The following is a 144,179-nucleotide window of genomic DNA, read 5'->3' as shown; positions in this document are numbered from 1 at the left end:
ACCCACAACAACATTAATATGCATAACCATACAAAAATTTAATATATTGCAAGAGACTGAGAAGTATGTTGTTTAGCCCAAGAATTTGTGTTATCCAGTTCCCTTATGTGATTACAGTCTTAAAAATTATGTTCATTATTACTTGTATCTGTTGCAAGAAGAAGGTATTAAAATGTAATCAGGGCAAGAACATGAAAAACCCACGTGTTTCAATAGCTAATGTATCCATTTCTCCTTTCTTCTTTATAGGGATTTCACTTTCGATTCCTTTGAAAGTTGCTCCAGATGAGAATGTCTGCCAAAAGAGAAAATGTAAATATGGTATAAAAATTCAGAACTCTGCAACAATGTAAACCTACCTTCCAGGTGATTTGTATCTTTAACTCACTACACCCCACACCTGCTCACTGGATCCAACATCCCTCTCACTGTATGTTGAAGTTTTAGAAAATTAATAGTTTTAATGAATTCATGAAATTATTTTTTATGGTTTTATTATCCCTTGGTTTAGAGGATCATGATAAATTCCAAATATGATGATAGATTAGGAAATGAGCTGGTCAATAGATCCATGGAGGCATCACACAAAAGCTTAGTTTTGACAGTATTTCACTATTTTGCATTTGGTTTGATGTTTGTAAGGTAAGGTGAAGGAGTAAGTCTTCTGAGAAAGAAAAAAACGGCTTTGTAACCCTACGGTTAAGGGCATCAGATACAGTTAAAAAGACCCTCAGATAATAACAGAATTGTTTGCTGTTTACTGAAGCAGTTCAGGCTAGGTACCATGCTTACAAATACAATCAACTGTCTTCTGATTATCAGCTCAGTTGCCAAATGAGAACATCACACTGCCACACTTCTTTTCAGACAAGTTTAATACATGCATTCTCCTCTCTTTCCTCAGGCCTCTGAATACTGTATAATATATGAGACATAGGAGGCCATGGTATATTGCTAATGTAGTCACACCTTGAAGGGTGTTGTCAGGCACAACTTGAAGTAGCAGTACACATACCTAGCTAGCTAGTTAACAGGTTGTGTTTTTCTTTTGTTTTGTCAGCACTTACTTTCCAGTTGCGCTCAACGCTATGGTCATGTCAAGCAGCCTTTTTTTTTTTTTTGCTATCATTACGTAGTACAATCAGAGGGTCTATTTATTTATGTTTTGCTTATGTAGGAATTAATATTCTTTAAGGTAGGCTATGGTTTAGCCATGATATACTTTGAGTATACACACGGTTTGAGCACTGAATTGATCAATCAGAGAGAAGGACCAGAATTATATGTTTCGTAAGTAGAACTTTCACAACTTTCAGTAATGTAATGGTCTTCTTCTTTTAAATAAATGAGACATCATTGTCTGAATGGCCTGTGATTACTTGTATTCCTCTTATGTAAAACATATGAAGCTTATGACATATATGGTAAACTAATCCCTCAGTGGTCTCTGGACTGCAGATATGTACTTGTCAGCTCTTAATGTGGTTGAACCAGATGGACCAGGTAACATTTACAGGAAATTCAGTAACACCCTCACTTGTGATTTATATTTTCATTTTCTTATAAATGAAAGTGTAGCTGCTCTTTAAGTTCCTCCTGTTGAACATGACAATGATGTTATCTGCACACAGTGGCAGAAGCAAGAGTATCAAAATGTTTTGGTTCAAAAACTATGGACACAATCAGTGGAGTGAAACCGATCACAGGCCTGTTTTTAGGATATTCTGCATCTGTTCATTCATACACTGAGGAACAGAAATTCACTGTTTACTTGATTAGCAGGCAAGCCCCTAACTGAGCTCACATCTGACATAAGGTTTGTTTACACAGGTGGATATTCACTGATGCCTTTCAGGTGAGGATTCAAGAACTACCCCAGTGTATTAATTTACATCAGAAATCAAAGATTCACTTGTTAAAAGATTGCTTCAGGCACATAAATGTTTCTTCAAAGCCAAGAAACCAAGCTTTCCAGTCATGCATGTTTGAAGGTAAAGGTGCACATTTATGAAGAATGACAATCAGAAAGTCAGTGCTCAGGAAAAGAGGAAAACAGTTCTGCAACACCAGACGGGGCCAGATTGCTGCCACAGACCACAGAAGCCAATAGAACATGACAGTAACTGACACAGAATATACTCACCTAACACTGATGTTGCTGCTGATTCTGTTGTCCCTGTTTTAAGCAAGGTTTATAAGTGAAATCGATACTGTAAACTGCCAGACTGGTGACCCTCTGAAGTGTTGCTGGGAGACGTGGCTTCTTACCTGTCTTTGGAGAACACCAGATGATCTATGGCAAATGACTGGCTTACCTGCTGCAGAGGAATAAGGAAATAATGTGGGCTTGGCCAATTAAAACAGAAATAAGCTGCTGGAATCCGAAACAGAACACAAGAGCCAATAAGAGGGTGTGTTTGCAGGAAAGGACACGTTCCTTTCAGCTATTAATGCTTAACCTTTTTTTCATTTTTAATTATACATTTATTTAATATGTGCTCTGCAAAGTCATATGCTGTTTTGAAAAATTATAAATAAAAAAATCTTATTTACCTTGACAATTTGAACCCAGATCAATGTTAACAGCAGTCTTATTTTTTTCATTTCTAACAGTCATTTTTAAAAAAATGTTATACAAATGATTTTATAAAAGAATTTCTTTACTGAATTCTAAGATGATGCAACTGATACTGGCAGACTATTGAATGTAAAATCTCCTGATACAATAAGAATTTTATCCCATTTCAGGATCGATGTTATGAGTTTGCATATTGCCTCATTTTAAAAGTGTCAGGGTTTCAGAGACTGCTTCCTGCAACAACCAGCAGGCGTCCTCGTAACAGGCTGTCTGGTCCTGTTGCCTGCTGTTTCCTGAACTTCCACCAGAGGGCCTGTCTTCCTGTGTGTAACTTGTCGAATCTAGTCAATCGTTTTCACGTGTCATTAGTCTTTTCATTTGTTTGGTGTCCCATATAAACCCTGCCTGTTGCTTGGTTCCCTGGTAAGTCTTGAGCTGCCCTGCCTGTGCACAAAGAGTGGTGTTTTTCAGTAAAATGATTTTGTTTCTTTACAACCCATTTGTGTTACTGTATGGTCTTTGCAATTGTATTCCCCCAGCTCACCCAATAACAAAAAGAATTCCTTTGTGGTTCATTGGTGATGGGATTAAGGTATTCTGAGTTAACAGTATCAAATGCAAGTAATGCTTAGGGTACACTATGGTGCATAGGTGCAAGTGATGTTGACTGAAGAGTGTATTCACATAATTCAGTGTGACTTGCCGTTTAATTCAATGGGTGGCTTTGCATTGAAATTAAAATATAATTTCCATCAAAATGAAACACACATTCCAAGCCCTTGAAATTCAAGTTTATTACAGTACAGACTAGACATAGACATAGACATAAAAGCACTGATCTGAACAGTGCTCTGGAAACAAAATGGAAAAATACACTTGGAACCAATGCAGTGAATCTTCAAATAAGTCAAATCATCGGTAAAAAAGTGAATCTACAAATAAATCATCATTAAAAAAATACAGCACCAATAGTATAAAATGTGTGTTATATTAAGTGGTTAAATGATATGTAGGGTTAATTTCTTGAGAAGGTATTGTGTCATTTATTTTTGGCTTGACCGGGCCTTAAATTACATACAAATTACTTACTGCATTTACTAGTCTTCCACCAGGATTGCAAGCAAATTGGAAATATCAGCCAGCAGTCAGAAGCACAGAACATGAACTTGATTCACGTCCGGGAGTGCAGGTAACACAGGGAGAGATTAACAGGCTGGTAGCAGGGTACATAGTGGAGGAAATGCTTCCCGTGTCTACTATAGAATCACCGTGTTTCAGACAAAATATTGAGTAAAATGCCCATGACTCATTTGGCGCCCTAGGCGAAAATTTAGGTGGCGCCCCCCTTGCATCGGAGTAAATTCGACTGCTGGTGTACATACTCACAAGAAACTGAATAGCTTTGTCTTCGACATTCTTTTATTTGCGATTGCAAAATCAAAACACTTGGAACAAATTAGAAAGAAATACAATAAAAATATGAAATGAATTTTTGAAATACAATATGAATAGCTTAAATAAAGTATAAGATTTAAATAGCCACTAAATAAAAAAAGTGTAAACCAGTGGCATAAAATAAATTATAAATACAATATAAATAAGGCACTGCACACAATAAGATGTTAAAAAAAACCCAGTATTGCCAAAAAAAAAAAAAAAAAATACAAGAATATCAATAAAAGGGGAGAAAGGGGGCTCTTATAAAGACATCTACTGGTGCTTTTTGGTACTGCATCAAAACTACACAACCACCGACTCAACCTCATATCACCTGCTGCTACAGCTCAACTCTCCTGCTCTCTATAACATCATCGTATGATAGCTTACTTGAGACCACATGATTTATACTAATGATGGCAAGTCCACTTAGACGTTCCTGCATCATTGTAGCTCTCAAGTAGGTTTTTATCAGTTTAAGCTTTGAGAAGCTTCTTCTTTCTGCAGTAGCCACTGTGACAGGAAGAGTGGCAAAGATTCTCAGAGCAACCCACATGTTGGGGTAAATTTCTGCCAGCTTCTTCTCATGCAGGAAGGTCAAGAGTTTGCAGGGGTGGGACTGAGAAACCTCAACAGCGCATCTGAAGAGAGAAGAGGAATATATTACACCAATCTAATAATAAATATGATATGATACATAATATGATTTTAAGAATAAACTGAAATATGACAAATTAAAAATCTAAGGGATATGTGCATGATGACTACGCTGTACATGTTTAAAACTTTTCTGATATGCAAATGATATAAGATTCAATTTTTGTCATTACAAGGAAATGCTGATTAGCAGAATGCAAAGAAGTAGTAAACTGCACTATAATATAGAATGTAGGAATGCTAAGGTATGCTATAACAGGAATGATGTGCACTTAAAACTATAGGAAAAGGAATAACACGTTAGCTTTTTGATTAAGGCTAATATTGCAAGCTAAGAAAACGTGAGCTAACCAGTTTTCAATAAAAATGTAAACAAGTTTTATTTTAATTTTAACTCTTGCTGACCCTATAATATTTACATATTTGGAAGCTGAGTGCCATTTTTCATAACAGCTTTGGTCCTTCGTAACATGCCATTAGCCTAACTGATGTTAAAACAGTTCACGCTAGCTATTTATTGATTAGCAAACCACGTTTGGTTAACAACGTGTCGTTGTTCTCCTACGTACAAATAATGTCATGACATCACCTTTATTGTAACATTACCTCTGTCTTTCTCTCTTTTTTCCTCCTTTCTTTTTTTCCTCCCCGGGCACCAGACAGTTTGGGACGTTTTGACATGTTGTTGTTGTCCTGTCGTCGTTGTCTTGTTGTCGAGCTTGCTTTTGGGGTCACGTCAATGCGTGCCCGCCTCCCCCCTCCCCCCTCCGCCAGCAGGTAGAGTCTAATTAATCCAGGGGGAAGGGGGAGCATCTCAGGAAAGTAAAGTGTGATCATCATTTTTATTATTATTTTTATTCATATTTAATAGGGTTTGCCATGCAGTTAGATATTTTTGGCTCATTATCTTCTTATTAAGATATATAATACCAACTAGTTTTAAGAAGAGTAATTTTTTTTTTTTTTCTCCCCCGTTTTTGGCGCCCCCTGGATGGTCGGCGCCCTTAGCATTTGCCTATACTGCCTATGCCGCGGGCCGGCCCTGCTGGAAGGCAGGGTTTATTCAATCCAAAGACAAAGTCCAGAAAAGGAAGTCGAAAAACAGGCAATGTCAAAAAATTCAGAGAAGCACAGCAAATGATACCAAAATCAAATCCAAAAAACGTGGTCAAGAAAAACAAAAAGTGAAACAAAAAGGCAACAAAACAGGTAGGCAGGCAGAACAGGGAAAAATGGCTTGTAGCAACACAGGCAAACTGGGACAATGTAGCGACGAGACATGAAACAAACGGGGAATATAAAGGGCATGGTTGATGAGGAGATGGGATGCAGGTGTGCCGGCAGGCAGGTGGGGACGGTCAGGTAACCAGGTGGGCGGGGGCAGGGCAGAGAGCAGGGCTGGGCTGGAACACAGGGAAAAACAAAAGCACATGGACAGGGAAAACAAAAACAAACCCGGCTAAGAAGCTGCAGTCCTGACAAAAAGAGTCAGAGGACAACATGTACAATGTAATAGTCAGTGAAATTGAGAAAGTTCATTCAGCTTGTGGACTGACACATAAAGTCAGTGCATGTGCCACAGATAATGGGAGTAATTTTCTCAAAGCCTTCATAATGTATGAACCTGTTCAGACTGATGGGTCTGGTTCTGATGAGGAGCTACCTAATGAAGAAGTGACATTCACAGATGTTGGTCAAGCTCTTTCCACAGATTCAGACGGGCAATTTTCTCTCCCCCCTCACTTGTGATGTGCATCACATAAGCTAAACTTGATATCAAGCAATGATTTGGAGAAATGGCTAACAAGTAACAATCAATGACAGAAATCCCAGTCACAGAGTTGAACACCCTTTGCACTAGACTAGGGATTAAAGGTATCACTGAGTAAAAGTATCAGTTCCTGAAGGAATATTGTACAGTGTTGAAGCCACTCGCTGTGGCATTGGATATATTACAAGAAGATAATTGGTATCATGGCACCCTCCTACCAACCCTGGAGATTCTTATGTCCAAGATGCTTGCACTGAAGAATGGCCTTTCCTGGATGACAGCTGGCATGCCTGATGCCATTGTACAGGTAAACATATATGTACATATCAGCGGTTGCGTTAACCGAGAATTCTCCGTCATTTACCGAATTTTTAAAGCATCAACGGATAAGCAAACTGCCGTCCGTCATTTTGACAGATAAAAGAAGTATCTCGAACAGAATGGTTCAAAATTTTGCCCTTTCGAATCAAATATTTGGTTGGCTAATTAGTTGAATTAATTAATGAATAAGCCTGTAGCCTGTTTCCTGGGACTCACGTTTCAAACTGATTTCAGTAGCCTACTTGTTTAGGTCTATATAATTACCAGTAAATGAAAACAAATATGACGTGTAAAAATAGACTGTGACGGAATTTTTACAACCCCGTCCTTCACAGTGACAGATAATGACTAATTGTAGCGCAATTAGGTACATATATTAAACAATAGAATTATATAAAAGCATTATATATAATAAAGTAATGAAAGGACTATTATGTTTATTCTCAGATTTTTATGTGGTAAATTGGGGGATTGTAGTTTTAGAGACTAACTCAGAGTAAAGTAATGAGTAGTGAAGTGACTTTCAAAACGAGTAATGAGTAAAGTAATCTCATTACAATTTAAAGAAGTAACTAGTAACTTATAACTGATTACGTTTCTTGAAGAACTACCCAACACTGTCCGTAGGGTGTCCGAATACTCAGTAGCCATTTAATAGCAGTCGAATGGGTACCCGGTACTACATTTGTTGAAATTTTGAAGTATGCAAACGTACTACACTACGCTATCCCACAAATCAGATGGAGCCCAAATAACCGAATAAGAATTACCCGGAAAAAAGAGAAAGAAGATGACGGTGTAGTCAACTTGGTTAACAAATAAATTGGCTTGTTACGTAACGTTAGCTTTTCGTTTTACCTCAGGTTGACAGTCAGTACAGAAGGCTGATTTTTAAAACTTGTACGCATGTAAACATCCGGGTCAAAGATGGCGGCAGAGTACGGCTGGATAGTATGTTCTTAACCGACGTTAGTGCATACTGACTATTCGGATGCAGCTGTGGATTGATAAACAGCCTATGTGTCACACTAAAGGCAACGGCATGCTAATTACAATCATCCTCTGGGTCCTAACACCCTAGCTGTTACACTTTGCTAAGGACTGCACTTAAATCTTATTCACTTTATGCTGAAATATTAGTGCTACTTAGTTACTGCTAGCTAAATAGCTTCTTCACTCTTGAAGCTTCTCTTTTACGGGAGTTTCTTTGCTCACCTCCTCCTTTCTCATCTCAACTCACACATAACCACAACAAAAGGTCTCGAGGCTAGCGATGTGTGAGATAAACATATAAATACATTGCCGCACACAAGCACGTGCGCACACACATATTGATGCACTCAAGCATACATAAAGACACAATATAACCACCACAGACACGTAGCACACGCAGCACACATATCACTCACAAAGCTCTGTCAACAACCAGACTTAACAGCAAAGAGAAATCAGCAGGATCTGTCAAAGCCACAAGATGACAATAATGCACAAAGCTGTGTAGATACAAAAAAAATAGACACAGATGGAGTAAATAAAAGACACAAAGAAAACCCAAGCGTGCTGTCCAACAAATGACAATTGTATAACCACAGTGAATGTGAAATACTATTAAATATCATTTGAAACCCATTTTTTATTTATTTATTTTTTTACCAAAAAAAAAAATCTTTGGCTCGTACAATGAGATGCGAATGTCTGCGCCTGATAAACAGCAAAATAGCATTGTGAAAATAATAATCTGAGCATGGCACGGCAATCGTCGTTCTAAATACTGCTGGCAATGTGCAAAACTACAGCTGATTACAATAAAATCTTTCTGTAAGTGCACTATCCTGTGTATCTGTATGAAATGTAGGAGTGGTGTTGTTACCACTAAAGGAGAGAATAATAATACAAACTAGTATAAATAGAACAGTCTTTTTAATAGTTACATTAAACTGGAATTAATTTACATCTTACAATATTACAGTATACACAGACTGCCAACACCCTTTCAAATTTCCAAACCTTTCCAAGACTTTTCAAAGTCCCTGTAGTTGCTAACCATAATCCATAGAAGGGAAGGGAAAAGGGAAAAAACGGAGAAGCAACTACATGTGTACTCACTGAAGACACATTATCCCAACTAGCTAGATAGAAGAATTTTAACTTCCACATAAATACACACAGTGGAAACGGTAGGCATTACATAGGGTTACATAGGGTTGCCACCTTTGATTTGAGAAAAACCGGGACACTTGGACCAATTTTCTTTTTCTGTTTTTTTTTTTTTTTTTTTTTTTTTGTGAGGGGGGGATTAAATCATATTTGCAAATATAGGACTCCCTATCGCCTCTCTTACCTATAAGTGTCCTGATGCAGACGCACTCCCTGACACAGTTACACTCACTCTGGACTCCTATGTCTGCTGCTGCCCCTTTCTACATTAAATAGATTTTTTACTTTAACATGTAAACATATACTGTCTAAATATAATCTACTATAAAATCTAATCATATGTCTAAAGGTATACTCCCTATAGACATGAAAACATGATTAGATGTATTATAATAGATTATAAACAACTATTTAACTTAATGAATTTGAAAACGTGACAATTCGTGTCCCGGGAAAGATTATACATTTTCTGGGACAGTCGCTCAAAAAAAGGACAATCCCGGCAAAACCAGGACAGGTGGCAACTCTAATATTTCCGTTAATTCCATCACAGAGAACACAATCAAATTCCATGACTTTCTAAAAAATTGTCCTTTTCATTATTTAATGTTATAGCTAGGAAATGGTCAAACTGGCCTGCATTACCTAGCCGTGGTGTAATTTGAGTTGCTCTGATATTCTGCTCAAACCACGATTGTCCTGACAATGCTGGGAGATTTCAATACGTGCTAGCTTGACAGTTTAACTCGAGCTAAAGTTTGCCAGCTATCTTAACAGTTAGCTAGCTACCAGATGGGCAACCTATCTTACGTTAACGTTAAACTATCATTTAAAAAAAAAGAAACATTGTTTACGCAGAATATCAGAGCAGTTTACATTCTGTTATTAAACGTGTCAGTTTCTGACCTATTTTTCTCCCTACCTTGCCATCCACCTATCACTCTGCCATCTGTGCTGTCTGACTGACTGACAAGTGACTGAGGTCGCTGATGTGCTAGGTAGCTTTTAACCCTTTTGCGCGTACGGTCACACCGGTGTGATTAGCCGTTTAGCGCGTATGCTAAAAACGGTGCGATTAGAAACCTAAATTCTAGCTAATTTTAGCTTTAAGGAAACAGCGATTTATCATCAAAAAAAACATAGCAAATGCTAATTGAAAACTATGAGAAGCTTAATAACACTAATGAAAACACAAAGAATCATGTAACAACCGCGATAACATAGCATAAAAAATAGGTTACATGGGAAAGCGTTGGGAGACCCATTGACAGAAAAAAGGGAAACCCCGTGAAAGTTCTGATGTTCCCAAGTTCTTACATCATCTCATCTATGTTCTCTACAGCTATGAAGGAAACGTGTTTTAGTCAAATATATACATTATTGAAGATGTGCAAGGCTGAATGTCCCCTGATGACATAGAAGAGCGTAGGCCTATGTGCCGGGGCTGAGCCCCGGACAATTCCGGCACAGTTTAACCCCTGGTGTGTTCTGATTTAACAGGTGTATTTAAGTGATGTGGGATAAAAAGATTTTTGAAGTAATTCAGTTGAATGTGTGGCAGTAAAAGGCAGTAAAATTAAAATAAAATTCATTGTCAACAAACTTGCATATTCCGAAATCACATATTCCAAAGCTTGACATTCAAGTTTATTTCAACAAGATTTTGACATAAGAGCTGATCATAACAGTGTTCTCAGCACAAAATGTAAGAATACACCAATGCAGTAACTCTTCAAATAAGTCAGATATTTAGTAAAAAAAACATTTTCAGTAATACAAAACTTATGTGTTGTACTGAGTGATTAAATAAAGCATGAGCAAGGTTCATATCTTGGGAACAGTTTTTGTTTTTTGACTTGACTGGACCTTAAACTATATACAAGCTATTTACTACCTTGACTATACTGCCACCAGCACTAATGTAACTAACAGCTAAACTTAAGAGCAAGCCAACTTCTCTTACTCTCTGCTACCACTTGCTCAAATTTTCTGTAAAGAAAATGAAGCAAGATGTCTCAAAACAAATTTCAAATATTAGCCATCTGGCAGCAATAAAAATGCATGAACCAACAAGTTTTATGTCTTAATATAGTAAAGCAATCTGGATGCTCATAAAGACTGTGCGCAAAATTACATCTACGATTATCTTTGCAGTACAAATTTGCTTAATAGATGTCCTCATTGAGGGTGATTTAAATAGCTAACACCTTTTTTGTACATTACAAATTCATACAGATGTAAGAGCATTGCTCATGACTACAACAAATACACTGGCATTAAAGAGCAATTTTTTGCACAGTAAGTCACGCAGAACTCTTTATTGGAGTGGGCACTCATTGGAGAATAGGTGTTACTCTACTGACGTCATCTGAGCAAGCTGCAGTTGACTGATGAAATACTGGTTTCCCAAGAACAGTGAGATGAGGAAGCCCTGGCCAACCTACCCACCTCTATCCCTGGTGAAAGTAAATTTGTCCTTCTGCTGCGGGATCCTGGTCATTGCTGGTGTATGAGATAGTTGAGATTGAACTGCTTGCCGAGTGTGCATGTTAGGACCGATGCAGTTTCAACCCAAAATACACTGCAAAACCACCTGCTACCAATGCTCCTACACCCAGTAAAGGTGCACATACTGCTCCTACCACAACTGCTGCTGTTTTATACTCTGCTGTTGCTAAAGCAGCTGTTCCAGCTGTTGCTGCTGCTGTTCCTGCTGCTCCTACTGCTGCTCCTGTTGCTGCTCCTATAAACCACTTCATATCCCTCTTGCCTTTCTCAACCCTCGTCGGTTCTTGTTCGTTGTGCCTCTCGTCTTTTCTAATGTATTCCTTTTCCTTATTCTTTCCCTCCATTTCTTGTGTTTGTCTCTTCTTCACCGGCCTATGCTTTTTAAATAAATATACTACAAAAAAAGCTAATGCTGCTACACCCAGTAACAATGCAGCTACTGCTGCTGCTGTTGTTGATGTTGCTATAGCTAAAACTATATTTCCTGCGGCTCCCATTAACGCTACCATTTTATTCATTGTCTCTATTGTTTTCAATTTCCTACTCATCATCTCTCCGATACCCTCCATCTGGCCCTGTTTTCTACTCCCTCTCCTCTCCTCCTGCCTATTTATCTCCTCCTCTTCTTCTGTGGACTCTCTCTGAGCTTCCTTGTACATCTCATTAGCAGCTCCTACTGATGCACTTGCTAAGTTTCCCACATGCTTCCTTTTTTCTATCTCCTTCTCCTTCTCTTCCTTGGTCTGTCTCTTGTCCTCATGTCTATTTCTCTCCTCTTCTATGATCTTCCTCTGAGCTTCCTTGTACATCTCATTAGTGTAATATTGTCCTCCATTCCTCTCCACTATTACATCTATCTTATTCAACAGCTCTGAAACCTGAGTGGTGTTCTTCTCTTTATTATTGAAGACAAGGTGTTCAAATTTGCATTTCAAGCTCTGAAGCTCCTTGCTTTGACAGAGAAACTCTTTCATTGGTTGTTCCAGCTGGTCTCCTCCTGTAAACAGCAGCATTGTGTACTTATCAGCTTCCTTTCCAAAATTCTTCTGGATCCACTCCACTGCATTCCTCTCCTCCTGTGTGTATCTCCCCAGCCTGATGACCAGCAGAAACACATGTGGTCCTGGGACAGATAACTGGACACATCTCTCCATTTCACTTTTCACCTTCTCTTCAGTCAGTGATGTGTCGAAGATTCCTGGGGTGTCAATCACAAAAATTCTTCTGCCTCCATACTCTGCAGCCTGTTTCTCACAGGTGTTTGTTATTGTGTTTGGGGAGAATCCTGCTTTAAACGCCTCTTTCCCCAGGATGGTGTTTCCTGTTGCACTCTTTCCTGCTGCAGTCTTACCCACCAGCACAATCCTCAGCTCATCAGATGTAGAGGCTGTTCCATAATCTGTACAAAAAAACAGTATTGGAAAAGAGTACATTAAATTGTTCAACTACACATTAAATCCACAACAAAACATTTTCAATTCAATATCAATCTCAGCACCAATATTTCTGCAATTGCCCTCAAAAGCATTGGAATATTTGCATAAACAACCAGAGAAGAAAATAAACTTTACCCTGCTGTGTGAAAAATCTATCAGAGAAAGAAATCTTGTTAGTTCAATTTACAACGCATTATGCAGAGTCACATCTGTTTCAGCAGATGATTCTTCAATGAATATATACATTTGTTGTTCATGTTGGTGCTGAAGATGCTCATGGTGTTCTTATATTTACATTACATTTACATTGTTGTTGTAGAATCTTGTGTATAGAATCAGTGGAGACTATGGAAAGGCCAATTCCACAGCTAAATTTCTCTGGTAACACTCATGTGTGCTTGATGAATAAAGAAGCTTTGGATTGTATCTGGTAGAAAATGTTTTCAATATGTGTCAGAGCAATGGACTGAATACAGTATAACATGTTGCAGATGCTCCTGCAGCCCCATGTACTGGTGGTTAGCATTTTGTCATGCTGCAAAAGACAAGATGCCTGGTCCCTCACTGCACAGTAAAACTCAAAACGTCTCTGCCCCAGCCAGTGTTGGGCAGAAGGTCCCTCCTCATATCCCACCTGAGGCCTTTCCAACTTTCCAACCAGTCATCAGCCTTTCCCCAGAGTTAGGGAATAATTTTCCAAGTTTATCAACATCAGCCCTGGTTTTTCTAATTTTTCAATTTCCAGTGGAGAAGGCATTAAATTCTGTCCTGTATGACAATTTACATTGTAGCAATTCCTTCTCACATTTTAAATTAGGATGATTTATTTGAAAGTGTATAGCTATAAGTGGCTTTAACTACTTGTGCATGGATGTGGAAGAAATTAAACCTGTGTCTCCTAACAGATTTGAATTTGGCTGATGTTACTATCGTGATATTTCATTTAGATACACGCTCTAAATTTAAGTAGTGACAGCAAAACCATAGTTGGATACCTACTGCAACATCCACATTGATGAGGACTGCATTTAATCTTAGTCACTTTTATTTATTTAGTATTGTAATATGCTGTCTGAAATCTTAGCGCTACGTAGTTAATGCTAGATAAATAGCTTCTTCACGCTTGATGCTTCTCTTTTATGGGAGATTTTTTGCTCACTTCCTCCTTTCTCATCTCAGCTCACAAGTCATAACCCAAACCAAAGTTCTCAAGGCTAGCAGTGTGCAATGGGTGAGATACACATACAAATACTTTGCAGCACACAAGCATATGCAGACACTAATGCCGACAGGCTAAAGCATGCCTACAGGCAGAACACAACCACCACAGACATGCCGAACATGTAGCACTCACAAAGCTCTGTCGCGAACAATACTTAATAGATAAATCAACAGGAAGTGAAAGCCACAAGATGATGATATTGCAGAAAGCTGTACAGATACCAAAAATAGAAAATAAGATGATAATGATACAGAGAAAGCACAAGCATGGAGTTCTACAAATGACAATTGTGTGACCACAGTGAATGTTATATACTACTATGAATCAATTCAAACCCTTTTTTTCTAAAATTTCAGTGCCCTGAGGTACAGTATTATACCATTATATAATTGATTATATAATTATAAATAATTGCGCATGAATGAGCACGGCATTAAGTGGGTGAGAAAGAAATAGGAGATGATGGGGCTCTTTAAAGTCTGAGGAAGGTGACCAGAGAAGCCATCTGGGCAGGAAATGCAGAGGGAAGCAGAAATGAAAGCTCCACTGTGTTGTAGCAGCAAGGCAGAGATGGTGCTCTTTACCTGAAGTGCAGCGGACTCTGGAGCGTGTCGTGTCCCCCATTTCTTCCAGTCAAACAGGGCTTCAGTGAGGAGCTTCACGCAGGGGCTTCCTGGCTTTCACTCACACACTCAGGCAAATGCAGCTGGAAGGATGGCCAGATGAACAGACAGACTGGGACAGACCCAAATAAATGTGACTGGGCTGCAGAAAGATGCTGCAGTCTGCAGGTTAGGAAATGACAAGACAGGAAGACGAGAGGTGCAGTAGGGGGTGTTTCAATAAAGACTTCTCCTCCTCCACTTGCACCATGAGTTTCTGACTCTTGCTGGTGGGAGGAGTAAGCAGGCCTCATAGGTGAGTATGGGCCAGCTTTACATCCAACAACCTGTTTTCACAACACTGTGTTAATATATAATCAATTGTATGCACAAGGCCAAAGCAATCAGATGCAGCACAGTTGATTCATCCAGTCAATCAAGGAATAGCAGGTGTTTCCCATAAGGGACAAATTGGTGACAAGCAATGCACCTCCTTGTACATAGGGATGCTCTCTTTATATACATCTACATGAAATACTGTAACCAGACATGTGTAAGGCTGGCTGAAGGAAGCAGATTCAAAGTGGGTAATTGAGGCTATAGGCAGGTTCTTTTGGCTTGCTAGATCACCCCAATATGCTGAAAAAAAAAATCTAAGTTTTTAGGTGTGTTATTACATACATACATTTTCTTCATTTCAAGACTGGTTTTAGCGGTGTGTTTGCAATAGTTTTCACTTTGCCATTTTTTAAAGTATACCTTTGTGAATTTTCTTCTGTGACTAGGATGTTCTTGTCACAGAAAGTCTTAGTATACACTGAGCTGTGTGAATGTATTTAAGAAGTGATGTGAAATGGAAAGTTTTTTTTTCAAGTAATTCAGTTTTATGCAGTGGATGACAGCAAGTGAAACTGAAATTGAAAATTGAGTTAAAGATTACAATAAAACACATTGTCAGCAATCATTTTCCATTTTCCAAGTTTATCAACATTGGCCCTGGTTTTTCTCGTTTTTCAATTTCCAGTGGAGAAGGCATTAAGTTCTGTCCTGTATGACAATTTACATTGTAACAATTCCTTCTCACATTTTAAATCAGGTTGATTCTATTTGAAAATCTATGGCTGTCAGAGGCTTTAACGACTTGTGCATTGATGACGACAAAGTTAAACCTGTGTCTCCTAACAGATTGAATTTGGCTGATGTCACTATTGTGATGTTTCATTTACGATACACACTCGAAATTTAAACAGGGGACAGTTTGACTGTTGATTTATGAAGTGGTGTCAGCTTGGCCATAATAGGGAAGCTGCTGCAACATTTCTGTTGGTGAGGACTACGCTTAGTCTTAGTCACTTTTATGTATTTAATATTATAATATGCTGGCTGACATAGTAGTACTACGTATTTAAAGCTAGCTAAATAGCTTCTCCACTCTTGATCTTTCCCTTTTATAAGAATTTACTTTCTTACTTCCTCCTTTCTAGTCTCAACTCACACATCATAACCACAACCAAAGGTCTCAAGACTAGAGATGAGATACAAGGCACGTACTGCAGCTTTCAAGCAAATGCACACACATATTGACATGCTCAAGCACACATACAGACAAAATATAACCACCACAGGCACGTAGCACACGTAGCACATGTAGCACTCACACTCACACAAAGCTCTCGAAAACCATGCATGACCATACAGGAAAGGTCAAATCCACAAGATGTAGCATATCTGGTGTACCATTGCTACAATAGCGATGCTTACAGTAACGCTCACACGTGTCCTTATTAAGTACAGATGTGGAAAAAACACAAGGCTGTAGTCCTACAAATTAAAACTGTATGCCACAAACAGATTTGCTCAAACAGATTTTTCTTCAAAATATCTTCACCATGTATGGTGTATATTTTACTCCTGATGTACAGTTTGATGGGAGAAAATTCACAATCATATGAGTATGAATGAGCGTGGCATTAAGGGCTTGTTATACAGTACAAGTAGGAAATGAGAGGTCTATTGATGGTCTAAGGAAGGTGACCAGAGAAGCTATTTAAGAAGTCATCTGCAGAATGATGCAGGAAAAAAAAACAACACCTGTGCCATAGCAGCAAAGCAGGGAGTGGTGCTCTTTACCAGAGCTGAGTCCCAAGAAGTGAACATTTCAGTGTGGCATGTACACAATCTCCTGCAGTTTCACAGGGCTTGACTTAGGGCTGATGGAGACAATGCACAGGCAGATATATTTCAAGATGCTGCGGTCTGCAGGTTAGCATAGTTACAAGACAGGCAAAAGATGAGAGTCAGTCAGAAACCATTGCATTACATTTAGGTTTTGACAAGAAAGATATCGATTAACATAAAGTTACATCAAACAAACATTTTGAACAGTGAAACACTGAACAGTCCCCATGTTAAATTGAAAAAAATAAGTGGCACAAATACACAGACACACCCACATACACCCCCACATTTCTGCATGCGCACACACAGACACACACCCACATGAACATGCGCAGACAAGCACACACACTCATCCTCGTATGGGAATCTCAGCAGTGCTCTCAAAAAGAAATATAAGAATACATTTGGATCCAATACAGTGACTCTTCAAAAAGTCAAATATTCAGTAAAAAAAATGATGTCATTAAAACAAAAGTGTGTGTTATATTAAGTGGTTAAATAAGACATGAGCAGCGTTCATATGTTGAGAGAGGCTTATGTTTTTTTAATGTTTTTTTTTTTTTTACTTTTCTGGACCTTAAACTATGTATAAATCATTTGCTATATTGACTATACCCTCACCAGCACTGATAGCACTAACAGCTAAATTGAAGACTTGCTCAGATTTTCTTGAAACAAAAGAAGCTACACGAATTCAAACAGCTGAAAGAGCATTGCTCACAAATACAACAAAACAGTTGGACTAAAAGGCATTTTTTGCACACTAAGACTCGCACAGCACTCTACAGCAGAGGGGAAACTCATTGGTGGATAGACACAATTCTACCGATGGCTCATGACTACAACAAATACACTGGCATTAAAGAGCAAGTGTGGTTTACTGCCATTAAAGGCAGTAAAATTAAAATAAAATGCATTGTCAACAAACTTGCATATTCCGAAATCACGTATTCCAAAGCTTGACATTCAAGTTTATTTCAATAAGACTTTGACATAAGAACTGATCATAACAGTGTTCTCAGCACAAAATGTAAGAATACACCAATGCAGTAACTCTTCAAATAAGTCAGATATTTAGTAAAAAAAACATTTTCAGTAATACAAAACTTGTGTGTTGTACTGAGTGATTAAATAAAGCATGAGCAAGGTTCATATCTTGGGAACAGATTTTTATTTGTTTTTGTTTTTTGACTTGACTGGACCTTAAACTATATACAAGCTATTTACTACCTTGACTATACTGCCACCAGCAGTAATGTAACTAACAGCTAAACTTAAGAGCAAGCCAACTTCTCTTACTCTCTGCTACCACTTGCTCAAATTTTCTGTAAAGAAAATGAAGCAAGATGTCTCAAAACAAATTTCAAATATTAGCCATCTGGCAGCAATAAAAATGCATGAACCAACAAGTTTTATGTCTTAATATAGTAAAGCAATCTGGATGCTCATAGACTGTGCGCAAAATTACATTTACGATTATCTTTACAGTACAAATTTGCTTAATAGATGTCCTCATTGAGGGTGATTTAAATAGCTAACACCTTTTTTTGTACATTATGAATTCATACAGATGTAAGAGCATTGCTCATGACTACAACAAATACACTGGCATTAAAGAGCAATTTTTTGTACAGTAAGTCACGCAGAACTCTTTATTGGAGTGGGCACTCATTGGAGAATAGGTGTTACTCTACTGACGTCATGGGAGCAAGATGCAGTGACTGATGAGCAGGGTTCCCATGAGCAACGAGATGAGGAAGCCCTGGCAAACCTACCCACCTCTATCCCTGATAAAAAATCAATTTGTCCTTCTTCTGCCAAGGAATCCTGGTAATTATCGGGAAATGACATGGCCAGGGTTGGTCCATAACGCTCAGTCTACAAACGTTTAGAAAGAGCCTTTTGGGACTTTCGGTACCGTTTAACTCCTAAATATGTTGCATAACCAGCTGCTGCCACTGCCCCTACACCCAGTAATGGTGCAGCTACTGCTCCTACCACAACTACTGCTGTTGTCTTTGCTACTAAAGCTATTGTTCCTGCTGCTGCTGCTCCTGCTGCAGCTCCTACTGATGCACTTGCTAAGTTTCCTATATGCTTCCTTTGTTTTTTCTCCTTCTCCTTCTGTTCCCTGGTCTGTCTCTCTGTCTTCTCTCTACTCCCTCTCCTCTCCTCATGCCTATTTATCTCCTCCTCTTCTTCTGTGGTCTTTCTCTGAGCTTCCTTGTACATCTCATTAGTGTAATATTGTCCTCCATTCCTCTCCACTATTACATCTATCTTATTCAACAGCTCTGAAACCTGAGTGATGTTGTTCTTCTCTTTATTGTTGAAGACATGATATTCAAATTTGCGTTTCAGGCTCTGAAGCTCCTTGCTTTGCCTGAGAAACTCTTCCATTGGTTGTTCCAGATGGTCTCCTCCTGTAAACAGCAGCATTGTGTACTTTGCTGCCCCCTCTCCAAAATTCCTCTGGATCCACTCCACAGAGGCCCTCTCCTCCTGTGTGTAACTCCCCAGCCTAATGGCCAGCAGAAACACATGTGGTCCTGGGACAGATAAGCAGACACATCTCTCCATTTCACTTTTCATCTCCTTTTCATTGACTGATGGGTCAAAGAATCCTGGGGTGTCGATCACAGCAATTCTTCTGCCTGCACGCTCTGCAACCTGTTTCTCACAGGTCTTTGTTACTGTGCTTGGGGAGAATCCTGCTTTAAAGGCCTTTCTCCCCAGGATGGTGTTTCCTGTTGCACTCTTTCCTGCTCCAGTCTTACCCACCAGAACAATCCTCAGCGTATCAGATGTAAAGGCTGTTCCATAATCTGTACAAAAAAAAAACAGTATTGGAAAAGAGTACATTAAATTGTTCCACTACACATTAAATCCGCAACAAAACATTTTACATCGGAAATCAATCTCAACACCATCAAAAGTGCCATCAAAAGCATCAAAATATTCACATAAACAATCAGAGGACTGAGAGAGAACAAGTGTTACTCTTCCTTATGAAACCCCTCTGGTAGGAGATGAAAGCTTCTTAGTTAAAAGTACTGGGTACCCTGATTACAGGAGTCACATCTGTGCAAACAGTTGGTTCTTCAAAGCACTTTTCCAAATGAATGAATAAAATTGATGTGCATGTTGATGCTGATGTTCTTCGAGAATCTTGTGTATAGATTCAGTGGAGACTATGGAATGGGCAATTCCAGCTACATTTCTCTGGTAACACTCGTGTGTACCTGATGATTTTGGAAGCATTGGTTTCTGTATAATAGAAAGTGTCTAGCATTTTACCATGCTTTAACAGACTAGATGCCTGGTCCATAACTGTGCAGTAAAACTCAAAATGCCTCTGCCTTGGAAGGTTCCCCCTCATTTCCCACCTAAAGCCACCTTGCCACCCCTCAACCAGCCAACAGCCTCTTGACTTTATTTACTGAATTTATGCATTTTTCATCGCCATACCATGTTAACACTTCACTATTGATCAGAATTCAGTCAATTGCCTTTCCCCAGCGTTAGGGAATAATTTTCTAAGTTTATCATGGGTTGATCATGGGTCAATTTGAAAGTGTGTCGTCATAAGAGCCGTTAGCTAGTTGTTTAATCAGGACAATGAAATTAAGCCTGTGTCTGCTAACGGACGGAATTTGGCTGATATTACTATTGTGATAGTTCATTTAGATACACAGTCTAAAGTTAAGTGTCAACAGCTTGTCTGTGGATTCAGGAAATGGGCCATAGTTGGGTAGCTACAGCAACATTTCCGTTGGTGAGGATTGCACTTAATCTTACTCACTTCAGTTCACTTAATATTGTAATGTGGTGGCTGACACATTAGGACTAATTACTTAATGCTAGCTAAGTAGATTCTTCACTCTTTATCCTTCTCATTTATGGAAATTTCCTTGCTTATTCCCTCCATTGCCATCTCAACTGACACATCATAACCACAACTAAAGTTCTCAAGGCTAGTCATGTGCGAAGCATGAGAGACACATGTAGCATATGCACACACACATACTGACATGCTCAAGCATACATACAGACACAATATAACCACCACAGACACAGTACACGCAGCACACGTTTGACTCGTCTACACACAACAAGATCTCAAAAATCACATTGTGACAACAAAAAGAAATCAACATGAGGAATCAATTAAAGCCACAAGATGACAAAATGCTCAAAGCTATACACACACATATTATATATATATATATATATATATATATATGTGTGTGTGTGTGTGTGTGTGTGTGTGTGTAATAGATTCAAAGAAAACACAAGTGTTCAGTCCATGACAATTGTATGATCGCAGTCAATTCATGATGCTTTCAAAAATAATTTGAAACCCTTAATTTTTCCAGAATATCATATCATGAGATTCCAGCAGTCCGCTCCAGATGTGCAGTATTATAGCATTATATGAATAATAATCTGAGCATGAATGAGCAGGGCATTGAGTGGGTGATAAAGAAGTAGCAGACGAGGAGTCTGTTGAGAGTCTGAGCAAGTTGGCCAGGGAAGGCATCTGGGTAGGAAGCAGAAATAAGGAAAGCAGAAATTAAGCTCCCCTGTGACTTAGCAGCAAAGCAGAGGTTGTGCACTTTACCTGAAGTGAAGCGTGTCGTGTCCCCCATTTCTTACAGTCAAACAGTCAAACAGGGCTTCAGTGAGGTCTTCACACAGGAGCTTCCTGGAGTTCATTCACACACTCAAGAAAGTGCAGCTGGAGGGAGGGACCCAAACAAATGTGACAGAGCTACAGAAAGATGCTGCAGTCTGCAGGTTAGGAAATGACAAGACAGGAAGATGAGAGGTGCAGTAGGGGGTGTTTCAATATGGACTTCTCCTCCTCCACTTGCACCATGAGTTTCTGACTCTTGCTGGTGGGAGGAGTAAGCAGGGCTCATAGGCAGGGTTGGGAGGGTTACTTTTAATATGTGTTCCACTACAGATTACAGAATACTTGCCCTAAAATGTAATTTGTAATGTGTTCTGTTAGATTTCTTAAGGTAAGTAACATAATCGAAACACTTTGGATTACTTTCTGAACACTGTGTTTTTCATTTTTAAAGGTTTTTTAAAGAATGTTCATCCAACTAATGTTCTGAACGGTTATTTTTTGAATGTTCACTTAGCATTATTGTGGCTAACATTTTGGCATCCCCATGTTAAGTCTATGGGCATTTCATCGCAGTTTCTTCAGAATTGTAGATGTTAATTCAAAAACTGTACATTACACAAAAAAAAGGCATGAGCCACCCTAGATACACTGTACACATTCTGCTCTACACTGTAACTGCAGTTTTGAACGTTTTGTTTTGTCACTGTATCTACTTGTTAGCTAGTTAGCTTTAATACCTACTAGCCAACTATCCAGTGCTGCCAAATTATGTAAGATAGTTAGCTAGTGATCAATATTAGCTTAAATAATGAAAAAGAGAACTTACTTCAAGATGCTTCTTCAGGTTAGAAGTCGACTCTTTTGAAGCGGATAGCAGTTTGGTTGCTGGCAAACACAGCTTGCATTGTACTGTTATGTTGCGATCTTTGCCAAATTCGAAAGTAAAATGGTCCCAGTATTTCCATGACATAAGCACATTGCGCCGGTTGCTTTCTGTCTCCAACTGAATAAACATTAAATGAAAAAATAAATGAAATTAAATGAAAAAAATCCAAATGTAATCCCCTCAGTAATCTAAATATTTTTTAAATGTAACTGATTATCATCAATGTAAATGGTAACTGTAACGGAATACAGTTACTCATATTTTGTATTTTAAATACGTAACGCCGTTACATGTATTCCCTGCTCAGTTAATTCATTCAGTCAAGGGACAGCAGGTGTTTCTCAAAAAGGACAAATATGTGACAAGCAATGCACCTCCTTGTACTTAGGATTGGTCTGTGTATACACATCTGTATTAAATGCTGTAACTACACATATGTAAGGCTGGCTGGTTTTAGCAGTGTATTTGGAACAGTTTTCATCTTGCCATATCTTAAAATAATACTTGGGGGATTCTTTTTTTCTCTGTGACTAGGGTGCTCTGAGTTAACACAATGCACAATCCCCCATCAGCACTGCCCTTGCTGACAGCTAAGGTTAAGAGCAAGCCAATTTCTGTTTCTCTCTACTCCCACTTGCTCAAATTTTCTGTAAAGAAAATGAAGTAAGATGCATCAAAACAAACTGCACATATTAGCCATCTGGCAGCAATACAGATCCATGAACCGACATGATTTATGTCTTAATATAGTAATCTGGATGTTCATAAAAAGACATAAAGTTACATCTACCATCATGTTTACATTACACAATTGCTTCACTGTTATTGAGGGTGATTTATGTAGCTAACAGATTTTATGAGCCCACCCTGCCACCCCTCAACCACCCAGCTGCCTCTTGATCAGCCCGGGGTTTTCTGATTTTTCAGTTTACCCCAGAAAGTGCACTATATTCTGTCCTTTATGAGCTGTCCTCTGTCCTTTATGAGCTCAGAGCTGGGGACAAGGAGGAGATTAAGAGGGTCCAGAAAACACTGAGTACTTGTATTAAGATCAAGGAGGGCAAGGACACCTATAGGAGGAAGATGGAGTACAGGCTGCAACAGAACAACACAAGGGAGGTGTGGAACAGCATGAGGAGAACCACTGGCTACAATCAGACCAGCAGCTGTATGAGAGAGGACAACGTGGCCAGGGCCAATGAGTTAAAAACTTGTACACATGTAAATATCCGGGTCAAAGATGGCGGCGGAGTACGGTTGGATAGTACGTTCTTAACCGACGTTAGTGCATACTGACTATTCGGATGCAGCCGTGGATTGATAAACAGCCTATGTGTCACACTTAAGGCAATGGCATGCTAATTACAATCATCCTCTGGGTCCTAACACCCTAGCTGTTACACTTTGCTAAGGACTGCACTTAAATCTTATTCACTTTATGCTGAAATATTAGTGCTACTTAGTTACTGCTAGCTAAATAGCTTCTTCACTCTTGAAGCTTCCCTTTACGGGAGTTTCTTTGCTCACCTCCTCCTTTCTCATCTCAACTCACACATAACCACAACAAAAGGTCTCGAGGCTAGCGATGTGCGATATGTGAGATAAACATATAAATACATTGCCGCAAACAAGCACGTGCGCACACACATATTGATGCACTCAAGCATACATAAAGACACAATATAACCACCACAGACACGTAGCACACGCAGCACACATATCACTCACAAAGCTCTGTCAACAACCAGACTTAACAGCAAAGAGAAATCAGCAGGATCTGTCAAAGCCACAAGATGACAATAATGCACAAAGCTGTGTAGATACAAAAAAATAGACACAGATGGAGTAAATAAAAGATACAAAGAAAACCCAAGCGTGCTGTCCAACAAATGACAACTGTATGACCACAGTGAATGTGAAATACTATTAAACATCATTTGAAACCCATTTTATTTATTTATTTATTTATTTTTACAAAAAAAAAAAATAATAATAATAATCTTTGGCTCGTACAATGAGATGCGAATATCTGCGCCTGATAAACAGCAAAATAGCATTATGAAAATAATAATCTGAGCATGAATGAGCAAATGACCAAAACTCTGGTGCTTCTTTGTTATTGCATGATTTCCAGCGCTGTTTTTCCTTCATATTTAACTGAACTTTTGGGTGGACATGTCAGGAGTTTTTCCTGACACGATCGCGCTGCACTCCCTGGGAGAGCGAGGGGGCTCGGGATTGAATAATTAGCTAATGACGGTGTTCGCTGCCTGGTGTGTGCTCCACACCTGTTGCCTGTCTGTAGTGATTTCGCTGGGACTATTTAGGCAGGTGAGGGGGAGTAGCACGGGGGAGACGCTGACGGAGGTTGTCACAAGCACGGGGTGGAGAGGGAGGGCTGACCGGCTGCTGCTCTGTGTCTCCCTCAGTGTGATCCCGCGGAGCCGGCGGAGTTTCTACCGGGGAGAAGACGTGGGTCGCCGCCGGAGCCGCCAGCCCCCGCAGGAGTGACGCGGGGGCCTTGTCAGGAGTTTAATTTTTTAGTTTTTTTGGGACGTAGGCGAAGCCCGGCAGTGTGGCGCGGGCTGAGCTACGTCCCCCCTTATACTTTCGTTTTCGTTTTGTACATCTTGTGTGGTGTGCGTGCGTGTGAGGAGCCTCCCCCGTCACTCCTGACAGACACAAAACACAGGTGGCGGAGAACGCGTCGAGAACGTGCTAGCTTGACAGTTTAACTCGAGCTAAAGTTTGCCAGCTATCTTAACAGTTAGCTAGCTACCAGATGGGCAACCTATCTTACGTTAACGTTAAACTATCATTTTAAAAAAATGAAACATTGTTTACGCAGAATATCAGAGCAGTTTACATTCTGTTATTAAACGTGTCAGTTTCTGACCTATTTTTCTCCCTACCTTGCCATCCACCTATCACTCTGCCATCTGTGCTGTCTGACTGACTGACAAGTGACTGAGGTCGCTGATGTGCTAGGTAGCTTTTAACCCTTTTGCGCGTACGGTCACGCCGGTGTGATTAGCCGTTTAGCGCGTATGCTAAAAACGGTGCGATTAGAAACCTAGATTGGAAACATTCTAGTTAAGTTTAGCTTTAAGGAAACAGCGATTTATCATTAAAAAACATAGCAAATGCTAACTGAAAACTATGAGAAGCTTAATAACGCTAATGAAAACACAAAGAACCATGTAACACACGCGATAACATAGCATAAAAATAGGTTACATGGGAAAGCGTTGGGAGACCCATTGACAGAAAAAAGGGAAACCCCGTGAAAGTTCTGATGTTCCCAAGTTCTTACATCATCTCATCTATGTTCTCTACAGCTTTGAAGGAAACGTTTTAGTCAAATATATACATTTTTGATGATGTGCAAGGCTGAACGTCCCCTGATGACATAGAAAAGCGTAGGCCTATGTGCCGGGCCAATTTACAACCCCGGCCCAATTTAACCCCTGGTGTGTTCTGATTTAACAGGTGTATTTAGGTGATGTGGGATAAAAAAGATTTTTGAAGTAATTCAGTTGAATGTGTGGTTTACTGCTGTTAAAGGCAGTAAAATTAAAATAAAATGCATTGTCAACAAACTTGCATATTCTGAAATCACATATTCCAAAGCTTGACATTCAAGTTTATTTCAATAAGACTTTGACATAAGAACTGATCATAACAGTGTTCTCAGCACAAAATGTAAGAATACACCAATGCAGTAACTCTTCAAATAAGTCAGATATTTACAAAAAAATATTGTTAGTAATACAAAACTTGTGTGTTGTACTGAGTGATTAAATAAAGCATGAGCAAGGTTCATATCTTGGGAACAGTTTTTGTTTTTTGACTTGACTGGACCTTAAACTATATACAAGCTATTTACTACCTTGACTATACTGCCACCAGCACTAATGTAACTAACAGCTAAACTTAAGAGCAAGCCAACTTCTCTTACTCTCTGCTACCACTTGCTCAAATTTTCTGTAAAGAAAATGAAGCAAGATGTCTCAAAACAAATTTCAAATATTAGCCATCTGGCAGCAATAAAAATGCATGAACCAACAAGTTTTATGTCTTAATATAGTAAAGCAATCTGGATGCTCATAAAGACTGTGCGCAAAATTACATCTACGATTATCTTTGCAGTACAAATTTGCTTAATAGATGTCCTCATTGAGGGTGATTTAAATAGCTAACACCTTTTTTGTACATTACAAATTCATACAGATGTAAGAGCATTGCTCATGACTACAACAAATACACTGGCATTAAAGAGCAATTTTTTGCACAGTAAGTCACGCAGAACTCTTTATTGGAGCGGGCACTCATTGGAGAATAGGTGTTACTCTACTGATGTCATCTGAGCAAGCTGTAGTTGACTGATGAAATACTGGTTTCCCAAGAACAGTGAGATGAGGAAGCCCTGGCCAACCTACCCACCTCTATCCCTGGTGAAAGTCAATTAGTCCTTCTGCTGCGGGATCCTGGTCATTGCTGGTGTATGAGATAGTTGAGATTGAACTGCTTGCCGAGTGTGCATGTTAGGACCGATGCAGTTTCAACCCAAAATACACTGCAAAACCACCTGCTACCAATGCTCCTACACCCAGTAAAGGTGCACATACTGCTCCTACCACAACTGCTGCTGTTTTATACTCTGCTGTTGCTAAAGCAGCTGTTCCAGCTGTTGCTGCTGCTGCTCCTGCTGCTCCGACTGCTGCTCCTGTTGCTGCTCCTATAAACCACTTCATATCCCTCTTGCCTTTCTCAACGCTCGTCGGTTCTTGTTCGTTGTGCCTCTCGTCTTTTCTAACGTCTTCTTTTTCCTTATTCTTTCCCTCCATTTCTTGGCTTTTTCTCTTCTTCACCGGCCTATGCTTTTTAAGTAAATATATTACAAAAAAAGCTAATGCTGCTACACCCAGTAACAATGCAGCTACTGCTGCTGCTGTTGTTGATGTTGCTATAGCTAAAAATATATTTCCTGCAGCTCCCATTAACGCTACCATTTTATTCATTGTCTCTATTGTTTTCAATTTCCTACTCATCATCTCTCCGATACCCTCCATCTGGCCCTGTTCTCTACTCCCTCTCCTCTCCTCCTGCCTATTTATCTCCTCCTCTTCTGTGATTTTTCTCTGAGCTTCCTTGTACATCTCATTAGTGTAATATTGTCCTCCATTCCTCTCCACTATTACATCTATCTTATTCAACAGCTCTGAAACCTGAGTGATGTTGTTCTTCTCTTTATTGTTGAAGACATGATATTCAAATTTGTGTTTCAGGCTCTGAAGCTCCTTGCTTTGCCTGAGAAACTCCTCCATTGGTTGTTCCAGGTGGTCTCCTCCTGTAAACAGCAGCATTGTGTACTTAGCTGCCCCCTCTCCAAAATTCCTCTGGATCCACTCCACTGCATCCCTCTCCTCCTGTGTGTATCTCCCCAGCCTGATGACCAGCAGAAACACATGTGGTCCTGGGACAGATAAGCAGACACATCTCTCCATTTCACTTTTCATCTCCTTTTCATTGACTGATGGGTCAAAGATTCCTGGGGTGTCAATCACAAAAATTCTTCTGCCTCCACACTCTGCAGCCTGTTTCTCACAGGTGTTTGTTATTGTGTTTGGGGAGAATCCTGCTTTAAACGCCTCTTTCCCCAGGATGGTGTTTCCTGTTGCACTCTTTCCTGCTGCAGTCTTACCCACCAGCACAATCCTCAGCTCATCAGATGTAGAGGCTGTTCCATAATCTGTACAAAAAAACAGTATTGGAAAAGAGTACATTAAATTTTTATACTACACATTAAATCCACAACAAAACATTTTAAATTCAAGATTGATCTCAGCACCAATATTTCTGCAATTGCCCTCAAAAGCATTGAAATATTTGCATAAACAACCAGAGAAGAAAATAAGCTTTACCCTGCTGTGTGAAAAATCTATCAGAGAAAGAAATCTTGTTAGTTCAATTTACAATACATTATGCAGAGTCACATCTGTGTGAGCAGCTGATTCTTCAATGAATATATACATTTGTTGTTCATGTTAGTGCTGAAGATGCTCATGGTGTTCTTATATATACATTACATTTACATTGTTCTTGTAGAATCTTGTGTATAGAATCAGTGGAGACTATGGAAAGGCCAATTCCACAGCTACATTTCTCTGGTAACACTCATGTGTGCTTGATGAATAAAGAAGCTTTGGATTGTATCTGGAAGAAAATGTTTTCAATATGTGTCAGAGCAATGGACTGAATACAGTATAACATGTTGCAGATGCTCCTTCAGCCCCATGTACTGGTGGTTAGCATTTTGTCATGCTGCAAAAGACAAGATGCCTGGTCCCTCACTGCACAGTAAAACTCAAAACGTCTCTGCCCCAGCCAGTGTTGGGCAGAAGGTCCCTCCTCATATCCCACCTGAGGCCTTTCCAACTTTCCAACCAGTCATCAGCCTTTCCCCAGAGTTAGGGAATAATTTTCCAAGTTTATCAACATCGGCCCTGGTTCTTCTCATTTTTCAATTTCCAGTGGAGAAGGCATTATATTCTGTCCTGTATGACAATTTACATTGTAGCAATTCCTTCTCACATTTTAAATTAGGATGATTTATTTGAAAGTGTATAGCTATAAGTAACTTTAACTACTTGTGCATGGATGTGGAAGAAATTAAACCTGTGTCTCCTAACATATTTGAATTTGGCTGATGTTACTATCATGATATTTCATTTGGATACACACTGTAGTGATAGCACGACCATAGTTGGATACCTACTGCAACATCCACATTGAAGAGTACTGCATTTAATCTTAGTCACTTTTATTTATTTAGTATTGTAATATGCTGTCTGAAATCTTAGCGCTACGTAGTTAATGCTAGATAAATAGCTTCTTCACACATGATGCTTCTCTTTTATGGGAGATTTTTTGCTCACTTCCTCCTTTCTCATCTCAACTCACAAGTCATAACCCAAACCAAAGTTCTCAAGGCTAGCAGTGTGCAATGTGTGAGATACACATACAAATACATTGCAGCACACAAGCATATGCAGACACTAATGCCGACAGGCTAAAGCATGCCTACAGGCAGAACACAACCACCACAGACATGCCAAACATGTAGCACTCACAAAGCTCTGTCGCGAGCAATACTTAATAGATAAATCAACAGGAAGTGAAAGCCACAAGATGATGATATTGCAGAAAGCTGTAGAGATACCAAAAATAGAAAATAAGATGATAATGATACAGAGAAAACACAAGCATGGAGTTCTACAAATGACAATTGTGTGACCACAGTGAATGTTGTATACTACTATGAATCATTTCAAACCCCTTTTTTCTAAAATTTCAGTGCCCTGAGGTACAGTATTATACCATTCTATAATTGATTATATAATTATAAATAATTGCGCATGAATGAGCACGGCATTAAGTGGGTGAGAAAGAAATAGGAGATGATGGGGCTCTTTAAAGTCTGAGGAAGGTGACCAGAGAAGCCATCTGGGCAGGAAATGCAGAGGGAAGCAGAAATGAAAGCTCCACTGTGTTGTAGCAGCAAGGCAGAGATGGTGCTCTTTACCTGAAGTGCAGCGGACTCTGGAGCGTGTCGTGTCCCCCATTTCTTCCAGTCAAACAGGGCTTCAGTGAGGAGCTTCACGCAGGGGCTTCCTGGCTTTCACTCACACACTCAGGCAAATGCAGCGGGAAGGATGGCCAGATGAACAGACAGACTGGGACAGACCCAAATAAATGTGACTGGGCTGCAGAAAGATGCTGCAGTCTGCAGGTTAGGAAATGACAAGACAGGAAGACGAGAGGTGCAGTAGGGGGTGTTTCAATATGGACTTCTCCTCCTCCACTTGCACCATGAGTTTCTGACTCTTGCTGGTGGGAGGAGTAAGCAGGCCTCATAGGTGAGTATGGGCCAGCTTTACATCCAACAACCTGTTTTCACAACACTGTGTTAATATATAATCAAATGTATGCACAAGGCCAAAGCAATCAGATGCAGCACAGTTGATTCATCCAGTCAATCAAGGAATAGCAGGTGTTTCCCATAAGGGACAAATTGGTGACAAGCAATGCACCTCCTTGTACATAGGGATGCTCTCTTTATATACATCTACATGAAATACTGTAACCAGACATGTGTAAGGCTGGCTGAAGGAAGCAGATTCAAAGCGGGTAATTGAGGCTATAGGCAGGTTCTTTTGGCTTGCTAGATCACCCCAATATGCTGAAAAAAAAAATCTAAGTTTTTAGGTGTGTTATTACATACATACATTTTCTTCATTTCAAGACTGGTTTTAGCGGTGTGTTTGCAATAGTTTTCACTTTGCCATTTTTTAAAGTATACCTTTGTGAATTTTCTTCTGTGACTAGGATGTTCTTGTCACAGAAGGTCTTAGTATACACTGAGCTGTGTGAATGTATTTAAGAAGTGATGTGAAATGGAAAGTTTTTTTTTTTTCAAGTAATTCAGTTTTATGCAGTGGATGACAGCAAGTGAAACTGAAATTGAAAATTGAGTTAAAGATTACAATAAAACACATTGTCAGCAATCATTTTCCAAGTTTATCAACATTGGCCCTGGTTTTTCTCGTTTTTCAATTTCCAGTGGAGAAGGCATTAAGTTCTGTCCTGTATGACAATTTACATTGTAACAATTCCTTCTCACATTTTAAATCAGGTTGATTCTATTTGAAAATCTATGGCTGTCAGAGGCTTTAACGACTTGTGCATTGATGACGACAAAGTTAAACCTGTGTCTCCTAACAGATTGAATTTGGCTGATGTCACTATTGTGATGTTTCATTTACGATACACACTCGAAATTTAAACAGGGGACAGTTTGACTGTTGATTTATGAAGTGGTGTCAGCTTGGCCATAATAGGGAAGCTGCTGCAACATTTCTGCTGGTGAGGACTACGCTTAGTCTTAGTCACTTTTATGTATTTAATATTATAATATGCTGGCTGACATATTAGTACTACGTATTTAAAGCTAGCTAAATAGCTTCTCCACTCTTGATCTTTCCCTTTTATAAGAATTTACTTTCTTACTTCCTCCTTTCTAGTCTCAACTCACACATCATAACCACAACCAAAGGTCTCAAGACTAGAGATGAGATACAAGGCACGTACTGCAGCTTTCAAGCAAACGCACACACATATTGACATGCTCAAGCACACATACAGACAAAATATAACCACCACAGGCACGTAGCACACGTAGCACATGTAGCACTCACACTCACACAAAGCTCTCGAAAACCACGCATGACCATACAGGAAAGGTCAAATCCACAAGATGTAGCATATCTGGTGTACCATTGCTACAATAGCGATGCTTACAGTAACGCTCACACGTGTCCTTATTAAGTACAGATGTGGAAAAAACACAAGGCTGCAGTCCTACAAATTAGAACTGTATGCCACAAACAGATTTGCTCAAACAGATTTTTCTTCAAAATATCTTCACCATGTATGGTGTATATTTTACTCCTGATGTACAGTTTGATGGGAGAAAATTCACAATCATATGAGTATGAATGAGCGTGGCATTAAGGGCTTGTTATACAGTACAAGTAGGAAATGAGAGGTCTATTGATGGTCTAAGGAAGGTGACCAGAGAAGCTATTTAAGAAGTCATCTGCAGAATGATGCAGGAAAAAAAAAACAACACCTGTGCCATAGCAGCAAAGCAGGGAGTGGTGCTCTTTACCAGAGCTGAGTCCCAAGAAGTGAACATTTCAGTGTGGCATGTACACAATCTCCTGCAGTTTCACAGGGCTTGACTTAGGGCTGATGGAGACAATGCACAGGCAGATATATTTCAAGATGCTGCGGTCTGCAGGTTAGCATAGTTACAAGACAGGCAAAAGATGAGAGTCAGTCAGAAACCATTGCATTACATTTAGGTTTTGACAAGAAAGATATCGATTAACATAAAGTTACATCAAACAAACATTTTGAACAGTGAAACACTGAACAGTCCCCAGTATTTTTGTCAATGTTAAATTGAAAAAAATAAGTGGCACAAATACACAGACACACCCACATACACCCCCACATTTCTGCATGCGCACACACAGACACACACCCACATGAACATGCGCAGACAAGCACACACACTCATCCTCGTATAGGAATTTCCATACTTACTTGCACCTGTATTGTCTGACCTCACACATCACAACCACAACAGGTCTCAACGTTAACGATGTACAATGTGTGAAAGTCAGCAGGAAAAGTCAAAGCCATAAGATGAAGATAATGCATAAGTACAGATGGAAAGCTGTATTTAATATGTGATGTGGAAGGAAGAATTTTTTGAAGTAATTTAGTTAAACGTGTGGTTTAATGCAATGGATGACAAGACTTGAAATTGAAATTTGAGTGGAACTGAAATTAATTTGAATTGAAATGAAAATGAAACGCATTGTCAACACACTGAAAATCATAAATTCCAAACCTTGGCATTCGTGTATTACAGTAAGACTTGTAAGAGCTGATCTCAGCAGTGCTCTCAAAAAGAAAATAGAAGAATACATTTGGATCCAATGCAGTGACTCTTCAAAAAGTCAAATATTCAGTAAAAAAATGATGTCACTAAAACAAAAGTGTGTGTTATATTAAGTGGTTAAATAAGACATGAGCAGCGTTCATATGTTGAGAGAGGCTTATGTTTTTTTAATGTTTTTTTTTTTTTTTACTTTTCTGGACCTTAAACTATGTAAAAATCATTTGCTATATTGACTATACCCTCACCAGCACTGATAGCACTAACAGCTAAATTGAAGACTTGCTCAAATTTTCTTGAAACAAAAGAAGCTACATGAATTAAAAACAGCTGTAAGAGCATTGCTCACAAATACAACAAAAATAGTTGGATTAAAAGGCATTTTTTGCACACTAAGACTCGCACAGCACTCTACAGCAGAGGGGGAACTCATTGGTGGATAGACACAATTCTACCGATATCATGGGAGCAAGATGCAGTGACTGATGAAATGCAGGGTTCCCAAGAGCAACTAGATGAGGAAGCCCTGGCCAACCTACCCATCTCCATCCCTGGTGAAATCTACCCTGATCCCTGGTGAAAATCCATTTATTCTGCTGCTGTGGGGTCATAGTGATTGTTGAAAAATAGGATAGTTGAGATTGAACCTCTGTGCAACTTAGGACCTATGCAGTTTAATTCCTAAATACACTGCATAACCACCTGCTGCCAATGTTCCTATACCCAGTAATCGTGCAGCTACTGCTCTTATCGCAATTCCTGATGTAGTCTCTACTGTTGCTATAGCAACTGCTCCAGCAGCTGCTGCTCCTACAAACCTTTTCCTATTCTTCCTTCTCTCCTTTCTCTTTTTTCACTCTCTCCCATTCTTCCTCTCCCCACCTCTTCATTTCTCTAATTTCTCTCTTTCTTATGTCTTCTTGCTTAATGTCTCTCTTTCATCTCTCTTATTTTCTCTAATCTGTCTCTCTTTCTGTTGCTCAATCTTTTCTCTTGCTCTTGCCCCGGTCTCTCCTCCTTCTGCCTTTTTCTCTCTACTTTTTCTCTTTCCACTCTTTGTAGATCTTTTCTAATTTCTCTTTCTCACTCTCCCTTTCTCTCTCGTTGTTCTCTGATCTCTCTCTCTCATTGGGCTTCCCATCTTTGCCTTGCCCTACTAGAGCTTGGATTTATGCAAACAGTGTTTTGGAGGTACAGATTAGTGTATCTCCCTGATATCCTGAAATAAAAAAATTCACAAGTGTTGTTCAATGTATATATTTTCTTCATTTCAATACTGGTTTTAGCAGTGTGTTCGCAATAGTTTTCATCTTGCAGTGTTTTAAAAATATACCTTTGTAGGTGTTTTTGCTGTGACTAGGGTGTTCTGAGTTAACACAGTGCTACTACGCCCTGGTGTACACTGAGATTTAGAGGTGTATTTACGAGGTGATGTGGAACGAAACATTTCTTTTAAGTAATTCATTTGAACTTGTTGTTTAATGCAGTGGATGACAGCAACTGAAAATGAAAATGAAATTTGAGTAAAATTCAAAATTAAATTTATTCATTATCAACACACTGAAAAATCACAAATTCCAAAGCTTAACATCCCATTTTATTACAGTAAGACTTGAAATAGTATGTCTTAGCAGTGCTCTCAAAAACAAAATATAAGAATACATTAGGAACAAAAGCAGTGATTCTTCAAATAAGTCAAATATTCACTAACAAAATATTGGCAGTAATACAAAACTTGTAAGTGTGTTGAGTGGTTAAATAAAACGTAATCACGGTTCATTTCATGAGAATGGATTGCATTTTGTGTGTGTGTGTGTTTGACTTGACTGAACCTTAAATTATATACAAGTTATTTACTCTATTCACTATACCCCACCAGCACTGATAACACTAACAACTAACCTGAAGAGCAAACCAGCTTTGCGTTCTCTCTACTCCTACTTGCTCAAATTTTCTGTAAAGAAAATGAAGATGCATCAAAACAAATTTCAAATATTAGCCATCTGGCAGCAATACAGATCCATGAACCACCATGTTTCATGTCTTAATATAGTAAAGTAATCTGGATGCTCATAAAAACACTGTGCATAAAATTACATCTACGATTATCTTTACAGTACAAATTTGCTTAAGAGATGTCTTTATTGAGGGTGATTTAAATAGCTAACACTTTTTTTGCACATTATGAATTCATACAGCTGTAAGAGCATTGCTCACAAATACAACAAAAACAGTTGGATTAAAAGGCATTTTTTGCACAGTAAGGGGGAACTCATTGGTGGATGGACACAACTCTACCGATATCATGGGAGCAAGATGCAGTGACTGATGAAATGCAGGGTTCCCATGAGCAACGAGATGAGGAAGCCCTGGCCAACCTACCCACCCCAATCCCTGATAAAAATTTGTCCTTCTTCTGCCAAGGAATCCTGGTAATTATCGGGAAATGACATGGCCAGGGTTGGTCCATAACGCTCAGTCTACAAACGTTTAGAAAGAGCCTTTTGGGACTTTCGGTACCGTTTAACTCCTAAATATGTTGCATAACCAGCTGCTGCCACTGCCCCTACACCCAGTAATGGTGCAGCTACTGCTCCTACCACAACTACTGCTGTTGTCTCTGCTACTAAAGCTACTGTTCCTGCTGCTGCTGCTCCTGCTGCAGCTCCTACTGATGCACTTGCTAAGTTTCCTATATGCTTCCTTTTTTCTATCTCCTTCTCCTTCTCTTCCCTGGTCTGTCTCTTGTCCTCATGTCTATTTCTCTCCTCTTCTATGATCTTCCTCTGAGCTTCCTTGTACATCTCATTAGTGTAATATTGTCCTCCATTCCTCTCCACTATTACATCTATCTTATTCAACAGCTCTGAAACCTGAGTGATGTTGTTCTTCTCTTTGTTGTTGAAGACATGATATTGAAATTTGCATTTAAGGCTCTGAAGCTCCTTGCTTTGCCTGAGAAACTCTTCCATTGGTTGTTCCAGGTGGTCTCCTCCTGTAAACAGCAGCATTGTGTACTTATGGGCTTCCTTTCCAAAATTCTCTTGGATCCACTCCACAGAGGCCTTGTCTTCCTGTGTGTAACTGCCCAGCCTGATGGCCAGCAGAAACACATGTGGTCCTGGGACAGATAACTGGACACATCTCTCCATTTCACTTTTCATCTCCTTTTCATTGAATGATGGGTCAAAGATTCCTGGGGTATCAACCACAGCAATTCTCCTGCCTGAACGCTCTGTGACCTGTTTCTCACAGGTCCTTGTTACTGACCTTGGGGAGAATCCTGCTTTAAATGCCTCTTTCCCCAGGATGGTGTTTCCTGTTGCACTCTTTCCTGCTCCAGTCTTACCCACCAGCACAATCCTCAGCTCATCAGATGTAGAGGCTGTTCCATAATATGTACAAAAACAGTATTGGAAAAGAGTACATAAAACCTTTATACGACACATTAAATCCACAACAAAACATTTTAAATTCAAGATTGATCTCAGCATCAATATTTCTGCAATTGCCCTCAAAAGCATTGAAATATTTGCATAAATAACCAGAGAAGAAAATAAGCTTTACCCTGCTGTGTGAAAAATCTATCAGAGAAAGAAAGATCTGTTTGAGCAGCTGATTCTTCAATGAATATATACATTTGTTGTTCATTTTAGTGTTGAAGATGCTTATGGTGTTCTTATATTTACATTACATTTACATTGTTCTTGTAGAATCTTGTGTATAGAATCAGTGGAGACTATGGAAAGGCCAATTCCAAGGCATTATATTCTGTCCTGTATGACAATTTACATTGTAGCAATTCCCTCTCAAATTTTAAATTAGGATGATTTATTTGAAAGTGTATAGCTATAAGTGGCTTTAACTACTTGTGCATGGATGTGGAAGAAATTAAACCTGTGTCTCCTAACAGATTTGAATTTGGCTGATGTTACTATCGTGATATTTCATTTAGATACACGCTCTAAATTTAAGTAGTGACAGCACGACCATATTTGGATACCTACTGCAACATCCACATTGATGAGGACTGCATTTAATCTTAGTCACTTTTATTTATTTAGTATTGTAATATGCTGTCTGAAATCTTAGCGCTACTTAGTTAATGCTAGATAAATAGCTTCTTCACACATGATGCTTCTCTTTTATGGGAGATTTTTTGCTCACTTCCTCCTTTCTCATCTCAGCTCACAAGTCATAACCCAAACCAAAGTTCTCAAGGCTAGCAGTGTGCAATGTGTGAGATACACATACAAATACGTTGCAGCACACAAGCATATGCAGACACTAATGCCGACAGGCTAAAGCATGCCTACAGGCAGAACACAACCACCACAGACATGCCGAACATGTAGCACTCACAAAGCTCTGTCGCGAACAATACTTAATAGATAAATCAACAGAAAGTGAAAGCCACAAGATGATGATATTGCAGAAAGCTGTAGAGATACCAAAAATAGAAAATAAGATGATAATGATACAGAGAAAACACAAGCATGGAGTTCTACAAATGACAATTATGTGACCACAGTGAATGTTGTATACTATTATAAATCATTTCAAACCATTTTTTTCTAAAATTTCAGTGCCCTGAGGTACAGTATTATACCATTATATAATTGATTATATAAGTATAAATAATTGCGCATTAAGTGGTGAGAAAGAAATAGGAGATGATGGGGCTCTTTAAAGTCTGAGGAAGGTGACCAGAGAAGCCATCTGGGCAGGAAATGCAGAGGGAAGCAGAAATGAAAGCTCCACTGTGTTGTAGCAGCAAGGCAGAGATGGTGCTCTTTACCTGAAGTGCAGCGGACTCTGGAGCGTGTCGTGTCCCCCATTTCTTCCAGTCAAACAGGGCTTCAGTGAGGAGCTTCACGCAGGGGCTTCCTGGCTTTCACTCACACACTCAGGCAAATGCAGCTGGAAGGATGGCCAGATGAACAGACAGACTGGGACAGACCCAAATAAATGTGACTGGGCTGCAGAAAGATGCTGCAGTCTGCAGGTTAGGAAATGACAAGACAGGAAGACGAGAGGTGCAGTAGGGGGTGTTTCAATATGGACTTCTCCTCCTCCACTTGCACCATGAGTTTCTGACTCTTGCTGGTGGGAGGAGTAAGCAGGCCTCATAGGTGAGTATGGGCCAGCTTTACATCCAACAACCTGTTTTCACAACACTGTGTTAATATATAATCAAATGTATGCACAAGGCCAAAGCAATCAGATGCAGCACAGTTGATTCATCCAGTCAATCAAGGAATAGCAGGTGTTTCCCATAAGGGACAAATTGGTGACAAGCAATGCACCTCCTTGTACATAGGGATGCTCTCTTTATATACATCTACATGAAATACTGTAACCAGACATGTGTAAGGCTGGCTGAAGGAAGCAGATTCAAAGCGGGTAATTGAGGCTATAGGCAGGTTCTTTTGGCTTGCTAGATCACCCCAATATGCTGAAAAAAAAAATCTAAGTTTTAGGTGTGTTATTACATACATACATTTTCTTCATTTCAAGACTGGTTTTAGCGGTGTGTTTGCAATAGTTTTCACTTTGCCATTTTTTAAAGTATACCTTTGTGAATTTTCTTCTGTGACTAGGATGTTCTTGTCACAGAAAGTCTTAGTATACACTGAGCTGTGTGAATGTATTTAAGAAGTGATGTGAAATGGAAAGTTTTTTTTTTTTCAAGTAATTCAGTTTTATGCAGTGGATGACAGCAAGTGAAACTGAAATTGAAAATTGAGTTAAAGATTACAATAAAACACATTGTCAGCAATCATTTTCCAAGTTTATCAACATTGGCCCTGGTTTTTCTCGTTTTTCAATTTCCAGTGGAGAAGGCATTAAGTTCTGTCCTGTATGACAATTTACATTGTAACAATTCCTTCTCACATTTTAAATCAGGTTGATTCTATTTGGAAAATCTATGGCTGTCAGAGGCTTTAACGACTTGTGCATTGATGACGACAAAGTTAAACCTGTGTCTCCTAACAGATTGAATTTGGCTGATGTCACTATTGTGATGTTTCATTTACGATACACATTCGAAATTTAAACAGGGGACAGTCTGACTGTTGATTTATGAAGTGGTGTCAGCTTGGCCATAATAGGGAAGCTGCTGCAACATTTCCGTTGGTGAGGACTACGCTTAGTCTTAGTCACTTTTATGTATTTAATAGTATAATATGCTGGCTGACATATTAGTACTACGTATTTAAAGCTAGCTAAATAGCTTCTCCACTCTTTCCCTTTTATAAGAATTTACTTTCTTACTTCCTCCTTTCTAGTCTCAACTCACACATCATGACCACAACCAAAGGTCTCAAGGCTAGAGATGAGATACAAGGCATGACATGTACTGCAGCTTTCAAGCAAACGCACACACATATTGACATGCTCAAGCACACATACAGACAAAATATAACCACCACAGGCACGTAGCACACGTAGCACATGTAGCACTCACACTCACACAAAGCTCTCGAAAACCATGCATGACCATACAGGAAAGGTCAAATCCACAAGATGTAGCATATCTGGTGTACCATTGCTACAATAGCGATGCTTACAGTAACGCTCACACGTGTCCTTATTAAGTACAGATGTGGAAAAAACACAAGGCTGTAGTCCTACAAATTAGAACTGTATGCCACAAACAGATTTGCTCAAACAGATTTTTCTTCAAAATATCTTCACCATGTATGGTGTATATTTTACTCCTGATGTACAGTTTGATGGGAGAAAATTCACAATCATATGAGTATGAATGAGCGTGGCATTAAGGGCTTGTTATACAGTACAAGTAGGAAATGAGAGGTCTATTGATGGTCTAAGGAAGGTGACCAGAGAAGCTATTTAAGAAGTCATCTGCAGAATGATGCAGGAAAAAAAAACAACACCTGTGCCATAGCAGCAAAGCAGGGAGTGGTGCTCTTTACCAGAGCTGAGTCCCAAGAAGTGAACATTTCAGTGTGGCATGTACACAATCTCCTGCAGTTTCACAGGGCTTGACTTAGGGCTGATGGAGACAAAGCACAGGCAGAAAGATATATTTCAAGATGCTGCGGTCTGCAGGTTAGCATAGTTACAAGACAGGCAAAAGATGAGAGTCAGTCAGAAACCATTGCATTACATTTAGGTTTTGACAAGAAAGATATCGATTAACATAAAGTTACATCAAACAAACATTTTGAACAGTGAAACACTGAACAGTCCCCAGTATTTTTGTCAATGTTAAATTGAAAAAAATAAGTGGCACAAATACACAGACACACCCACATACACCCCCACATTTCTGCATGCGCACACACAGACACACACCCACATGAACATGCACAGACAAGCACACACACTCATCCTCGTATGGGAATTTCCATACTTACTTGCACCTGTATTGTCTGACCTCACACATCACAACCACAACAGGTCTCAACGTTAACGATGTACAATGTGTGAAAGTCAGCAGGAAAAGTCAAAGCCATAAGATGAAGATAATGCATAAGTACAGATGGAAAGCTGTATTTAATATGTGATGTGGAAGGAAGAATTTTTTGAAGTAATTTAGTTAAACGTGTGGTTTAATGCAATGGATGACAAGACTTGAAATTGAAATTTGAGTGGAACTGAAATTAATTTGAATTGAAATGAAAATGAAACGCATTGTCAACACACTGAAAATCATAAATTCCAAACCTTGGCATTCGTGTATTACAGTAAGACTTGTAAGAGCTGATCTCAGCAGTGCTCTCAAAAAGAAAATAGAAGAATACATTTGGATCCAATGCAGTGACTCTTCAAAAAGTCAAATATTCAGTAAAAAAATGATGTCACTAAAACAAAAGTGTGTGTTATATTAAGTGATTAAATAAGACATGAGCAGCGTTCATATGTTGAGAGAGGCTTATGTTTTTTTAATGTTTTTTTTTTTTTTTCTTTTCTGGACCTTAAACTATGTAAAAATCATTTGCTATATTGACTATACCCTCACCAGCACTGATAGCACTAACAGCTATATTGAAGACTTGCTCAAATTTTCTTGAAACAAAAGAAGCTACATGAATTAAAAACAGCCGTAAGAGCATTGCTCACAAATACAACAAAACAGTTGGATTAAAAGGCATTTTTTGCACACTAAGACTCGCACAGCACTCTACAGCAGAGGGGGAACTCATTGGTGGATAGACACAATTCTACCGATATCATGGGAGCAAGATGCAGTGACTGATGAAATGCAGGGTTCCCAAGAGCAACTAGATGAGGAAGCCCTGGCCAACCTACCCATCTCCATCCCTGGTGAAATCTACCCTGATCCCTGGTGAAAATCCATTTATTCTGCTGCTGTGGGGTCATAGTGATTGTTGAAAAATAGGATAGTTGAGATTGAACCTCTGTGCAACTTAGGACCTATGCAGTTTAATTCCTAAATACACTGCATAACCACCTGCTGCCAATGTTCCTATACCCAGTAATCGTGCAGCTACTGCTTTTATTGCAATTCCTGATGTAGTTTCTACTGTTGCTATAGCAACTGCTCCAGCAGCTGCTGCTCCTACAAACCTTTTCCTATTCTTCCTTCTCTCCTTTCTCTTTTTTCACTCTCTCCCATTCTTCCTCTCCCCACCTCTTCATTTCTCTAATTTCTCTCTTTCTTATGTCTTCTTGCTTAATGTCTCTCTTTCATCTCTCTTATTTTCTCTAATCTGTCTCTCTTTCTGTTGCTCAATCTTTTCTCTTGCTCTTGCCCCGGTCTCTCCTCCTTCTGCCTTTTTCTCTCTACTTTTTCTCTTTCCACTCCTTGTAGATCTTTTCTAATTTCTCTTTCTCACTCTCCCTTTCTCTCTCGTTGTTCTCTGATCTCTCTCTCTCATTGGGCTTCCCATCTTTGCCTTGCCCTACTAGAGCTTGGATTTATGCAAACAGTGTTTTGGAGGTACAGATTAGTGTATCTCCCTGATATCCTGAAATAAAAAAATTCACAAGTGTTGTTCAATGTATATATTTTCTTCATTTCAATACTGGTTTTAGCAGTGTGTTCGCAATAGTTTTCATCTTGCAGTGTTTTAAAAATATACCTTTGTAGGTGTTTTTGCTGTGACTAGGGTGTTCTGAGTTAACACAGTGCTACTACGCCCTGGTGTACACTGAGATTTAGAGGTGTATTTACGAGGTGATGTGGAACGAAACATTTCTTTTAAGTAATTCATTTGAACTTGTTGTTTAATGCAGTGGATGACAGCAACTGAAAATGAAAATGAAATTTGAGTAAAATTCAAAATTAAATTTATTCATTATCAACACACTGAAAAATCACAAATTCCAAAGCTTAACATCCCATTTTATTACAGTAAGACTTGAAATAGTATGTCTTAGCAGTGCTCTCAAAAACAAAATATAAGAATACATTAGGAACAAAAGCAGTGATTCTTCAAATAAGTCAAATATTCACTAACAAAATATTGGCAGTAATACAAAACTTGTATGTGTATTGAGTTGTTAAATAAAACGTAATCACGGTTCATTTCATGAGAATGGATTGCGTTTTGTCTGTGTGTGTGTTTGACTTGACTGAACCTTAAATTATATACAAGTTATTTACTCTATTCACTATACCCCACCAGCACTGATAGAATTTTCTTCTGTGACTAGGATGTTCTTGTCACAGAAAGTCTTAGTATACACTGAGCTATGTGAATGTATTTAAGAAGTGATGTGAAATGGAAAGTTTTTTTTTCAAGTAATTCAGTTTTATGCAGTGGATGACAGCAAGTGAAACTGAAATTGAAAATTGAGTTAAAGATTACAATAAAACACAATTGTTTACACATTACACAATTGCTTAACAGATGTCGTTATTGAGGGTGATTTATGTAGCTAACAGATTTTATGAGCCCACCCTGCCACCCCTCAACCACCCAGCTGCCTTTTGATCAGCGCTGGGTTTTCTGATTTTTCAGAAAGTGCACTATGTTCTGTCCTTTATAACAATTCACATTGTATCAATGCCCTATTACACAAAATCAGGTTGCTTTAATATGAAAGTGTGTAGCTAGTGGAGGTTTTAACTCCATGTTCACTGATGACAAAGAAGTAAAACCTGTGTCTCCTAACAGACTAAATACTCACCTCCCTTCACTGGCTCCCTGTATGTTTTAGGATTATTTTTAAGATTTTATTGTTTGTCTATAAATCGCTAAATGGGCTTGCTCCAACTTATCTCTCTGAGCTATCGCAACCACACGTCCCATCGAGATCACTCAGGTCCGCTGACCAGTTCCTTTTAGTTGTCCCAAAATCAAGGTTGAATCATAGGGGAGATCATGCCTTTGCAGTTATAGCACCTAAACTCTGGAATGAGTTGCCTCTGCATGTAAGGCTGGCCCCTACACTGCCTGTTTTTAAACTGCATCTTTTATTTTTAAAACCCAAGCATGTCCAACAAATGACAACTGTATGACCACAGTGAATGTGAAATACTATTAAATGTCATTTGAAACCCAATTTCTTGCTGCTGCCTCATCACAAGATGCTGTAAAGCAAAAAATAAAAAAAGTCATTACTGTATATTAGGATTAATAGTCAAGACACTTTCAGCAGTTTGATCCCTTCTGAGCACTGCAGTCACAATGGGTCAGGCAATAGGCCCTGAGGAGCCAGATGTGCGTCATTATTGCTTTGAACTAGGTAATTAGCACTCGCAGGTATTTAACTCTAATCAGAGGCTGCCAGCAGTGTCGTCATCAATCCGTTACACCACCTGCTTTTCTCGTGCCACTTTGCTTGTCTTCACCGAACTCGCCTCTCAGTAAGCCATGTGTTTTCTCCCTATCCTTGTCCACTTCTCTTCTCCTTCCAGATGATACAACCACCACAGACAGAACCCCGCCAACGTGGTCCATCCCACTCTGTCCTCTTCGGGGGTACTCTCAGTGGTGGGTGGACTCTGGAACTGCCAGTCATCGGTCCCGAAAGCAGATTTCATCGCTGCCTATGCTGAGACCAGCTCCCGTCAGTTCCTGGCTCTCACTGAGACCTGCATTTCTCTGACCAATGCTGCCACCCCTGCTCCCCTGTCTTCGTTCTGCAACACCAGGCAAGGCCAGATTGATGCCGCTGACCAAGAGTAGCGATAGACCATGAAAGTAACTGGCACACAATATACTCCCCTAACACTGATGTTGCTGCTGATTCTGTTTTCTGTTTCCCTCAAGGCTTATAAGTGAAATCGATACTGTAAACTACGAGACTGGTGACCCTCTGAAGTTTTGCTGGGAGACGTGGCTTCTTACCTGTCTTTGGAAAATATGGAAAATAAAACAAAGGCCAGTGTGACACCACCGCCATACATGGATGTAGCCACAGAAGCACTTCCGTATGACATCACGTGATGGGATGATGCCTACGACAGGGGAGTAAGGGAATACAGACATTAGGGATGATAAGGCCAGGTTCACACTACATGACTTTCTCGTCAGATCGCTGTACTGTTCACACTACACAACTTGCTGTCTTGTAATCGCGAATGTTGAAGTTGTTGTGGTTTGCACACATTACTGATCAGCGACGGGGTCACACGTTACAAGATTTTTCACCAGAAGGAATCTCCGAAGGAGTCTGTCTGGTCTCAAAACTGCGTTTTGTCATGAAAACACATGAGCAAAGTGACACGGGGAATGACACGATAACATGCGCAAGATTTTAGTCTTCCAAAAATGGCTACTGTAGTGTGGTGGAAAATTTTTTATTAAGTGTATACCCCATATGAGTATTTATGAGTATTGCCACTTTCACCCCCCTCCCCCCAGAGAAAAGTGGAGCTTGACGTGGTACGATTAAGCTTGTTACATGGTGGAAAAAAATTATTGCCTGCAAACATAAGCATTGCCAACAGATGTTAGTATTTGATTTTAACCACAGCTATTAACATAACTAAAGTTATTAATATATTACATTAGCTATTTACTTTACTATACACGTGGAGGTCTGGAAGTATATAAGGAAACCAGACAATCTAATATGTTAGCCTTAAATATGTATTCTATTATACTTTGTATAGTTGAAAATATTGTACGCATTAAGCACTACTACTGAAAAGTAATATGTGATTCTATGTCTAAGTAATGCTAGGGGGTTACCCTAGGTCATAAATATTGCATATAGGCCATTGTAAGACACTGCTAGGGGGGTAATCTTGGGGGCTATTACAGGACAGTGGGTGACCTCGGAGAAGGAACACTGCCTTCGGCATTGCCCCTCCCTTGAAGTCACCCCAGCTTCTCCGTGCTCGTCCACAGTCACACTACACGCTTATTGTTGCTTTTATGCAGTCACACTACACGCTTATTGCTTTTTCGCAGTCACACTACACGCTTATTGTTGCTCGTCCACAGTCACACTACACGCTTATTGTTGCTTTTACGTAGTCACACTACACGCTTATTGTTGTTTTCTCGCAGCCACACTACAGGCTTATTGTTGCTTTTACGCAGTCACACTACACGCTTATTGTTGCTTTTACGCAGTCACTCTACACGCTTATTGTTGCTTTTTTGCAGTCACACTACACGCTTATTGTTGCTTTTTTGCAGTCACACTACACACTTATTGTTGCTTTTACGCAGTCACACTACACACTTAATGCATGCCCCTGTGGTGCATCAGCACATTTCTGTCATCTTTTAAAATATGTATGTCACCTTAATTTTGCATTACTTTTAGGGGTCACACACCTTAAACATAAGAGCTGATTGCCTGCTTTGGCCTAGCAGACATCTACTGACAAATGCTTGCGAACTGCATGTGGATTTACTGCACTTTGTCATAGTTGCCCATCATAGTAGTGCTAAGCCAACCCCCCCCCCCCCCCTTCACGGGGTTTAATTCTTTGTCTTGCTTTCGCGGCCCATCTCCTGGGCTGTGTCCAGACGGGGCCTAGTTCTTACACTAACCCTTTGTTTTAAGGTCTCACTTTGTAGCTTATGGCACATAGATATCTGTGTGCCTTCTTACAGTCTGCAGCACCACTGTCTGGTTAACTGAGTTATTTAACCTTTTTTATTATTCAAACGTGGGCCTGGAAATAATGGTAATATTCCAGGCATATATGCTTAAAAATAGAATAATATAATAATAATAATAAAGTAATGATAAAAATAAAATGAACTCTATTATTTAATTATGTTTAAAATCATATAGGTGTGGAGTGGAAATAATGGGAAATTTCAGAAGTGTATTGTATATTATTGTATATTATTTAAAAATAATATACAATTAATGACTATGGAGTTTATGGGACTTTCCAGGTGTGGTAAATGTAACAGCTTAAAAATGAAATAATGGATGTATAACACACCGCATATACACCTGTTGCTCTGCAAACCAACCCGGTTTATTGTATGTGATTGATCACCATATGCAATAAACCAAACAACCATGATTACAACAGACTCTGTGAGGACTTATTATTTTCCGGAAGGCATCAAAATGCGGAGGGAGCCTCCAGTCCGATTGGCCTAGACTAGGAGAGGTTTTCCACCACACCCTCCACCTCTCTTGCCACTACAACATCGCCATCGCCGGTGACACAACCAGCAACATCGGCCTCCTCGAGCTCAGCTTCAACAACAGCTGCTGTCACTCCTGCTGCTAACCAGATCGGAGGAAATAGAGGATTCTTTTTATTTTATTAAAGTTGATGGAATGAGGGATCCTACAGGCCGGGAGAACATTTCCATCGTAATTCGGTTTGTTGATGGAAATTATGAAATTAAAGAGCACCTTTTGACAGTCGCCACGGCAGATTCCGGAGATGCAAACACTCTCACGCAACGCAATTCGTTATTTCCGAACTGACCAAGTCTGGACTGAGCAGAGAGAAAATACTCAGCCAAGTATATGATGGAGCCTCAGTGATGTCGGGCAAGCACGGAGGTGTACAGAAAATTCTTCAGGATGAATTGGGCAGGGAAATACCTTACGTACATTGTTTTAATCATCAACTTCATCTTGTGGTAGTGCACGGAATGTCTGCAGAGGTGCGAATCGTAGATTTCTTCAGTATTTGTGACCTTCTGTACAAATTCATAAGAAAGCCCACGGTCGCAGTTCATTATAACGGGGAAACACTAAAACGTCCGCTTGACCAACGCTGGACTGGGCATTTGGCCACTGTGCAGGTTGTACTGAAATCTCATCAGGACATATCGGAACTGTTGAATCAGTTTGAACAAACGGGCTCGTTTCCAGCAGATGTGAGGGCGGAAGCCGTGGGATTGCAGCGTGCCATTTCAAAGCTTAGTGTCAGGTTTATTGCGCTTCTGGTGAACAAGATTTTGTCGCTTCTGCAGTCCCAGGACGTGGATCTCCTGACAGCTGTGAAACTGGTGAATTCTGCCACAGAATGTGTTGAGCATCTCCGCAGTGACACAGGGTTCAGTGAGCTAGGAGATCAGTGTAGGCCTACTGATGCAGACAGCCCGTAAAGCAAAAAAAGACGCACAACAACCAGCACGCATCTTTGAGATTATGTCATTGAACAATCCATGGGAGTGTGAAACAACGATCAGGAAGACAACACATACTGTATATACCGCAACGGACACTGTTTTATAGTTGTATTGATGCAGTGTGTGGAGAAATGGCCCGGCACTTTGAAGAGCGTAACACTCTTGGAATCACTCGTCTCATTCGATCCAGAGAGTGACACGTTTTTGGACACTGACAAAGTGAAACCTCTATTGGAGCTGACCAGCACCAAACTTGAGGATGATGAATATGCTATTGCTCGACAGTTTCTCCGCACACACATGGAAGGGTCTTCCCCACCCTCAGTTGATGGGAAATGGACTCTGAAAACTCTTCTCACCACCTGCCACAAGACCCTGGAGGCAATGCCAAGTGTCCTAACAGCACTTAAGTCTGCGTTAACATTTGGGGCCTCCACTGGCACCTGTGAGAACTCTTTCTCAGCATTGAAAAACGTCTTCAGCGATCACAGGAGTATGCTTCACCCACGCAAAGCTCACCTGATTCAACTAAGTTTTGAAAAGGATCTGACCCAGAAATGCAATGGGGAGTGGAAAGACCATTTGCTGAGGAGATTCAATTCTGCACGCAAACGCCGTCTCCACCTTTATTAGGCTCAAGGAGTGACATAGAGGGTGAGTGGACTGTTTTCATATTTATCGTGTCTGCTGCAGGTTGCTGTTTTTGGTGACCGCTTATTTGTATGTTCATTTAATCATTCATTTATTTTCGATACCCACTTTTCCTGTTCACGGTCACGGGGAGTTGCTGGAGGCTATTATTATTATTACTATTATTATAACAATAGTAACCAACTAGCCTGATTTCATCTGTGGAGATTGCATTTGGAACAAGAAGGCTTGAAAACCAGAGAACTGAATATGGCAGAAAAACAGCTAATCTGTAAGAAGAGAGAACAAATAAAGTCATTAAGAACCATAGCACAGGAATGGCTATATCAAGTACATCAGTTTGGAAAGTTCTGAAAAAACAAACCACTGGTGGACTTCAAAATAAACACAGAGCAGGTCGCCCACGTAAAACAAGTGCAGCTGATCACAGAAAAATCCTAAGAGCTGTGAAGAAAAACCCTAAAATAAATGTCAGTGACATCACCACCAGTCTACAGAGTGCAGGTGTGAAAGTATCACAATCCACTGTTCGCAGAAGACTTTGACAGCAGAATTATAGAAGGTATACTGCAAGATGCAAACCTCTTACCAGCAGCAAAAATCCAAAGGCTAGATTAGAATTCGCTAAAAAATACAGCGACGAGCCAGAACCGTTCTGCAGCAAAGTTTTATGGACAGATGAGACCAAAATAAACCTTCACCAAAGTGATGGCAAGCCAAAAGTGTGGAGAAAGATAGGAACTGCCCATGATCCAAACCATTCTACCTCATCTGTGAAACATGGAGGTAATGTCATGACCTGGGCGTGTATGGCTGCTTCTGGAACTGGCTCACTCATCTTTATTGATGATATATCAGATGATGGAGCAGCAGGATGAATTCAGAAGTGTACAAACGGATTTTGTCTGGCTATGTACAAGGCAATTCCTCCAATCTCATTGGCCGGCGCTTCATTCTACAACAAGAATGATCCCAAACACACTGCCCGTACAACCAAAGCTTTTATAAATGACAAAAAGTGGAAAGTTTTAGACTGGCCAAGTCAATCACTAGATCTAAATCCAATTGAGCATGCATCTTACTTGCTGAAGAGGAGATTGAACACAGAGAGCCCCCGTAACAAACATCAACTGAAAGCAGCTGCAATGAAGGCCTGGAAAAGCATTTCCAAAGAAGATGCCACACATTTGCTAATGTCAATGGGTCATAGACTTGATGCAGTTATTGCATGAAAGGGCTATGTGACCAAATATTACATCTTATCACTTCGATTTGCTTTGAAATTCATCTGTTAACTTACTTTTGCACATCTGAAAAAAAGGGACTCAATATCTATAAAATTCATTTCTATAAAATGATAAAAACGTATGTGCATGCAAATAGCATGACATAAAAGCTAAAAGCTAGTCTACCTTTGTTTCAGTTTTTGATCTCAAATGCAAATGCCTAAAGCAGAAAAAATATGAAATTCCACTCTACTGTTAACATACTTTTGGAGGGCACTGTAGTTCACCAAGCAAATTACACTTTGGCATCTTGTACAACCTATATGAGGAGAAAACCCAGATGTGGCCTTCAGAACCTGAACCAAAACAATGTATTATTGTATTGTTTTGTTTTTCTTATGGTGATTTTACCGCTTTAATATCTCAATGCTCCTTCTACAGGTCAGACAGCATTCAGGATTAATTAATAAAGCAGAAACTACATCTCAGCCCACAGTCCCAAATTATGACCCCAAACTGTCAGTGTTGTCATAATTTTTGTTGGATTGTTTCTTGTGTCAATCATGTATTAATACCCCCACCTTGTGGCAAATAAGTGTCAGTTGAATGGAACAATAAGACTCAGTCCTGCATGTAAGACCCTCCTCCTCACATTCAACACAGCAAGTCTTTACTGATGTTGGTGGTAGAAACATAAACACACACACATCGAAACACACAATATCTCTGGCCTTTCATCTCTAGACAAACAACACAGAACTGACAAAATGCAAATACCTGAATATTTAAGGGACAATTTCAGAATCAGAATCAGAATAGACTTTATTGTCATTGCACGATGGGGGTACAACGAAATTGTGGGTGATCTGCAACAACAGTGCACAGTGGAACATTTATATAAACACAGTACAAATAAGGCACACGACACTGGGTACAGAAATAATATACAATAAAATACAAATTTAAAAAGAAGACATTTTAGATATAAAGAAAAACTTGTGCAATAATATGGCCTTTTAAAAGCTACTTAAAGTGCACAGTGGAATTGCACAGTTGTATTGACATAGAGGGTAGGGGGGGGCGGGTGTCAATGTTTGTTAGCAGTCCGTATGGCCCAGGTGAAGAAGCTGTTGGTTAGTCTGGTGGTGTGGGACTTGATTGACCTGAAGCGCCGTCTGGAGGGCAACAGGTCAAACAGGTGATAGGCGGGATGTGACGGGTCTCCTGTGATGGCCTTAATTTTAATGAGGCAACAGGATCTGGATATGTCGTCCAGGGAGGGCAGAGGGCAGCTGATAATTTTTTGGGCGGTGTTAATAACCCTCCGCACAGCCTTCCTGTCCTCAACCCCACCCCTCCCACAATAAATAAATGTCTCATACACATACATTCTTCTTTACTTTAGCATATCATAATCATATTACACAAGTTTTAAGAAAGCTATTATTTTCCTTTTATTTCCAATTTTTATTTAATAGTATGCAAAACACCTGAGCTTTATATAAAACTGTACTAAAATATCAAAAAAAAAAAAAATTATATTAATAATAAATAATAAATAAATAAATTAATAAATTAATAAAATAAATTATTAAAAACTAACAAAATAAGTCACTCATTTTCAACAGCTGAATGATTCATTGGAACTCTAAAGTATTTGGTATACAGTGAATGAGTGTACCCTCCAGTGTTTGTACACTGTATTAATGTTGAGATTTATGTCGTCATGACCACAGTGAATAACATCCCATCAACTCCTCCAGGACACAGGAGTCTACCCCAGCATGCAAAGGGACACTGAGGAGTTCTCATCCACCCAAAACCCAGGATAGAGGGGTTGAGTGAATGTGGTGTGGAAAGTGTGCAGGTGGGTCAGAGTGTCAGAGGAGACACTGTAGAAGGACAGAGTGCCGGCCGGCCAGTCCAGATACACTCCTACTCTGCGGGAGCGGGAGGAGGGGGTGGGTATGGAAGTGCTGTTATTATTGTGCAGAGCAGACAATATGTAACCACTGCAGCTCAGACTCCAGGACTGGTCATTGTATCCAAACTCACTGTCACAACCCCGTCCTCCTTTCCTGCTGATTCCTTTATACGACACTGCAATCATAGCCTCCCAACTCCACTCAGCCTCCCAGTAACAGCGAGTCCCAGACAGACCCTCTCTGCACAGCACCTGCCACTCAGAGTCAAATCTCTCTGGGTGATCAGGATATGGCTGCTCTCTCTCCGGTGTGCGTGTCACCTTCCTGTCACCCTCAGATAGAGACAGCTCTCTGTGTGCTGTGTTGGGGTCCAGTGTGAGCTGGCAGGCATCTGCAGACAGGAAGGAGGTTAGAAGAGGCAACATCTCCAACACAATGTACTGGATCAGAACCAGGAGATCGGCATCACACACACATATACATACAGATGCAAACACACATACACACACACACACACACACACACACACACACACTCATACATGCATGCCCACGCACGCACACACACACATACTTACAGATGCACACACACACACGTGTCCACACAAACACACACGCACACACAAACACATACAGATACTCACACACACACATGCATAATCACACAAACACAAAGACACACGGATGAAGACACACACACACACACACACACACACACACACACACACACACACACACACATACAGATACACACACATACACATGCGCACACACACACACACACACACACACACACACACACACACACAAAAACACACACATGCATACATACACACACACATACACACAAACACACACGTGCACGCACGCACACACACCCACATACAGATACACACACACAGATGAACACACAAATGCGCACACCCACACACACACACGCACACACGCACATTTGCAGCCACGCATGCACACAGACACACAAACAGAAACACGCACACACACACTCACACACACGCGTGCACACAAAGACACACACACACACACACACATCCGCACGCACACAGGCACACACATACATATGCACACACACACACATATGCACATGTCTGTGTGTGTGCATGTGTGTGTTTATGTGTGTGTATGTTCATGCGTGTTTGTCTGTTTGTGTGTGTGTGAGTGTGTGTGTGCGTGTTTCTGTGCATGTGTCTGTGTGTGCGTTTGTGCATGCACGTGTGTGTGTGTTTTTGTGTGTGTGTCTCTTCCTGTCTTACATTTCCTCAGTCCTGCTTTGAGCCTAATCTCTCCTCCATGGTCCACACTGTAGGAACAGAAGAACAGAGACTGAGAAACACAGACTTTCTGTCTATGAAATGCAGTGTGGAAATTCAGAGCTCTGTACACTGGGCACCATCTTACACATCTCACTAGGTTTTCCATTAACATCAGACATCTACACACACAAAGGAGCAGAACTCTGCTTACAGCAGTGTCTCCAGTTTAAAGCTGGGGTCCTCCACTCCAGCAGAGAGCGCTCTCACTCCTGAGTCTCCTGGGTGGTTGTAGCTCAGATCCAGCTCTCTCAGGTGTGAGGGGTTTGAACGCAGCGCTGAAGCCAGAGAAGCACAGCCTCTCTCTGTGACTAGACAGCCTGACAGCCTGCAGAGAGAAGGAGAGAAGAGCTCTTCACTATCACAGCTCTGGAGGAAAAGCAGGAGAATTTACCAGAACATCTGACACTCAGTACATGGAGACTGCAGCAGAGAACAGTAATAATATTCATGCATGATGGTGGGACCCTTGAAAAAATGTCATTTGACCGTCAAAAAATTAACAGCAAGCATGACTGACAAGTATGACGTTAAACTGATCAATACTGTAATTAGGTAAAGCACATGACCTTTCCCTTCACATACAATGTGCACTCTCCTCTAACTGGTCTGGTCATCACATCTGGTCACTTCTTGGCCAACCAGATGAGAGTGAATTTTATGCAAAGAGAACATGCCCTGCTGCTATATTTAATTAAATCTGTTTCCACAGGACAATACCTCCATTACCAGCACTGTTCTTTTACTAATTATGAATATAATAATGCAATAAAAAGTGCACATTTGCAACTAATTCCACAGTTTAATCTCCAGTGCATGAACCCTGGGGATAGATGAATGAAGAAGAGGCGATTCAATTTACCCTTAAAGTCTTGGTTATTGGAGATAATAACTGAAATTATTTGATAAATCTCCCCACATAATATTCATGATGAAACACCATTCATCTCTGATTGATGTGATAGTGTGAGGATCAACGTTTTTAAACAATCCATGTTTTAAAACAACCGTTATACAATCAATCTAAAATGTTGGTGCATTCACCCCTTCACCTAGTTTCAGACGTTGGTCAATGTTTTTCTTCAAGCCGCTGATGATTAAAAACTTCACGATTAGGTGAGACTAGAATTCAAGCCTACATCTGAGCTACGTTTATGCCATACATGGAGTTTAACCACAGCCCAGATATACCACCTAGTATCATGGGTGAGGCAGCCAAAGTAAAACTGAGAGGGAGACTCGTCACCTATGCATCAGTAAAAAGCCTCAGACAGGCCAAGCATTGGAGGACTAGCACTGGAAAAGCAAATGAGGTTTTCATTTCCGTCAATGTAGAACCTAGGACAAATCCTAGGACAAACATTACGTAACAGTGAAGACATGACTTGAGTAGAGGGGGGCAAGGGGTACATAAGTTGTCAATGTCCTCTCATAAATATGTAATCTTATCGATTCAAATTCAATCTCTGAGCCAACAATGGGCCTTGGAAATTTTGGATTTTACTGAGGTTACAAGGGAAATGTTGACAAAACACAGGCATTGGTCACAAGTACACTGATTAGTCCCCAGGTGAAATCCTCATGGCGTTTCAGGTGGCCTAAGAATGGCATCACTCACTCAAATTTAAGGGTGATCTGTCCTACTGGTCCATGCTGCCCCTCACATTAATGGACACAGCAGAGTCAGTTATACTGAATCTACTCCTCAGACTCCTGTTCCACTTCCAGACACACTTTTGTAGCCCAAACTCATGTTTAACTCACTTGATAAGCTCATATCCAGATTTATTTGGTAGGGTAGATGGATCCACCAAAACCACTGGAAGGTCTAGAACTACTTCATCTTTAACATTTCTGCCTCACCTGTAAGTTGCTTTGGATAAAAAGCATCTGCCAAATGAATAAAGGTAAATGTAAATGCATCATTACAGGCAGCAGCCCAGCTCTGGGCAATGACAGTATGGATGCTAGACACTGCCAGTACCAGGTGGCTCAGTATTTTAAACGTGCACATATACTCTTGTCTGCAATTCCATTCTGTGAGGGAGAGATCACAGCGGAGTCACTGGGTGAGTGGCTATGGGCTGGTTACAGAGCTTGGAAAGGGGTACAACAAACATATGATCTGCCCTCCAGAGACTCAGCCTTAACATCTACTGTGTATAACAACAGCTTTGTACCACTAATGCTGCATGCAGGATTCAACAATTTGACACTTCAGAATCTATATTTCTCACACCAACTACTGAAGGTCAACAACTTTAAACCTTTAAATTATTTAGCAGACGCCGACCCAGAGTGACTTCCAAATAAGTGCATCGCTATGCTAAGAGTAGTTATCGAGAAGTATTACAAGAGGTCAGTAAGATACTGAGTTATGTTGTAAACTAGTGTAGAGTGCTTTTAGACCCTTCCAGTCACATGGGAGGGTTGGGGGAAGGGCTCAGTCTAACACTCACCAGCCATTCAAATGGAAACTTTGGATTTGATGTATTGTGCATCTTGCTATATCTGTCTAAGAGCATGCTATTTCAAACTAAAGGTTATTTGTTTTTTTAAATGGTAGATACACATAAAAAGATTAAAGTAACATTCTGTTGATTATCTGTGCCATGGCTCCATTCCATTAGCCTAGATAATCAGGAGTTGACTACAGTATTATGCTCCTCACCCCAGTCTCTGTAGTTTACAGTGAGGATCCTCCAGTCCAGCAGAGAGCGCTCTCACTCCTGAATCCCGCAGGTCATTGTCTCTCAGCTCCAGTTCTCTCAGCTCTGAGTGGTGTGAGCGCAGGACTGAGGCTAGATCATCACAGCAGCTCTCTGTGAGATTACAGCAACCCAGTCTGTGCAGAGGGAGACAGAATCTCTGCTCATTATATAAATGCATACACTCCCTGAATTTGATAATAAAAGAAGTATAACCGTACAATCAACATGATACCTTTTCTGTCACTACGACAGAAGAGGTCTGTGGGAAACTGAACTCCAATAAATCATTTTCACACAAAACTCTTTTTTAGCAAATTAATGCAGCATTACAATTTTTGCTGTGGATGTGATTTTTTTGTTGTTAGAATTCAGATGAACTGTTTTATCACAAGTATGTATGTGTGTCTGTTCGCGTGTGTGTGTGTGTGTGTCTGTTTTTGTGTGAGTGAGTGTGTGTGTCTGTGTTTATATGTGTGTTTGTGTGAGTGTGCACATGCGTGTGTGTGTGTGTGTGTGTGTGTGTATGTGCCTATGACTAGTACTAGCTGCAATGCTTTCCAATAGGCTACAATGAACAGATGTAACAATAAGCTGAATATGGCAAAGAACATTATTTGAAGAATCAGAGTATGTGTGATGATGTAATGCAGTAGAAAAATTGGAACAGAAGTGGAAGATAAGCAGGAAAGTGCAATATGGCAGTGTTTCTTAATCCTGCTCCTGGAGGCCCACTGTCCTGCAGATCTTCTATCTATTCTTGCTGCTTGATTAAATCAGGTGTGCTCAGCTAATCAAAAGTGCCACTGATGAGTTCAGTCAGGTAGGTAGAGCAAGGATAGATAGAAGATATGCAGGACAGTGGGCCTCCAGGAGTAGGATTAAGAAACACTGCAATATGGTGTAAATTTAGTCATTTCTGTAGGAAATCCCTATAAGAGCCTAACTCTTGGTGTTGTAAAGGTATGAGAAACACCCTGCCAGCCTCTAAGTATAGTAGGCAGATGGCATACCTGCCATCCTAATGTACTTTCCAGTGCTGATACCATCAACCCCTGCAGACACATCATTGTTACCCAACATTTGCTTTGCATATCTGATTGGCCAAAGGAGCTCTGATTACACAAGTGGAGCACCCAGATATCTATGAACTGATTACCTAGGTCCTAAAGGGAAAGCTGTCGGTAGTCATTGGCTTAATGTAAACTACATTAGTTTAACTTCATTCACTTCCACAGTGACATCGCCCTCTGGTGTGAATAGGAGTAACTGCAGTCTCCTGGGTTGTTGATCATCGTGGGGTGAGCAGATATTTTAAGTATCACCTGTCATGCAGGTAATTCATGCTATTTCCCCGGCATCTATTGAAGGCTTCCCTCCACTAAAAGGTTAATAATGTAGGACAATTTAACAGCACCACTCACCTCAGTGTCTGTAGTTTACTGTTTGGACTGAGTGCAGCACAGAGCAGCTTCAATCCTGAGTCTCCCAGGTTTTTGTAGCTGAGATCCAGAGTCTGCAGTTTACAGTTTGGACTCATCAGTGCAGCACTCAGCAGCTTCAGCCCTGATTCTCCCAGATAACAGGATCTGAGGTCCAGAGTCTGTAGTTTACAGTTTGGACTCATCAGTGCAGCACTCAGCAGCTTCAGCCCTGATTCTCCCAGGTAACAGGAGCTGAGGTCCAGCTCTCTCAGGGGTGAGGTGGCTGACTGCAGAGCTGAGGCCACAATTTCAATGGACTCGCCTGTAAGGTTACAGCCACTGAGCCTGAAAAGATAGAAAGACAGAAAAAAGCATTTATAATCAAACACTCTTTATAACAAAAACATTTCTACTTCAAAATGTGTTTGAGGGAAAAGTTATCACGTATATTAAGTATATTAACAACAAGTAGTATATTAACAACATTTAATTTCTTCTGTCCTATTGATCTGACTGATTTTAATGACTTTTACAGCGGTGACCATCCCAAAACTGATTGTGGTGTCGTGTCTGTGGAAGTGTTGGTCCTCCTCCCAGAACTAAATCCTCCATCACTGTGTCTGACTGCTGTGAGACTGTCTGTACTCCTGAGGTTCCTGATAACCCAGCCACCTGCTGCTTCCATCCCCAAAACCCAGCGTTCCCATCAGCGAGATTGCCACCACTCTCAAGATCAAATTGGCCTGTGGGTGTGGTGAGAGACTCTCAAATCTCCACCTCAGTTCTGACTCCTAGGCCAAAGCTCAGGTGCGACATTGCCAAGGAAATAGCAGGATGTTTCTTTGTGGGACTAAGGCTGGTCAATCACCTTTCAGCATGAACAAGGAGAATGATGGTATTTACAATTAGAGGAAAATGCTGTGTCAATCTTCTGACATGTTTTTACTGCTCATTTTGAATGTGAAAAATGCAGGAATGCCTACTGAGGACCTCAATTTCAAATCAGTCCTGCTGCAAAAACTCACTTGAACATTAAATGAAAAGTACAAGGTGTCCAGGTTTCTAGACTAACTGCCATTTAAACTATTTTAAAACAGATTTTGTTTTACATCCCTTCAACATCTTTAAACACTGAGGAACGGAGATTCCAATTCCTTAAAATGAAGCTGTTCTAACAAAAGGAACAGCTGAGGAGATGAAGATGGCTACACAGGAGGCACAGGAGAGGCACTCATGAAAAATACAGACTGTAAATTCCCTTTGATGTCCTGCTGATGTGTGTTTCTGCAGGGTAGAGGAAGTGAGTATATTGTGATGTGTGTTTCTGCAGTGTAGAGGAAGTGAGTATATTGTGATGTGTGTTTCTGCAGTGTAGAGGAAGTGAGTATATTGTGATGTGTGTTTCTGCAGCGTAGAGGAAGTGAGTATATTGTGATGTGTGTTTCTGCAGTGTAGAGGAAGTGAGTATATTGTGATGTGTGTTTCTGCAGCTTAGAGGAAGTGAGTATATTGTGATGTGTGTTTCTGCAGTGCAGAGGCAGTGAGTATATTGTGATGTGTGTTTCTGCAGTGCAGAGGAAGTGAGTATATTGTGATGTGTGTTTCTGCAGTGTAGAGGAAGTGAGTATATTGTGTTGTGATGTGAATGATGCTGCTCTGTGCATCAGCCATAATGCTCCTTAGTGATGGGGACATGCAGACCTATCACTGGGCTCCCTCTGAAAGCTCCCTGTGTCCAGAAAACCACGCATTGGGAGGACTTGCCTCTGTACTTGTACAGCAGTATTGCATCTAGTTGGGCTCTCCATTGCTGGGCTCAGCAGCATACAAATATTTAGGAAGAGGCAGTACTGTACTTTTCTGGGAGCAGGCCTGCTTTATAAATGAGGCCCCTGGATCCTAATTATGCTGCCCTACATTACAGCTGTAACTGCAACAGTAGCAATGGTGAACATATCTGGTGGTCCATAATAAAGCATTGAACAAAAATACTGAGAAAAGATTTTTGTTTCACTACCAAGAAATAGGAAGACATTATATTTAGGGAAAATATCTAAATTAACGGCATTCAAAAATTCAATATTCCAATGTAACACTAAAGTGGAAACGGGTCACATTTCTGAAATACATTACACTGTCTTGCCAGTACAGGCAGTTTTAATATTATCTCTACAAATGTTATTTGATTTTTTTTTAATTGTGATTATTTAATGGTTTGAGCATTGAAAAGACAATTGAAAGAGATTTTAATTATATGGCAACATGGTATATCTATATATACAGTATCATATTCTAACATACATGTTTTCACATTAACCATGGTATATTAGAAAGGTGATACTCATGTTAATACTCACAGAGCCTTTCTGCAGCACCACACAGCTGGAACCAGTCTCCTGTGCCCCTCGTCTGAGGTGTTGTATTTCCTCAGGTCAAGCTCATCCAGCACCTCCTCTGACATCAGGAGCATATAGGCCAGGGCAGTGCAGTGCACAGGTGAGATCCATTCAACAGAACGACTTTCTGAGCTCAGGAACTTTTGGACCTCCTCCATAAGTGAATCATCATTCAGTTCAGCCAGACAGTGGAGCAGATTTATGCACCTCTCTGGGGAGGAATCCTTCTTCCCCAAACCCTTTATGTACTGGACTGTTTCCTGGATGCTCTCTGAATTACTTCCTGTCTGTGTCAGAACGCCTTTCAGAAGGTTCTGATTGGAATCCAGTGAGAGGCCAAGAAGGAATCGCAGGAAAAGGTCCAGGTGTCCATTCTTACTCTCCAAGGCCTTCTGAACAGCTCTCTTATGCAAGTCATACAGTGACAATTCAGTGACTTCAGATTTTTGACCAAAAATGGACTTCAATATGTTCACATTCTGGCTTACGTATAAGTGAAAGACATACAAAGCAGCCAGATACTCCTGGATGCTCAGATGCACAAAGCAGTACACTTTCTTCTGATGCAACACAGACTCCTCTTTAAAGATTTCTGTGCACACCCCAGAGTACACTGACGCTTCAGTGACATCAATGCCACACTTTCTCAGGTCCTCTTCATAGAACATGAGAATGCCATTTTCCAGGTGTTGAAAAGCCAGCTGCCCCAGTTTCAGAATAATGTCTTTATCCAGTGCCAGAAGCTTTCGTGGATCTGTCTCATTTCTTCCCTGATATTTCTGATTCTTGATGTTGGACTGAAGGAGCAAGAAGTGGGTGTACATTCCAGTCAGAGTTTTAGGGATTTCTCCACAGTCAGCTTCACCCAACAGTTGCTCCAGAACAGTTGCAGAAATCCAACAGAAGACTGGTATGTGACACATGATGTACAGACTCCTGGATAACTGTATGTGAGTTATAATTCTGCTGGCCTGGATCTCATCACTGAATCTCTTCCTGAAGTACTCCTTCTTCTGTGAGTCATTGAACCCTTGTATTTCTATCAGCCGGTGGACGCATGCGGGAGGGATCTGATTGGCTGCTGCTGGTCGGGAGGTGATCCAGAGGAGAGCAGAGGGAAGCAGATTCCCCTGGATGAGGTTTGTCAGCAGCACATCCACTGAGGATGTCTTTGTTACATCAGACAGCATCTCGTTCTGCTGGAAATTGAAGGGAAATCTGCTTTCATCCAGACCATCAAAGATGAACAAAACTTTGTCAGCATTAGACCTGATGTTTTCAATCTCTTTCATTTCAGGGTGGAAGACATGCAGAAGCCCAAGCAGACTGTACTGTTCATCATTAATCAAGTTCAGCTCCCGAAAAGGAAGAACAAACATGAAACGAATATCCTGATTAGCTTTTCCTTCTGCCCAGTCGAGAATGAACTTCTGCACAGAGACTGTTTTTCCAATGCCAGCGATCCCCTTCGTCAGCACAGTTCTGATGGGTTTCTCTTGTCCAGGTAAGAGCTTAAAGATGTCATTGCACTTGATTGCAGTGTCTTGGGTGATCTGTTTCCTGGATACTGTCTCAATCTGCCACACCTCATGTTCATTATTGACTCCCTCACTGTCCCCCTCTGTGATGTAGAGCTCTGTGTAAATCGTGTTGAGGAGGGTGTGTTTTCCTGATGTAGCAACCCCTTCAAATATTTGCTCAAACCTCTTCTTCAGACTGGATTTCAGGTTCTCTTGGACTCCTTCTGTGCAAAAATGGAGGCATTTTCAGAACAGACTGTTGCTGAAAGGTAAGAGTATTAATGTATTAAACAGCAGTAGTGTGTCTGTAGGCTGTGGTACTAAATAGCAGTGGTGTGTCTGTAGATAGTGATGGTGTGGGTGAGAGAAATTGGTGAGGTTTTCAGAGAGATGACTCTGTTCAGATGACTCTTTGATTTGTGTGAAAAATCTTACTATTTTCTGCTTCCAGCTCCTGATCATTGGAACACAGGGGTGAGGCATCTACAATCACAGACTGCAGAGAAATAAAGACACCAGTTAACAACACCTGAAGAATATAGAATGAAAAAGAATAAATGAAGACAAAGAAATCATTGTAGAAAATGCAATTCAGAATATTACTAGGAGAAACATTAAAGCTTTTTTCCAGTGAAGTCAGATGAAGGAGTGAGTATGTGACACAGACAGGTGAATAGCTTTGTACTGGACCGACAGATTCAGAAGAATGAGGGGCTAAAGGACAGACAATCCAGCCAGTCAGTGAATAAGAGGACTACAAAGTCAAATGAATGAATGAATAAAGGCTGACAGATACAGGTAAATGAGTGAATACAGTACAGGTCACAGTTAGAAGAATATGCAAAACCTGGACACACTGAGGTGAATTTGTGACTCCAGGTAAAGACAGACTGAAGTGAAAGGGTGACTCCAGCTGTAGGCAGAGTCAAGTGAATGAGTGACTCCAGGTGCAGGCAGATTCAGGTGAATGAGTGACTCCAGGTACAGGCAGATTCAGGTGAATGAGTGACTCCAGGTGCAGGCAGATTCAGGTGAATGAGTGAAGTCCTTTACCTGCTGGCAGAGTCTGTGCTGGCTCATCTGCTCACACACTGTAGAGCTGGACTGGAGGTCTGACAGCTCACTGCAGACACAGGAACACACATTTAATCAGTGCTCAGTTAGCAAGATGGAAAAAGGAAAACCGAAGTAAGTCACTCTGGATAAGAGCATCTGCTAAAGGCAGATAATGTAATGTAATGTAATGAAAACCAAGCTAAAATTTTATTATATGATTAGACACCTGCTTAAAAGCATCACAGAGCTTCATTACTTCCACAGAATATTTCACCCGCAGTGAACCTGCTTTAGCTCCATAAATACTCACTGACCTCCTAATGGGATGTAGGATTTAAGGAGAAATGTAGCAGACAGAGCAAACAGAAGGGTCTTTATGTTCCACTGTTTCCTGGCAGAAATGACCTCTATGGCCTTTCATTTATGCACATTTATCTTATCACCTCACCAGCGTTTAATCAACATGAAGAGCACATGGTTACAGACACACTCTGGAACAGATCTGCAAAAGCACAGTCAGGACCCATACAGGAGAAACACACTGTGACGAACTAGCAACAGGACAGAGACACGCAGGGAAGATATAGAGCGGGGCTGACGAGGGGATGGGAAACAGGTGTGCAGGCAATCAGGCGGGTGGAGACCGGGCGGGGAGCAGGGCAGGGCTAGAACACAAGGGAAAAAAAAGCACCACAGCTAGGGGGGTGGAGTACTGCCACATAGCGCCCACTCGTTCGCGACCGACACATCACTATGATGTACTGCCTCATCAGTTTTAAGCATATGGCCTGACACACCCCACATACACATCTGTGAACGGTGGTTTTGCTCACACTAAAAGTCTCAGCTACTACCCTGTACTCTGCACAGGTAGCCAGTTCATAAAGAGCGATGGCTATGCACTTCTCAGTTGGAACTGGCTCCCTCGGGCATGATAGGCCCACTGCAGGGGGGTCATTCTGAAGTTTTGGATCCACAGGACCTCTGTAAAATCACTGCGGACAATGACCTCCCGTACGTGGCCGCTGCCAGGGACAAGGGGTTTGCCTTTTAGTGGGTGCATCACATGCCCTCGTCACCTTCGATTAAACACTACCACAGCTATTGCGGCGGATGCAATCGAAATCACCGTGCCACACTTATCAGGTCTTCAAGATCTGTCGCCGCTATCGCAAGAGGAGGAAACCCATCTTTAATCGCATCACTCAGTGGAAACACAGACCATTCGCAGTTGTGTTTTGTCGACTTGTTTAAAAAATCGCTTCTATTTTGTGCATAACTGCAATGGAATCCCACCTAGTGTTGAAGGGGGGGAATCATGAATCTGAATCTGAACTCTCCTGCACTCCCTTTGATGCAGAAAATTGTATCTTGAAATGCTGCATTGCGTGCACATGTAGGCTGTAACCTCCTGCGTAATCTCAACTCTTATTTAATAATCAAATTACACACCGGAGAAAGTGAAGACGGCACGTTGGCGTTCAAAATGTAGATTCACTGTGTCGAGCTGCTCAAACCTTCCACACCACAGAAAGACCTACTGTTACATGGAAGTCAGGGCAACAATCCCCCTCCTTCATATCCATCCAAAGACTACTAAAATATAAACTTGTGAACACTTTTTTAAAAGAATGAATTTTATAAACAAGAAACAAGAAATGAAAAACCTGATAAATTCCACTACACTTGAGTGATACCATATGAAACCTTTGAGCTAAGTGCTGTAATCCATTACTTTGTGAAAAGAATTTAATCATGTACTTGTGTTTCATATCTGAGAAAGAAAAGAATCATTTGCTTCCTCTTATAACGTCAGGAATTGTGAAGCCGATCAGACTCAGATAAAAGCAGTTTCATCATATTTATCCAAAACTGGTTCAAAGCTCAGGACAGATCTTGGGACACTGGGCTCGGTTCAAACTGTTGGGACCTCTGTCTTGGGCATAGTGACCTCACCTTGGCTCAGTGGGAAGATGTCCTTCGCTAAACGCCAAGGGAGGCTCCATGGACTTGTCACTCTTCACAGACTGACAGCTGGGTACCGGGGACGCTGCCCTCTGCAGGCTGACCCTGGTAACAGCACACGGAGACAGGACTTTCAACTACACATGGCTGTTTCTCTCAGATTAAACACAAATAATTATACACTGAGGAAATTGTCATCATAGCTGTTCTACATGTTAAGTGCATGGGATTGTAGGCAAACACATACTACGATCTGTTTAGGATTTCAAAATGTTTAACCATATCCATCCAAAACCTCCTCAAATCTGATGTAAGATCTTGGGACACTGCCCTCTGCAGGCTGACCCTGGTAACAGCACATGGAGACTGGACTTCCAACTGCTCATCACATGTTCATCTTAATTTAATTGCAGGAGAATGTAATGAAATTGCAGGAAAACACATACTACGATGGGTTTAAGATTTCAAAATGTGTGACAAACTGTACCCATGTAGGCTATTTCCGGAGTTTCCTACAGTAATAACTACAACGAGCCTGAGGTCTAGCTCAACACAAACATTTGCATCAATGCTGTGTGACCTCACCTAAACATGTACAAGCTGGATATGATCTCATGTCAGCACATGATTAAGGCCAAAATATGGGCCACTGCCACTTCCTTCCATAACAGCTGCTTCTCCTTAATTTTCCTGGAACATCAAATCAAAGCTACCTCAGTCTATAACTATACAGGAGGGACGGTCAAATTAATGCCACAGAAGTCGATGTCAAAGAGGTAACAGTCCTTCCATCTGCTGAAATTAAATACTTTTTGAATAAAAATATAGTGAAACCATGAGATTGTCTGCATTTTACATTCGAGCCAGTTACTCCCCTAATTCTACTCTCAGCCAACTTCCTTTACCTGCTGCCTGACTGTCTGGCCAGCTAACTGGTTTACAGTGCTAAGGAGCCGGCTAGTTCATTTTTAGCCAGCTACTAAGCTTCCTACCTGGAAAAGATCTTAAAAATTGACTAAGCTCTTGAGATTGCTAACCAACTAGCGGCTACAATCATGTCTAATATGCCTTGAGAACTCCTCTATATCTGACTGATATTTCATGTACTAGATCTGTGTAAATATACCCTTAATTCTAACAGAAAAGACTACTAAAATAAAAACTTGTGAACACTTTTTTAAAAGAATGAATTTTATAAACAAGAAATAAGAAATGAAAAACCTGATAAATTCCACTACACTTGAGTGATACCATATGAAACCTTTGTGCTAAGTGCTGTAATCCATTACTTTGTGAAAAGAATTTAATCATGAACTTGTGTTTCATATCTGAAAAAGAACAGAAAATCATTTGCTTCCTCTTATAACGTCAGGAATTGTGAAGCCGATCAGACTTCACAGTTTCATCATATTTATCCAAAACTGGTTCAAAGCTCAGGACAGATCTTGGGACACTGGGCTCGGTTCAAACTGTTGGGACCTCTGTCTTGGGCATAGTGACCTCACCTTGGCTCAGTGGGAAGATGTCCTTCGCTAAACGCCAAGGGAGGCTCCATGGACTTGTCACTCTTCACAGACTGACAGCTGGGTACCGGGGACACTGCCCTCTGCAGGCTGACCCTGGTAACAGCACACGGAGACAGGACATTCAACTACACATGGCTGTTTCTCTCAGATTAAACACAAATAATTATACACTGAGGAAATTGTGATCATATCTGTTCTACATGTTAAGTGCATGGGATTGTAGGCAAACACATACTACGATCTGTTTAAGATTTCAAAATGTTTAACCATATCCATCCAAAACCTCCTCAAATCTGATGTAAGATCTTGGGACACTGCCCTCTGCAGGCTGACCCTGGTAACAGCACATGGAGACTGGACTTCCAACTGCTCATCACATGTTCATCTCAATTTAATTGCAGGAGAATGTAATGAAATTGCAGGAAAACACATACTACGATGGGTTTAAGATTTCAAAATGTGTGACAAACTGTACCCATGTAGGCTATCTCCGGAGTTTCCTACAGTAATAACTACAACGAGCCTGAGGTCTAGCTCATCACAACCATTTACATCAGTGCTGTGTGACCTCACCTAAACATGTACAAGCTGGATATGATCTCATGTCAGCACATGATTAAGGCCAAAATATGGGCCACTGCCACTTCCTTCCATAACAGCTTCTGCTTCTCCTTAATTTTCCTGGAACATCAAATCAAAGCTACCTCAGTCTATAAATATACAGGAGGGACGGTCAAATTAATGCCACAGAAGTCGATGTAAAAGAGGTAACAGTCCTTCCATCTGCTGAAATTAAATACTTTTTGAATAAAAATATAGTGAAACCATGAGATTGTCTGCATTTTACATTCGAGCCAGTTACTCCCCTAATTCTACTCTCAGCCAACTTCCTTTACCTGCTGGCTGACTCTCTGGCCAGCTAACTGGTTTACAGTGCTAAGGAGCCGGCTAGTTCATTTTTAGCCAGCTACTAAGCTTCCTACCTGGAAAAGATCTTAAAAATTGACTAAGCTCTTGAGATTGCTAACCAACTAGCGGCTACAATCATGTCTAATGTGCCTTGAGAACTCCTCTATATCTGACTGATATTTCATGTACTAGATCTGTGTAAATATACCCTTAATTCTAACAGAAAAGACTACCAAAATAAAAACTTGTGAACACTTTTTTAAAAGAATGAATTTTATAAACAAGAAACAAGAAATGAAAAACCTGATAAATTCCACTACACTTGAGTGATACCATATGAAACCTTTGAGCTAAGTGCTGTAATCCATTACTTTGTGAAAAGAATTTAATCATGTACTTGTGTTTCATATCTGAGAAAGAACAGAAAATCATTTGCTTCCTCTTATAACGTCAGGAATTGTGAAGCCGATCAGACTCAGATAAAAGCAGTTTCATCATATTTATCCAAAACTGGTTCAAAGCTCAGGACAGATCTTGGGACACTGGGCTCGGTACAAACTGTTGGCACCTCTGTCTTGGGCATAGTGACCTCACCTTGGCTCAGTGGGAAGATGTCCTTCGCTAAACGCCAAGGGAGGCTCCATGGACTTGTCACTCTTCACAGACTGACAGCTGGGTACCGGGGACGCTGCCCTCTGCAGGCTGACCCTGGTAACAGCACAGGGAGACAGGACTCCATTGATCACAGAAGTTTTGTTCAGCGACGAACCAATGTACACTTACATGAACCGGCACAGAAAGTGTTCCCTCTGTAAAAATTTGCGACATTGTGTAGAGCTTTCATTGTCTCTTCGTCTATCAGTGCTGCTCACTTCATTTACAGCATCAGTATCTCTGACAGTCATGGATTTAGATCTGTATAAACACTTTTTGTTGTACACGTCTGTCTGTGGGGAGGGGTGAGGGGAGGGCATCCCCAGCCTCTGTGCCGCAGAAGGAGCAGCACACCTGGGCAGGATGCAGGTGACTGACTCTGTGCCGCAGAAGGAGCAGCACACCTGGGCAGGATGCAGGTGACTGACCCTGTCAGGGTACACTGGCTGCGTTCAGCAGCAGGAGCGAGAGCAGACAGAAACCCTCAAACTGAAAACCCTGCAAGTATTGCTGAAAAGGGACAATGGCCACAGGTCAAAGATTTTTTTGTTCTGTCTTTGTTGTTTTAGTTTGCTCTTTCCTGGTTGGCAGACCTGTGAGAACCAACCAGTAAAGATGTCTGGTTTGATTTGTTTCTGCTTTGCAAGAAATGTTATTTAATCATAAACGCTGGTCTGCAGACATGAGAACTTCACCTCTGAATCCCGTATGATCAGTTCTGACCCTATCATGAGCCCGATCAGTCTTTGATGCCTGCATGCATATACGCACATGCGCGCGCGCCCACGCACACACACACACACACACACACATACACAAACACACACACACACACATTTGCAGCCACGCACACACACACACACACGCAATCACACACACACACACACACACACACACACACACACACACACATTTGCAGCCACGCACACACACACACACACGCAAGCACACACACGCACACTCACATACACACACACTCGTGCACACAAAGACACACACACACATCTGCACGCACACAGGCACACACATACATATGCACACACACACACACACATATGCACATGTCTGTGTGTGTGCATGTGTGTGTTTATGTGTGTGTGTATGTTCATGCGTGTTTGTCTGTTTGTGTGTGTGTGTGTTTCTGCGTGTGTGTGTGTGTGAGTGTGTGTGTGCGTGTTTCTGTTCGTGTGTCTGTGTGTGCGTTTGTTCATGCACATGTGTGTGTGTTTTTGTGTGCGTGTCTCTTCCTGTCTCACAGTCTTTCTCCTCACCTCTTGCTTTGTGGGTCCACTGCTGCATCGAGAGGGCAGTACATTTCAGAGGCCACACCCAACTCTTCTCCTTCCTCTTCACTTTCCATGGCTTCTATGAACAGCAAATAAATAAATAAAAACACAATCACTGAATTTTTGCCCCATGTTCAACATTAACGCTAGGCATGTGTGTGTGTTTATACTTATGGCATCCGTGTGATGTTGACGTCACAATTAACAAGGATGGCAATTTGAATAATTCAGTGGCAAGTAATCCCAAAGTTTTCTCTTAAATGTTCCACATTATAGCTTTCTTGTTTTACGAAATTCAAATTACAAAACGGAGCTAAATTTAGTTAGATCGATTTAAATGACTGAGAATAAACTTTTAGGTTAGGTTGATTGCAATGAACAATAACGTTTAGAAACACAGGCCTCTTTGTTAATTAAACAATCTCCCGTTGTAGCTTTCGCAAGCACACAAACTACTGACAATTTGCGCTGTTTCGCGAGCATAATCATTTAGGCTACTCTATTTACGCGACTGGTGTCAGTTATTCTGTAAATTATTTGTTTTATTGTTAATCAATGAGGATAAAGGGGAACAGGTTGGAAGTAATGATACATTTACAGGTAGTGTTTCCTGTGTTTGTGTTGCCTCTCATATTTTGGCAACGGTTAAGCACAGAAAAAACACAAGTAGGCTACACAACATACAAAAAGTGTATTTTCAAACCATTCGGCAATGATGTAGAAGGTTCATTATACAAACAATACAGTAATAATTCAGTTAATAACAGAAATAAATTATTTCCCCATGTCAGGGGACTCCCACCTTATCTCCAGTTTATATTAAGCATCTCAGCTCAGATTTAAACTATACTGGAGCATTCAACTCATTACAATACTCTGGGACGATAAATCACCTCTGGCCACCAAAACTCTTTAAAGTCAAAAACACACAGTGACAGTAGACCTATTCGACACATTAAAAAAATAATAAACTAAAACATCCAATAAAAATTTGGAATAGGTTTTGCGAATACTAATCCTAGAACTGTATCACCCTAAAATGTCCACCGTAAGAGTTCTCTTTATTTTTCACATATATTTAGCCCCTTGCAAATTCAGATTAAAACGTACGCATACTAAAATTACGCAGATATGAGATTCAGGTGGTTACTATTCTGTCATACAAACCCTGTAGATGCTGCGTTGAACGCCGCGGATTCTTATCTGCGTCAAAACTCTTGCTTCTTGTTTTTCTTTCAAGCAGAAGTTGCCCGGAAGCGCTGATCTAGGACCAGTCTGCTGTTTCGCTTTTAATTGTTAAGGTTAAAACTGTGTTTGGAGAATCTGGTCCGAGATCAGCGTTTACGGGCAATTTATGCCTCGATACTCCCTAGCTGAGAACGTTTAACTCCCAACTCCTGTAGTATTCCAGCAAACAGCGATTACAGCCTATCGTATACAATACGCCTGCACGTACCCTACGGAAAGCTTTATCTTATAGGCTAACATATGCTGAAGTTATGATAGAAGTTACAGTTTCAGAGCATCCGCCCTTAAATCTACAACCCCTTCTGGTTTATAAAGCAGGTTAACGCTTTAAAATTCGGTGCTGTGTTCTCTGTCATCTTTCATTACTGCTCACACCAAACTAGCTCTATGTCTCGGCTGAATATGTTGGATTTGGTGGATTTCTTAACGGCATTCGGTTCCACCATTCCACCAATCTAGCAATGAATCACAAACAAGGGAACAAGAACAGGTGTTAATGTAGTTAGAGTGCGGTTTGATTTAGTCTCCCATTACAAAAGAACAACCTATGGCATCTGGATTTATTTTGATGCACCAATTTTCTTACCTTAAAAAGATCTTGCCATAGCTTTAAAACAAACGTCTCCTGAAATGGCGATTGCTGAAAAACTTTCGGTTTCGTTTTCAACAACATTCTGATAGGGAAATAGCTTGCGCCGTCCCTGCGCACTATATCTTATCTGTCTATTAGAGACGCACACACGCACACTGTATTAAAGAGAGAAACTCGCATACTGCTTTTTTTCTACACTCGCTGTACTAACAGTCAGCATTTTGAGGTTTCCATTCCATATTTGCACGGTTAAATGTAAATGTAAAAAATTGTAAAGGCACAATGTAAATGAGTGAATGAGGAGTGGCTGCTGTTAGTGATGTTACAGTGTAATTAAACCACATCACTGAAAATGTAATATTGCCACCGTATCAGAATCCGTTCCCCGGGGGTAAAGGTGAAGCTTAAGGTGAAGTTTTGAAGAGTGGGAAAGGGGAGTTTATATTAACGCACACGCACCACCAACATCCATGATTTTCCCAATCCAGTTAACATAGCTAACAAAAATAAATAAAGAAATAAATACATGAATCAAAAAGTGTAAAGGAGTGAGGCCCCTTAACTGAGTTTCATACCCTATCCAAGTGAAAGCCATGCAGACGATCAGCCAATCCGAGCGCAGTGTACGACCGCGAGGCGAAACGGAGAAAATAAAGTTCGAGCCGGACGCAAAGTGGCGATAGAGAGAGCTGTTAAGTTTACCGTATAGTTAGCGAATTATATACCTTTCCCTGTGTGCGTTCATGACTGTAAAGTAAGTGGATTTATTTACCAGGTTCTCCATTATTGCATGATGTAAGTTTTTATCGTTGTAATCCTTGTTAATTATTGTTTACTGCGGAGTAAAGCGGGAATAGCCCTCCGAAATTGGTTTTAATGAGCGGTAGACTCGCGGTATTGTTTAGATGCTTGTCGTTATGTTTAAAGCAATATGTGCAGACATCTATTACGGTTAGCAGTGTTTAGAACTGAATATTATACTGCGTAGTGACGATTAGTAACATATACTCAGCTCTACTCTGCGTGAATGTAAATGTATCCCAGTGGTAGCTTGCAGGATTACGTTACATTAAGGTACTGCATCCTGTCTTGTATAGCAGTATGACAGTTATGCTTTATCTGATTGCACTATTGTACATATTATAACCCTGTGTAGTTTACTGTATTGTTTGCCCAGTGTTCTATGCCTGTATATGTCTGTATAGTGATATTGTTATAGTTGTATAGTGCTGGGTGATTAATATTATGTATGTCTACCTTCTTGTTCAGACCACACACACGCACAAACCTGCAAGGTGGTTGAGCTTAGCCCAAAATACAGTAAACCTTTAAAGGATCAGCTGTGCCCTGTCTCCCTGTGTTCTGACCGACACTGTGGCGACGGCCAACCTCCACCCTTGAACCAGTACACACCCTCGCCAACAAAAAGAATAGACATTTCTTTATGTATTTCTCAAAAAATAATATACATTTATTTTTACATTTCTTTATGCATTTCTTCTTCCTTATACATTTCTTTTTACATTTCTTTTTGGTTTCTTCTTTTTACATTTCTTTATGCATTTTTTTTTACATTTCTTTATGCAATTCTTTGCATTTCCTCATGCGTTTCTTTGTCTTTTCACATTTCTTCATGCATTTCATCCTCATTATGCAAATGAGGAGGCGTTTCTTTCATGTTCAGCCTTAGCAATCAAACTCAGAAAAGGCAGGTAAGAAGTAGCTGTAGGAAGGAGAGGAAGTGTTTTAGGCGGTGGCCAAAGGCTGCTATCTGGTTTAGTTTTTGAAATGATCGATCCTGAGTGATTTTTATGAAAACTAAACTTACGTTTCATGAACTGATTAGGCAAACGGTAGGGAGTACTATACTGCAAACCAATCAAAAACTCGTTCTAGCGTCACCTGACTTGAAATCTGCCAATGATAGTCGTTCAAATAGGAAGTAAACAAAGGGATCAGAGGAATTGACGACTGTAGCTCAGAAGCTGCGGATACTGCTGTCAGGTAAGGTGTTTAATTTAACTTTCATTCATATTCAAATTCATATATTCTTTTTAATAGTAATACTTAATACTTTGTTACATCTTTGATGCAGTCAATATTGGCAAGCTACTAAATGCATTGTCATCACACTTATACTTCAAGTTGTCTCCTATTCCTGTCTGGGGTAGCATGTTGTACCCAAGAGCGTACAATGTCATTACAATGACAGTACAATGTCACAGTAGGCTAAGTGTATCTTCACTTGGCCTATAATTGACCAGACTAGACAGAGATTGAAGTGGAAGAGATAACATTTATTACAGACGTTTACATCATCTGCAATGCTTCCAAAGTTATAGTTTGTTTACAACTCTCCTAATCTGTTTCCCCAGGTAACCCCAGATGCTCAGCCCTGGTATCAGATGTCTTCTGGACCTGATCTGACCCTGACCTATCTGTGAGGCTAAAACAATGAACGTGCCTTTTGTTTTTGATGATTCAGCTTAAAATGGATTCTTAGCATTTATACACACAAATGTATACGGTCAAACTATAGTTACAGTACAACTACAGTTAACCGGGTTAAAGCTGCTTTACAAACCTTCATCTTCCTGTACTGTCTTTTCTCACCTCTTGCGGGCTCTTTCAATATTTCTTTTGTTGGCATACTGCACGTAGCTTTCTCTATGGTAGCCAACATGAGCTGGCACATCTGAAATGTGGCTGTCTTTTAGGTCATATTTTTCTACAGCTCCTTCTGCAATTTGGCTTTCTTTTGTATTCAGATTCACCCACTCTAGAGAACTTTGTGCAAATTTTGTTCAACTTGCAACTGAAAAGGTTATGACGTTTGTTGTACAGCTTGTTACATGTTTTCCCGTTTGCATCCAGACATGCTAGCTAAGGTATACACGTGTTCGGGTTTATGCAAATGAGATGTCAGACATTAAATGAGATAGATATCTATTATGAAATGAGGTGGCAGACATGACTCAGAAAAATAGTAAGATGAAGTAGTTTATTTGGACATTCTTCTGAACAGATCAAATTATACATTAGAAGCTCATAAAGTAGTCAGTTTAGGGTCTATATCGAAGTGGATGAGTGTGCCCTCCAGTGTTTGTACACTGTCAGTTTTAATGTGGAGATTTATGTTGTCATGACCACAATGAATAACTTTCAATTCAATTCATTTTTATTTGTATAGCGCTTTTTACAACACAAGTTGTCACAAAGCAGCTTTACATTGTTCCCAGGCCTGAGACCCCCTGAGAGCAAGCCTAAGGCAACAGTGGCAAGGAAAAACTCCCTATCAGGAAGAAACCTTGAGCAGAACCGGGCTCAGAGGGGGGGCCCATCTGCTTCTGGCCGGCACTGGGCAGATAGAGTTAGAGACAAGTTATGCAATGTACTTTAAGGCATTTACGACTGACAGACAATAGTAGTTAACAGCAGAGTGATTATAAGAATGTCTCCTAGGATGTCCGGTTCTTGGAACGCAGTTGGCTTTGATGGGCAGGGCAGCGAGGTAGCAGGACTGGAAAACGGAAAACTTCCCATCAACTCCTCCAGGATACAGGAGTCTATCCCTGCATACACAGGGACACTGAGGAGCCCTTCCAAACTCTAAACCCAGGATAGAGGGGTTGAGTGAATGTGGTGTGGAAAGTGTGCAGGTGGGTCAGAGTGTCAGAGGAGACGCTGTAGAAGGACAGAGTGCCGGCCGGCCAGTCCAGATACACTCCTACTCTGCGGAAGCGGGAGGAGGGGGCGGGTATGGAAGTGTGGTTATCACTGTGCAGAGCAGATAACCCGTCATCTCTGCAGTACAGACTCCAGGACTGATCATTGTATCCAAACTCACTGTCCGAACCCTCTCCTTTCCTGCTGATTCCTTTATATGCCACTGCAATATCAGCCGACCCCTCCCCGCTCCACTCAGCCTCCCAGTAACAGCGAGTCCCAGACAGACCCTCTCTGCACAGCACCTGCGGTATGGAGTCAAATCTCTCTGGGTGATCAGGATATGGCTGCTCTCTCTCCGGTGTGGGTGTCACCTTCCTGTCCCCCTCAGATAGAGACAGCTCTCTGTGTGCTGTGTTGGGGTCCAGTGTGAGCTGGCAGGCATCTGCAGACAGGAAGGAGGTTAGATGAGGCAACATCTCCAACACAGTCTACTGGATCAGAACCAGGAGATCAGCATCACACACATACATACAGATGCAAACATACACACACACACACACACGCACGCACTACACACACACACACGCAAACATACTTACACACACACGTGCGCACGCACGCACTACACACACACACATGCGCACGCACGCACTACACACGCATGCGTCTGTGTGTGTTTGTATTTTTGTGCATGTTCGTGTATGTGTGTGTTTGTGTGGTTGTGTGTTCATTCGTGTTTGTGTGTGTATCTGCTTGTGTGTGTGCGCGCGTGTATGTGGGGGTGTATGTGTTTGTGTCTCTTCGTGTGTGTATCTGTCTGTTCGTGTATGTGTTTCTGTAGATTTGATTTTTTGTTAGAATTAACATGAGCTGTTTTATCACAAGTGTGTGTGTGTGTGTGTGTGTATGTTAGCGTGTGTGTGTGTGTGTATGTGTGTGTGCTTATGAGTGTGTGTGTGTGTATCTTACATTTCCTTGGTCCTGGTCTGAGCATAATCTCTTCTCCATGGTCCACACTAGGAACAGAAGAACAGAGACTGAGAAACACACATGTCTATGAAATGCAGTGTGGAAACTCAGAGCTCTTTAACAATGGGAGAGCTCCACACACTGCCAGGACTCTACTGATCAGATGGGAACACTGGGCACCATCTTACACATCTCACTATGTTTTCCATTAATGCACCAGAACTCTACACACACAAAGGAGCAGAACTCTGCTTACAGCAGTGTCTCCAGTTTAAAGCTGGGGTCCTCCACTCCAGCAGAGAGCGCTCTCACTCCTGAGTCTCCTGGGTGGTTGTAGCTCAGATCCAGCTCTCTCAGGTGTGAGAGGTTTGAACGCAGAGCTGAAGCCAGAGAAGCACAGCCTCTCTCTGTGACTAGACAGCCTGACAGCCTGCAGAGAGAAGGAGAGAAGAGCTCTTCACTGTCACAGCTCTGGAGGAAAAGCAGGAGAAATTACCAGAATATCTGACACTCAGTACATGGAGACTGCAGCGGAGAACAATAATAATATTCATGCATGATGGTGGGACCCTTGAAAAAATGTCATTTGACCGTCAAAAAATTAACAGCAAGCATGACTGACAAGTATGACGTTAAACTGATCAATACTGTAATTAGGTAAAGCACATGACCTTTCCCTTCACATACAATGTGCATCCTCCTTTAATTGGTCTAGTCATCACATCTGGTCACTTCGTGGCCAACCAGATGAGAATACATTATATGCAAAGAGAACATGCCCTGCTGCTATATTTAATTAAATCTGTTTCCACAGGACAATACCTCCATTACCAACACTGTTCTGTTACTAATAATGAATATAATAATGCAATAAAAAGTGCATATTTGCAACTAATTCCACAGTTTAATCTCCGGTGCATGAACCCAGGGGAAATGGGTTCTAATATGTTGGTGCATTCACCCCTTCACCTAGTTTCAGACGTTGGTCAATGTTTTTCTTCAAGCCACTGATGATTAAAAACTTCACAATTAGGTGAGACTAGAGGTCAAGCCTACATCTGAGCTACGTTTATGCCATACATGGAGTTTAACCACAGCCCAGATATACCACCTAGTATCATGGGTGAGGCAGCCAAAGTAAAACTGAGAGGGAGACTCGTCACCTATGCATCAGTAAAAAGCCTCAGACAGGCCAAGCATTGGAGGACTAGCACTGGAAAAGCAAATGAGGTTTTCATTCCTGTCAGTGTAGAACCTAGGACAAATCCTAGGACAAACATTACGTAAGACATTACTTGAGTAAAGGGGGGCAAGGGGTATATAAGTTGTCAATGTCCTCTCATAAATATGTAATCTTATCGATTCAAATTCAACCTCTGAGCCAACTATGGGCCTTGGAAATTTTGGATTTTACTGAGGTTACAAGGTAAATGTTGACAAAACACAGGCATTGGTCACAAATACACTGATTAGTCCCCAGGTGAAATCCTCATGGTGTTTCAGGTGGCCTAAGAATGGCATCACTCACTCAAAGTTAAGTTTCTTTGGATAAAAGCATCTGCCAAATGAATAAAGGTAAATGTAAATGTATCATTACTGGCAGCAGCCCAGCTCTGTGCAATGACAGTATGGATGCTAGACACTGCCAGTACCAGGTGGCTCAGTATTTTAAACGTGCACATATACTCTTGTCTGCAATTCCATTCTGTGAGGGAGAGATCACAGTGGAGTCATCGGGTGAGTGGCTATGGGCTGGTTACAGAGCTTGGAAAGGGGTACAACAAACATATGATCTGCCCTCCAGAGACTCAGCCTCAACATCTACTGTGTATATCAACAGCTTTGTACCACTAATGCTGCATGCAGGATTCAACAATTTGACACTTCAGAATCTATATTTCTCACACCAACTACTGAAGGTCAACAACTTTAAACCTTTAAATTATTTAGCAGACGCCGACCCAGAGTGACTTCCAAATAAGTGCATCGCTATGCTAAGAGTAGTTATTGAGAAGTATTACAAGAGGTCAGTAAGATACTGAGTTATGTTGTAAACTAGTGTAGAGTGCTTTTAGACCCTTCCAGTCACATGGGAGGGTTGGGGGAAGGGCTCAGTCTAACACTCACCACACATTCAAATGGAAACTTTGGATTTGATGTATTGTGCATCTTGCTATATCTGTCTAAGAGCATGCTATTTCAAACTAAAGGTTATTTGTTTTTTTAAATGGTGGATAGACATCAAAAGATTAAAGTAACGTTTTGTTGATTATCTGTGCCATGGCTCCATTCCATTAGCCTAGATAATCAGGAGTTAACTACATTATTATGCTCCTCACCCCAGTCTCTGTAGTTTACAGTGTGGATCCTCCAGTCCAGCAGAGAGCGCTCTCACTCCTGAATCCTGCAGGTCATTGTCTCTCAGCTCCAGCTCTCTCAGCTCTGAGTGTTGTGAGCGCAGGACTGAGGCCAGATCATCACAGCAACTCTCTGTGAGATTACAGCAACCCAGTCTGTGCAGAGGGAGACAGAATTTCTGCTCATTATATAAATGCATACACTCCCTGAATTTGATAATAAAAGAAGTATAACCGTACAATCAACATGATACCTTTTCTGCCACTACGACAGAACAGGCCTATGGTAAACAGAACTCCAATAAATCATTTTCACAAAAAACTCTTTTTGATCAAATTAATGCAGCATTACAATTTTTGCTGTAGATGTGATTTTTTTTGTTAGAATTGAGATGAACTGTTTTATCACAAGTATTTGTGTGTGTCTGTTAGCATGTGTGTGTGTGTGTCTGTCTGTTTTTGTGTGAGTGAGTGTGTGTGTGTTTATATGTGTGTTTGTGTGAGTGTGCACATGCGCATGTGTGTATGTGTGTGTGTGTATGTGTGTATGTGCCTATGACTGGTACTAGCTGCAATGCTTTCCAATAGGCTACAATGAACAGATGCAGAAATAAGCTGAAGATAAGACAGCCCAATGGCAAAAAACATTATTTGAAGTATCAGAGTATTTGTGATGATGTAATGCAGTAGAAAACTGGAACAGAAGAGGAAGATAAGCAGGAAAGTGCAATATGGCACTGTTTCTCAATCCTACTCCTGGAGGCCCACTGTCCTGCATATCTTCTATCTATCCTTGCTGCTTGATTAAATCAGGTGTGCTCAGCTTATCAAAAGTGCTACTGATGAGTTCAGTCAGGTAGGTAGAGCAAGGATAGACAGAAGATATGGCTGTATGAAGTTCTCTGAATTCTGATAGGATATATGTTATAGAAGTCATGAGTCAGACCTCTTTGTGGTCATTTCTGTAGGAAATCCCTATAAGAGCCTAACTCTTGGTGTTGTAAAGGTATGAGAAACACCCTGCCAGCCTCTGAGTACAGAAGGCAGATGGCATACCTGCCATCCTAATGTGCTTTCCAGTGCTGATACCATCAACCCCTGCAGACACATCATTGTTACCCAACATTTGCTTTGCATATTTGATTGGCCAAAGGAGCATTTAGCTCTGATAACACAAGTGGAGCACCCAGATATCTATGAACTGCCTAGGTTCTAAAGGGAAAGCTGTCGGTAGTCATTGGCTTAATGTAAACTACATTAGTTTAACTTCATTCACTTTCACAGTGACATCGCCCTCTGGAGTGAATAGGAGTAACTGCAGTCTCCTGGGTTGTTGATCATGGTGGGGTGAGCAGATATTTTAAGTATCACCTGTCATGCAGGTAATTCATGCTATTTCCCCGGCATCTATTGAAGGCTTCCCTCCACTAAAAGGTTAATAATGTAGGACAATTTAACAGCACCACTCACCTCAGTGTCTGTAGTTTACTGTTTGGACTGAGTGCAGCACAGAGCAGCTTCAATCCTGAGTCTCCCAGGTTTTTGTAGCTGAGATCCAGAGTCTGTAGTTTACAGTTTGGACTCGTCAGTGCAGCACTCAGCAGCTTCACCCCTGATTCTCCCAGGTTACAGGAGCTGAGGTCCAGCTCTCTCAGGGGTGAGGTGGCTGACCGCAGAGCTGAGGCCACAATTTCAATGGACTCGCCTGTAAGGTTACAGCCACTGAGCCTGAAAAGATAGAAAGACAGAAAAAAGCATTTATAATCAAACATTCTTTATAACAAAAACAACTTCAAAATGTGTTTGAGGGAAAAGTTATCACTGGTTGTCTTTTATTTGTATGAAAAACCCTGAAAAGCTTTAAAATGTTTTATTATTTCAATCAACTAACAACATTTAATTTCTTCTGTCCTATCAATTTGACTGATTTTAATGACTTGATCATCCCAGCACTGATTGTGGTGCCGTGTCTGTGGAAGTGTTGGTCCTCCTCCCAGAACTAAATCCTCCATCACTGTGTCTGACTGCTGTGAGACTCTCTGCTACTCCTGAGGTTCCTGATAACCCAGCCACCTGCTGCTGCTTCCATCCCCACAAAACAGCATTCCCGTCAGCGAGATTGCCACCACTCTCAAGATCAAATCGGCCTGTGGGTGTGGTGAGAGACTCTCAAATCCCCTGCTCAGTTCTGACTCCTAGGCCAGAGCTCAGGTGCAACATTGCCAAGGAAATAGCAGGATGTTTCTTTGTGGGACTAAGGTTGGTCAATCACCTTTCAGCATGAACAAGGAGAATGATGGTATTTACAATTAGAGGAAAATGCTGTGTCAATCTTCTGACATGTTTTTACTGCTCATTTTGAATGTGAAAAATACAGGAATGCCTATTGAGGACCTCAATCGCAAAACAGTCCTGCTGCAAAAATTCACTTTAACATTAAATGAAAAGTACAAGGTGTCCAGGTTTCCTGACTAACTGCCATTTAAACTATTTTAAAACAGATTTTGTTTTACATCCCTTCAACATCTTTAAACACTGAGGAACAGAGATTCCAATTCCTTAAAATGAAGCTGTAATAACAAAAGGAACAGCTGAAGAGATGAAGATGGCTACATGGTGAGAGAGGCACTCATGAAAAATACAGACTGTAAATTCGCTTTGATGTCCTACTGATGTGTGTTTCTGCAGTGTAGAGGAAGTGAGTATATTGAGTTGTGATGTGAATGATTCTGCTCTGTGCATCAGCCATAATGCTCCTTAGTGATGGGGACATGCAGACCTATCACTGGGCTCCCTCTGAAAGCTCCCTGTGTCCAGAAAACCACGCATTGGGAGGACTTGCCTCTGTACAGCAGTATTGCACCTAGTTGGGCTCTCCATTGCTGGGCTCAGCAGCATACAAATATTTAGGAAGAGGCAGTACTGTACTGTTCTGGAAGCAGGCCTGCTTTATAAATGAGGCCCCTGGATCTTAATTATGCTGCCCTACATTACAGCTGTAACTGCAACAGTAGCAAAAATGACTGGTGGTCCATAATAAAGCAGTGAACAAAAATACTGAGAAAAGATTTTTGTTTCACTACCAAGAAATAGGAAGACATTATATTTAGGGAAAATATCTAAATTAATGGCATTCAAAAATTCAATATTCCAATGTAACACTAAAGTGGAAACGGGTCACATTTCTGAAATACATTACACTGTCTTGCCAGTACAGGCAGTTTTAATATTATCTCTACAAATGTTATTTGATTTTTTTTTAATTGTGATTATTTAATGGTTTGAGCATTGAAAAGACAATTGAAAGAGATTTTAATTATATGGCAACATGGTATATCTATATATACAGTATCATATTCTAACATACATGTTTTCACATTAACCATGGTATATTAGAAAGGTGATACTCATGTTAATACTCACAGAGCCTTTCTGCAGCACCACACAGCTGGAACCAGTCTCCTGTGCCCCTCGTCTGAGGTGTTGTATTTCCTCAGGTCAAGCTCATCCAGCACCTCCTCTGACATCAGGAGCATATAGGCCAGGGCAGTGCAGTGCACAGGTGAGATCCATTCACCAGAACGACTTTCTGAGCTCAGGTACTTTTGGACCTCCTCCATAAGTGAATCATCATTCAGTTCAGCCAGACAGTGGAGCAGATTGATGCACCTCTCTGGGGAGGAATCCTTCTTCCTCAAACCCTTTATGTACTGGACTGTTTCCTGGATGCTCTCTGAATTACTTCCTGTCTGTGTCAGAACGCCTTTCAGAAGGTTCTGATTGGAATCCAGTGAGAGGCCAAGAAGGAATCGCAGGAAAAGGTCCAGGTGTCCATTCTTACTCTCCAAGGCCTTCTGAACAGCTCTCTTATGCAAGTCATACAGTGACAATTCAGTGATTTCAGATTTTTGACCAAAAATGGACTTCAATACGTTCACATTCTGGCTTACGTATAAGTGAAAGACATACAAAGCAGCCAGATACTCTTGGATGCTCAGATGCACAAAGCAGTACACCTTCTTCTGATACAGCACAGACTCCTCTTTAAAGATTTCTGTGCACACCCCAGAGTACACTGACGCTTCAGTGACATCAATGCCACACTTTCTCAGGTCCTCTTCATAGAACATGAGAATGCCATTTTCCAGGTGTTGAAAAGCCAGCTGCCCCAGTTTCAGAATAATGTCTTTATCCAGTGCCAGAAGCTTTCGTGGATCTGTCTCGTTTCTTCCCTGATATTTCTGATTCTTGATGCCGGACTGAAGGAGCAGGAAGTGGGTGTACATTCCAGTCAGAGTTTTAGGGATTTCTCCACAGTCAGCTTCACCCAACAGTCGCTCCAGAACAGTTGCAGAAATCCAACAGAAGACTGGTATGTGACACATGATGTAGAGACTCTTGCATGATTTCATGTGAGAGATAATTCTACTGGCCTGGATCTCATCATTGAATCTCTTCCTGAAGTACTCCTTCTTCTGTGAGTCATTGAACCCTTGTATTTCTGTCAGCCGGTGGATGTATTTGGGAGGGATCTGATTGGCTGCTGCTGGCCGGCAGGTGATCCAGAGGAGAGCAGAGGGAAGCAGATTCCCCTTAATGAGGTTTGTCAGCAGCACGGCCACTGAGGATGTCTTTGTTACATCAGACAGCGTCTCGTTCTGCTGGAAATTGAAGGGAAATCTGCTTTCATCCAGACCATCAAAGATGAACAAAACTTTGTCAGCATCAGACCTGATGTTTTCAATCTCTTTCATTTCAGGGTGGAAGACATGCAGAAGCCCAAGCAGACTGTATTGCTCATCATTAATCAAGTTCAGCTCCCGAAAAGGAAGAACAAACATGAAACGAATATCCTGATTGGCTTCTCCTTCTGCCCAGTCGAGAATGAACTTCTGCACAGAGACTGTTTTTCCAATGCCAGCAATCCCCTTCGTCAGCACAGTTCTGATGGGTTTCTCTTGTCCAGGTAAGAGCTTAAAGATGTCATTGCACTTGATTGCAGTGTCTTGGGTGTTCTGTTTCCTGGATACTGTCTCAATCTGCCACACCTCATGTTCATTGTTGATTCCCTCACTGTCCCCCTCTGTGATGTAGAGCTCTGTGTAAATATTGTTGAGGAGGGTGTGTTTTCCTGATGTAGCAACCCCTTCAAATATCTGCTCAAACCTCTTCTTCAGACTGGATTTCAGGTTCTCTTGGACTCCTTCTGTGCAAAAATGGAGGCATTTTCAGAATAGACTGTTGCTGAAGGGTGAGAGTATTAATGTATTAAACAGCAGTAGTGTGTCTGTAGGCTGTGGTACTAAACAGCAGTGGTGTGTCTGTAGATAGTGATGGAGTGGGTGAGAGAAATTGGTGAAGTTTTCTAAGAGATGACTCTGTGCAGATGATTCCTTTTGATTTGTGTGAAAAATCTTACTATTTTCTGCTTCCAGCTCCTGATCATTGGAACACAGGGGTGAGGCATCTACAATCACAGACTGCAGAGAAATAAAGACACCAGTTAACAACACCTTAAGAATATAGAATTAAAAAGAATAAATGAAGACAAAAAAATCATTGAAGAAAATGCAATTCAGAATATTACTAGGAGAAACATTAAAGCTTTTTTCCAGTGAAGTCAGATGAATGACTGAGTATGTGACACAGACAGGTGAATAGCTTTGTACTGGACAGACAGATTCAGAAGAATGAGGGGCGAAAGGACAGACAATCCAGCCAGTCAGTGAATATGAGGACTACAAAGTCAAATGAATGAATGAATAAAGGCTGACAGATACAGGTAAATGAGTGAATACAGTACAGGTCACAGTTAGAAGAATATGTAAAACCTGGACACACTGAGGTGAATTTGTGACTCCAGGTAAAGACAGACTGAAGTGAAAGGGTGACTCCAGCTGTAGGCAGTCAGGTGAATGAGTGACTCCAGGTGCAGGCAGTCAGGTGAATGAGTGACTCCAGGTGCAGACAGGTTCAGGTGAATGAGTGACTCCAGGTGCAGGCAGATTCAGGTGAATGAGTGAAGTCCTTTACCTGCTGGCTCATCTGCTCACACACCGTAGAGCTGGACTGGAGGTCTGACAGCTCACTGCAGACACAGGAATACACATTTAATCAGTGCTCAGTTAGCAAGATGGAAAAAGGAAAACCGAAGTAAGTCACTCTGGATAAGAGTATCTGCTAAAGGCAGATAATGTAATGTAATGTAATGAAAACCAAGCTAATATTTTTAACATTATATGATTAGACACCTGCTTAAAAGCATCACAGAGCTTCATTACTTCCACAGAATATTTTACCCGCAGTGAACCTGCTTTGGCTCCATAAATACTCACTGACCTCCTACTGGGATGTAGGATTTAAGGAGAAATGTAGCAGACAGAGCAAACAGAAGGGTCTTTATGTTCCAGTGTTTCCTGGCAGAAATGACCTCTATGGCCTTTCATTTATGCACATTTATCTTATCACATCACCAGCTCATTTAATCATCATGAAGAGCACATGGTTACAGACACACTCTGGAACAGATCTGCAAAAGCACAGTCAGGACCCATACAGGAGAAACACACTGTGACGAACTACAGACACACTCTGTCTGACTGTAGACCAGGGCAAGTGAGACATAAGACTGTTTGCAGTCTGACTGGGTTGTAAAGTGAGGAAGAGCAGAGATGTGTTGGACAGGGAGTCTTACCCTGAACCAGCTATTGGTTAACGAGCCACACCTGCTCTGATCAGCAGGCTTTAAATGCAGGTGTGTGGCTTCAGAGGGGGACTCACTCTTTTCAGTTTGGATGTGTGCAATTTGCCCAAGGCTGGTTCCTGTATTTATTGCAGGGCTCTCAAGTTTTGATCTCAGCTTGGAGTGAGATCCGTGCCAGTACTAGGTGCGTTTCCATTACCCTGCTTAATGCGCAATTTGAAATTGCAAACTAAAAAAGGAGTAATGGAAACACGTGAATTTCGAAAAAAATCTCAAATATCGCAAAAAAGTTTACACGCTCGCCTGAGGTGGTTTTTCAGACGATTCGACAAAGCAGTATTTCGCAAAATTGAAATGGAAACACATTTTTCGCATTTAAGTCACATGACATGACATGAATTAGGTATTTTGTGTGCCTCATAATTGCACTGTGTGCACGTATATCACTTAAATTATTCAATGTGATTATACTAAACCTTATAATTTCCAGAATACCGTTATTTTACATTAGGTTTGGTATAAAAAAACATTAATGTAAAAATATCAAACACTATTACACGTGTATTGAATGTTTTAATATTGACGTATTAATATTTTCATAATAATATTATATATATATATATATATATATATATAATATAAATTATTAATTATTATTATTAGTTATAAATTATTAATATAACGTTTTATTTGTATTGAATGTTGTAAATTAACGTTTCGCTACACTAAACACGGTGCATCTGGTCCTCATGCATAAATGTGTTACAATTCCCGCATTCCTGTGGCCGATCAACCTAATATTGTCTTGTATTAATTAACAAAAAAAAAAAAGAAAAAGAAATCGGCTCTCAGACGGGAGCCGGCTCATAGTGTCAAAGCAAAGCATTCATGTCGATTGTGCCTTGTGAACAATCTAACGTGAAAAATACTTCATATGCCAGATCTGTTTACATAAACTCTGCATTCTGATATGAAAGTATCAGTTCAGGGAATGAAAAAGACACTTTACACTACACTCAAGTGACACTATATCAATTTGTAGAGCTGAGTGCTAAAAGGTTTTAACTATGTACTGGGCTTTTATATGTCATTATAAACAAGCAAAATCATTTGCTTTCTATTCTGATGTCATGAACCATGGAGCAGATCATACAAAAATAAAAGCAGTTTAACCATATCTATGCAGAACTGGCTAAATCTCATGTAAGATCATGGGACAATTCTACTCTCAGCCAACTACCTTACTTGCTGGTTGACTGTCCAGGCTAACTAACAGGTTAGCAGTGCTAGGTAGCCAGCTAGTTCAGCTTTAGCCAGTTACTAAGCTTCCTACCTGGAAAAGATCTTGAAAATTGGCTAAGCTCTTGACATTACTAACCAGCTAGCTACATTCATGTCGATTGTGCCTTGTGAATTCCTCTATATCTAATGTTTCATGTACTAGATCTGCGTAAATATGCCCTTAATTCTAACAGAAAAGACTACCAAAATAAAAACTTGTGAACACTTTTTTTAAAAGAATGAACGTTATAAACAAGAAACAAGAAATGAAAAACCTGATAAATTCCATTACATTTGAGTGATACCATATGAAACCTTTGAGCTAAGTGCTGTAATCCATTACTTTGTGAAAAGCACTTGTACTTGTGTTTCATATCTGAAAAAGAAAAGAATCATTTGCTTCCTCTTATAACGTCAGGAATTGTGAAGCCGATCAGACTCAGATAAAAGCAGTTTCATCATATTTATCCAAAACTGGTTCAAAGCTCAGGACAGATCTTGGGACACTGGGCTCGGTTCAAACTGTTGGGACCTCTGTTTTGGGCATAATTGCCTCACCTTGGCTCAGTGGGAAGATGTCCTTCGCTAAACTTCAAGGGAGGGTCCATGGAGAAGTCACTCTTCACAGACTGACAGCTGGGTACCGGGGACGCTGCCCTCTGCAGGCTGACCCTGGTAACAGCACATGGAGACAGGACTTTCAACTACACATGGCTGTTTCTCTCAGATTAAACACACATAATTATACACTGAGGAAATTGTCATCATAGCTGTTCTACATGTTAAGTGCATGGGATTGTAGGCAAACACATACTACGATCTGTTTAAGATTTCAAAATGTTTAACCATATCAATCCAAAACCTCCTCAAATCTGATGTAAGATCTTGGGACACTGGGCTCGGTTCAAACTGTTGGGACCTCTGTCTTGGGCATAGTGACCTCACCTTGGCTCAGTGGGAAGATGTCCTTTGCTAAACCCCAAGGGAGGCTCCATGGAGCAGTCACTCTTCACAGACTGACAGCTGGGCACTGGTGACTCTGATCTCTGCAGGCTGACCCTGGTAACAGCACATGGAGACTGGACTTCCAACTGCTCATCACACACTTATCTCAATTTAATTGCAGGAAAATGGAATGGAATTGCAGGAAAACACATACTACGATGGGTTTAAGATTTCAAAATGTGTGACAAACTGTACCCATGTAGGCTATCTCCGGAGCTTCCTACAGTAATAACTACAACGAGCCTGAGGCCTATCTCATCACAACCATTTACATCAGTGCTGTGTGACCTCACCTAAACATGTACAAGCTGGACATGATCTCATATCAGCACATGATTAAGGCCAAAATATGGGCCACTGCCACTTCCTGCCATAACATTTACATTTACATTTACATTACACCTCGCCTTCTCTGCAGTCAACAGGACAGCCCCTGCCTACCTCCAAGAACTCATCCAGCCCTACACACCAGCCCGACCCCTATGCTCAGCAGCAACTGGACGCCTTGCTCCCTGCATGGTCAAGGCAGGAGGTGCTCGTTCTGCCAGACATCGGCGTTTCGCCTACATCGCTCCCCAGTGGTGGAACGAACTCCCGGTCTCGCTACGGACAGCTTCTTCACCCCAGTCCTTCAGACGGGGCCTGAAGACGCACCTCTTCAGACTCTACCTGGACTGACCCAGCACACAATTGCTGCCCCCCCCCCCTCCCATCAGTGCTGTCGTAAATTGCTGTGCTTTTTAAATTGTGCTTTTAAATTTTGTCTCTTGTTGCCGCCCTTACCCTGACGCTCATTGTGCGGTTTGAAGATGTTGAAGTTTGCCGTTCGAAAGTGTATCGTACTAGTTGCCCTTTAGGCTGTAATTGTAAAAATCTGATAGTACTGCGTCCTCAAACAGACCTTGCTCTCAGCTGAGAACTGTCTCATTGTGGAACTGTACACATCCTGTCCCCGTACTGTCGCTGTACCTACTGTATGCACTTTTGTAAGTCGCTTTGGATAAAAGCGTCTGCTAAATAAATAAATGTAAATGTTCCTGCCATAACAGCTTCTGCTTCTCCTTAATTTTCCTGGAACATCAAATCAAAGCTACCTCAGTCTACAAACACACAGGAGGGACGGTCAAATTAATGCCACAGAAGTCGCTGTCATAGAGGTAACAGTCCTTCCATCTACTGAAATTAAATACTTTTTGAATAAAAATATAGTGAAACCATGAGATTGTCCGCATTTCACATTCGTGCCAGTTACTCCCCTAATTCTACTCTCAGCCAACTTCCTTTACCTGCTGGCTGACTCTCTGGCCAGCTAACTGGTTTACAGCGCTAAGGAGCCGGCTAGTTCATTTTTAGCCAGCTACTAAGCTTCCTACATGGAAAAGATCTTAAAAATTGACTAAGCTCTTGAGATTGCTAACCAACTAGCGGCTACAATCATGTCTAATGTGCCTTGAGAACTCCTCTATATCTAACTGATATTTCATGTACTAGATCTGTGTAAATATACCCTTAATTCTAACAGAAAAGACTACTAAAATAAAAACTTGTGAACACTTTTTTAAAAGAATGAATTTTATAAACAAGAAATAAGAAATTAAAAACCTGATAAATTCCACTACACTTGAGTGATACCATATGAAACCTTTGAGCTAAGTGCTGTAATCCATTACTTTGTGAAAAGAATTTAATCATGAACTTGTGTTTCATATCTGAGAAAGAAAAGAATCATTTGCTTCCTCTTATAACGTCAGGAATTGTGAAGCCGATCAGACTCAGATAAAAGCAGTTTCATCATATTTATCCAAAACTGGTTCAAAGCTCAGGACAGATCTTGGGACACTGGGCTCGGTTCAAACTGTTGGGACCTCTGTCTTGGGCATAGTGACCTCACCTTGGCTCAGTGGGAAGATGTCCCTCGCTAAACCCCAAGGGAGGCTCCATGGAGCAGTCACTCTTCACAGACTGACAGCTGGGTACCGGGGACGCTGCCCTCTGCAGGCTGACCCTGGTAACAGCACACGGAGACAGGACATTCAACTACACATGGCTGTTTCTCTCAGATTAAACACACATAATTATACACTGAGGAAATTGTCATCATAGCTGTTCTACATGTTAAGTGCATGGGATTGTAGGCAAACACATACTACGATCTGTTTAAGATTTCAAAATGTTTAACCATATCCATCCAAAACCTCCTCAAATCTGATGTAAGAGCTTGGGACACTGCCCTCTGCAGGCTAACCCTGGTAACAGCACATGGAGACTGGACTTCCAACTGCTCATCACACGCATATCTCAATTTAATTGCAGGAAAATGGAATGGAATTGCAGGAAAACGCATACTACGATGGGTTTAAGATTTCAAAATGTGTGACAAACTGTACCCATGAAGGCTATTTCCAGAGTTTCCTACAGTAATAACTACAACGAGCCTGAGGTCTAGCTCAACACAACCATTTACATCAATGCTGTGTGACCTCACCTAAACATGTACAAGCTGGACATGATCTCATATCAGCACATGATTAAGGCCAAAATATGGGCCACTGCCATTTCCTTCCATAACAGCTTCTGCTTTTCCTTAATTTTCCTGGAACATCAAATCAAAGCTCCCTCAATCTATAAACACACAGGAGGGACGGTCAAAGTCTAATGTGCCTTGAGAACTCCTCTATATCTAACTGTTGTTTCATGTACTAGATCTGTGTAAATATACCCTTAATTCTAACAGAAAGGACTACTAAAATAAAAACTTGTGAACACTTTTTTTAAAGAATGAATTTCATAAACAAGAAATAAGAAATGAAAAACCTGATGAATTCCACTACACTTGAGTGATACCATATGAAACCTTTGAGCTAAGTGCTGTAATCCATTACTTTGTGAAAAGAACTGAATCATGAACTTGTGTTTCATATCTGAGAAAGAAAAGAATCATTTGCTTCCTCTTATAACGTCAGGAATCGTGAAGCCAATCAGACTCAGATAAAAGCAGTTTCATCATATTTATCCAAAACTGGTTCAAAGCTCAGGACAGATCTTGGGACACTGGGCTCGGTTCAAACTGTTGGGACCTCTGTCTTGGGCATAGTGACCTCACCTTGGCTCAGTGGGAAGATGTCCTTCGCTAAACCCCAAGGGAGGCTCCATGGAGCAGTCACTCTTCACAGACTGACAGCTGGGTACCGGGGATGCTGCCCTCTGCAGGCTGACCCTGGTAACAGCACACGGAGACAGGACTTTCAACTACACATGGCTGTTTCTCTCAGATTAAACACACATAATTATACACTGAGGAAATTGTCATCATAGCTGTTCTACATGTTAATTGCATGGGATTGTAGGCAAACACATACTACGATCTGTTTAAGATTTCAAAATGTTTAACCATATCCATCCAAAACCTCCTCAAATCTGATGTAAGAGCTTGGGACACTGCCCTCTGCAGGCTGACCCTGGTAACAGCACATGGAGACTGGACTTCTCAATTTAATTGCAGGAAGATGGAATGGAATTGCAGGAAAACACATACTACGATCGGTTTAAGATTTCAAAATGTTTGACAAACTGTACCCATGAAGGCTATTTCCGGAGTTTCCTACAGTATCTTGGGACACTGGGCTTGGTTCAAACTGTTGGGACCTCTGTCTTGGTAATAGTGACCTCACCTTGGCTCAGTGGGAAGCTGTCCTTCGCTAAACCCCAAGGGAGGCTCCATGGAGCAGTCACTCTTCACAGACTGACAGCTGGGCACTGGTGACTCTGACCTCTGCAGTCTGATCCTGGTAAAAGCACAGGGAGACAGGACTCCATTGATCACAGAAGTTTTGCTCAGCGACTGGCCAGTGTGTTATACTTACATGAACCGGCACAGAAAGTGTTTCCTCTGTAAAAATTTTCGACATTGTGTAGAGCTTTCATTGTCTCTTTGTCTGTCAGTGCCTGTGACACCACCAGTGCTGTTCACTTCATTTACAGAATCAGTATCTCTGACAGTCATGGATTTAGATCTGTATAAACACTTTTTGTTGTACACGTCTGTCTGTGGGGAGGGGTGAGGGGAGGGCATCCCCAGCCTCTGTGCCGCAGAAGGAGCAGCACACCTGGGCAGGATGCAGGTGACTGACCCTGTCAGGGTACACTGGCTGCGTCCAGCAGCAGGAGCAAGAGCAGACAGAAACCCTCTTACTGAAAACCCTGCAAGTATCTCTGAAAAGGGACAATACACACGGGTCCCAGATTTGTTTGTTCTGTCTTTGTTGTTTTGGTTTGCTGTTTTCTGGTTGGCAGACCTGCGAGAACCAACCAGTAAAGACATCTGGTTTGATTTGTTTCTTGCTTTACAAGAAATGTTATTTAATCATAAACGCTGGTCTGCAGACACGAAAACCTCTGAATCCCCGTATGATCAGTTCTGACACTATCATGAGCCAGATCAGTCTTTGATACCTGCATGCACACATGCACACACACACACATACACACATGGAGTCTCTTTCTCCTCACCCCTTGTTCTCTGGGTCCACGGTGCTCCTCTTTTCCTTTCTCTTCATTTTTAACTCCAGAGGCCACTCCCCACATCCCAGGCCCCTTTCACCTGGTTATGGTCTATGTGAGGAGCTGAGGATAGGCTTCTGCGGACAGCAAATAAATAAATAAATAAATAAATAACACAATCACTGTACTGGCCCAGGTTCAACATTAATGCTAGGTGTGTGTGTGTGTGTGTTTAAACTCACGGCATCCATGTGATGCTGAGTCATGTTTCCAATCAGAAACATATTAGAGTTTGTTTTATTTCATTTCAAATTTCATTTAAGTTCATCAGACGGTAAAATGTCTTACAGCGTATGGCTTACAGGGCTGTAATATTGCACTTGTCTTAAGGTTCGGCTCGAGACACGATGCTGTAAGGTAAAAAACTAATGTTCTAATGTTCAGCCATTTTAAACATTTTCCAGTTTATGTATTTGAAGCATGATTCCAGTTTTATCCGTCACAGGAGCTGAATATAGGCTACACATTCACAGGGAATGTATCTAAAATACGATATGATAAATATTCAGTGTAATACGTTTCTATTACCCATTTTAGATAAAGGCCGCTTTAGGTCACTAGAAGAAGCTCTCTGCAATTAACTGCGGAATTAACCTCCTACCGCGCCGCTCTGGTACTTCTTAAGTGCATACAGTAGCCTGTAATAGCCCCTCATCTACGGAATTCATGTTACATTTAAAGCTTAAGAATTTGCACTATTTGACATTCGAATTTGCACTATTTGACTTTCGAATTTGCACTATTTGACTATCTAATGGCACCATGTTTTGGGCTCTTTTTTATTTCCGTATTCAGTCTAAATCTGTCGTTTAACGAACCATTGGACAAAACGCAACTTTAATCTTATCTTCCACTACAGACAAACCAGCCCGTAACACTCCATTGAAATATATATATGATATTTTATAGACCTGTATTTTATTTAGTCGTTTTACCTTGCGGTGCTAATTATTCCAGAGGCGCTGCTGTCTTTATAAAATGGCGACTGTTTCAGTTGCATAAATCCTTTCACTTTCGTTTTTCTCAGTAATATTGGCACTGCATTTGGCTTTGACGCCGCCTTATTAAAAGAGCACAACTTCTGCAGCGTCATGTATCAATACCTCTGTGAAACATAATGCATTTCCCAGTGACCAAGTAAGCAACCACCTCATACTGAAATCTAGAGGCTGTTTTAAAATCAGCATTACAGACTTATGTAGCCTGTGTTAGTGTGAGAATTAAAACTGTTTATAATGCGTTCTCTTGTTAAACACGGTAAAAGAGCTCTTATCTTTAAGGGATGCTGATATTCTGGGACAGTTGGGTGCTGTCTAGAGCAGTACGTGGCGTCGTTAGGTACGATCATTCGAGGCTATAGCACCGAATATGTTCGCCCTGAAAAAGGAGGTGTTTATAGCAAAACAAGAGACAGACTACAGAGCGGAGCTTGACCTGCAGCGTCCGAAGGTGTGATAATATTTATTTATTAAAAAGGTAGATATAACTTCCCCATATATATATATATCTACTATCATGTTAGTATGCTCTCGAATTCCGATACCGGACCAGGTCAGAGTCCTGCACCGGGTCAGGTACCCGACGGGTACCCGCATAAAAGTTGCTAAAACGGGCGGATTTTTCTTTCATTTAAATTCACTTAGACGTGAAATTTGTGTGCCGGGACATTAGATCGTTTGAGACTGTGTGCGGCGATGGATTTTTTGAACTGGCACAGGGCCTAATTGAGATTGGGGCACGAGCTGGCCTTGTGGACGCGCATCAGCTTCTGCCCGATCCAACCACTGTCTCCCGCAGGCTCACAAAATATGCCGAGGATATCAGGCAAAGCATTATTCCGGAGCTGAGGATGCAGGTGACCGAGAGCAACGGGGCTGTGACGCTGGATTTGTGGACGGATGATTTCCGCTTAAACATGGGACTGTAGATGATATCCTTTTTCTGCACAGTGACCTCAAGTGAAAGTAAATGTCAGCATAGGAGTAGGGGAGTATTGTTGGTGATCGCCAGAAAAGGTTGGTTATTATTATTTTTTTCAATTATTATTTGTGTAGACCTTACCGATAGCGCAAAAGAAAGCGCACTAGCCTATTGTTCATTAGCCTAGATTTAATGCAAAATGTTCTGGTCAAAATAAAATGTGTAAGTTAAGAAGTTAAATAAAAGCTGAGAAGGTAAAATAAAAACTTTTAATTGGAATAACTTTAGCCTATGTGTGATTCATCGCGGGTACGGGTCGGGCCGCGGGTCTAATATTAACGGGTCCGGACGGGTCGGGTCTGGTACTGAGCTTTGCGGGCGCGGGTTTTCAAAATTGGACCCGTGCAGGACTCTGAACTGACCCTTTCTTACACAGCAGCTCTCTGTGATAAGTTTGCTTTAGCACCACAGGGGGGCAGCAACAGCAGTGAGTAATGCACTCATATCCCTCTCACCCTGCTGGAGTGAAGGTGTAATTAGCAGGGCTACAACAGGAAAAAAAACACACAAATAGCGCACAATTAGATTCTACAATGCTAGTACTGCAAGTCAATAAAAACATTTTTGAATGAAAGATTTTAGATCATGATTTATGTTAGTGTGTGATTGGAGGAATGATGGTGATGACTGATGATCAGAGGAGGCAGGGTCGGCTGGCTGAGGTTAGCTCAGAGGTGAGCGAGTGGAGCACTTGGAAGCACTGGCTCCTGTAAAGCTCCTCTGGATTCCTCCACTGAAAAAGAGCTTCCCCGTCACCACAGCGGCGCGGAGATCGCCGTGCTGCAGGCAGAGTGGGGGCCTGGGTCAGGTCTGCGGCAGCTTGTTGGGCATCTTCAGAGACCCCGCCAAAGGCCTGAGGAAGCAGTTTCGGGCGAGACGTCTCTGGACTGCAGGACGCGTGCTGCCTCCTCAGCTGAGGAGAACAGATGAAGCGACGCCTTTAATCGCAGCGACACGTCAAACTATGTCATCAGGGCCTGCAGCCCGTGGCGGCCTCAGTGTTTCCACCCATATGGATTACTTCATCCAGGCTGCTGTAGACAGCCTCAGTGATCCACTGAGGATTTAATTACTGCTGTAATTTCCGGGCGTTTGGCATGTCCAGCAGGCAGGGAGATGAGGTTTCAGGCTTCCAGCGGCAGCAGGATGAGACGCAGAGAGAGAGAGGCTCGGATGGAGTCAAAGATTGCCACCCTCTTTGCTCAAGTTAGTAATTTGTGGAGGTCATGGAACAGACTAAAGGCTCCCCTAATCATGCCACAGTTTGAGGCTGCCTTTTGGAGGACCAAATTCAGACTGTGGTTCATGCAGCGGACGGAGACAGCTTTGGGATTTGATCCTTTATTCTGTTCGCCACGCCTGACATCTGTCCCCAGAGGATGGACGGATGCACTTTCATACACTCTGGCCCCTCAAACGATCGATCTCAAGTCCACATCAACACAGAATATCTGACTGAGTCAGTGATGGAGCTCTGTGTCTGTTTTATGACAAACGTACACAGTCCTCATGGACAGAGTAGCTGTCTGAGACCCACCCCATAGATAGAGATAGTTTTTCCCTGCAATGGCTTCTGGTCTTATTCACAATAAGGCCACACTTTTCAGCATCTTTGATAGCGGACAGTAGCATGATGAAGGACACCCTGTACATGTGTTGTCTCATGAGATGAAAATTTATCTTTCAAGGATGAGGTTTCTCCTTGACCACCAACAAAATAACCTAACAGAAACTGGTCTCTCTGTCTTCATAAAAGACATTGCTAACTCTTACAGTGTTGTCACAGTTTGTTGGTATGAAATATTTCTTGTGATAATCATGTCTTAACACCCCCACCTTGTGGTCAGTATGTGTCAGTGCATCCAGATGTTGAATGGAACAATGGGACTCAGTCCTGCATGTAAGACCCTCCTCCTCACATTCAACACAGCGAGTCTTTACTGATGTTGGTGGTAGAAACATAAACAGACACATCCAATCACACAATATCACTGGCCTTTCATCTCTATACAAATACCACAGAACTGACAAAGTACAAGTACCTCAATATTTAAGGGATAATTTCAACCCCACCCCTCCCACAATAAATAAACAAATGTCTCATACACATACATTCATCTTTATTTTAGCATATCATAATCATATTACACAAGTTTTAAGCAAGCTATTATTTTCCTTTTATTTCCAATAGTACGCAAAACACCTGAGCTTAATATAAAACTGTATTAAAATATCAATAACATGATCAAGTGTTTTATAAAAAAATTATTATTAAAAACTAACAAAATAAGTCACTAATTTTCGACAGTTGAATGATTCATTGGAACTCTAAAGTATTTGGTATACAGTGGATGAGTGCACCCTCCAGTGTTTGTACACTGTCAGTATTAATGTGGAGATTTATATTGTCATGACCACAGTCAATAAAATCCAGGGTTGGGAGGGTTACTTTTAATATGTATTCTACTACAGATTACAGAATACTTGCCCTAAAACGTAATTTGTAACGTATTCTGTTAGATTACTCAAGGTAAGTAACGTAATCTAAATACTTGGGATTACTTTCTGAACACTGTCTTTTTAAGTTTTAAAAATATGTAAGTAAAAGTGTGAATGTGGCATATACTGGTGGACGTTTTCATAACTCTTCTGTGCTTTTCTATTCAACTGTCTAAGGTTCTGAACGGTTATTTTTTTTGATTGCTCACTTAGCATTGCTGTGGCTAACATTTTGGCACCATGTTAAGTGTATGGGCATTTCATCGCAGATTGTTCAGAATTGTAAATGTTAATTCAAAAACTGTACATTACACAAAAACATGAGTTAGAAAAGGCATGAGCCACCCTAAATACATTGTGAGTGATAAAGGAGTAGCTTAACAATTTCATGCATAACATGCGTAGTGTAAAATTGTTGGAGTAATCGCAGTTTTGAACATGTGAAATATCACTTGTTTTGTCACTGTATCTACTCGTTAGCTAGTTAGCTTTAATACTGTACCTACTAGCCTACTAGGTAGCTGAATAGCTAACCCAGAGCAGCCAAACTATGTAAGATAGCTAGCTAGTGACCAATATTAGCTTAAATAAATATTATCTTAAGATGCTTCCTCAGGTTAGAGGTTGACTCTTTTGAAGCGGATAGCAGTTTGGTTGCTGGCAAACACAGCTTGCATTGTACTGTTATGTTGCAAACTTTGGCAAATTTGAAATGGTACCGGTATTTCCATGACATAAACGCATTGCCCTGGTTGCTTTCTGTCTCACTCTCCATTCTACTGCCTTGTGAGTGAGGCAGGCTGCACGTTTTTTTCTTCTTTTGTTTTCATGAGGGGCATATGGAAGAAACACCCCGGAGTTGCCTATCATTGGATAGATTTTCCAACTGAATAAACATTAAATGAAAAAAATAAATGAATTAAATGAAAAAATCCAATGTAATCCCTTCAGTAATCTAAATATTTTTTTAACTAATTTGATTACCATCAATTTAAATGGTAACTGTAATGGAATACCGTTACTAATATTTTGTATTTTAAATACGTAGCGCCGTTAAATGTATTCCATTACTCCCCAACCCTGATAATATCCCATCATGTCACACAGTTGTGTTTGAACAGGAATGAGACTTCTCTGACAACACAGGAGCTCCTCCAGCACAAAGGAGTCTATCCCAGCATGCACAGTGACACTGACATGTTATACCAAAGTCTAAACCCAGGATAGAGGGGTTGAGTGAATGTAGTGTGGAAAGTGTACAGGTGGGTCAGAGTGTCAGAGGAGACGCTGTAGAAGGACAGAGTGCCGGCCGGCCAGTCCAGATACACTCCTACTCTGCCTGAGTGGGAGGAGGGGGCAGGTACAGAAGTGATGTTCTTATTGTGCCACGCAGAGTACCTGTCACCTCTGCAGTCCAGACTCCAGGACTGGTCATTGACTCCAAACCTACTGTCATAATTTTGTCCTCCTTTCCTGCTGATTCCTTTATACGCCACTGCAATCTCAGCCGCCCCACTGCACTCAGCCTCCCAGTAACAGCGAGTCCCAGACAGACCCTCTCTGCACAGCACCTGTTGCCAGGAGTCAAATCTCTCTGAGTGATCAGGATATGGCTGCTCTCTCCACAGCGTGTGTGTCGCCTTCCTGTCCCCCTCAGACAGAGACAGATATCTGTGTGCTGTGTTGGGGTCCAGTGTGAGCTGGCAGGCATCTGCAGACAGGAAAGAGGTTACAAGAGGTAACATTTCCAACACAATCTACTGGATCAGAACCAGGAGATTAGCACTGCCCTGTGTGTGTGTGTGTGTCCGTGTGTTTTTGTGTTAGTATATGCATGTCTTTGCATGTGACTGTGCACAATGTGTGTCATTGTGGATGCATTCCAGTTCGTGCAGTTGTGTTTGAATGGATTTGTTTGTGCTGTTGTGTGACGTGCATATTGTGTGTTAGTGTGATTGAACATTGGTTTCTGTGAGTGTGTTACATGCTAATGACTGTCTTCATGTGTGCTTTTTTCATACCTAGAGTCATTTTACTTTCGGTGTGAGCATTACTGGGTGTATGATATTGTGTTCTGTGAATGTGTGCTATTGTGTGTTTGGCAATGTCTGTAATGTGTGTATGTATATGAGTGTATACTGTATTACTGTGCTGTGTGTATATACTGGTCAGCAGTGTGGTATAGTGCTAAGCAAAAGGGTTTGATTCCCAGGTGAGCCACAGGTGTTGTACCCTTGGGTAAGGTACCTTACCAGAATTCCCTCAGTAAATATCCAGCTGTATAATTGGATAAGATGTAAATATTGTAATTTTGTAAGTTGCTCTGGGTAAGAGCATCTAATAAGCAACCGTGATGCTTTACTAAGAACATGTGTTGGTGCTTGTATGTTGCAGTATGCAGTATGCAGCTTTCTATGTCTGTGTGTGAGGCCATGATAAACAGATTTGTACGTGTTACTGTCGGTATGTATAATTTCAAGCCTTTGAAATACACTGTGTGTGTGTGTGTGTGTGGGTGTGTGTGTGGGGTGGGGTGGGGGGGGGTTGATACAGTACAGTGTGAATGCGTGTGTGTGAAAGAGATACAGAGACTAAGCAAGTGTGTGTTGTGATACAGTACATGGAGTATGCCACACAGTGTGTGTGTGGTGTAAGCAGATGTGTTTTGCTGTGAATGTGGTAACGTGTGTTTCTGGGTGTGTTCTAAATTATCTATGTATATATGTATCCATATATTTATTTCTATGACTGTGATTGTCTGCTATATGTAATACTCGGAATGTGTGCTTCGGTGTGTGTGTGTGTGTGTCAGTGTTGCATCACTCCTAGTGGAGGGCACGAGGGTGAAGACTAATTAAATCTGGACTGAGACACAGCCAAGGATTGAGGAAGATGAGTGATGAAGATGAGAGAAAAGAGAAGGCAGGTACTGTAGAGAAGAGTGAAGGATGATACACTGGTGATATAACAGAACCATATTTTACTGTTTTTCCCAAAACTATCCCTCTTTCTTCTGTTAATCTGCTCTCTCCGTTTTAAAGCCTTTACTGCAGACAGACTTACATTTCCTCAGCCCTGGTTTGAGCCTAATCTCTCCTCCATGGTCCACACTGTAGGAACAGAAGAACAAAGACTGAGAGACACAGACTTTCTGTCTATGAAGTGCAGTGTGAAACTCAAAGCTCTGTAACAATGGGAGAGCTCCACACACTGCCAGGACTCTACTGATCAGACACCAACACCTCATTAGGTTTTCTATGAAGCCACCAACAGTCTAAATGAGAAAGGGGCAGAACTCTGCTTACAGCAGTGTCTCCAGTTTAAAGCTGGGGTCCTCCACTCCAGCAGAGAGCGCTCTCACTCCTGAGTCTCCTGGGTGGTTGTAGCTCAGATCCAGCTCTCTCAGGTGTGAGGGGTTTGAGTGCAGAGCTGAAGCCAGAGAAGCGCAGCCTCTCTCTGTGACTAGACAGCCTGACAGCCTGCAGAGAGGAGAGAAGAGCTCTTCACTGTCACAGCTCTGGAGGAAAAGCAGGAGAAATTACCAGAATATCTGACACTCAGTACATGGAGACTGCAGCAGAGAACAATAATAATATTCATACATGTGGGTGGGACCCTTGCAAAAATGTCATTTTACTGTCAAAAAAATTAATAGCAAGCATGACTGACAAGTATGACGTTAAACTGACGAATACAGTAATTAGGTAAAGCACATGACCTTTCCCTTCACATACAATATGCACTCTCCTCTAATTGGTCTAGTCACAACATCTGGTCACTTCTTGGCCAACCAGATGAGAGTGCATTGTATGCAAAGAGAACATGCCCTGCTGCTATATTTAATTAAATCTGTTCCCACAGGACAATACCTCCATTATCATCACTGTTCTCTTACTAATTATGAATATAATAATGCAATAAAAAGTGGACATTTGCAACTGATTCCACACTTTAATTGCTGGTGCATGGACCCAGGGGATAGATGAATAAAGAAGAGATTCAATTTACCCATACAGTTTTGGTTATTAGAGATAATAACTGAAATTATTTGATAAACCTTATACCTTATATTCATGATGAAATAACATTGACCTCTGCTTGATGTGATAGTGTGAGGATAAATGTATTTAAAAATCCATGTTTTAAAACAATTGTTTTACAATCAAACTAAAATGTTGGTGCATTCACCCCTTAACCTAGTTTAGACTTCGGTCAATGTTTTTTTCAGGCCATTGATGATTAAAAACTTCAATATTAGGTGAAACTAGCTTTCCAGCCCACATCAGAGCTACATTTATGCCATACATGGAGTTTAACCACAGCTCAGATATACCACCTAGTATCATGGGTGAGGCAGCCAAAGTAAAACTGAGAGGGAAACTCATCACCTATGTATCAGTAAAATCCCTCAGAAAGGCCAAGCATTGGAGGTCTATCACTGGAAAATCTATTGAGGAGACTGGAACAGCAACACTAAGGGAAATCATCTGCTGCCAGCTTAGCCCGGCTCAATAAAGCTGAGACGGTTATTAACTCTTTATTATCAGAAAAAATGGAGAGGAATTTAAAGCTCCTCCTCTCCTCTTATAACACAAAGGTGTTATAAGAGGAGACATTTACGGGACTCAGACAGTAAAGACGCCTGTTCCAAGTGCAGGCTGAGTCCTACGGCCTGAGCTCAAAACCAGCTCCATCATCTGCCATCCATTTCTTTCAAATGGAAACTAACAAAGAGGCATTTGGATTCATCGTATTGTGCATCTTGCTATAGGTATCTTTCTCATGTTATTTCATGCTAAAGTTTATTTTCTTATTAACAAAGTAAATATACATGAAAACATTAATATTAATTGTTTATACTAATATTAATTAACAACGTAATATAAATATAAACAAAATATTTAACATTTCGTTAAGTGTTCTTGCCATTGTTCCATTCCAATAGCCCAGATAGTCAGGAGTTGACTGTACATTATTATGCTCCTCACCCCAGTCTCTGTAGTTTACAGTGTGGATCCTCCAGTCCAGCAGAGAGCGCTCTCACTCCTGAATCCTGCAGGTCATTGTCTCTCAGCTCCAGCTCTCTCAGCTCTGAGTGGTGTGAGCGCAGGACTGAAGCCAGATCATCACAGCAGCCCTCTGTGAGGTCACATTGCCTCAGTCTGTGGAGAAAAGGAGACAAAATCTCAGCTCATGATATAAATACATATAATCCTCAAATTGAAAATAAAGGAAAAATCAACATGATACCTTTTCTGCTATTATGACAGAACAGGCCTGTGATAGATAAATGGATAGATAAGTCTGTTTAAAAGACTTTGTGGCCATTTCTGTAGGAAATCCCTACAAGAGCCTAACTCTTGGTGTTGTAAAGGTATGAGAAACACCCTGCCAACCTCTAAGTACAATAACCAAATGGCATACCTGCCACCCTAATGTGCTTCCCAGTGCTGATACCACCACCCCCTGCAGACACATCATTGTTATCCCACATTTTCTTTCCATCTGTCTCCAAATATCTCTCCCTCACCCTGAAATACCTGTATAAACTGATTAGGTCATGAAGAGATTGTGGTGTGAATAAGAGTAACTGCAGTATCCTGGGTCTTTGCTCATGGTGGGCTGAGCAGGTATCTTTATTGTCATTTTCATCCATTGCCTTTCAGGTATTGCACACTATTTTTCAGCCATATACTGAAAAAATTCCCTTCACTAAAAGGTTATTAATGTAATTAATAACCTTTTATTATTATTAAATTTAACAGCACCACTCACCTCAACGTCTGTAGTTTACAGTTTGGACTCATCAGTGCAGCACTCAGCAGCTTCCCTCCTGATTCTCCCAGGTGATTGTTGCTGAGGTCCAGCTCTCTCAGGGGTGAGGTGACTGACTGGAGAGCTGAGGCTATAATTTCACAGGACTTCTCTGTAAGGTTACAGTTAGCAAGCCTGCAAAGACAACATAGGAAGGATTATGATCAAATATTCAATATATATGTCATGTGGGGCTGTACATTTTATTAAAATGAATGAAAGGTTCAGTTAAATTCCCCGATTGGATTTAATAGCACTCATACACCAATGTGCAGACAATATGGCAACGAGTGCACGCCAACATGTCCATTTCATTTTCACTATAATGGAGAAACTCACAGTGTTTTCTACTAAACTAATTCACATGGGTCGTTTCTGTATGGTTGCAATGACAATTAAACAATACAGGATGTGGGTCTTTTGTATTGACACAACTCCAAAATGAATTCTGGTCGATGTTGCTTTCCACTTTGTAGTCTGACATACACAACTCTGATAGGCTGAGATCTCTACATGTGATAGGTCAATGATAAAAAGCTGACAAAGACCACACAAAGGAGCAAGGAAAAGCAGAGCGCATAGTTTGTTTTCACTGATGATAATTAACGCGTGGACGTGTGTGATAGACACAGAGATGACAGATATGCCATTCGTCAAGGTACAGGCTGCTGGAGTATACCCTGTTCCTATACAACACAAGAGTTAGTTACACACATTTTGGAGTGCCCCACAGAAATGATGGCAGTGAGCCAGAGGTCTGACTCCTTCCAGACTTTTACATTTACAATAGACTTGCGCCTCTCGTGGATCTGCCAATTAGATGCTTGAGCAGACAAGAGAGGCAACAGTGTTGCACAAACACCTAACTTTACAACCATTTTACATCTTACACAAGCTCCCAGGAATACATCAGCTGTACTAACTAGAAAAAAGTTATCATTTCTCCCACTTCTACCCTCTGAATTATCTTTATTTTAAAAAATGTACTGATTTATGTTTAATTTCTTGCCTGGGAAGGTGTTACATGCTGTCTGGATGCTACACTGCTGAAATCAAGTCAGAGGCAAGACTGGTATTTTTTTCTTAAAGGGGTTATTTAATATCAAATCCTCTGCTACCTGTAATAATGCTTTTCATCACTGGTCTATCCTATCAAGATAGCCTATACAGCCTATCAATAAAGCACATCTGATCTTGGCCTTTTGTAAAAAATTGTGAGCAATTCTAATTACAGCTGCAGTCACCATAAATTCAAGCATATTTTAGCCATCAAACACTCCCTCCACTTCAACTCCAACCACAGTTTAGGTCAGGACAGCAGAATCACTGGCCATCTTCTGACACAAACCAAAGACCCACCTGTTCAGACTGCATCTCGGTTCCATATCAATCTCTGCCCCCTAAACACCTGCTATCTATAGTACTTGCTGTCTATTTTATGTGTAGTATTGCGATGTATTTTGGATTCTGTGTTCTAGTGACTGATGTATGGTAGTATACTTGGCTTCCGTTGCCTAGTCAGATTGCAGTTAACTTGTGGTAGGGCTTGAACAGTGTTATGCCCACTCTCACTGGGAGTGTTGTTAGCCTGGTCTGACACGGTTGCACATTTAACTTGAATGGATACCTATGTTCCACTGTGCTGGAAGTTGCTGTGGATAAGAGTATCTGCTGAATGAATAACTTCAATAATAAAATGCTTATAAATCAGGATTATCAAACAACATCACTCACCTCAAAGTCTGTAGTTTACAGGCTAGACTCATCAATGCAGCACTCAGCAGCTTCACTCCTGATTCTCCCAGGTTACAGTAGCTGAGATCCAGAGTCTGTAGTTTACAGTTTGGACTCATCAGTGCAGCACTCAGCAGCTCCACTCCTGATTCTCCCAGGTTACAGTAGCTGAGATCCAGAGTCTGCAGTTTACACTTTGGACTCATCAGTGCAGCACTCAGCAGCTTCCCTCCTGATTCTCCCAGGTTATTCTTGCTGAGGTCCAGCTCTCTCAGGGGTGAGGTGGCTGACTGCAGAGCTGAGGCCACAATTTCAAAGGACTCTTCTGTAAGGTTACAGTCATTGAGTCTGAAAAGACAGAAAAGAGTATTTATGATCAAAAATTCACTATAACAAAAACATTTCTGTTTCAAAATGTTTCTGAGTGAAATGTTATGAGCTGTTGTTTTTAAATAAAAACTTTTAAAGCTTTTATTATTTCAATCAAAGTGTATTAACAGCATTTTATTTGTTGTGTCCTATTGATCTCATTGATTTTAATGACTTCAATAGCAGTGACCATCCCAGCACTGATTCTGGTGCTGTGTCTGTGGAAGTGTTGGTCCTCCTCTCAGGACTAAATCCTCCATCACTGCTACTGCATCTGCCTGCAGTGCTGCTGCTGTGAGACTCTCTGCTACTCCTGAGGTTCCTGATAACCCAGCCACCTGTTACTGCTGCTTCCATCCCCACAACGCAGTGTTCCTGTCAGCAAGATCGCCATCACGCTCTCACAAGCTCGAGTCGGCCCGTCAGTGTGGTGAAATACTCAGATCTCCTGTTCAGCTCCGACTGCAAGGTCAGAGCTCAGGTGCAACATTGCCAAGGAAAGAGCAAGATAATTTTCTGTGTATGTACAGAATACATAACCATTATTTGGTCAGAGACCAACTGATGGACTGTAACAAATCTTTGCAACTTGCGTTTTGATACTAGTAAAAACTGTGCCATAGATTGTGAAGAATCCTCAAAACAAAGCCTTCATTTTCAAGTTTGATTTGGACTCTTTTAATTTCAATGAAATGAATCTTATACCCAGATACTGCCTGTCAGCCTCTCATAAGAAATATCCTGTCAAAGTGGGGGAGAGGCAATCAAACATGGTCCTATGAAATAAGGGACAGAGAGTCCCCTGGTTCATTGTTGATGTCTCAGAGCTGATTCATAGAAGGAAAGCATATTTTGGCTGAACCAAAAAAGACAAATTCCTCCTGTGACTGGATTCATTCAGATATCTATGCAACAAATGAGAGGAAATCAACATTAACATTTTATTTAAAATCTTTTAATGAAAATGTAAGAAACCTAAACAATCCTTCCAAATTCTGGAGAATGATTAAATCACTGGCGTGATTTAAATCACAATGATTTAAATTACGTTGTTGTTCAATTTCCAAACTCCTGATTTATATTACAGTTGTATTACACAGTAGTAATATTGTATTTCTTAACTGTGGATCAATCCAAAAACCTGTTATTAAATTGTTTGAACTGCATCATATATTAATATGAATGCTATTTGTGTAGTCGGTTTCTATTTCCTATTTATGTATGAAAGTCATTGCTACCTGCAATGCATATTTTTATTGAAATTTGCCTGTGGATTTCACACATTATTGTTACTTGAACAGATGTATCTTCCTGTTCATTTAATGTGGTCTTTACTGCTATTTCAGTGATTCATGTTTACAGATGGAAAAACTCATGCCAGTAAAAGTAATAACTCGTACACATGATCTGGGGATTGAAATGAAGTACACATTCTCACATCAAGATTTTTAAGTCAAAACTTTGGTGTTGATTTCTGCAGACACACAATTTAGAATGAAATTTGGTGGTGGTCCATAATAAAGAAGTGATACATATTTATAATCCACCCTGTGAATGTTGCGCATTCTTTCAAATATTCTCATACTGAATGAAAATACTGAGAAAAGATTTTATCCAATCCAAAGAAATAGGCTGGCATAATGTTTAGGGAAAATGTATAAATTAACTCCACTCAGCAATTCAATATTCCAACGTAACATTAAGGTGGAAACAGGCCATACTTTTGAACTACTTTAGCACTCTCTTGCCTGTACAAGCAGTTTAATATGAACTCTATAGTTTGATTTGATTTTTTGATTCTGCAATGGTTTAAGCATTGAAAGGACGATCAAATGAGATTTTAATTACATGACAACATGGTATATCTAAATGTATTGTATCATATGCTAACATACATGTTTTCAGGATAACCATGGTATATTAGAAAGGTGATACTCATGTTAATACTCACAGAGCCTTTCTGCAGCACCTCACAGCTGGAACCAGTCTCCTGCGCCCCTCGTCTGAGGTGTTGTATTTCCTCAGGTCAAACTCATCCAGCACCTCCTCTGACATCAGGAGCATATAGGCCAGGGCAGTGCAGTGCACAGGTGAGATCCATTCACCAGAACGACTTCCTGAGCTCAGGAACTTTTGGACCTCCTCCATAAGTGAATCATCATTCAGTTCAGCCAGACAGTGGAGCAGATTGATGCACCTCTCTGGGGAGGAATCCTCATTCTCCAAACTCTTTATGTACTGGACTGTTTTCTTGATGCTCTCTGAGTTACTTCCTGTCTGTGTCAGAATGCTTTTGAGAAGGTTCTGATTGGAATCCAGTGAGAGGCCAAGAAGGAATCGCAGGAAAAGGTCCAGGTGTCCATTCTTACTCTCCAAGGCCTTGTCAACAGCTGTCTTCTGTAAGTCATACAGTGATGAATTATTGGACAAAAACTTCTCCCCAAAAATGGACTTCAGTGTGTTCACATTCTGGCTTACGTATAAGTGAAAGATATACAAAGCAGCCAGATACTCCTGGATGCTCAGATGCACAAAGCAGTACACTTTCTTCTGATACAACACAGACTCCTCTTTGAAGATTTCTGTGCACACCCCAGAGTACACTGACGCTTCAGCGATATCAATGCCACACTCTCTCAGATCCTCTTCATAGAACATGAGAATACCATTTTCCAGGTGTTGAAAAGCCAGCTGCCCCAGTTTCAATATTGTGTCTCCATTCAGCCTCAGAAGCTTTTGTGGATCTGTCTCATTTCTTCCCTGATATTTCTGATTCTTGATGCTGGACTGAAGGAGCAGGAAGTGGGTGTACATTCCAGTCAGAGTTTTAGGGATTTCTCCACAGTCAGCTTCACCCAACAGTCGCTCCAGAACAGTTGCAGAAATCCAACAGAAGACTGGTATGTGACACATGATGTAGAGACTCCTGCATGATTTCATGTGAGAGATAATTCTACTGGCCTGGATCTCATCATTGAATCTCTTCCTGAAGTACTCCTTCTTCTGTGAGTCATTGAACCCTTGTATTTCTGTCAGCCGGTGGATGTATTTGGGAGGGATCTGATTGGCTGCTGCTGGCCGGCAGGTGATCCAGAGGAGAGCAGAGGGAAGCAGATTCCCCTGGATGAGGTTTGTCAGCAGCACGGCCACTGAGGATGTCTTTGTTACATCAGACAGCGTCTCGTTCTGCTGGAAATTGAAGGGAAATCTGCTTTCATCCAGACCATCAAAGATGAACAAAACTTTGTCAGTATCAGGATTAATGTTTTCAGTCCCTCTCATTTCAGGGTGGAAGACATGCAGAAGCCCAAGCAGACTGTATTGTTCATCATGAATCAAGTTCAGCTCCCGAAAAGGAAGAACAAACATGAAACGAATATCCTGATTGGCTTCTCCTTCTGCCCAGTCGAGAATGAACTTCTGCACAGAGACTGTTTTTCCAATGCCAGCGATCCCCTTCGTCAGCACAGTTCTGATGGGTTTCTTTTGTCCAGGTAAGAGCTTAAAGATGTCATTGCACTTGATTGCAGTGTCTTGGGTGGTCTGTTTCCTGGATACTGTCTCAATCTGCCACACCTCATGTTCATTATTGACTCCCTCACTGTCCCCCTCTGTGATGTAGAGCTCTGTGTAAATAGTGTTGACGAGGGTGTGTTTTCCTGATGTAGCAACCCCTTCAAATATCTGCTCAAACCTCTTCTTCAGACTGGATTTCAGTTTCTCTTGGACTCCTTCTGTGCAAAAATGGAGGCATTTTCAGAACAGACTGTTGCTGAAGGGTGTGAGAGTATTAATGTATTAAACAGCAGTCGTGTGTCTGTAGGCTGTGGTACTAAACAGCAGTGGTGTGTCTGTAGATAGTGATGGAGTGGGTGAGATAAACTGGTTTTCTAAGAGATGACTGTTCAGATGACTCTTTTTGATTTGTGTGAAAAATCTTACTATTTTCTGCTTCCAGCTCCTGATCATTGGAACACAGGGGTGAGGCATCTACAATCACAGACTGCAGAGACATAAGGACACCAGTTAAACCACACCTTAAGAATATAGAATGAAAAAGAATAAATGAAGACAAAGAAATCATTGTTGAAAATGCAATTCAGAATATTACTAGGAGAAACATTAAAGCTTTTTTTCCAGTTAAGTCAGATGAATGACTGAGTATGTGACACAGACAGGTGAATAGCTTTGTACTGGACAGATAGATTCAGAAGAATGAGGGGCTAAAGGACAGACAATCCAGCCAGTCAGTGAATAAGAGGACTACAAAGTCAAATGAATGAATAAAGGCTGATAGATACAGGTAAATGAGTGAATACAGTACAGGTCACAGTTAGAAGAATATGTAAAACCTGGACACACTGAGGTGAATTCGTGACTCCAGGTAAAGACAGCCTGAAGTGAAAGGGTGACTCCAGCTGTAGGCAGAGTCAGGTGAATGAGTGACTCCAGGTGCAGGCAGATTCAGGTGAATGAGTGACTCCAGGTGCAGGCAGATTCAGGTGAATTCAGGTGAGTGAAGTCCTTTACCTGCTGGCAGAGTCTCTGCTGGCTCATCTGCTCACACACTGCAGAGCTGGACTGGAGGTCTGACAGCTCACTGCAGACACAGGAATGCACATTTAATCAGTGCTCAGTTAGCAAGATGGAAAAATTTTGGAAAAAACCGAAGAAAGTCACTCTGGATAAGAGCATCTGCTAAATGCAGATAATGTAATGTAATGTAATGAAAGCCAAGCTAAAATTGTATTATATACACCTGCTTAAAAGCATCACAGAGCTTCATTACTTCCACAGAATATTTTACCCGCAGTGAACCTGCTTTTGCTCCATAAATACTCACTGACCTTCTACTGGGATGTAGGATTTAAGGACAAATGTAGCAGACAGAGCAAACAGAAGGGTCTTTATGTTCCAGTGTTTCCTGGCAGAAATGACCTCTATGGCCTTTCATTCATGCACATTTATCTTATCACCTCACCAGCTCGTTTAATCAACATGAAGAGCACATGGTTACAGACACACTCTGGAACAGATCTGCAAAAGCACAGGCAGGACCCATACAGGGAACACACTGCAACGATCTAGCAACAAGACAGAGACACGCAGGGAAGATATAGGGCGGGGCTGACGAGGGGATGGGAAACAGGTGTGCAGGCAATCAGGCGGGTGCATCACATGCCCTCGTCACCTTCGATTAAACACTACCACAGCTATTGCGGCGGACGCAATCGAAATCACCGTGCCACACTTATCAGGTCTTCGAGATCTGTCGCCGCTATTGCGAGAGGAGGAAACCCATCTTTAATCGCATCACTCAGTGGAAACACAGACCATTCGCAGTTGTGTTTTGTCGACTTGTTTAAAAAATCGCTTCTATTTTGTGCATAACTGCAATGGAATCCCACCTAGTGTTGAAGGGGGGGAATCATGAATCTGAATCTGAACTATCCTGCACTCCCTTTGATGCAGAAAATTGTATCTTGAAATGCTGCATTGCGTGCACATGTAGGCTGTAACCTCCTGCGTAATCTCAAATCTTATTTAATAATCAAATTAAACACCGGAGAAAGCGAAGACGGCACGTTGGCGTGAGAAAAGGCATGTATGGCGTGAGAGCGTGCGAGAGCTCTCAGTTGCGTGTGTCACACGGTCGATGCGTGAGACTTGAGAGCCATGTTATTGCTTTTGAAATTATTGTGTTGTAGGTTTCACCCCTCGTCTCAACTTTTTTCCTCACAACAGTGATGGGCACAAACCGTTTTGGCACAATTAACCATGTGAAGTAATTGTTTCAAAATGTAGATTCACTGTGTCGAGCTGCTCAAACCTTCCACACCATAGAAAGACCTACTGCTGCATGGAAGTCAGGGCAACAATCCCCCTCCATCATATCCATCCTTAATGTTGAATGTCTATGGTTCTATAACTCTGTAACTGGTAACGATGAATGTGTCCTTCACATAATAAATGCAGCCTTTACTGTTGAGGAGAAACAACGTCAGTATGTGATTACATATGTTTGTGCTCCTTGCAGAGCATTGGATAAAAATTATGATATAATTCTGACACTGCACATTTGATGGCATTTAAGTGTTTTCAACATACAAATCATCATGGGGATAAGCCTTTTTACATCATCATTCTAAGTTTTCTAATTTAGCATATTGTGTTTAATGCAGTTAGCATTGTGTTTATGCTGACTGCATTAAACACAAAGAATGGATTAATCCTAAGTTAAAGGAATGATTGCCTATCAGAGATATCTACTCAAAATGATAAACTTCGACATCAAATAATATGTACACAAACACCCTTAAACAATCAGTGACCTTCTACAGATATTTAGGCTTCCCATTCAAATGACATTTAAATTTAGTCATTTAGCAGACACTCTTATCCAAATATAGCGGACAGAGCCAAAAGAATGTTCTTTATGTTCCACAATGTTTCTCCGCAATAATGTCTCTGCTGCTTTTGAATAATGCACTTTTATCTTTCCAGATCATTTACACAGACAGAAATTAAATTCAGTCTCATTAAAACATATGAAAATGTTAAAAAATTGACCACCGGCTTTTTGTTCCTTTTTATTTTTGTTTGAACCTCGTTAATGATCCTACCACATCACATCAAACCTACCTTAATTTATGAATATGCAAAAGGAACGGTAAGAGTAATTTTATCAAAGTGAATTCCTCTATATCTAACTGATGTTTCATGTACTAGATCTGTGTAAATATACCCTTAATTCTAACAGAAAAGACTACCAAAATAAAAACTTGTGAACACTTTTTTAAAAGAATGAATTTTATAAACAAGAAACAAGAAATGAAAAACCTGATAAATTCCACTACACTTGAGTGATATCATATGAAACCTTTGAGCTAAGTGCTGTAATCCATTACTTTGTGAAAAGAATTTAATCATGTACTTGTGTTTCATATCTGAGAAAGAACAGAAAATCATTTGCTTCCTCTTATAACGTCAGGAATTGTGAAGCCGATCAGACTCAGATAAAAGCAGTTTCATCATATTTATCCAAAACTGGTTCAAAGCTCAGGACAGATCTTGGGACACTGGGTTCGGTTCAAACTGTTGGGACCTCTGTCTTGGGCATAGTGACCTCACCTTGGCTCAGTGGAAAGATGTCCTTCGCTAAACGCCAAGGGATGCTCCATGGAGCAGTCACTCTTCACAGACTGACAGCTGGGTACCGGGGACGCTGCCCTCTGCAGGCTGACCCTGGTAACAGCACACAGAGACAGGACTTTCAACTACACATGGCTGTTTCTCTCAGATTAAACACACATAATTATACACTGAGGAAATTATCATCATAGCTGTTCTACATGTTAAATGCATGGGATTGTAGGCAAACACATACTACGATCTGTTTAAGATTTCAAAATGTTTAACCATATCAATCCAAAACCTCCTCAAATCTGATGTAAGATCTTGGGACACTGAGCTCGGTTCAAACTGTTGGGACCTCTGTCTTGGGCATAGTGACCTCACCTTGGCTCAGTGGAAAGATGTCCTTCGCTAAACGCCAAGGGATGCTCCATGGAGCAGTCACTCTTCACAGACTGACAGCTGGGCACTGGTGACTCTGATCTCTGCAGTCTAATCCTGGTAACAGCACAGGGAGACAGGACTCCATTGATCACAGAAGTTTTGCTCAGCGACTGGCCAGTGTGTTACACTTACATGAACCGGCACAGAAAGTGTTCCCTCTGTAAAAATTTGTGACATTGTGTAGAGCTTTCATTGTCTCTTCGTCTATCAGTGCTGTGACACCACCAGTGCTGTTCACTTCATTTACAGAATCAGTATCTCTGACAGTCATGGATTTAGATCTGTATAAACACTTTTTGTTGTACACGTCTGTCTGTGGGGAGGGGTGAGGGGAGGGCATCCCCAGCCACTGTGCTGCAGAAGGAGCAGCACACCTGGGCAGGATGCAGGTGACTGACTCTGTGCTCCAGAAGGAGCAGCACACCTGGGCAGGATGCAGGTGACTGACCCTGTCAGGGTGCACTGGCTGTGTCCAGCAGCAGGAGCGAGAGCAGACAGAAACCCTCTTACTGAAAACCCTGCAAGTATCTCTGAAAAGGGACAATACACACGGGTCCCAGATTTGTTTGTTCTGTCTTTGCTGTTTTGGTTTGCTGTTTTCTGGTTGGCAGACCTGTGAGAACCAACCAGTAATGACATCTGGTTTGATTTGTTTCTTGCTTTACAAGAAATGTTATTTAATCATAAACGCTGGTCTGCAGACACGAAAACCTCTGAATCCCCGTATGATCAGTTCTGACACTATCATGAGCCAGATCAGTCTTTGATACCTGCATGCACACATGCACACACGCACACACACACACATACGCATGGTGTCTCTTTCTCCTCACCTCTTGCTCTCTGGGGCCACGGTGCCCCTCCTTTCCTTTCTCTTCATTTTTAACTCCAGAGGCCACTCCCCACATCCCAGGCCCCTTTCACCTGGTTATGGTCTATGTGAGGAGCCAAGGATAGGCTTCTGCGGACGGCAAATAAATAAATAAATAAATAACACAATCACTGTACTGGCCCAGGTTCAATATTAATGCTAGGTGTGTGTGTGTGTGTGTGTTTAAACTCATGGCATCCATGTGATGCTGAGTCATGTTTCCAATCAGAAACATATTAGAGTTAGTTTTATTTCATTTCAAATTTCATTTAAGTTCGTCAGATGGTAAAATGTCTTACAGCGTATGGCTTACAGGGCTGTAATATTGCACTTGTCTTAAGGTTCGGCTCGAGACACGATGCTGTAAGGTAAAAAACTAATGTTCTAATGTTCAGCCATTTTAAACATTTTCCAATTTATGTATTTGAAGCATGATTCCAGTTTTATCCGTCACAGGAGCTGAATATAGGCTACACATTCACAGGGAATGTATCTAAAATACGATATGATAAATATTCAGTGTAATACGTTTCTATTACCCATTTTAGATAAAGGCCGCTTTAGGTCACTAGAAGAAGCTCTCCGCAATTAACTGCGGAATTAACCTCCTACCGCGCCGCTCTGGTACTTCTTAAGTGCATACAGTAGCCTGTAATAGCCCCTCATCTACGGAATTCATGTTACATTTAAAGCTTAAGAATTTGCACTATTTGACATTCGAATTTGCACTATTTGACATTCGAATTTGCACTATTTGACTATCTAATGGCACCATGTTTTGGGCTCTTTTTTATTTCCGTATTCAGTCTAAATCTGTCGCTTAACGAACCATTGGACAAAACGCAACTTCAATCTTATCTTCCGCTACAGACAAACCAGCCCGTAACACTCCATTGAAATATATATATGATATTTTATAGACCTGTATTTTATTTAGTCGTTTTACCTTGCGGTGCTAATTATTCCAGAGGCGCTGCTGTCTTTATAAAATGGCGACTGTTTCAGTTGCATAAATCCTTTCACTTTCGTTTTTCTCAGTAATATTGGCACTGCATTTGGCTTTGACGCCGCCTTATTAAAAGAGCACAACTTCTGCAGCGTCATGTATCAATGCCTCTGTGAAACATAATGCATTTCCCAGTGACCAAGTAAGCAACCACCTCATACTGAAATCTAGAGGCTGTTTTAAAATCAGCATTACAGACTTATGTAGCCTATGTTAGTGTGAGAATTAAAACTGTTTATAATGCGTTCTCTTGTTAAACACGGTAAAAGAGCTCTTATCTTTAAGGGATGCTGATATTCTGGGACAGTTGGGTGCTGTCTAGAGCAGTACGTGGCGTCGTTAGGTACGATCATTCGAGGCTATAGCACCGAATATGTTCGCCCTGAAAAAGGAGGTGTTTATAGCAAAACAAGAGACAGACTACAGAGCGGAGCTTGACCTGCAGCGTCCGAAGGTGTGATAATATTTATTTATTAAAAAGGTAGATATAACTTCCCCAAGTTATATAACTTCCCCATATATATATATCTACTATCATGTTAGTATGCTCTCGAATTCCGATACCGGACCAGGTCAGAGTCCTGCACCGGGTCAGGTACCCGACGGGTACCCGCATAAAAGTTGCTAAAACGGGCGGATTTTTCTTTCATTTAAATTCACTTAGCCGTGAAATGTGTGTGCCGGGACATTAGATCGTTTGAGACTGTGTGCGGCGATGGATTTTTTGAACTGGCACAGGGCCTAATTGAGATTGGGGCACGAGCTGGCCTTGTGGACGCGCATCAGCTTCTGCCCGATCCAACCACTGTCTCCCGCAGGCTCACAAAATATGCCGAGGATATCAGGCAAAGCATTATTCCGCAGCTGAGGATGCAGGTGACCGAGAGTAACGGGGCTGTGACGCTGGATTTGTGGACGGATGATTTCCGCTTAAACATGGGACTGTAGATGATATCCTTTTTCTGCACAGTAACCTCAAGTGAAAGTAAATGTCAGCATAGGCGTAGGGGAGTATTGTTGGTGATCGCCAGAACAGGTTGGTTATTATTATTTTTTTCAATTATTATTTGTGTAGACCTTACCGATAGCGCAAAAGAAAGCGCACTAGGCTATTGTTCATTAGCCTAGATTTAATGCAAAATGTTCTGGTCAAAATAAAATGTGTAAGTTAAGAAGTTAAATAAAAGCTGAGAAGGTAAAATAAAAACCTTTAATTGGAATAACTTTAGCCTATGTGTGATTCATCGCGGGTACGGGTCGGGCCGCGGGTCTAATATTAACGGGTCCGGACGGATGCGGGTTTGACTTTGATATAATGACGGGTGACGGGTCGGGTCTGGTACTGAGCTTTGCGGGCGCGGGCGGGCGCGGGTTTTCAAAATTGGACCCGTGCATGACTCTGAACTTACCCTTTCTTACACAGCAGCTCTCTGTGAGAAGTTTGCTTTAGCACCACAGGGTGGCAGCAACAGCACTGAGTAATGCACTCATATCCCTCTTACCCTGCTGGAGTGAAGGTGTAATTAGCAGGGCTACAACAGGAAAAAAACACACAAATAGCGCACAATTCGATTCTACAATGCTAGCACTGCAAGTCAATAAAAACATTTTTGAATGAAAGATTTTAGATCATAATTTATGTTAGTTTGTGACTGGAGGAATGATGATGGTGATGACTGATGATCAGAGGAGGCAGGGTCGGCTGGCTGAGGTTAGCTCAGAGGTGAGCGAGTGGAGCACTTGGAAGCCCTGGCTCCTGTAAAGCTCCTCTGGATTCCCCTACTGACACAGAGCTTCCCCCCCACCACAGCGGCGCGGAGATCGCCGTGCTGCAGGCAGAGTGGGGGCCTGGGTCAGGTCTGCGGCAGCTTGTTGGGCATCTTCAGAGACCCCGCCAAAGGCCTGAGGAAGCAGTTTCGGCCGAGACGTCTCTAGACTGCAGGACGCGTGCTGCCTCCTCAGCTGAGGAGAACAGATGAAGCGACGCCTTTAATCGCAGCGCCTGCAGCCCGTGGCGGCCTCAGTGTTTCCACCCATATGGATTACTTCATCTAGGCTGCTGTAGACAGCCTCACAGTGATCCAGCGAGGACTGTGTTAATGCTGTCGTTTCTGGGCGTTTGGCACGTCCAGAGGGCAGGGAGACGAGGTGTCGGGCCTCCAGCAGCAGAAGGATGAGAGGCAGAGAGAGAGAGGCACGGATGGGGTCAAAGATTGCCATCCTCTTTGGAGATGAGGTTAGAAATTCACGGAGGTCATGGACCAGACTAAGCCTCCCCCAATCATGCCACAGTTCTGCCTTTCAGTGGACCAAATTCAGACTGTGGTTCATGCAACGGACAGAGACGGCTTTGGGATTTGATCCTTTATTCTGTTCGCCACCCCCGACGTATGTCCCCAGAGGATGGACGGATGCACCTTTATATCCTCTGGCCCCTCAAACGATCAATCTCAAGTCCGCATAGACACGGAATATCTGATTGAGTAAGTGATGAAGCCCTGCGTCTGTTTTAGGACAATCGTACACAGTCCTCCTGGACAGAGTAGCCATCTGAGACCCACCTCTCAGATGCAAACAGTTTTCTGTCTCTTGCCTCATCCACAATAAGGCTGCACTGTTCAGCATCTTTGATAGCGGACAGCAGCGTAGTGAAGGACACCCTGTGCGTGATGTGTTGTCTCATGAGATGAAAATTTAAGGTTTCTCCTTACCACCAACAGAACAACTCAATGGAGACTGCTCTCTCTGTCTTCATGCCCCCTGGCTGTGAGTTCAGTCTTATAGGGAGCTGCAGACGGCAGAGTTGCTCCAGCATGGCCTCTCCTCCACTTTCCTGATCAGCAGCCTGTTGCTGCACCAGCTGGACATCAAGTGGTAAGCGAGTCTTTGATGCACAGATTCCTCATGAATGTAACTGTGTCTTTTTGTTTGTCTAGAATTTTGGGACATTTTATTTTCAGTTACACACCAGTTGAAACACTGTTCCTCCTCTCTGTGTTTAAGGAGCGTAATCGTTTTGGTTACAATAAAACGGCAAACCCTGCATAGCATGCGTGTGCATGTTTTGCACAGATGATACCACTCAGAGTTAAGGTTTCGATCTGTTTCCATGGGTCTGAACAGTGTCCCTCTTTGGGATGATTAGCTGCACAGCTGGACCTCAGTCTCAGCGTCCGACACCGTTCCTCCACACAGCTGCCGCTAGCATTTGGCTCGAGCTCATCTTCATTTTCTGAATCATCCATAACCTGATATCTTTCAAATTTTCCTGAACAAACATCAGTGTACCTTATAGAGATAACCACCAGGGGGCACCCACATACAGACACACACAGTCATACATACAGAGCATTTTATTTTGTTTAGGAAACCCTGACATTATTTGGTTTAAGTACCTTCCCCAAGGAGACATAATCTCAGTTTCTCACCGCTACACCACACTGCTGTTCCTGCACACACACAGACATAAAGGCAGACAGAATCAGATATACAGAAACATACTATCAAAGACATATCACACATATTCACAAAGTGCCAGAAACCACACAACAATTAAAATAATCTGTCAAATCCCATTCAACAAGAGTACTTTCACGCCTGGATAGCAGGGGTTTCGAGCGGAGACAAAAGCATAGATGAAAGCATAAAGTTGAGGAAATGTATAACAAATAGGACATGAGAAGGGTATAAACAAAATCAGACAAAAATCACTCCATGGTAAAATAAAAGACAGTCACAGAAACCAGAGGGCATCTGTAGAGAGTACAGTCACACAGAAACACAGTATGCTGACAGGACGAAAAAAATACAAAATAACAGATTAAACATCTGGAGTTACAGACACCCCATCTAGCTAATTAATCATACTTTGACATGTTATCTAACCCATCTAATGAGAAAACCTTCAGAACCTGAATCAAAACAATGTATTGTCTCGATCTTGATGTTACTCCTTTAATATCTCTATGTTCCCCTTCTAGGTCTAATAGCATGCAGAATTAATTACTAACGCAGGGAACAGACACGCTGGTCATACTACATCTCAGATCATCACAATTGCAAATCATGACCTCTAAGTCTTTCAGTGTTGTCATAACTTGTTGGTACGTAATATTTCTTGTGACGATCACATCTTAATACGCCCACCCTGTGGTGAATGAGTGTCAATGTATCCTGATGTTGAATGCAACAATGGGACTCAGTCCTGCATGTAAGACCCTCCTCCTCACATTCAACAAAGCGAGTCTGTACTGATGTTGGTGGTAGAAACATAAACACACACACATCGAAACACACAATATCTCTGACCTTTCATGTCTAGGCAAACAACACAAAACTGACAAAATACAAATACCTCAATATTTAAGGGACAATTTTAACCCCACTGTGTCCCACAAAGCATCTGTTTGTGCATGTGTGTGCCTGTGTGTGTTTGTTAGTCTGTGTGTGTTCATGTATATGTGTTCATCTGTGTGTGTTTCTTTGTATGTGTACATGTATATGTCTGTGTGTGTGTTTGTGTGTATCTGTTTGTGTTTCTGTGTGTGTCTGGTTGTGCATGTGTGTGACTGTTCATGTATGTGTGTGTGTTTGCTTATGTACGTGTCTGCTCGTGTTTGTGTGTGTGTGTATCTGTTTGTGTGTTTGTGTCTGTCTGTCTGTTTGTGTGCATATATGGGTGTGTGTTTCTCTGTTCATGTGTGTCTTGGTGTGTGTATCTATATATGTCTGTGTATTTGTGTGTGTGTGTGTCTGTCTGTCTGTCTGTTTGTGTGTGTGTGTCTGGTTGTTTGTGTGTATGTGTGTGTGTTTGTATGTCTGTTCGTGTGTGTGTGTGTGTGTGTCTGTGTGTGTGTCTCTGTGTGTTTAATATTCTAAATGACCGTCTCCGTTTTACTGGTTACCGGAATGAATATGGTATAACACGTTGTCAGGGAACCAAAAATGATTCTTGCTGCTTCCTGAGATGACCAACAGATGGCCTCATAACTTCCTATGTTCCAAGTCTCATGTAATTAATGTCCTCCACCTGTGTTAAATAGTCATTATTTCCTGTTATTTAAGCCCTACCGTTGTTCTATGTATTTGCTCAGTCTTGATTTATTATGATTGTTGTACCAAGTCTGTTTTGTTTTCTCTTGAGTCTTCAGTAAAAGGAACTGTTTTCCTGGAACCAAACCTTTTGGTGTCCTGAGTCACTTTTGTAACAAGTGGGTGTTCGTTAAACAATATACGCTATTAAATACTTTCATCTCTCTTGATCTTTCTTTCTCACTGTCTCTCTTGGTAGTCTAAGGAAGGTGGCTAGAGAAGCAGTTTAGGGAGCCATTTGCGGAATGATGCAGGAATAACGCAGGAGAGGTGCTCTTTTCCAGAGCCGAGTCTCATGAGGTGAGCACTGCAGCGTGCTATGTCAGCAATCAGGGTTTCACTTAGAGCTGACGGAGAGGATCTGAGGACAGAGATCTGAGAGAGACACTGCGAGATGCTGCAGTCTGCAGGTTTAGCGTAGTTACAAGACAGGTAATGAGACTCATGAGACAGATGAGACTCAGTCAGAAACTGCTACATTACATGTAGGTTTTGAAAACACAAGAAAGATACTGAGTAACATGAAGTTACATCCAGCCAACATTTTTAACAGTGAAACATCTGAACAGTCTCTGTGTTAAATTGACAAAAAAGAGTGTCATACACATACACAAATGCACACACATACACACACAAACATACTTATATGGGGATTTCCTTACTTAGTTGCACCTGTCTTGTCTGAATTCACACATCAGAAACACAACAGGTCTCAATGTTAGCAATATGCGATGTGTGAAAATCAACATCACAAGATGAAGACAATGCATAAAGCTCTACAAATGCCTAAAGTACAGAGATGGTAAAAATAAAATATCAGAGAAAATACAAACTATGGAGTCCTATGAAAATGGTATATATATATATAGCAGATTGTTTTGTACATTATGAATTTATACACACAGTACAACAAATACACACATTAAAAATTAAAAAGTGATTTTTGCACAGTAAGTCTCTCATTGGAGGGTAGGCATTACAGTTCTGATTTCATCTGAGCAAACTGGAGCTGACTGGTGAAAAACCGAGCTCCTGAGAGCAGCGAGAAGAGGATGCCCTGACCAACCTACCCACCCCATCCCTGGTGAAAGCCGATTTGTCTTGTAGCTGTGGGATCCTGGTCATTGTTCGGAAATGAGATGGTTGAGATTGAACTGCTTGCCAAGTTCTTTACTTAGGACCTATACTGTTTAATTCCTAAATATATTGCATAGCCGCCTGCTACCAATGCTCCTACACCCAGTAAAGGTGCACATACTGCTCCTACCGCAATTGCTGCTGTTGTGAACTCTACTGCTGCCAAAGCAACTGCTCCAGCTGCTGCTGCTCCTGCTCCTGCTGCTCCTACTGCTGCTCCTGTTGCTGCTCCTATAAACCTTCTCTTATTCGTCCTTCTCTCTTCATTTCTCACTCTCTCCCATTCTTGCTCGTTTCGCCTCTCCATTTCTTGGCTGTTTGCCCTGAGCTCTCTCTCCAGCTCTGCTCTGATCTCTCTCTCCAGCTCCACTCTGATCGTTCTCTCCAGCTCTTCGGTAATCCTTCTCCTCTCCTCCTGCCTCTTTCTCTCCTCCTCCTGCCTCTTCCTCTCCTCCTCTTCTCTCATCTCTCTCTGCGTTTCCCGGTACATCTCATTTGTGTAATGTTGTCCTCCATTCCTATTCACCATTTGCTGCACCTTACCCAGCAGCTCTCGAACCTGTGTGATGTTGTTCTCTTTATTGTTGAAGACACGATATTCAAATTTACATTTAAGACTCCAAAGCTCACTACTTTGCCTGAGAAACTCCTCCACTGGTTGTTCCAGGTGGTCTCCTCCTGTAAACAGCAGCATTGTGTATTTTGTTGCCCCCTCTCCAAAATTCTTCTGGATCCACTCCACTGCTTTCCTCTCCTCCTGTGTGTATCTCCCCAGGCTGATCACCAGCAGAAACACATGTGGTCCCGGGACAGATAAGCGGACACATTCTCCTATTTCCCTCTTCACCTCCTCTTCATTCATTGATGTGTCAAAGACTCCTGGGGTGTCAATCACAGCAATGCTTCTACCTAGACGCACTCCAACCTGTTTCTCACAATGCTTTGTTACTGACTCCGGGGAGAATACTGCTGTAAATGCTTCTCTCCCCAGGATGGTGTTTCCTGTTGCACTCTTTCCTGCTCCGGTCTTACCCACCAGCACAATCCTCAGTTCATCAGATGTAGATGTAGGTCCATAAGCTGTAGAATAAAAAAAATCAAATTGGAATACATTACATTGAATCATTTCACTACATATGAAATCCACAACAAAACATTTTGAATTTGAAATCAATATCAACACAAATGTTTCTGCAACTTCCACCAAAAGCATTAAAATACTTACATAAACAATCAGAGAGAACAAGCTTTGCTCTACTGTGTGAAACCTCTCTGGCAGAGGGTGAATCCTTCTTAGTGAAAAGTACTGGGATACATTTGTTGCTTACAAGAGTCATATCTGTACAAGCAGTTGATTCTTCAAAGGAGAATTCGAAATGAATGGATACATTTGTTGTTAATTTTGGTGTTGAAGTTCAAGAATAGAATCAGTGTCGAGTATGTAATGGAAAATTCCACAGCTACATTTCGCTGGTAACTCTCACCTGCACCTCACTTCTAAAGAAGCCTTGGTTTCTCTGTAATAGAAAGTGTCTTCCATATACACTCATTAAGCACTTTATTAGGAACACTATACTAATACTGGGTAGGGCCTCCCTTTGCTCTCAGAACAGCCTCAATTCTTCATGGAATAGATTCCACAAGATGTTGGGAACATTCCTTTGAGATTCTGCTCCATGTCGACATGATTGCATCACACCATTTCTGCAGATTTGTCAGCTGCACATTCATGCTGCGAATGTCCCATTCTACCACATCCCAAAGGTGTTCTACTGGATTGAGATCTGGTGACAGGGAAGGCCACTAAAGAACACTGAACTCACTGTCATGTTCATGCGACAACTTTTGCCTTGTGACACGGTGCATTATCATGCTGGAAGTAGCCATTAGAAGATGGGTAAATTGTGGTCATGAAGAGATGCACATGGTCAGCAACAATACTCAAATAGGCTGTGGCATTCAAGCGATGATTGATTGGTATTAACGGGCCCAAAGTGTGCAAAGAAAACATTCCCCTCACCATTACACCACCGCCACCAGCCTGGACTGTTGACACAAGGCAGGTTGAGTCCATGGATTCCTGCTGCTGGTGCCAAATTCTGACCCTACCATCCGTGTGCCTCAGCAGAAATCGAGATTCATCAGACCAGGCCACATTTTTCCAGTCTTCAGCTGTCCAGTTTTGGTGAGCCTGTGCCCACTGCAGCCTCAGCTTTCTGTTCTTGGCTGACAGAAGTGGAACCCGATGTGGTCTTCTGCTGTTGTAGCCCATCCGCCTCAAGGTGCAACATGTTGTACATTCTGAGATGCTTTTCTGCTCAACACAATTGTACAGAGTGATTATCTGAGTTACTGTAGCCTTTCTGTCAGCTTGAACCAGTCTGGCCATTCTCCGTTGACCTCTCTCATCAACAAGGCATTTCCGTCCACAGAACTGCCGCTCACTGGATGTTTTTTGTTTTTGGCACCATTCTGAGTAAACTCTAAAATCCCAGGAATCCCAGGAGATCAGCAGTTACAGAAATACTCAGACCACCTCGTCTGGCACCAACAATCATTACACGGTCAAAATCACTGAGATCACATTTTCTCCCCATTCTGATGGTTGATGTGAACATTAACTGAAGCTCCTGACCTGTACCTGCATGATTTTGTGCATTTCACTGCTGCCACAACGTGATTAGATCACACTGCTGCCTTGGCTGATTAGATAATTAGACATATTAGTATTACTTAGTTAATGCAAGCTGAATCACTTCTTCACTTTTGATTCTTACCTTTTATGAAATTTTCCTAGTTTACTTCTTCCTTTCTCACCTCAACTCACAAAACATAACCACAAACAAAGGTCTCAAGGCTAGTGGTGTGCGAAGGGGGAGATACACATAAATATATAGTACAGCACTCAAGTGGATGCAACCACATGCTGATGCACTGAAGCTAAATGTAGACATAACAAAACCACGACAGACACGCTTGCACACGCACCACTTACCTGCATGCTCACAAAGCTCTGTCGACAGCGACACTTAATAGCCAAGACAAGCAACAGGAAGTGACACAGCCACAAGATGGCGATAATGCACAAAGTTGTAGACAAGAATGAGCAAGAATTACAGACACAGATGATGACGATACAGAGAAAACAAAAGCTTGCGGTCCTATGGATGACAACTGCATGAGAACTGTATAAGAACATTTTATGACGAGAACAGGCCATTCGGGCCAGCTAAGCTCACCCATTTCAATTAAAGTGTATCCAAAACTGCATCAGGTCTGGACTTGAACACTGCAAGGGTGTCTGCCTCAACTACATGACCTGGCAACCTATTCCATGTATTGATAGCTCTTTGTGCAAAATAATATTTCCTTATATCAGTGCGGAACTTACTCTAAACTAGTGTCCCCTTGTTCTACAGACTGAACTCACCCTAAAAATGTATTGTAGTTAACCTTATTGAGTCATTTTATAAATTTAAAAACCTCTATTAAATCACCCCTAAGTCTTCTCTCACTAAGTCTAAATAGGTTAAGTAACTTGAGTCTTTCCTCGTAGCTTTTATATTTCATGCCAGGAACTAATTTAGTTGCCCTTCTTTGAACTTTTTCAAGAACCTCAATATCTTTCTCATAGTGCGGTGCCCAGAACTGCACACAATAATCCAAGTGTGGTCTGACTAAAGCATTGTATAATTTCAATATAACCTCCTTAGATTTATACTCAATACTTTTGGCTATATATCCCAGCATCCTGTTGGCCTTTTTAACTGCTACAGCGCACTGCCTAGATCCTGTTAAGCTTGGGTCAACTATTACTCCCAAGTCTTTTTCAAATTGAGCACATTCTAGTTTTTTCCCCACATGAAGTAGTCTTGTCTAAGGTTCTAATTTCCCACATGCAAGACTAATACCTTAGTTGATGCTATACTGTTGGCTAGACCCCCTAGTTTTGTATCATCTGCAAATTTTACTATTCTACTACTAATAACTACTAACAACTACTACTAATCTCTGCATCAAGGTCATCAAAAATCATTTTAAATATGCTCCACATTTCTTTCACAGTTTTGCCATCTAGAAGAGGTACCCAGTTTATATTCCTTGTATAATCCTAAAAAAGTCAGCCCATCTAAAGTTGAAAACTCTAGCATTGGAGAATGCAGACTTAACTTGCCAAAAAATTTCAAATGTAACTGTACCATGGTCACTTGTTCCGAGTGGCTCCCCTACCTCAGTACTGCACGTTCTACTGCAAATTCTATCAGGATTATTACACAGAACCAGATCTAGAATTGTGCTCTCTCTTGTAGGTTGAGTAACAGATTGTATCAAAAAACAGTCATTTACAACATCCAAAAACTCTTCCTCTCATTTACCTTGACCTGACACAACTTCCCAATTAATTGAAGGGTAATTGAAGTCCCCCATTACTATTGTCTCACCCTCCTGACATGCTAGTTTAATGTTATCAAAGAGCATACTACTGACATTGCTGTCTGAGGCTGGTGGCCTATAGCATACTCCAACATTCAGACATTTTTCATTGTCCCCTGACATCTCAATCCATATGTCTTCACTAACACCAAGGGGCTCCATTCCTGGTATTTCCTGGATATTAAGATTATCCTTTACATAGAGAGCTACGCCTTCTCCTCTTCTATTGATTCTATCTTTTCTTACCAGCTTGCATTCCTCTACATTATACTCATCCCCATCCCCTGCACCAAGCCACGTCTCTGTGATCAAGCCCGCTCTGGCCAGGAGCTTGTCCGCATGCTCCAGGAGGTCTCCAGCCTGGACACCAGGCAGGCAACAGACCATGCGAGACTCCTTGTCACGCGAACACACTATGCTATCTGCCCCTCTAATGATTGAATCCCCCACTATCACTAACTCCCTTTTCTTGCAAGATGAGGCCGCCTGGGTGCCCTCGGGCTCTTCTGTCCTCTGACTTTCAGAATCGTGGGCCAACTCGTCCTGCAGTCACATGTAAACGGTCAGTCACCACGATCTCCGGAGATGCCGCCCCTCTTGGAATTGTGCACCCATTTCTACGCATATGCCCTACTGTAACCCAGCTCTCTCGCCCTATCTGGTCTGTATCTTCCCCCCTACCAGGCTTCGGTGAGCACGCTATCTCCCTATAGTGTGTATTAATCAGTTCCTGGAACTCTAACAATTCAGGATTACTGTGGAGTCCAGCTAGTTGGGCCTCGAGATCAAGAATCTTGTTCTCCAAGTGCTCAAGGAATCGGCAACGGTTGCAGATGAACTCATCCTGGAGGTCTCCCTCCAGAAATCCGATCATCCAGTAACTCTCACACAGTTTTGGCCACATTTTTTTCCCCTAATTGAACACGCTTTTCCTAAATAACGATTTACTGCCGAGACAGAATTACCAGCTAAAAAGTGCTAAAAGCACCGAGGTGGCTCAGAACAGCCAAAGGCAGAAATCAAACACAATAAATGCCACTTAGCCTAGATACAATAAAACAACGCTTACAGTTCAGCAAAAGCAGATGTGCTAACGCAGCCAGAATCAGGATATCCTAAAAGCAAACGCTGAAGAACGGTAAAAACAAAGTAAACAAGCGAACTGGCTGGCTAGCTAAACTAACCGACTAGCTAGCTAAAGTATGCTACTTAAAGATTTAGAGATTTGCCCCTGAGAGGGCGAAAAACTGCAAAAAAAAACTTCTCATCAGCTAGAATACAATGCGAATTAGCTACGTTTGCTAACGCGCTAGCTCGTTGGCCAACGCTTCGACGGAGGAAAAAAATGGAAAATTCCCTCTCTGTCCCCTAATGGCAACAAAAGATTCAACTTTAGGAGCAGATCAGACCTACTTTATTTAATAGCTAGGTGAATATCCCCAATTTTTATTTTTATCCGATTGAATGTAGGAGCACAGACACCACTCCACAAACACAGCACAAACACAGCAACTTATCCAGGCTAGAGCAATTGAGTAGAACGTTATATATCATTAAAAATCATTTTAACCACAATATCCAAAACATCTTTAGCCTGTACAGTGAGATCTAAATGGTCTGCTGCTGATGTACAGTATCATAGCATAATATAACTAATAATCTGAGCATGAATGAGCACGGCATTAAGTGGGTGATAAAGAAGTAGGAGATGAGGGGTCTGTTGAGAGTCTGAGGAAGGTGACCAGAGAAGCCATCTGGGTAGGAAATAGAGGTGTAAAGAGACATCATTATCTGTATCTGTATCTGTTCAACCAACAAAATCTTCTGTATCTGTATTCGGATAGTAGACCGGAAGTGTGCGTGATTTATACCGGAAGTCATGTTAAATAGGACAAATGTTGTATTTTCTAACCTAATATTCATTGGCAATGCAATTTTTGTGCCTTCAAAGCATCAAATTGCTCACTCCTTGGCGCTGTTTCAGAGCATTTGAAACTACCAAGTACAGGGAGTGAGCCATGCTCCTGATGTGCACAAATCCACCATCAGCGATGGCCTTCACCATGTTTGAGGCATTGTCTGTTACAAAAAATCTGCACAGAAAACTGACCATTGACCTCATTTTGCCATGCTGCAATGAGGTTCTGGAGCTGATCTAGTATAATCACTGCAGTGAGATCCACATTGATCATGGCCATGTTGATTAGGGTAGTAACACGTCTGTGTGTCACTGCCCCAGATCCAGTGATCTCACATCCTACCCAATGCCCTGTGAGTGACATGTAGACATCAGTGGAAAGCACGCTTGTCCAAATGTCTGTGGTACAGTGTACCACATCGCCCTCCATGCTTAACAGGGATTTCCTCACCTTTGCTTTAACATGTGTGAATGTGTGAGGGTACTGTGTAGCGTGGTGCAGTGACAGTTAGGAGCTTACGGAAACCCGTGTTTTCCTCAGTTGAGTAGGGCAAGTGGTCCTGGCAAATCATTTCACCCATAGTTTCTGTAATTTGCTTGGCAGTTGGGTGGTTGTCTGGGTACAGTGTTTTTGAATTGAACGCAGCCACTATTGGTGACAAAGAGGAGGCTGTCAGCACTCCAGCCTGAGCGGCTGGTTTCTCGCTGTCTGTCAGTGTGGGTGTGTCTTTTGTTTGTTTTTTCATGTGCTTTTGCTTTGTTTTCAGCCATCGCCCCACCTCCTGCCCTGCTGCCACGCCCACCACCTGAAGCCCATCCTGCACACCTGTTCCCGGTTCTCTCATCACCAGCCCATGTACAGTATATAAACCCTGCTGTTTCCTTTGTTCTTTGCCTGATCGTTTTCAGCCTTATTCCTGTGTCGTTCTCGCTGTTTGTTGGTTTTGACCTGTTTGGCTTTTTGACTCTGCCTGTTCCTGATTCTCCCTTTTTGCCTGCCGTATTTGATACCGTGTTTTCCCTGTGGATTTTTTGGTTACTGACTTTGGACTGGTTTTTTCATTATGACTTTGCCTGTGCGCTTGGACCTGTAATTAAAGGATCTCTTTTACTGCCTGTTTTGTCTGCGCCTGGGTCCTTTCCCTGACAACCCTGACAGAGGCTGGTTGCGGCTGTTTATTAGCCCTTCCTGGGGGGACCTGGGCAGACACGGTCACAACAGGATGTCTGAAATGCATATGGTTATGCATTACAGATGTTGATAGGTGTTTCAGATCCCTGCCTCTGCTTATTGTGGCCTTGCACAATTTGCAGATGACTTTAGTTGTATCAGTTGGGCTGATTGTAAAGTGCTCCCAGATAGCAGTGGTTGTTTTGCGATTTTTTTTTTTTTTTTTTTTTTTTTTTTGCTGGGGGTGCTGCAGAGACCATTGCTAGCTTCACAAATCACTTGTTGCTGTCACTTGAACTTGTTGCTGTCTGTTTTTAATAACCATGAAATACTTGGTAAGGTGTTAGTGGACGCTAAGTCAAAATTTCACGAAACCTATGGCTGATACAGCATGCTTTTTTTCAATATTTCGACTGGGTTTTTTAAATGGAGGATGTTAACACACACGCTAAAAACTACAGGTTCTAAGCTTCATTTTGATGCATAGGTTGCGGGGGTTTGAAAGAAATCCAGCTGCCACATCAGGCTTTTGTCTCGCTAGCTCCCGAACATGACGCCTCCTCCTCCTCGATGCGAAAGTGATAGCCGGGAACGGTCAGCTCTTATCCCGCTGCCTGCTTTGCGCTGACTCGGTGGGGGCGACTACAGAACAGAGCGATCACTTTTCAATAATGTGTAGTAAACGAAACGACTAGTTAGTGAAATCAAAGTCCTGTGTTGCAAACAGACTGGGCATTTTTATCTTGTGGCCATCCACAATGATACGAATCGATTTGAAGAAACATGATGGCTGACGCACAGACATGTCAATCATGGCTTTTTTCCCGGAATAATAACGAGCAACTTCGGGTAGAAAAAATATGTTTCCATCGCATTATTTGTGCTTTCCCGAATAACGTATTCGGATTCGGGTACATCCCTAGAAGGAAATGCAGAGGGAAGCAAAAATGAAAGCTCCCCTGTGCGTAGCAGCAAAGCAGAGATGGTGCTCTTTACCTGAAGTGCAGCTGATTCTGAAGTGTATCAAGTCCCCCATTTCTTGCAGTCAAACAAGGCTTCAGTGAGGAGCTTCCTGGGTTTCACTCACAAACTCAAGTAACCGCAGCTCGAGGGATGGACAGATGGACAGACAGACTGGGAGAAACCCAAACAAATCTGACAGAGCTGCTGAAAGATGCTGCAGTCTGCAGGTTAGGAAATCACAAGATGGGAAGATGGGGGGGGGGGGGGGGGGGGTTAAGTTGGACTCCTCCTCCACTTGCACCATGAGTTTGTGATTCTTTGCTGATTGGAGGAGCAAGCAGCACCTAAAAGTGATCTTGGGCCAGACTTACCCCAGGCCAGTCTCTATTATTATTTTCTGGGCATGGTCAATTTTGCAGTAAAGAAAAAGATGATGGAGAGAAGTCGTAGGTGTTTTGTGTAGGAGTCATTTGCTTTTGCTGTTATTTTCACCAGAGAAAAATAAGTTACCTTTCATTAAGATATAGCATACATAAAGACTGAAAAAACATTGGGAATACAACTTGACAAGTCTGTAATAAAATCAGTTTAACAAATAAGTTGATTGTTGGGTTTATTGATCAATACCAACATGTTCCAATAAAATCATTTATTAATGTGTCACAGTAAGATTGATGAGTTCAGAACAAGTTTGGCATTTCACCTATTGAAGATGAACCTTTGCGCTGTATGATGATTAAAAAGTCAATGTTCAGTTAATAGGAGAAACAGCACAGCAAAAAAAAAGGATCAAGTGCTTACCAGACTACACCACTGGCAATCATGATTAGTTCCTAGAATACTCACCTAACAACAAACATTGTTGTCGATTATTTATTTATTTACAGTTTTTCTGTTCCTTTTCATGGTTCAGGTTAATCTTTGTTTCACTTGTTACAATTTTGGAAAGGGGGTATAGACCAACAGATGAGGTAATTTTTACCTTATTGATTGATTGCATATTCCAAAGCCCTGCACATACTGAGGGATGTGGGTATGCTCTAAGTCTAAGTAGATCAAACAAAGGAAACACCTATGTGATAGTGAGGGTGGCAGGGCTATGAAATTAATCCATTTTAGAAATTACGTTTCTGTTTCCTTTTAGTTTAGTTTAGTTTAGCAGAATGCTTGGAAGTATCCTTGAAGTAGTCCTGTAGCCATGCACTTTGACTTCAGACCAACTCTTTGAGTCTACCCTCCATTACATTACAGTAGCAAAACAACCTCAAATCCTATGAGGAACCATTTCCACCAGCCCTCTACTGTATTAATGCAGAAAGTTCATACAGTTCTACAGATCCCATGAAATTCTTGTCTTATATCTAAACTCTCTGTGATAGTCTTCACTGTCATGTCTTCAAAAATATTGGAAATGTTAACGGCTGAGTACAAGATGGACTGGCGCTATGAACAGACTGGTCATCTAGGGTGCCACTCAATAAACAATAACTGAGATGAGTGAATGAGTGATGTTATGAGGGGGTAGTGTCTCACTCACACACCTACACACGTATTCTTTTGTTTTGGGTTTTTTCTTTTGGCACCTGCTGCTACGACATCATGCAGCTGACGGTCCCTCGAGGGGTGGGGCTACCTCTGGTTGCCTTCATAGGTGGAGGCAGAAGGATCTGGATCTGGATGTGTCCAAATCAGAATAAATGAATTTATACTCAGGCTATACAAGGGTGTTTATCAGCAGCTGCACCAATGTACTTTCAAGCTGAAGTTTCCCACTAGATGGGGCACTTACACAGAGCTGTAAACTGATCTTGAGGGAATTGTGACATAGTGTGGTGTGTGAGACAGAGGAGAAAACATCAGCAATAAAAGAACAAGTGAGTGTTACCATCTCTTATGAAACCTTTCATTTTCTGTTTGAGTAAAAAGACCGGTCTGATCTGGAAATTCCTGTGCTCATTTGTGAAAAACAACCAGTTAATAACTCCCCACTCTGCTTTGCACATCCCTAATCATATAGCTTATAAAAATGCCATTTTTTTGATACAATACAACCGTATATTCTGCAGCCATTAATATATACAAAGCAAGACACTGTGTCCTCCATTAAAGCAATGCTCTGTATAGTTATAGCTAAAATGTCAAAGTGGAGCACTGAGTGGCAGACCAAAAAAAAAAAAAAACATACACGTGCAACAGGGAAAGACCTGTTGACAGAAGGCCAAACTCCCCCATTTTGGGGGTTTCATATACTTCAGCAAAAAAGCCTTTCAAATAATATAAATGTAAATGAATATGTAAGCGACTGAAGACAGTAAAGGCCATATGGGCATACTGATTCAAACTGCAAGGGGAGAATGATATCAACTTTCTTTTATAAATCATTCTAAAATTGAAACTAATGCTTTAAAACTCTGAAAGAAATTTTGAAATGTTCATTTCCTCCCCAGTTTTACTGTTTACAATGGCTGAATTGCTTTTTCTGTTTTACTTCTTCTCAGCATTCAGTTGCTTTTTTCCTTTATTCAGTTTAACTCCTAAATATATTGCGTACCCACCAGCTGCCAATGCCCCTATACCCAGTAATGGTGCACATACTGCTCCTGCCACAGCTACTGCTGTTACCTCTGCTGCTACTAAAGCTACTGTTGCTCCTGTTGCTGCTCCTGCTGCTCCTACTGCTGCTCCTGTTGCTGCTCCTACCAACCGTTTCTTGTCTCTCTTTCTTTCTTCTTCTCTTTTCACTCTCTTCCATTCTTTCTCCCTCTGCCTGGCTTCTGCTTCCCTCATCTTTTTCTGAGCTTCCTGGTACATCTCATTGGTGTAACATTGTCCTCCATTTTCCTTTACCATTGCCTCTATCTTCTCCAGCAGCTCTGAAACTTGGCTGGACTCTGTCTCCACTTTGTTGTTGAAGACATGAAAATCAAAGTCGCACATGAGTCTCCAAAGCCCTTTGCTTTGTAAGAGAAACTCCTCCACCGGTGTTTCCAGCTCGTCTCCGCCTGTAAACAGCAGCATTGTGTACTTTGCTGCCTTCACTCCAAAATTCCTCTTGATCCACTCCACAGAGGCCCTTTCCTCCTGTGTGTATCTCCCCAGCCTGATGACCAGCAGAAACACATGTGGTCCTGGGACAGATAAGCGGACACATTCCTCTATTTTCATTTTCAACTCCTCTTCAGTCATTGATGTGTCAAAGATACCTGGGGTGTCAATCACAGCAATGCTTCTGCCTCCACAATCTCCTAACTGCATTTCACACTTCTGGGTTACTGACTCTGGGGAGAATCGTGCTTTAAAGGCCTTTCTGCCAAGGATGGTGTTTCCTGTTGCACTCTTTCCTGCTCCAGTCTTACCCAACAGCACAATCCTCAGCTCATTAGATGTATATCCTTGTCCAAAATCTGTGGAACAGGAGTTAAGATTAAAGATTACTATTGAAGTGTTTTACAGTATCCTGTTTCTGAGATCTAATGGTTTGTTGTAATTATGGTTTCTAAGATATCACATTAATTAAATGTATATTTTTACCATAAGAAAAGATTTGTAGGAGCAGAAATATCACATTTCATATTTTCCATAACACAACTAAGCATTTCATAATTGACTGTTTTATTGCACATACATGCAGACACAGAGATACACACATACATTCAGTGAGGGCTGAACATAAACATGTTTAATAATGAAGATAAACTTGTTTCACCAGTAGTGTTATGTGGATTTAGGTGAATATATGACCGCCTCTATAGCTTTTTTTATCATTCTGATTCAGATATTTGGTTTTTATAAACGTATTATCAGAAATGTGAGCAATACTTTATTTTGCACTGGAATTTGGCTGCTCTGCAAAGTGGAAATTCTGTTAAGGCAGCTATGTTAACTGTTTTGACTTTGGTTTGTAGAGATGTACCAAATCAATTGGGAAAAAAAAAACTGTAAAATGTAGTAAAGGGAAGAACATTAAACAAACTCACATGCTGCTTCTTCAGGTGTGTCCATTTTCCCTTACAGGGAGTTCAGGCATCTTAAAATATATGAAGCACAGTTAGCAACAAACACTCCTGTTTGCTTGCCACACCCCTGTCCTGTGTTGAGTATATGCCATCCCTCTCACTCCACTTTGAAAACCCTAATAACAGGTACTTAACATGAATACTTAAAGGGACACCCACCAAACACCAATACTGCAAAATGAGCATCCTTGTTTACATTCACGTCAAGATATGTACTATGGGAAAAGAATTCCTCAGTGGACTCAGAACTGCAGATACATTTGTTCTTAGTTCTTAATGTGGCTGAACCAGATGGACTAGTTAACATCTACAGGAAATTCAGCACTAACCCTCACTAAATATCATTTCTACTTTTGTTTCCTTCAAAATGAGAGTGTTCTCCCTGCTGAGTATGGCAATGATGGTATCCTCACGCAGAAGCAACAACATTAGTTTCGAGAGTTTTTTATTTGGTCAAAAAGTATGGACCTGATAAAAATCAGTAGTGTGATACAGATTATAGTCCTCTTCAAGGTTATATTACAAGTATTTATTCATACCTTGATTCAGACACATCCATTGTATATGATAAAACCTTACTTAGCTCACATTTTACATATTATTTATTTACACAGGTCAATATACACTGAAGCGTTTCAGGTTAGGATTAAAATTAAAGGGTTCAACAGTAAAGATTCCCTACCTGGGAACTGTACCTACAAAATCTGGCTACAAACCTGGTTCCTAAACTACTTCACCACACTGCTGCAGTAAAGTATGGATTTAACTTGAAAATAAAATATTCACTAGCTAAAAGATTGTTTCAGGCACATAAATGTTTCTTGAAAACCAAGAATTCAACGTTTCCAATCATGTGTGTTTGAAGGTAATGGTGCACATTTATAAGCATAGAGAGTTTGAAAGTCAGAACTCATCTAATGAAGAAAACAGTTCTGAAACACTAGACAGGGACAGACTGATGCCACTGACTATGAAAGCCAATAGAACATGACAACAATTAGTACACAAAATACTCACCTAACACTGATATTGCTGCTGACTCTTTCCTTTATAAGTTGATATTGTGAAGTTCCAGACTGGTGACTCTGAAATGTTGCTGGGGTAAGTGGCTTCTTACCTGCCTTTGGAAAATACCATCTGATCTTTGGCATACTGATTGGCTTACCTGCTGCAGAAGAACAATGTGGGCTGGGCCACTGAACTTGTGCAACCTGACTAGACAAAGGAAGCCAGGTATACTACCATGCATCCCTCAATAGATCACAGAATCCAAAACACATCACAATACTGTACATAAAATAAACAGCAAGTAATACACATAGCAGGTGTTAGGGTGTGGGGACTGAGGTGGAACCAAGATGCAGTCTGAAGAGGTGAGTCTTCAGTCTGCATCGGAAGATAACCAGTGATTCCACTATCCTGACCCCAGTGGGGACTTCATTCCATGACTGAGGGACCAGTATAGACAGGGATTGCGCATGAGAGAAGGGACCCCATCGGGACGGGACAGTCAGTTGCCCCACGGTTGCAGAGCTTAGTGTTCTTGGTGGAACATACAGTTTGAAGACCAGTTGTAGGTATGAGGGGGCTGTCCTGTATGCCAGCACCAAGGTTTTGAACTTGATGCGAGCTATAACAGGAATCCAATAAGTGAGGTGAGGAGGGGAGTAACTACGTTTAGGGAGATTGTAGACAAGTCGTGCAGCTGCATTCTGTATCAGTTGTAGGGGTTTAATGGCAGAGGCAGGAAGACAAGCAAAGAAGGAGTTACAGTAGTCCAAGCAGGAACAGGGCCTGAACGAGGAGCTGTGTAGAATGCATAGTGAGGTAAGGGCAGATCCTTTACTTTCGCAAGGCATACTGGTTCGAAACAGTGTGTAGAAGCTTGTATCAAATTGCCATTTCCACGTGACTGATGACGTCCAAAGCTTCGTACGTCACTGAACGATTCGAAGTTTTGGCGCTATCCCATACACCATTAGCTATAAAAACAATGGAGAGAGAACCGGCAGGTTTTCGGTGTTTCATAGTGAGCCGAGATAGATTGATACGTAAAATATGGAGATGACAAGTGGAAAGCGTTGATCGCGAGTGTGGGAATATTTTGACCTGTTATCCATTAATTGTAATGTTCAGACATTGTAGCCACAATTATGTTTAAAAATATTTTTAATATTTAATTTGTTTCTTTAGCCTAGGTCAAATCACTTAGGTGGTGATGCCCAACTTGAGTTGATAGGCATGAAGCCTCGGTCACCAGAAGTATCGATGGTAGCTATACTGTATGCTGTATGCTGTCATGACAGCTATAATTCAAGGACAACGCATTTAAACACAATTTTATTGTAGCAAATAGAGACAGGTAGCAACATACATTTCTTTTACAGGACTTTAATGACTGATCGAAGATCAGACTGAAGACACATCGTGTTCTTAGGCTTTCACAGTACATAACGTTCTGAAACTGAAATCAACCAGGTGTTGTGTGCAGTCTTCCTCCTGAGTGTCGAGCTCATGGCTGCTGTAATTTCTGCAAACCACCAGATGTCACTGTGTCTGTCTTTGATGCTTCATTCGAAGCTTCGGATCTTTTTTCGGCACAATCAGGAAGAAGCTTCAAAAGCCTCACAAGACTTTGTCCGCCCATCACTAAAAAAAAAAAAAAACACACACACATGAAACATAAGGCAACCAGTCCCCGAATGTTTCTACCTGTGGGCCTCAACCAGGTCTTACCTCAACCCTGGCCCTTTTTTTTCCTCCTCTCAGATAGAGGGCCTTAAATAAGCTTGCCCCCCTTAGACCCTACCATTGTTCGGATCACAATCAATTAACTAAGGAGAAACAATAAAAAGCTTAATTCTCTCCTTAACATATTAACATATATAACATGAATATACAGAGACAATAACATTCAACATACACATTTACCCCGCCACCAATATAGTAAAATTACCCAAACTTTGAAAACAATTCCTCCCTTGTACTACACCAACGTGAACTACACTTCCCACAATGCATAAAACCACCATGTTCAGTGCGGTGCGCTCCTTTGCATGCCACCAGACGCACAGGTGAGTACGACCGGGATTTCTTTAATACTGTAAGTTTGATAAATGACATATACTGTATGAAGTCCAAACCTAGCTCACTGTTAATACAAAGTAACGTGTGCACCCGTTAAAATGTATATACACAGTTCGCTAATGTACCCCGGAAAAATGTAAAGTATTATTTTAACTTATTTTTAATGCAAACCCCCGGAGCTCATTCTACCGCTTAGTTTGGTGGAAAAATAATAATGTATCCGGCGATGTGAACCAACCAATAACGAACATGAAATCAAACATGGTTTAGCGTATTTACAATATTTCAATTCCATTTCAGACGGCGCGCGTTTTCCCTCGCTTCCTCATCGCGAGACGGACACCGAAATTAGGGACGGAGAATTACAACACAATTGGTTCTCTGTCACAGCGTACCTTACTTCTAAGACACAATACAAAAGACCCTACGTTTGGGACCTGCTTAAATCACCAGTAACAAAAAGCAATATACATTTAAAATCTACCCAGACCCATCACCAGAAAGCCAGAATATCCAGAAAAAAGTGTTTTAATACAGAGTACTGATTAAACATTTATATATAAAGTGTGTGAAACACTAGGATTACATCATTATCCAGATTTATGCCTATAAGAAACTGCCTACAATATATAGAATAGTGCTCTGTCCCTACCTCTGAAAATAAACTCAGTGATGAGGATGGATCTTCAGTTACAAAGCCCCACAAAGAGTCATACCATCACATGCGCGGTTCCTCTACTTATATCCCTAAGAGCACAAAGCATCCTACTATCCTACTGTATGCTGCCATAAAGTAGTGTGCATACCAATTGGCTGTTATAACTCAGTTATACAACACGCATACTTATTACATCAGAGATGGGACAGAAAGAGAGCAACAGGGGAAATGAGAACAGAATAGATATAAAGAAGAGGGACATAACATTGTGACTCCCTGCCATCTTCAACAGGGCTATATCTCCACTGACAAATGATGCAGGAGTTACCAGCTCGAAGGTCATGAATGGGCCTCTGAACTGGTGCCTCTTGCACCATTTGTGGAACCTCTGCGTGTAACTTGTAACCATAGTGCATAAGCACCGGTGTCTCTCTTGTCTTTATTGTTGAAGACGGGATGTTCAAAGTCCTGCCTGAGAATCCAAAGCTCACTACTTTGCCTGAGAAACTCTTCCACTGGTTTATCCAGCTGATCTCCTCCTGTAAACAGCAGCATTGTGTACTTTGCTGCCCCCTCTCCAAAATTCTTCTTGATCTACTCCACTGCTGCCCTCTCCTCCTGTGTGAATCTCCCCAGCCTGATGACCAGCAGAAACACATGTGGTCCTGGGACAGATAAGCGGACACATCTCTCTAATTCTCTTCTCACCTCTTCTTCAGTCATTGATGTGTCAATTACAGCTATGCTCCTGCCTCCACGCTCTGCAAAGCGAATCTCACAGGTCTTTGTTGTTGACTCTGGGCTCATATCTTCTGTAAACTTTTCTCTCCCCAGGATGGTGTTTCCTATTGCACTCTTTCCTGCTCCAGTCTTACCCACCAGCACAATCCTCAGCTCATCAGATGTACGTCCCACTCTAAAATCTATATAACAACACAACATTTCATCACTGGACATTATATAACAAGATAATTGCACTATGCAGTATTTTAGCATATCATATTTTAGGCTCTAATGGAACATTATGATATGTTTACTAATATGCCACATTACTTAAATGTGTAGTTTACAGTACGACCTTTCATAGTCACCATAAAACTGTTGAGAGATTGAGAATTGGAAACTGGTAGTGTTTGTTATGTTTCTAAACTATTCTTTTTTATGTTATTGTTCTTTTCATGCACTGGCAAGGAAACTTAAGTAGGTGTTTAAAAGTTCAATATATGAAAAGAATACATTTAAGCCTAATATTTTGTTAGGATTGTTTGAACTGAAGTGCACTGTATTTTCATGGAACCTACTTTGATTGGATATACAATGCTTGTTTTCACTGGATCTGCTTTAATTGAAAATCACGTGTTAAACTGAAAATGTGTTGTTTCAGGTTAGTGGGAACATTAAATTTGCCCATTTATAAAAGTATTGTAGCTGTACCTATATTGGCATCCACAAGTGTAGTTGAGGTGCTTTCTTTTTGTTGTGTATGATACCTTTGAAACGGTATTAAGAAAGCAGATTTATCGCCAACCTTTTTAAATATCATGTATTTTACTGAAATTCTGCTTATTCATTTGCGAACTTTCCAGGGCCAGCCATTGCATATATACTTTGAGCTTTGTTTCTGTTCTCTGTTTAAACTGAGTGGTGGTGCAGTGAGGTAGTTTCTAGTGGGCACCACATGTAGCGTGCCTTAGCGGTAAATATATGCACACCAGCAAAATTAAATTTCCATACAAAACCCACAGCAAATACCCTAGTGTACATTTCTGTCACCTCACTGGAGCTACTTCTGCCCATAATGAAGAATGTGGGTACACTAAGCAGATGAACAAGCAAAGGTAATACCTATGTGACAATGGGGGGTGCCAGGACTGTGAAATTAATCCATTTTACAAGTTACATTTCTGTTTCCTTTTAGTTTATGATATAGCAGAATGCCTGGAAGAGCAGTGTCTTTTAATTTATTTCCTTGAAGAAGTCCTGTAGGCTTGCACTATGACTTCAGACCAGCTCTGCTTGAGTCTACCCTCTATTATATTACAGTAGGAAAACAACCTCAAATCCAATGAGGAACCACTTCCACCTGCCCTCTACTGCATTAATGAAGAGAATATGCACAGTTCTACAAATCCCATTAAATTATTGTGTTATATTAAAACTCTCTGTGATAGTCTTCACTGTCATGTCTCTGAGGAGATGGGATATGTTGATGAAGGTGATGAAGATGGACTGGCTTTACACATGACTTTACACATGCTGGTCGTTTAGGGCAGCGTTTCTCAAACCTCTCCTGGAGTACCCCCTGCCCTGCATGTTTTAGATCTCTCCCTGCTCCAACACAGCTGATTCAAATGATCCACTCGTTATGAACTCCTGAAGCTGCTTAATAACAAACTGATCATTTGAATCAGCTGTGTTAGAGCAGGGAGAGATCTAAAACCTGCAGGGCAGGGGGTACTCCAGGAGAGGTTTGAGAAACGCTGGTCTAGGGTGCCACCACCACTAGGCAAACCCTATGTCATTTAAGTGTTTTTATTATTTTATTATTCTGATTATTTATTAAAAGAGTGAAAAGAAAAAATGTGAAAAAAATGGCAAGAAAAATAGAATGACACTCAGATACTCTGGTGAGTAGTTGAGTGAGGAAAAAAAAACATGACGTGTGGGGTTCAGAGATTGTGAGCCTTCGGTGAAGTTACTGATCTTCAGCCTATAATGGTTACAGTTACATTTGGGTTTGGAAATTTGCTCCTAGATCCACATCTATGGGAACTACACTCTGAACCGACCCTGGAGCCATGTGAGTTACAGTAAGCTGTACTTAATGCATGCACACAATAGCAGCGGATGAGAGAGACAGACAGCTGTGGAAAAACAGCACATGGACATGTGATTCCACACGGAAACTGGCTATTATACTACCATATGCAAAGCAAATGGGGAAGTGCTTTCACCATAGGAAAATGAGACACGCAATGACCATAGCAAAATTAACCATGTACCTTTAGGAGGTGTCATGTTGAAGGTAAACTACTTTCCTGTTCGTGTCTTGCAACCTCAGATAAGTGTGAGGTACTGCACTGTCTGTTAGAAAACTATGCCTCATGTACTAATGCCAAGTGACAGGCAACCAGGCTACAGTCCTACAATGGCTTTAAATTGTATTAATATCCCTGTTGAAACAGGAACAAAGCCATGATATAGGATAAAACTGATCACTACATCTTTTTTTTCTTGACATTTTTTTAAATCAAAGCATGGCTCATACCAAAGTCACATCTTTCACTAAAAATAAATTGTATACTGTGCCTGTATGAAGTAAAAGTACAAAACATTACAACTTTTCCAAGGAGTCATGTTCATTGTGATTATTTCAATAATATGAAAATTTCCATTTAGAATTATATTTAAATGTAATCAGAAACTGTCATAAAAAATCTACAAAGCAACAAAAATGCAACAAATGAAATCAAAAAGATGTACACAAAGATGGTAACATATCACATCTGAACACGTCAATCAATCACACAACGCTGCAATGCTGAGTGGAGTTGTCACATCAAGCTGTTGTGTAAGATATCCTAAGAAACAAATATCCTGTAGTAAAAGAAGCAAATTATTTCTGTGTGTACACAGAATAAACACAAATACTACATAAACCAAGAATTTTAACTGTCATCCTTAACTGAAATGATGAAAAGTGCTTGTAGTAGAGTCAGACAAATTGTTTATTGCTTGACTAGTGCTCCACCCTCTGGTTGGATGCAGCTATGACAGCCATCTCTGCTAGTCCATCAGCCCAGAACAAGTGGGCAATCATATCAGTATTTGAACCCAGCTATAGCACATCTGATAAGAGTGTGGGAGATGAATTGTGTATTTGAGAACTTTCATGAGGAAGATTTTTGACATAGATTTGTGTGGGTGTCTGATTTGTGTTTGACTCTGGACACTCTGAGAAATTGGCCAGCCTTTTATTTTGGACAATGATTTCATATTACCTTCTGTTAGCTGATGGAGGGACCAGATACTGAACGTTAAACACTGTTGCCCCAGTGTATTAATTGATACTGAAAAAAGATCAACTTGTTAAATGATTGTAACATAAATGTTTCTTCAAAGCCAAAAAACAAGCTTTCAAGAAGCATTTATGGAACAATCCTTTAACAAGTACTCATCAGATGAAGAAAACAGTTCTGAAACACCAGACAGGGCCAGATTGATGCCACAGGGCATGAAAGCCGATAGAACATGAAAACAATTGGCACATGATATACTCACCTAACACCTGATGTTGCTGCTGATTCTGCTGTCCTTGTTTCCCTCAAGGTTTATAAGTGAAGTTATTATTATAAACTGCCAGACTGGTGACTCTGTGAAGTGTTGCTCAGTGAAGTGCTTTGGAAAATACCATCTGATCTATGGCACAACTACTGGTTTAGCTGCTGAAGAGGAACAAAGACCTAATGTGGGTCTGGCCGTTTAACGCAGAAATAAACCACTGGAATCTAAAACAGAGGACAAGAGCCAGCAAGAGGGTATGCTTGGAGAACAGGACACATTCTTTCTATTAATGCACAACATTTTTTAAATTTTTTATTATACATTTATTTAATGTCTGCTCTGTAAAGTCATATGCTGTTTTGAAACATTTTAAATGAAATATTTTATCTACCTTCACAATTGGAAGCCAGATCAATGTTAGCAGGATACTTATTTCTTCATTTATAAAACGTATTTAAAAAAAAATGTTATAAATTTATAAATAAAAATATTATTTTTTGACTGAATTTTAAGGTGATGCACGTAATACTAGCAAATACTGACTGTAAAATCTCCTGCTCATACTGGCCCAAAAACGTGTGCTCACACATGCACAAGCATACGCACACACACACACACCCACACACACACACTCACACACCCTACTTTGGGTGTGACAGAGAGAGAGTTGAGTATCTGTTGAGTATCTGTGGGCAGCTCTGCAGACTCTCATAACAGAAATAATAATCTTCTGCTTCTGCTCCATCTGCTCTGTGCTCCATTAACACATGAAATATGTACTACAAATCCCATGAGCCTCTTCTCTTGTGTTTGTCTTCTCTTGTGTGTGTCTGTCTGTGATGGTCTTCACTGTATGTTTTCAAAGTGCAGGCTATCACCGCCAGGACATATGCTTTGGTCAAAACATCAAATTTAGCATGTGCTGTAAATTACACATTTTCTCCACTTCAAGATTGGTTTGCATCTTCCCTCATTTTAAAAGCATTCCTTTGCAGGTCCGGCGCTGTGGGGGTGCTTAGGGGTGCATCATCATCATCATCATCATACAGTAAATGGACAAAAGTATTTGGCCACACCTGTTTTTCAGGGTTTGGGATAGGTCCCTTATCTCCAGTGAAGGGCAATCTTAATGATTCAGCATACCAAGACATTCTGGACAATGCTATGCTTCCAACTTTGTGGCAACAGGGTGGGGAAGGCCCTTTTCTATTCCAACATGACTGTGCCCCAGTGCACAAAGCAAGGACTATAAAGACATTGCTTGATGAGTTGGGAGTAGAAGAACTTGACTGGCTTGCACAGAGCCCTGACCTCAACCCCATTGAGCACCTTTGGGATGAACCAGAACGGAGATTGCGAGCCAGGCCTTCTCGTCCAACATCAGTGCCTGACCTCATAAATGCTCTACAGAATGAATGGGCCCAAATTCCCACAGAAACACACCAAAATCTTGTGGAAAGCCTTCCAAGAAGAGTGTGAGCTGTTATAGCTGCAAAAGGGGGGCCAACTCCATAAAGTATATGTATTTGAATACAATGTCATTACAATGTAATGGTCAGGCGTTCCTAATACTTTTGTCCATATAGTGTATGTAAATCATATGTAAATGTGTCACAGTAGGATTTATGAGTTCAGATCAAGTTTGGCATTTCACCTATTGAAGATGAACCTTTGCACTGTATGATGATTAAAAAGTCCAAGTTGAGTTAATAGGAAAAACAGCACAGCAAAATAAATAAATAGTTAAATAAATAAATAAACATCAACTGCTTACCAGATATACACCACTGGAAATCACACATAAACATGATCAGTTCCCAGAATACTCACCTAACACAAATATTGGTGCAGATTCTTTATGTTTTACAATCACATTTGTGAAGGAGGTCAGTAAATCCTCAAATGTAGAGCTTCAGGCTCTGTTTGTGTTGTTGGGAAAAGTGGTGCCTGTAAGCTGATCTTCATCGGTTTCACAAACTGAATTAATAAATATGGTTTGGACCTCCTCCTAAAAGGCTGCTTCTTCTCAGAAGTAAAATCAAAGGAACATCCTCATTAACAATAAGAACAAGATACAGTATATTTTATGGGAATGGATCTGATGTGTGTAATTTTCATGAATTTTATTTTCTCATTTAAGTTTAAGGTGATAATAGCAACCTTCCAACTGTGTTACTGTAAGCATTGCATTGAAAGTGAAAGCAGAGTCTACATGAGTCAATACGTCAAGTTAAAAGTGGATTTTGTTTCACTTGCTACAGTTTTGGAGAGGGGCTACCGAACAACACATGAAGAATTTATTTCTGTAGATCAAACAAAGGAAATACAACGGGGGTGACAGGATTGTTCCATTGTAGAAGTCACTTTTCTGTTTCCTTTTAGTTTACAATTTAGCAGAATGCTTGGAAGAGCAGTGTCTTTCAGACTATATCCTTTATAAGACCAGCTCTGTTTGAGCCTACCCTCGATTACATTACAGCAGCAAAACTGTGTTCTCCAATAAAGCAATGATCTGAACAGGTATGCTAAATTGTCAAAGAGGAGCACTGACAGGAGTGCACAGGCAGACAAAGAAAACAAAAAACATACATGCGTATTATGGGAAGACCTGTTGGGACAAAAAAAGGAGGAACAGTTCTACTCAGATAAATTACGTGCCGCTGAACATTTGCTGTGATCTGAGGAGTCCAGTGACAGTGGGGCCCAACAGTTTCTGACAATGCCCGTGACAAACCACACAACCGCTCCTGCAGCGCCCCCTGCTGTTGCTCCTCCATACCCCATGAAGTCTATCAGCGCTACCGCCAGCGCTCCCACTACCACCGCCATTAAGAGCTCAGCTCTTTCCTGGAAGGCCCGTACCCTGTCTTCTCTCTGCATTTCCTGCCTGCTGCAGTGTCTTGCTACTGCCTCACCACAAGATGCTGTAAAGTGAAAAAAAATGTCATTACATTAGGATTAATAGTCAAGACACCTCCAGCAGTTTGATCATTTCAGAGCACTGCAGTCACAGTGGGTCAGGTAGTGAGGTGTGTGTAATGTAGTCAGAGTCTGTCAGTCTCGGTATGCAGCATGATGCATCTGCTGTGTATGGATCAATGTTTGCTTAAACACAGCACAAAACACTATAGAATGCAGGCTCTCAGTTTCTGCTGAGGTATTTAGCCACACATACTTACCGGGAGAAGAGTATTCCCTGTTATTTATCCTTCTTCCAAGGCTGTTAGGTGAAAAGAAACCAGGGACTAGACATTGCACTGAAATAGTAGAAAAGAATGGAATTCTGGGATATGGCGGCAAAAGCACTGAGTAGACATCAAAGGTGGCTACAGCACACCAACATTACACAACCCCTTAGTTATACTGCAGTTAGGATAACCTGTTCGGTTGTTGTTGTCACAGTGTAAAATACATTGAAGCTCTAGAAAAAGCATAGACAGGGGCAATAACACTGGTCCTAGTTATGAAGCAGTTTGGTTGTTTTTGCCAAACTCTGAAATACATAGAAGCTTTAGAAAAGGCACACAGAAGGGCAACAAGACTGGTCCCAGGTGTTAAGCAAGTGTCTTATGAAGAGCAACATAAAAGTTTGTGGTGGCAGAGGGGGATGGTAGTGGAGAGGCACTATCTGGCTGTATGTTTTTGTTTCAGAGTCCTCTTTAGACATACATTCAATTAATGCAATTGCAGCACAGACAGAAAGAAGACGGCACTAGTTGGGGGACTCCCAATAAACATAAGCAACTGTCACTACTTCAATGGCTATCTGGCTTGCTGCTGGCTCCACCCTCTGGTTGCATGCAGCTATGACAGCTTTCTCTGCTAGTCCACCAGCCCAGCACATCTGATGACAATAAGCAATGTGTTAGTCCTTTGTGGCTGTTGTTGTGGACAATGATTTTGAGCTACATTGCGTCAGTTGACAGAAGGATCAGATAACGTTAAAGTAGACAACCAAAAGAGAGTTATGCTTTAGTTTTGTTCTGGAATGCAGTTCCCCCTGTTTTTTCCCCTTTTTCCTGGTCACCTGACTCAGGACTCAGCTACAGTCCACTCAGGACCGCAGATATATAATTGTTGTCAGCTCTTAAGGTGACTGAACCAGATGGACCAGTTAAAATTCACGGGAATTCAAAACTCACCCTCACTTGTCATTTTCTAGTTTTCTTGATTTCAAAATTGAAAGTGTGGCAGGTCCGTAAGTTCTTCCTGTTGAACAGGACAATCACATTATATTCACAATCATGGATGGACATACTCAAAATCAGTAGCCTCATACTGATTAAAGACTTTTTTAAAGGCTATTCTACATCTGTTCATTCATTCATTAAGCAACAAAAATCCATTTAAGGTGATCTACTCGATTAGCAGACAGCTACAGTCAGTCAAACCCTAATTTAGCTCACATATTACATATTATTTCTTTGCATAAGCGGGTATGAAGTGCAGCATTTCAGGTGAGGATTCAAGATTAAGGGCACAAAGGTGGACTGTCTCTGGTTGCACTCAGACCATTTGGGTTACAAGCCTGGTTTTTGAAGAGTCACCACACTGCTGCCCCAGTTTATTCATTTTTATTGAAAAAAAATTGTTAAAGGATTGTTCCATAAACATTTTTTCAAAGCCAAGAAACCAAGCTTTCCAGTCATGTGTGTTTGAAGATAAAGGTGATTATTTATGAGCAAAGAGAGTTAGGAAGTCAGTACTCATCAGACGAGGAAAACGGCTCTGAAACACGAGACCAGGAGAGATTGATGCCACAGACCATGGAAGCCAATTGAACATAAAAACAATTGGCACATGATATACTCACCCTACACTGATGTTGCTGTTGATTCTGCTGACCCTGTAGCCCTCCACGTTTATAAGTGAAGTCAATGCTGTAAATTGCCAGACCAGTGACCCTGAGAAGTGTTGCTAGGATGAATGGCTTTTTACCTGTGTGTGACCAGTCATTTGATCAAATGTCATTTGATCTATGGCATACCTGCTGGTTTACCTGCTGAAGAGGAACAACGACCTAATGTGGGCTTGGCCACTAACACAGAAATAAGCCACTGGAACCCGAAACAGAAGACAAGAGACAGAAGGAGGATGTGTTTGCAGAAAAGGAGACATTCCTTTGAGCTATTGATGCATAACCTTTTTTTGCATTTTTAATTATACATTTATTTGACCTCTGCTCTACAAA

General features: G+C 41.1%; 7 protein-coding genes across 7 annotated transcripts; all 7 read right to left on the bottom strand.

The window, feature by feature from the left end:
* Positions 1–10,890: 10,890 nt before the first annotated feature.
* LOC118787899 (GTPase IMAP family member 7-like) lies at positions 10,891–14,711 on the bottom strand. Its single transcript, XM_036543658.1, has 4 exons — positions 14,672–14,711; positions 12,131–12,828; positions 11,974–12,079; positions 10,891–10,910 (listed from the first exon to the last, which is right to left on the bottom strand). The coding sequence occupies exons 1-4, from the start codon at positions 14,709–14,711 to the stop codon at positions 10,891–10,893; spliced, it is 864 nt and encodes a 287-aa protein (XP_036399551.1).
* Positions 14,712–18,183: 3,472 nt separating this feature from the next.
* Positions 18,184–21,516, bottom strand: LOC118787878 (GTPase IMAP family member 4-like). The gene is made up of 3 exons (XM_036543618.1): positions 21,489–21,516; positions 18,938–19,692; positions 18,184–18,192 (listed from the first exon to the last, which is right to left on the bottom strand). The coding sequence occupies exons 1-3, from the start codon at positions 21,514–21,516 to the stop codon at positions 18,184–18,186; spliced, it is 792 nt and encodes a 263-aa protein (XP_036399511.1).
* Positions 21,517–23,369: 1,853 nt separating this feature from the next.
* Positions 23,370–28,909, bottom strand: LOC118787861 (GTPase IMAP family member 4-like). Its single transcript, XM_036543593.1, has 3 exons — positions 28,880–28,909; positions 27,455–28,115; positions 23,370–23,383 (listed from the first exon to the last, which is right to left on the bottom strand). Exons 1-3 carry the CDS (start codon positions 28,907–28,909, stop codon positions 23,370–23,372), a joined length of 705 nt encoding a protein of 234 aa, XP_036399486.1.
* Positions 28,910–33,841: 4,932 nt separating this feature from the next.
* On the bottom strand, positions 33,842–37,755 carry LOC118787820 (GTPase IMAP family member 4-like). The gene is made up of 3 exons (XM_036543520.1): positions 37,716–37,755; positions 35,618–36,302; positions 33,842–33,986 (listed from the first exon to the last, which is right to left on the bottom strand). The coding sequence occupies exons 1-3, from the start codon at positions 37,753–37,755 to the stop codon at positions 33,842–33,844; spliced, it is 870 nt and encodes a 289-aa protein (XP_036399413.1).
* A 13,271-nt stretch (positions 37,756–51,026) lies between these two features.
* On the bottom strand, positions 51,027–112,213 carry LOC118788669 (NACHT, LRR and PYD domains-containing protein 12-like). Its single transcript, XM_036544654.1, has 14 exons — positions 112,170–112,213; positions 111,186–111,313; positions 110,293–110,406; positions 109,906–110,019; positions 82,863–82,917; positions 82,249–82,309; positions 80,253–82,035; positions 78,387–78,557; positions 76,812–76,988; positions 74,729–74,902; positions 55,222–55,395; positions 52,705–52,878; positions 52,494–52,540; positions 51,027–51,614 (listed from the first exon to the last, which is right to left on the bottom strand). The coding sequence occupies exons 2-14, from the start codon at positions 111,230–111,232 to the stop codon at positions 51,073–51,075; spliced, it is 3,633 nt and encodes a 1,210-aa protein (XP_036400547.1). The 5' UTR covers positions 111,233–111,313; positions 112,170–112,213; the 3' UTR covers positions 51,027–51,072.
* A 6,222-nt stretch (positions 112,214–118,435) lies between these two features.
* Positions 118,436–127,067, bottom strand: LOC118788715 (GTPase IMAP family member 4-like). The gene is made up of 2 exons (XM_036544742.1): positions 126,977–127,067; positions 118,436–119,537 (listed from the first exon to the last, which is right to left on the bottom strand). The coding sequence occupies exons 1-2, from the start codon at positions 127,014–127,016 to the stop codon at positions 118,495–118,497; spliced, it is 1,083 nt and encodes a 360-aa protein (XP_036400635.1). The 5' UTR covers positions 127,017–127,067; the 3' UTR covers positions 118,436–118,494.
* A 1,465-nt stretch (positions 127,068–128,532) lies between these two features.
* LOC118787762 (GTPase IMAP family member 4-like) lies at positions 128,533–130,945 on the bottom strand. The gene is made up of 3 exons (XM_036543422.1): positions 130,921–130,945; positions 129,644–130,347; positions 128,533–128,616 (listed from the first exon to the last, which is right to left on the bottom strand). The coding sequence occupies exons 1-3, from the start codon at positions 130,943–130,945 to the stop codon at positions 128,533–128,535; spliced, it is 813 nt and encodes a 270-aa protein (XP_036399315.1).
* Positions 130,946–144,179: the final 13,234 nt, after the last annotated feature.

This window comes from Megalops cyprinoides, chromosome 1, assembly GCF_013368585.1.
Source record: "Megalops cyprinoides isolate fMegCyp1 chromosome 1, fMegCyp1.pri, whole genome shotgun sequence".
Lineage (NCBI taxonomy): Eukaryota > Metazoa > Chordata > Actinopteri > Elopiformes > Megalopidae > Megalops > Megalops cyprinoides.
The sequence above is the reverse complement of the archived record's forward strand: the minus strand, read 5'-3'. Positions and strand labels throughout refer to the sequence as shown.

What these genes read in the sequence shown, in the direction of transcription:
- LOC118788669 (XM_036544654.1), bottom strand. Translation starts at nt 111,232, where the DNA reads ATGAAGAGAAAGGAAAGGAGGGGCACCGTGGCCCCAGAGAGCAAGAG. An exon ending in GTGGCCCCAGAGAGCAAGAG is followed by an intron (nt 110,407 to 111,185) that starts GTGAGGAGAAAG and finishes TGCTGTTACCAG; the next exon opens with GATTAGACTGCAGAGATCAG. An exon ending in TGTAAACTACAGAGACTGGG is followed by an intron (nt 52,879 to 55,221) that starts GTGAGGAGCATA and finishes TTCTCTCTGCAG; the next exon opens with GCTGTCAGGCTGTCTAGTCA.
- LOC118787878 (XM_036543618.1), bottom strand. Translation starts at nt 21,516, where the DNA reads ATGGGGGACACGACACGCTTCACTTCAG. An exon ending in CACGACACGCTTCACTTCAG is followed by an intron (nt 19,693 to 21,488) that starts GTAAAGTGCACA and finishes TTTTTTGTACAG; the next exon opens with ATTATGGAACAGCCTTTACA.
- LOC118787899 (XM_036543658.1), bottom strand. Translation starts at nt 14,711, where the DNA reads ATGGGGGACACGACACGCTCCAGAGTCCGCTGCACTTCAG. An exon ending in CAGAGTCCGCTGCACTTCAG is followed by an intron (nt 12,829 to 14,671) that starts GTAAAGAGCACC and finishes TTTTTTGTACAG; the next exon opens with ATTATGGAACAGCCTCTACA. An exon ending in GGGTATCGGAGAGATGATGA is followed by an intron (nt 10,911 to 11,973) that starts GTAGGAAATTGA and finishes TTTTCTTTACAG; the next exon opens with AAAATTTGAGCAAGTGGTAG.
- LOC118787820 (XM_036543520.1), bottom strand. Translation starts at nt 37,755, where the DNA reads ATGGGGGACACGACACGCTCCAGAGTCCGCTGCACTTCAG. An exon ending in CAGAGTCCGCTGCACTTCAG is followed by an intron (nt 36,303 to 37,715) that starts GTAAAGAGCACC and finishes ATTATGGAACAG; the next exon opens with CCTCTACATCTGATGAGCTG. An exon ending in AAGGAGATAGAAAAAAGGAA is followed by an intron (nt 33,987 to 35,617) that starts GCATATAGGAAA and finishes AAGAGAAATTAG; the next exon opens with AAAAGATCTACAAAGAGTGG.
- LOC118787762 (XM_036543422.1), bottom strand. Translation starts at nt 130,945, where the DNA reads ATGGACACACCTGAAGAAGCAGCAT. An exon ending in CACACCTGAAGAAGCAGCAT is followed by an intron (nt 130,348 to 130,920) that starts GTGAGTTTGTTT and finishes CCTGTTCCACAG; the next exon opens with ATTTTGGACAAGGATATACA. An exon ending in AGAGAGACAAGAAACGGTTG is followed by an intron (nt 128,617 to 129,643) that starts GTAGGAGCAGCA and finishes GGACACATCCAG; the next exon opens with ATCCAGATCCTTCTGCCTCC.
- LOC118787861 (XM_036543593.1), bottom strand. Translation starts at nt 28,909, where the DNA reads ATGAGAAGAACCAGGGCCGATGTTGATAAA. An exon ending in CCAGGGCCGATGTTGATAAA is followed by an intron (nt 28,116 to 28,879) that starts CTTGGAAAATTA and finishes TCTACATCTGAT; the next exon opens with GAGCTGAGGATTGTGCTGGT.
- LOC118788715 (XM_036544742.1), bottom strand. Translation starts at nt 127,016, where the DNA reads ATGGGGGACTTGATACACTTCAGAATCAGCTGCACTTCAG. An exon ending in CAGAATCAGCTGCACTTCAG is followed by an intron (nt 119,538 to 126,976) that starts GTAAAGAGCACC and finishes TTTATTCTACAG; the next exon opens with CTTATGGACCTACATCTACA.